Source organism: Stegodyphus dumicola, chromosome X1 (assembly GCF_044657685.1).
Source record: "Stegodyphus dumicola isolate Sdum_Otavi_A_Nest chromosome X1, ASM4465768v1".
In the NCBI taxonomy this organism is placed as follows: domain Eukaryota; kingdom Metazoa; phylum Arthropoda; class Arachnida; order Araneae; family Eresidae; genus Stegodyphus; species Stegodyphus dumicola.
This window is the reverse complement of record NC_140780.1, coordinates 26866263-26978006: the sequence shown is the minus strand read 5'-3', so window position 1 is coordinate 26978006 and position 111744 is coordinate 26866263. Positions and strand designations below refer to the sequence as shown.

The following is a 111744-nucleotide window of genomic DNA, read 5'->3' as shown; positions in this document are numbered from 1 at the left end:
CACTTTAGTATAAATTATATTTGTCCTTAGATTTCGTGACTTGTGTATATCATCGGGCATTCGACTTTCACTGACAAGCAAGTTGATAGGCAACTTATTTTATACCATCCGTTAAGCCTTTAGAGAAAATGTATTCAAAGTAGCTGGCAAAACAAAACATAGGGTGACCAATGTCATCCCCCCCTTTTTTTTTACTTATTAGGCACTACACGGAACGGGAGGGATGCCCCATGGAGGTCATTTCAAGGGAAACTGACTCATATCCACGTTACACATGAGGAAAACTACAAAAATGCCCATGCAACCAGCCCGTTTGCTGGGACTCGAACCCCGGACCGAACTACCAGTGTTCAGCGACTTTTACTTTTCGACCCCTGTTGGGCGAATGTCACCTCTAGACATCTAAAATTTTTTTCTTAATTAGAGAAATTGATCACCTATGCTTTAAAACATTTTGAAATTAAGATAGTAAAACAAAATAAGAGGATTTCCTTCATTTATAATTATACTTTTATGGTATAGAAATATACAGAAAATAAAATAAAAGCTTTCTATTGTGTAACGTTATTAGCACTTCTGAAATAGTGAAATTAAAATGCATTAATATAATTTTAAAATAAATGCTGTTTTACCGTTATTTTACAAGTATTTCGTTTTAAGCGAGGTAAAATATACAGGGTGTGGAATTTTTCTCAGAAGTTTTAGTAGTATAAGTCATTTATTGGAAATGTAATTGTTTTTGTTAACCCAGAACAGGATATCGAAAACATAACTTGATTTTTACGTGATAATAAGAGTAGCCGACAATTATAATTTTAATTTTTAAGAATGAAAGAAAAAGGTCAAAAAAGAGATAACCGAGTACAGGCATCAGGAAATTCATATTTTCCCCCTCATAAATATAATTAATCATCTCTTTTTTTACCCTTTATTTCCACCCTATATATTTTCGAGTGTTTTAAACAATTTAATTAGTTTACAAGTGTGAAGAATTTAACAGTTTATTTATTTTATTTCTCTGGTGAATGCATTTAAACGATCGATACCATTCCGTACCTTGCTTTGTGTTATTCCTTCCTAATAGCCCACGTGTGAAAGAACAGCTCTTCCGCTTCCAGCACGAAACATGCGAAATCACTTGTGAATTAACTCGAGGGAAAAATAACATAATTACGGAAAATTTCCGCTTTCTTCTTACAATGATATGTGAATTATTAAAATCAAATTATTCTCTGGTGATGTGTGAAAAAAGAATAGGACAAATAGGAATGATTACTGAATTTTTTTCATGTCTCTAGCTTTTAATAAAACGTAATGACTGAACATACAGGTTAATGCACTTGCAAATTTAAGATTATTAATTAAAAAAAGGCTAAAGTAATTTTTGTTCAATTGATGAAATTTATCGGGAATTTTAACAAATGTCTTGCTTAATGTATAAAATACATCCCGTGAAATGAATCGCTCCTCAACGGCTTTCAAAGATCTGTAAAAGAAATTGTCTTTAAAGGTGACATAATACACAGCCTGAATATCTTACGTATGTCTTAAGTACGTCTGATCTTTGAAAAATTGTTATATTTTTTACATGCTTTGTAGTCCATATTTTATTTTTAGGAAGAGTAACATTTTCACTACAGCACAAGTAAAAAAATGCAACAAAGATTTCAAATATATTTTTATTATATTTTTATTATAAGTAAAATATTATTGTTTTGTTGTAAATATTTGTGATTTAGAAGCCTGGAAACTTAAGCAGCAGAGTAAAAGAAATTTTTACTTCAAAGAATAATAGTTGAAAAACAGATACGCCATAAAATAAAATATTGTGCTAATACTTTTGTGTGTGTGTGTGTGAGAGAGAGAGTATGCTTAATTTTTTTTTAAATATTTACAAATTATTAAAATCAAATTTCAAATGTATTTCAGTTTGCAATTAAAATCTTACCTATATTGTTTGTCAATTGATAAAAGTTTTAATCCAATACAACAAATAATAATATAAGCTTATGGAATATGTAACATTATGGAATGCCTCATGTTGCTCATATAATCACAACAGCTGTTTTAGCCCAAAAAGTGCTTTTGAATCATATTACGGTGTATATATATATATATATATATATATATATATATATATGTAAATCAAAATTATAACTCATATTAGAAATAGCTACGTAATTCTTCATTTTAATTTGGATGTTACCCCTCTCTATTCCAAAAACTAACACTAGCTTAATAACTATTTCTGGACTGCGTCATTTCTAGATCTATCCATATCATATGACTTTTACATAACGACCATGACTTGAAGATTTGAAAATAGGAATATTTTAGGATCCGTGAGAGAGAAGGCTTAATTTCTGTGTTTAAATTCTGCATCTGCGACTGGATACGAGCTACCGCAATGGAGGAGGATTGCATAAGCAAGCATGAAAGAGACTAATTTGGAAAGATACAGTCCAGAAAAATAAAACGCTTTTTTTTAAAAAAATGGAAATTAGTTATGTTATAAAATTATGAAATTTACTATGATTATTCAACATAAGTAATGGATATATAAAATTATTATATTTGAGATATTTTGGGAAAGATTTGAGAAGCTTTTCCTGAACAAATAGGATCATGTGGATTCTAAAACACTAAGACATTTGAACTGAAAATTTTAATAGGATTACAAATTTTTCAAAGTTTATATTCTGCAATAATTTAAATAATTATTTTGGTCAAATGTTTAGGATTTATATTTTTAAAATTAGGTTTCTCTTCATTTGCTAATACTTTAGTGCATAATCTCTAAAGAGATAAAGTTGAGCCCTTTCCTCTTTGAAGAGGGGGAATATGCAAGATAAAAAAATATGTAAATCAAAATTAGCAGCAGCCCCTTTATTCTTCATTTTAATTTAGGTGTTTTCTCTCTCTGATCTAAGTATAGCAAGTGCTTAATAACTGCATAATTTCTAAATTAAGGCATATCATATGTGTTTTACATAACAATTTGGAACTTAAAATTTCCAGAACCGATACCTTTTCCTTCATAAGCTTCCATATTGGATAACTATGCACTTACATTCTGCATCTTCTTGTGCTTCCTGCTTCTCCTCTTATAATCTAGGTTTGCTGTCACAGATGTAAATGTTTCGAAATAGGCAAGACTAGAATGCCAAGCAAATTGTGGCCACAAATGGCAATTGAAATATTTAATCTGCCTCGGTTGCCAGGTTTGCTGTTTGCACGCAAAGTTTAACAGGTTAGGACATTTTGAACACACTTACAATAACATAACATTACTTAACAATGCTTAGTTCTGCTACTGGACATTTTTAACCTTATCGTAGACTTTTTCCAAAAACTGTAAGTTTTTGCCTCTCCAGGCCAGCTTTGAATTCTACAAAGAACACAGTTTGGTCGTCTGAAGAATTCAGTACGTTTTCGTTTAGAAGGTCGTCCTAAGATTTCATTAAGTTTGCGCTTTTTTTTTTTAATAGGCTTTTCAGTTTTTAGCTGATTCAAGCTCACATTTGATTTTATTATTTAAAGAAATCTATGTGAAAAATTTTTCGTTTTCTTGGTATTAAAAGTTTAGTTTAGCATAATCTAGGACCACCCAATTTTCTAGTGTTGTTTAAATGACAATTTGGATTAAAGTATATTTGTTTTGCTCCTTATTTGTATTTGCTTTTGAATTTCGCATTTGCATATAATGATTTTAGACCAATTTGGTTTTTATGAATGGTCATTGTATATAATGTAAAGTTTTTATGGTTTTTTGAGTAGTCAGTTTGGCACACGTTTTGTTTTATTCTTTTTTCCAAGTGTTTCGAAGGAGTGTAGGAAAAATTCTGGTATATTTGAGATTCGATTTTTCGGTTTTATATGAATTTTTTCCCCTTGATGAGTTGGAGTTTCAGTAAAAAAGGAGATTAATTTTTATACTTTTATTATCTTGTATATTTTTTCCCGTTTGCATTTTTATTTTTCGAGTTTGTACTACTACGAATTCTTTTTTAAATTTTGATTTGTTTATATATTGTGTTCAACCTCTTATACAGGGTCAAAATTATTAATATTGTTGTAGAATTAACTTGCTTTGACTCCAATTTACTTTTAATTTTAGATGCTTTAAATTTATTTTACTTCAATCCTGCAACTATAGCGCATGACGGATATAAAAATTTTGTTTTTAATTTTAGACTCTTATTATGCTTCTTTATGTATTTATGTAATAATAATATATATATAATTCAACATAGCCATAGATAAAATAAAGGAAATTATCTCCTAGGAAATACGAAGTGAAATTGCACACTTTTCGCATTCTAAATTTCACTTTGCATTTCCTAGGAGTTTATTTCCTTTATTTTATCTATTACTATGTTGAATTAAATAATATCTTAGGAGTAATTGGATAGGATTTTACCTTATGACCTTCTGAAAACAAATTTTGAAATTCATTGAATTTAAAGTTTTTTACTTATTTGATTTTTCTGGTATTATATGCTATATATATATATATAAATCTTTAAATTGTATTTAAAACGTAATATAAAATTTGATGAAATTAAGTTTAGCTTTAATTTCGAAATATAATATCAATGCGTAATTGAATAACAAATCAAACATTGTATTTTTAATTCACTTTAAAACAATAAAAAGAGATCTGACTTCCGTTTAGCATAAGAACTGTACGTTCTTTCGCTGTCCATAGAAAATGACTTTGGTGAAAACTTAGAGTTTTAAGGAAGAAGCATAAACATTTCCTTATTTAAAGCTTATCAACATCAGTAATCTTAGACAAGTCATCTTGAAGCCGAATACAAAAACCTTTAATCGATTTAAGTCAGGAAACAAAATTAAATATTTAGATTTTTTTCATTCCTTCTTAATCCGGCTTTGGAGAAGGTTTTCTTTCAGTTTAAGAGGCAAAAAACAAACAATCTTTAACAATTGTTTATTCACCATTACAATTATGAATAATTTGAATTTGAAAAAAAAATCTGCTATAAATGTTCAAACTTTATTTTTTTTTTAATTAAAGTTTGGGAAAACATGAATTAATAATCTTCCTAGGAAATCGTAGTAAGTAAATGAGAAATGCGTTTAAAATAAATAATGTACATACCTTGAAATATGTGAATGATGTAACATTTGAACATTTTCTCATGAAGCGGGCTTTCATTACCTGCTTATGTCTTTGTTGTGATAAAATCTTTAATTTAAATCGCGATTTCAATTTCATTTTAATTCTGTCTTCTGTGCGCAGTCTTCAGTTTTGTTTTATACTGTATAATTACTCATCCCAAGTAATATTAATTTTATAAAAAATAATATTTCAGAGATTATTCAAAGCAAAAGTATCATATTTATTTGATTTGAAAAACAAGTATGACAATTTTATTTTGGTTAATAACGAGCAGGTTATTAAATTTAGAAACTAAGTTTATTACTTTCTGTGAACAAGCAATTTCTTATTTAACAATCGTATGTCCTAAACAGCAGTCATTTTTTTCTTAAAGTTATATAAAGCATACGTCGTTTTCACGAATATAATACTGATACGGACTTAAATGTGAACTTAAAATACAATTAAGTTGTAACATTATGTAAAGCAATAAAAGTTAGAGTAAAGTTACAGGATTGGCTGAAAGAAGAGCAAAAATATTTTAAAAATAAAAGCTTTTGCTAAGCAATTGCAAAATTCTGGAATGCTTATTCATTTTCATAATTTCTAAACCTGTTACATAGCTTACACGAGCTGCTTGAGTAAAAACATTCGAAGGTCAATCAACTGTCGCATAAGATTTCGATTCACGTCTGTTATGCGATGCTCCGAATCACTTTCGTTACGAGATGATTAGCCTACAACTGGAGGGCAGTTGAGCATCTGAGAGATTCTCGAATGAACATGTAAGTGAAATACTCTACTTCTTTCGAGCTTCTTCTTCTAAAGAAGATAAATTGCCAAATGTGGCAAGTGTTTTTCTTATAACTTAGCAACTTCTCATTCATCGCCATTCATCGGCCTCATTATTGGCGACCGCGATCAAACAGCATGTCCACCTGAGCAGGATTTAACACTGGTCCTCCGACTTGTATGATAAATACTGAGAAACAGCGATTGAGACTTTTTGTTTACCATTTAGCTGCAGGCCACTGGTAGAATTAGGTCGTCGGCCGCGATCATCGGTGGGCCAGATAAATGCCTTGATGTAGGTGGATACGGGAAGTATTATCTTGAAAAAAAAGTCTCTAAAACTTTCCTGGTGGAATTATTTTAATTCAATGATGGTACGAAACTACATCTGAAGACAACTTATACTATTCAGAATCCGAGAAAGACACTAGAGAGAAATAAATTCCTAAATTTTGGATAAACAAAGCTAAGAAGATTAGAAAGAAAAAAAATGTATGATACTATCGTCTTAAAATGAGCAATGAATGAAAGTTTAAAATTCTTAAACGTTTTTAGAAGTTGAATTCAAATCTAACGGAAATCAATGTCGCATGAAATTGCTTAATGTAAACTTCTATGCAATTTCTTAGAGTATAAATGGAAAATGGCACAATTATATCGAAATAACAAAAATGCAATAATTCTGAAATTCTTAGGCTAAATAGATTCTACAAAAACTTACAGTAATACATGTATTTATAAGATTTTTCAAAAATTACTCAGTTCATTACCTTTCCCTCCATTTTTTAAATGCTTACTGTAGGATTTTTTCCCCTCGTATGCAAAGTAAAATATTACTTAATCTGAATTCAGCTACCACCACTTAATCAAAAATAAGACACAGTGCTTCAGATTAAAAAAATTTTGTACAGTACCTAAATAACCTAATTATACAGTATGTATGGTACTTAATTATACAGTATGTATGGTACCTAATTATACAGTATGTATGGTACCTAATTATTCTGCAATAATTTGTAGGATTTTAAGTTGATCAACCAGTTATTATGATCTGAACCTTTATTTCTTCTTACTGTAGTCCTCACCAGAATACAAATTAGTTACACTGTATGTTAGCCGAGGGTTTGAGTTTTTAGAATTACAGCTTCTGGCAGTTTCGCTTTGCATTTACGTACTATCGCCAGCTCTGCCAAAGTTATTCTGGCGGCTTTAGCTATCTTGCTTCCAGACAGTTAAATACTCTTCGTTAATTATTTAAAACAGCTTAAGTAGTATCTTGTGTGTGAAGTCTACTTTACTTAATTTTGAATTTTGCATCATCTTGTGTTATTTTAAATACCCTCAAGTAGCAGAGGTTCATCTGTAGCATAAGTTTCTATTAATTTTCTATTAATAAAAAGGTTATTTTAACCTTCTTACAACTTTGAACTTGCTTTACATTAAAGCGATAGCTCACTTTTCAGTCTAGTATGCTATGGAGGACTCTAAGTTAAGCTTCTAGCCAGCAGAACCTCACACATTATTTTCTAATACAATGGTCTATATTTTATTTAAAAAAATTTAAGTATTCTATCTCACTCTCTAACTCGCAGATGAAAGAAAAACGTGGAAGGTATTTACTGTTTAACAAATTTAATATTTTCTCAACAAGGTTTTTAGAAGTTATATGCCAAAATTTTATAACTGAATCATTTAAATTAAATTTTAAATTATCGGGGAAAGAAACAAGCTCGAAGAATTGCAAATTCGTATCTATTAAAAATGTTCACCTCTCATATACTTAGCGTTAAGTATGAAATACATTCTACATCAAACCCATTCTTTAAAAAATAATATTTTTAATATTAAAAATTTTAGCTAAAATCCAAATCATACCTATATAAACTATTAATCTTAAGTAACGTTATCCGATAATCTCTTCTTTTATAACTGCAAGAATACTAATTTTTCATGTACTCTGTTTGATAATATAGAAGTAATCATCAACCTCAAACCGTAAAATTTTTGCGTAGTTGTGCAGTTTTGAAATTTTCATGAAAAAGAAATTGAATGTCTTCTTTTTCAAACTCAGAATGAAAATCTGCTTTTTGGATTCTCAAAAGTTTTTATTTCTTTTCCTAGAACATATTTTGATAAACCTAAATTTTTAAGGTTCTACTGTAACTAGAAATAACTAAAAACTTGTGTTTAAGTCCTTCGGACCTTTCCGCTAGCAGTTATTGCCAAATTTTCGCTAGCAGTTATTGCAAATTCCGCTAGCAGTTATTGCCAAGCAGTTATTTCCGCTAGCAGTTATTGCCAAGCAGTTATTTCCGCAAGCAGTTATTGCCAAATTGATAGTTATTGCCAAACACAAAGTCGGAAGAAGGTTAAAAATAACATTTTATTCAGTCTTAAAGTGAACAGAAAGGCATACTTTGTGCCATAAACGAACGTCAGCTATGTTACAGATATTTAAGTTAATTGAACACAAAGTTAAATTTTAAATGTAATAGTGCTGTCGTAGACTGCACGTAAAATAGACTAATTAAGCTGGCACGGATATTAGCGTGGTGTATTTTTAAAGGTCGGGCAGCAAGACGTTAAAGCTGGACTACAACTTTGGCAGAGCTGGCTATGTTAAGAAAGAGCAAGAAGTTCTAATCTAAACATTTTGAAAACCAAACATTAAAAATTAAATACACAAGAACAACTAATTCGTATTCTGATGAAGTCTACGGAACGAAGTTATTGTAAAGGCTTAAATCATAATGATTAATTAATTAAATTAAATACCCTAAAAATTACCTAAATCTTATTTATAACGTTAATGTATTTACTTCCGGAATAAAAGGATGGATGGATTACTTAGTTATGGCAAAGCACACGAGGGCTATCTGTCTTAAAAGAAGGGATGCCTTTCGTGGAGGACTTTCTAAGGGAAACTGGCTCGTATACACGTTACACATGGGGGGGGAACCATGAAAACGCCCATGCAGCCAGCCCGTTTGCAGGATTCAAATCTCGGACCGAACTACCAGTGTTCAACGTCTTTACCGCTCGGCCGCTGGTTAACCCGGAATAAAAGGTAGTTACTAGTTTTCTCATATACTTAGCGTTAAATATGAAATACATTCTACATCGAACCCATTCTTTAACAAATAATATTTTTAATTTTATAAATTTTAGTTAAAATCACTTTTCGTAATTTCTTCATTTCTCCAAAACAGGTTGCAAAACCTTCTCTTGAACATAACCGATATAATTCTAAAAATAGCAACTAATATGAAACTTTGTGTATAAGTTATAAACTATGTGCTTTTGTACACATACATCTAATATAAGTATAAAAATATAAAACTATATAAAACTTCTTGGCTTGCCAGCTGTGAATGATGAAAAATTCTCTACAATTAACTTGCTTTATCATGTTATTTGTAGCAGCATTTGATGCATATTTAATGACTATTTTATTTTGTGAATGTTCTTTTTGTTGTTTCTGTTATAACATATTCAATAGCTATTCTTGAGATACCTTTTTTAAATTTTTATTTATTTATTGTATAACATTTATTAAGCATCCTGTATTCGTATGAATATACAAATGCAGGATATATTTGTATATTCACTCAAACTTTTATATGTTTACATACCTATATTGCATAACGTATATATGTGTGTGTGCGTGTATATATATATGTGTGTGTGTATATATATATATATATATATATATATATGTCATTATCAAGAGATAATAATTAAATCAAAATTAGGTCATGAAAGGAAGGCATAGATCAAATGAATCAAATCTTGAAACTATTCAAATAAAATTTAACTTAAATTAAAAGAAAAGAAGAAATCTGTAGTTTTGAGCAAAGCAAAACAATTTTTTTAAAATTAGAGCGAAGCAAATATTTGCTCAAAAACAGTAGAGTAAAATTAGAAGAACGGTAGTTAAAAGTGGCATGCCAATCTGAAGCAATTACTCAGTGATAGCGCTTAATTCAGGGACATGGTATGCAGATGACGTATGTGGTACGTAGTCTTAATGAAGTGACGTAATCTTAATAAGTACCAAATTCTAGATATTTGATTAAAATATTATATTTTAATAAACATTATTGATCGTTGATTTCCTAAGTTTATGAATCATTGTTTAATATAAACTAAGCTAATAAATGCACTTATTAGCTTAGTTTATATTAAACAATGATTCATAAACTACTGCTATTATTTTAGTATTGCTGATATCCATTCTGTTCGTGGAAATAGCTTTCTTAATATCTTTGCATAGGCCAGCGGCCGAGTAGTAAAGTCGCTGAACATTGGTAATTCGGTCCGGAGTTCAAATAAATTCCGGCGAACGTCTTGGCTGCATGGGCATTTTTGTGGTTTTTCCCGTGTGAACCATGGATACGAGTCTGTTTCCCTAGATAGTCCCTCATGAATCCATCCCTTCAGTTAGGCAGATAATCCTCGAGTACTTTGTTACAATCAACTAAATCTAACTCTTTACGCAAAGTAGTTCTGTCTCAATCGAATTTTGTGGAAGTGGAAATTAATTTGCTAAATTCCACCAAATTTATTCGAACACAAAATTATGTGTGAAAAACTACGTGGTAATCTAACTGTTAAATATCATACATGCTTCAAATTATGAAGTTAAAACAAATTTAAATCTAATCCATTCGAAGGCAAATGGAAGCTGTTTAAAATATTACATTAATTACGAGAACAGAGGCTAATGAGTAAGTCTTATAAATGTGCTGCTAATCTAACTAAATATTTAAAATCATTAAAATCATTCTCAGTAAGTTTTAGATAGTAGAGGACGAATCCAACAAAATTTCAGATTAAATTTTAGTATAAAACTTACAAATTTACAGCTTTCATTATTGCCGAAGCTTATTTCCATTGCAAAGAAACCAAATATAAATACTCTGCTGTGATCAAGATTTGTGTTGTATCAGCTAGTTTAATATTCATTTGATATTACTAGTATGATCTATGAGTCAATGTCCATAATTACACAGTGACTATAATTTGGTCTGTAACGTTTTCATTTTGAGATCTATTTAAAAATTACAAATCGCGATTTATTTTATCTTTCACTTACTTTCCCTTCTCTTGGTACGTCCCTTGTAATTAATTCCCTTTCATTTTAATCATTGTTTATTTTTTAATTTTAAAACCTATTGCATTTAGTTTTGCTTCTTTGTGAGCTAAAAAATATATTTTGTGACTAGGTAAGTCTTTAAACTGTTTCAATAAAGGTCATAAATTTAAGACGTGATCTCGATTCAAATAACAAGACATTGGTAAATAGTCTCCTTTAAAGGTTATAAAAAATATCTCAGTATCGTAAATCTGAAGTAAAAGGATATTTAAAAGCTTATATATATATATATATATATATATATACATGCACACATACACATATGTATGTAAGATATAATACATATATGTATGTAAGATATAATAAAATACAATGGCTATGTTAAGAAACAATTGGCGACATTAAAAATAACTATTTTAAATTTTATGTTCTCCTCCTAAGTTCACTATTTCTCCCAAATTTCGAGATCTTCCCAAATTACATGACATTGCTTGAAAATGGTAACTAAAACTAAAATTAACCAACCACGGCTTAGCTTCACATATTCATCTACGTAGTATAAATATTGCGTCGCGAACAATGGCGCCTTCTTTTTTTCTAACTTCTGCCATGCAAACAACTCTATGCTACTATGCCTCCTTTGTTATTATTCTAAGATGACGTAATGTGTATATAAAAATTTATTGTATTCAACAATGATTGAAAAGTAATTTGTCTGCCAAAGAGATGAAATGTGTAAAAATAAAGACGGTGATTCTTCAATTCAGTTTTATTAGATGCTTCATCAAGGCTTCACCCTCAGCCACTATGACTGCATTAAAATATTATATATATTAAATCTTAATTAGTAGCCTGTTATTCAGTTTATCTGTGAGTGAAAACAACGAATTTTTAAGTATTCTTATTCTGACATTTTGAATATGCTCAGTTTGAATATGCTATCTTTTCAAAACTTTAACTTAGATTTCGAGTCCGAAATATGAATCAGGCATTTCTTTTAGTTAAAAATTGGCAATGAATTTTCATTTTATTTCCAATTACAAATAGTATGTTCATAGAGTGGCAGATGAAGAATATTAAAATTAAGTAATATTACTGATCAAGTCAGTTTTCTCTTATTGCTTAGAAAAGCGTGATTGAGATGAGAGATTTTAGAACATTATCTTTCATTTACTTTATGATGGTTTTCCCCCCTTCTTTTTCTTCTCCTTTCCTTTTTTTTTTTTTTTTTTTTTTTTTTATTTACTTATTTACATTCTATAAATCGGATTGATTAGCTAAAATCTGCATCTTTTTCTTTTCCCTTCTTTTCTCCCGATATATATGTTGCTGATTTGCCAACATTAATGTGAAGCGAATTCGCAATTTTATGCTGACCTCAGGATATCAGCATAAAGGGTTTATGCAAACACGATTTGTAGAGTCATTAGGTTTAACGAAGCAAGGAACATGAAAAATGTGCAACTTTCTCGCCAGGATTACAGTTCAGGACCTCCGGATATCCAGCCAGAGGTGTTTCCAATTACACCAAGAAGACACGCTGTAAGGAGTGAGACAATATTTTACAGATTTTACAGAAATCTCGAAAGGTCTTTATGAAACTGTTTAAATATTGTGTAATTGCATTTCTAATGCCTTCTTAAAGGGACCCGGCTCGACATTTTTTAAGTGGATAAATGTGTTGAATGCTGGTACTTTGACCCGGTTTCGAATCCCGACAAAAGGGCCAGCTGATAGTGGACTTTTTCTTCCTTAAGGAAGTCCTTCAGAAAGGCATCCCTCCCCTTAGGCAGATATCTTTCGTCTGCTCTGTCATAATTAACCAAACAACCAGATTTGAAGGGACGCTTGAATAAAAAGGATGACTTTCTAATATGAATGTTAAAGAAGACTATAAATGTCGTCTCTAGATGTCAGGATATAAAGTGAAGCTTCGCCATAACACATTGCTATGAATCAATGGAAAATTTCTTTTGATTTGAGAAAAATAACACAGTAATTCAAGTTTGTAGAGAATTTAATTTGCTTTTACGGCGAGCTTCTATGAGTATGAATGCATTTTATATTTATTATAAATAAAACTTTCATTATTCCTTGCCCTTGAAGATATTTCTCTTGGTTCGAACATTGTTAAAGGTCTTCCGAGATTTGTATTTAATGCATTTTGTTACAGCTGCCTCTAAACGAAATGCCTGAAAATGCTCCAGAAATTTGCATATCATTTGTGTAAACTTGTAAGGATTATGTTAATTTTATTAACAGTTAAATTTTAGATTAAAGTTCCTTTCCTGTCGATTCTTAACTTCAACTTACTACTTCCGGCCAGAACGTAGTTTTAGTCTGAATACATAATGAGGAAGAGCAGTATTTAACCGCGTAGTGCTACTTGCTGAGTTAGAGAGAATCAGAGATTCTGATTAGCGCGCGTCCGCCTTTTTTAGTACTTTCTCCCAAAGCTGTTATTACGCTCGGCCGTACTCAGGCCCTTGATAGCTTCGCAGTCATCTCGTGTTTAAGGGGCCAACTACGTTAAAACTTTGATAGCTTCAACTATATTTCTTTAGTTTAGATTAGTTTTAGTTTACTTCTTAGCCTCTTAAAGTCAAGCCCAAGTGTCGGCTTTTGCTGTACACTCCAAGACGTAGTTCTGTTAAATCTTATCTGAATAATAAAGGGTTATTTACCCTTCCATCTTGTTGTTTCTTGTCACAGGAACTCAAGCGATTATTCGCTTATCAATTCTTAAGATTCTTCACGTTCAACAGTACTTAGCATTTACAAAGTGGGGGGACTCTATAAACTGATTAGCCAATGATATGAGCTCTATGCAAATTAAATAACGAAACGAAATTTTTTTATTACAGATGTTCTAACTGCCTGGTTCATAATTTTCTCAGCAGTTTATACACCATGTTCATAAAGTCATTATGCCGCCTTATTTTCGCAACCATTCGTCATAAACATATGTTTCCAATTACATAAGGCGCGCTATAATCATCTTTGGTTTTGCGCCATAGTCTCTCACTCACTCCCCAATTACATAAGTCGTTCTAAATACCTCAAATGGTCTCGAAATTTTTAAATCATTTCTTTAATTACAAAATCTAAAGTTTTATGCAATTTTCTGAGCCTATAATTATATTTAGTACACCTTTACACTTCTTATAAAAAATAAAACGAAAATAGTTTGACTCTCATACGACGAAAATTAAGCTAGACATTTAATTTCAAAATTTGAGATTTTTGCATGTTTTTACTGCTTCACTTGAGGGGAATTTAAATAAAAAGTTAGAGTAAATCGAGACTGATTTCTTCATTTAGTATCATTCAGTGATATTCTTTTGTGATTTACTATAGTAAACACATAATAATGTGTAACATTCATTAATTTATAATTTTATTATATATGATGCACCGAAAAATTTTCATACAATTAATTTATAAGTTTTCAAATTTCCCAGTATGTCCTAAATGTCCCTGCCACTGTTTTCTAGAAAACAAGCTCTAGCTTAATCTATTAACATCAGAAACCTTTTTTCTAAACTCATTTAATTTTTACTTGCATGCAAATAAACATTTCTCTGTTAAATTAGTGTACGATCCTTGAATATGATCTTAAGCTTTAAAATTAAGTATCTCGGTAAGTTTTTGCAGTTCGAAAATCAAACCTTCTGTGCAACATTTTTTAGAATAAGTGTAAACTCCGATTTACTATAATTATAAGCAAAAAGGGCCGTATAAACTCTAGATTTCATAATTTTTACACAATTTACATTTTTAATTTAAAAATTTCCTCACATGAATAGTTTCCTTATTTAAGGCTTTATGTAAATGGAAATATAAGTCTACAATCAATTCTTTAGAAAATAAAAGCGACGTAATGACTTTTATGAACACAGTTCACACGCGGAGAAAAATACATTTTAATTTGACAAAAATCAATTTTCTGTTTGTTAACAACGAGTATAATACAACAATGCCCCTAACTGCATCATCAGATATTTTCGTTTTAATTTAGTATAACAAAAAGTTAGATGGCCTCCAATGTAGGTGCTCTTGGGAAAAGAGTATGGCCGTCGAAGTCGCGGAATCACCCATTTCACGGATGGACATGTTTTCAGCTTTTATAATGGGTTTATGTAATGTACCTTATTATAGATGTTTTAGCTAATAATGTTACATTATGTAACATTATTAGCTAAAACCCTATAATAATACATCCCTATAATAATGTTACATTATTATTTTCAGTTAATTTATCTTGAATTTAACTTGAATATGTGCAAATATTTTCATTTATAATGTATTTCTTAAAATAATCGATTTTCATAAGACCTACGAAAGAGTACACTAAAGTACCACATTATTCTTATGCTCGTTAGCTAAATTTACTTATTGAGAAGAGTATAATATTAAAAACACAAATGCTACTTTTAACAACTTTGTTAAATAGAGCACTTTTTTATGGTAACAGTAAGGATATTGATTTGAGGGATTACGGAAAAGAGATCATTATTGGCAAAACTGAACTATTCTTACTATTAAAACAGGATAATTTCTCTAACTTATTGCAATCAAACTGTAATACAAAGTTATGTAAATTCATTTTGGACAAATTTAATGTAATTAATTATACTGCAGACATTGAAACACGTTTAAAAGCTGAATTGAAAGTGTTTGTTCTGAAACTGGTAGCAAAGTAAAAGGACCACTAGAAGGATTTCTGAAAGATTTGTGCACAAAAATTCTAAATAACTGAATGTGCCTACCGATTTAACACAATATATCTAAATCAGTAAGAAAAATCTACCGAAAACTGAGAAAAAGGAGAATTTTTCCCCCAAAGAAAAAATTTGTAACATAATGCCTCTTGTTACAAATATTAGCAAAATTTATTTTATGCTGTTTAAAAATGCTTAATAAGGAGTAAAAAGAGGATGGCTGCCAGAATAATAAAAACTGCTACGAGTAAAAGTTCGAGAAAACTGACGGAAATGGATATAGTCTGTTTGAATTCTCACATTATAACATCTTAAACACCAGGACATTACTAGCCCATAGTATGGATGGTGCAGGGTGAGTGAAAAGTTTCTTGAATGCATGATAATAATAGATCATATCGTTACGATTGCCACTTAGGCAACTGTTCAAAGACGTTTTGAATTTTACCAATATTAATAAAAAAGGAAAAGAACTTCTTTCATTGCTTTTAAATCACTTAGTTTGTTTATCAATAAAAGACAAATTAAATTTAAAATAAAAGTTAAACATTTATTTAAAATAAAATTTTTAAATAAAATTTAAAATTAATTAATTATATTAAATATTTTAAATTAAAGTTAAAATAAAAGTTAAACATGTTTTCAATTTAAAATAAAAGTTAAACATGTTTTCAATTTAAAATAAAAGTTAAACGTGTTTTCAATTTAAAATAAAAGTTACATTTCACCAAATAGCAGCAAACTGGAGCGTGGACATTAAAAATGCGTATTTTAAATCGGATATTTTTAAAATTCCCAATAATCTGCTAAATGATGCCATACATTTTTTTATATTCGCTACATTATTTCTTTAAAAATAATATATGACAACAACGTTCGGGGGGCAATATCTTTTATTTGTGTTGCCATACTTTTTTTATATTCGTCAAATTATTTCTTTAAAAACAATACATAGCGACCACATTAGGCGGCTACACCGTTTTATTTCTTTTGCCGTATATATATATATATATATTATATATCTTTCAAATAAATTAATAATAGCCATTTAACTCCCGTCTTCATTCTAAAAATAATAATAACATTTCTGGACTGCATCACTTCTAGATTAATCTATGCCACGAAGCTTCAGTAACGCTGACAACAAAGTAATCGGGAACATAAACTTCGAGAACTTAAACCAAACCTTTCTTCTTCGTGTGCTTCCATATTGGATAACTATGCACTTTAGCTTCTGTTTGTGCGCTGCTTGTAGGTAATTTCGCTGGGCTCTTTTCCTATTGCAAAAGTATCAAAAATGTATATGTTCTGGAAATAGGCACAATTAGAGTGCCAAGTAAATTGTGGCCACAAATGTTAATTTAAATAAAAATGGAATTCAAATCACCTCGACTGTCGACTTCTTCAAAATATGGATCTATATGATGCTCAAAGCTCTTGCCAACAACAGGCGCAATAGCAACTTCTTGCCACGATGACTTTCGTTGCCTTGATCTGTTTCAGTGTGTGTGTGTATTTAATTATGGCAAAGCACACTAGGGCTATCTGCCTAAGAGGAGGGATGCCTTCGTGGTGGACTTTCTAAGGGAAACTGGCTCGTATACACGTTACACATGGGGAAAACCACGAAAACGCCCATGCAGCCAGCCCGTTCGTGGGATTCGAACCTCGGACCGAACTACCAGTGTTCAGCGACTTTACCGCTCGGCCGCTGGTGGGCCTGATCTGTTTCAGACAAGCGAGATTAGTAACAACGTATATATATATATATATATTAAATTGTGTGTTTGACTTCCCGTTGGTAATCATAACTAATATGAATAACGTTTCTGAAATTGTGTTTGTACAATTCTACTAGTTTTTCTTACACTTTACGCTACTTTTACAAGTTATGAGTTTTTATGTTTTGTGAGTTTTGCTTTTAGTTTATTTATTAGCACTTTGACCTTTTGAACCTTTTGAACTATCTAAATTTCTACTCTTAAGGCCTCTTAAATATTCCCCCTTCCTACAGCCTTTCGTTAGATAGGATAATCTTAATTTTTATCTTAATTTTTACTCATTTTTAACTTTATCTTATACATATATATATATATTCGCTATATTATTTGTCTAATAATAATACACAGCGATAATATTTGATGGCAACATTTGAAAAGTGATGCGGGCAGAGCAGTAATATGTACAAACGTGAGATTTGAAACTAATAACACTTCTGGTGCTGAAAACAAGCATAGGAATATATTTATCGTGATTGTGAGTAGTTATTAAGACATACAGGGATTCCTTACAGCATCCTTCCAGCCTTTTAAATAGAAGGAATTTGAGTGGTAGTTAGAAAGACACTGTAATTGTTTTAAGTTGTAAAATACATTTTTTATTGCATAAACTAAATATATATACACTGTGTATTTGGGATAATCATTTATTTAGATCACAAATTAGTGATACCTGATAATTTGAAATCTTTAACGTTGTTGATGAATTCATCACTATGAATTTGAGAGTAATATATGTTGTGCCCTAATCTTCCATATTTGGCCTAAGGTTCAATTTAAAACTATTGTACTTAATAAGTGCTTAGTGTTCGACTGAAACTGCCCTCTTCATAATTAACCCAGCTGTTGTTTTAAATTACTTTAGTCGAATTCTCCTGAGCCTTGTCTTATGGTAATACCATTAATTTTGTATTAAATTGCATATGACGTATTATTACATAAGTTAAGAATATTGGTTCATTTTTATGTGTTATCATATGTGAAGTTTCCAAAACAATATATAAACGTAATGTCAAATCTATAAGTACAATTGATTGCCGAAAGCCATCAAAGAAGTACTTCTCCGTATTGAACTAGATATTGTCTGTTTGATAAATATTTCACAAGTTGTCGGGTAAATATATACGTACAATATATTATACCTGTTAATGTAAATTATTTCCCCAATACCGACCTTTACTGCATTTGGCTCCCCGGGCGAAAATATTTTCGATGTCCCGTCCTAAATACCAGAAACAGCGAAATAGTGATAGAACGTTTCGTAAAAGGTATGTCAGTTCAATAATTACGTTTTAACGCCTATTTTTATCCCCGTGACTCAGATGATGTCACGGGTCTCAAATGAAGTTTGGGCATTTGAATCTAATTTATTAAATAAAAAAGCAATTAAAATAAAAATTTGATTCCTCTAACATACAAAAAAATCATCAAAAATAACTTTAGGTCAATTTTAATAAAACTTAATTATGGAAATATTTTTGTATTCAAAATCTTTCAATAAAAAAATAGTGTTATATACAACATTCTTTCTTACTGATAAATGTACTGTCTTGCTTTTTCACACTCTGTTTTACGATGATGCGGTCGATCTCAAATAGGTTTTATTAATTCAAATTTATAGAAATCAAGTTCTCCACTTGCTGTACTAATTGGTATAGTTAGTATAGTTAATGGATTAATTAGTGGGGTGAATAGTTAAAACAATGAATTGGGGTAAAGGGAAAGGAAATCTGTAGGGGTTAAAATAACAGTGAGTAAAAGTGAATTAACGGAAACAGGTGCAGGTTGAAGCAAACCTGGCACCTGTGCATTCCAATAGTTATATATTAGGCCTTGCTAACTGCAAGGTCTAATATATACTTATGGGCTTTGCTAACTGTTACGCTTCGGCCCCAGTTTTGAGGAAGGACAACCCGATGGTTGGTCCGAGGGTCTCCCACCCCTCTTCCCTACCATCAATCACTTAACAGGACTTTCAGCTCGGCCTGCATTTCGAGTGCCCATTTGCCGTACAGACACTATACACTTAACAAACATCCATGCCTTCTGCGGGATTTGAGCCCGAGTCATTGGTACGGCATAACCACTACACCGTTTTGGCTGCAATTAATTAACGAAAATAGTGGACAATCCAAAAGAATATTTTTCGGTTTTCTAAAAAATCTGGTTACTGCGCGCTTTGGGCATTCGCCCTACCTTCCCACTTACAATGCTATATTCCCTTAAAACTGTTCAGGGAGAAAAAGGGCTAAATCTGATTTTTTTTGTTTGTCATAGCTAATAAGTTTATCATAACTAATAAAATTGTTTTTCTCATACCCGTTGCATATTCTTACATTATGTGTATACTCTCTTGGTTGCGTGATCTATAATTAAGTATTTTTTAAGGTAAATAGATTTTGGCATAAATTAAATCTCTTCTCCAGCTAGCTGAGATTTTATGAATTTTTATTCAATTTTACAATATAACGTTCAGACTTAAAGAGATGTAAACAAAGAAAGTTCTTGTCTATAATTACTTTCACATTTAAAGTTCAGACAGGAAGTTAATATTTGTAGGGTTTATAAATAATTAGAGATAAATGTTAAATCCTTAGAGTCACATTTTAGTTTTTTTTTCAACTGAATTCCGAAAAAAAAAAAGCAATGACATTAGAAATCGTGCAGTGTACTGTATTATTTTAAGCTAAATTATGTAATTACACAAAAATTATGGCTTTAGAAATCACATGACGTGATATTCTAATGTCTCAATTGGAAGAATAAAGAAATAAATAAAAATAAAAATTCTCAGCGTACATTTGCAATTTTTATTCCTTTCTGCTGGCATTCTTTAAAGCTAACTATTAGACGGCTTTCTTACAATGTAAAAATACCAAATACAATTTGTACTGTTAAAAGAAACACTCCCATTTGAGTTTCAATAGTGAAACTGGTTATGAGGTCATTGCTCGTTTGGATAGCCAGAGAAAGTGCCACAGGTCATAGAAAAGCCGAGATCATGAAAGTCATTAAGATGAAAGCGTCAAAAATAGTAGCAACTGAAGAGTGACCTAGAAAATTCGACGTATAGTCGAAGACGCAAGAAAGAGGAGCGAAGACGGTGGCTGTTTCAAGTACACTGACCATTTGACACACTTTTCTTTCCAAGCAAAACATAAAATTACGCTAAGGTGCGGAAGAAATGGTGCAAGTTGTCTGCTATGAGAAGGCAGAAAATTAACGTTTTTGGGTATGCTGTGACCTTTCGCAGGATTTTAAGGAAAGTGGGATCTAGAGCTGTGGCCTTAAAAAAGCCAAATTCCTACGCTTTTCAACAAAACACTATTTCATCATTTCTTAAAATATTATTAATTATTTATGTACACAGTAAATTATTTTGAAAACGTCCTTTTAACTATGATAGAAAACAGCACATGATGTTGTAACAGAGGAATGTATTTTTCGGATATTTTCGATTAATTATAATGCACCACTATTGTTTGTACGAATCGGTTAGTTGGTTGGTTAATTGATTAAGATAAAATACACGACGATTACCTACCTGCGGAAAAGGATCCTTTCCTGGAGGACTTACATATTAGGGAAAGCCATGAAAAACCCATGCATCTAGGCCATTTGTTGGATTTCAGTCCGAATCTAGATAATAATCTTCAGACTTGGTAATTCTTACAGACTAGGCACTGGTGGACAAGTAATTTTACGAAGCAGGAAAATAGGTTTAATAATCCGTGAAATCTCTCTCAAGATGATCAGCCGCGGTTATAGGCGACTTCAGTCTTCTGTGGAGGTAGTTCCGTGACTATGATATGACTATCTTTGATATTCACCACCGTTATTGAATTTCAGTAAATAGACTTTTTTACCTGACAACAAAGGATTGCCGCTGACATCAATACTTGTTGCAAGCGTCGTATATATATATATATATACGTATGTGAGCTAGTGAAATAAATATGTGTTAACGACTCATTATCCACCACATTTTAGTTAGGGCACCATCTGTACAGCAATTTAAGAATTTTTGGAACAAGAATCATGAGATAATCAGCTATTCCTTCGTCGGCATCCACATTCCGGACTTTCCGACTGCTAGCCTGCCGTGTTTTCAGCTACGAAGGCACTCGGTTAAGAAGGAGAAATTTTCTGTACTATGAAGTTAAAAAAATGATTAAAATGTTTTATGTTTATTAACGATGTTTGTTTTATTTATTTATTTATTTTTCCGTAAAACAAATTCAAAAGTCATATGCCATTCATAGGACTTCGGAATTGGTTCCCAAAAGTGTGAATACCTACTGAATTCTGCTGTTTCTCTCTATGCTGGAATTTCGAATGTTTATTTCCATTTACGGTATTTGTTTTATTAATATTCGCTACATGCTTTGATATAGGTGACAAACAGTAAAAGAAATAATGTTAAATTCAGTAAATAACTAGAAATTAACTGTTAATTTTTACCATCAAAATTATCAGTAAAAACTACATTCTAAGGCTGGATAATTAATTACGATGAAGCGCGTGAAGGGTATTTTTCGTAGAAGAAATGCCATCATGAAGGACTTTCTAAAAAAAAAAATAGCTTGCATTCAGTTTGCATACGGATAAAACTACGAAATGTTCATGCAGCCAGCCCGTTCTCCGAGATCTGAATACGGCTCGAATTACCGATATTCAGCAATCTGATTCTATAAGGCGAAGGAGATAATTAGCTCATTTGCAATGAAAACTTGTGAAACTCATTTGCAATGAAAAAAATATTTAATGACATTGAAAATCTTAATAAATATTTTACACGTTCTATTGTAAAGACCTTATTTTATTCTAGCCAATTACTTTCAGTTTGCAAAACTTTCCTTTCTCTTCTAATTTCAGTTTCCTGCCAAAATGTAAATTTTAATGACTTAGTATGCAAAATCTAAGTATGTTCAGAAGCAGTATTTAAGCTGCGTTTTGAAAGTTCGTGAGGAGTAGTAGCGGAGTTATTTCCGAGTTTATGCTGCGTATTTGAAATAGCTCTTTAAGTTGGTCATAGATACCCTATTTCAGATCGTACTGATATTCTAGACTCGGCTTTGCTGTGTGCAGCCGTTTTAGCGGTTTAGATAAATAAGGATCCAGTCGCTTAGCCATCCTAATTCATTGTGATTTTACATCTTTTTTTCTCTTCAATTTATTAGCCACAAGTGGTGGTGAATTGTGAGCACTGAGTGAGTGCAGTGCCTCTTGTTACATTAGTTCAAAGGAAAAAGGTTATTTAAACCTTCTTCCGTAATATCTATTCTTCGAAACACAGCGAGAATTCGCTACGCCCTCTTTTCAGGTAGGGTTAACTGTGAATGCACTGGAAAAGAACGCATAGACTCCACACTATCAGCTACTTGATTTTTTATATAATTATTTACTGTAGGCAAGGTTTAACCGAAATATTCGAAGCAAATTATATGACAATTATTGAAATACTAGAAAGCGAAATATTAGAAATGGATTTCAGTTGTTTCTTCGATTTGGAAATATAAAAAGACAGATGGAATAAATCGCATCACTGTTAACGAACAACTGAGCAGAAATCGATTGAGATTTTTTTATGATTGTGAAAGACTGTATGGGACTGAAAGGAAAAGCCTGAAAATCACCTTCTTTAGTTGTTGCGTCATGAAGCTTTCTTCTTTTTACTGTATGTTTTGATAATACGAGTATAAGTAGTTTTGTTTCAGCTTATTAACCGTACAGATCTGTATGAACTTATTGTGAAGCAATAATAAAGATACATTTCTTTAATATGTTTTTCAAGTCCACCTTCTCTCCAAACTTATCCTCTGAAATCTCAGTTTATTGTCTACAAAAAGGCACGTTTGAATGCGTTTTTTCCCTCCACTCACGTGCATAAAGTGGAACTAATCAATTTCACTTAGAAAGGCTTCTATGAAGGCTTCTTCTATCACATCTATCTCAGAAAGACTTCTTCTCTTACATTTTCTTCCTAAGATAAATGTGAGCTTGGCTGTTATTAGTCAACTAATTATACAACTGAATATTTTTAGTTGCGTTATTTATTCGGCGTGCAATAATAGCTGAATCTGCCCAAAAGGAAAATTTAGAGATAAAGTTTGTTACTTTTCTTGAGGATATATATTACGCATTAATAAAATGTCAGAATTATATTGGCAGCAGAGTTCTTACTAAAAATCTCTAGCACTTTTTTAGTCTAGCATACTGAACATCGAAAGAGTCATTTCAAGTGTGGCACTGAAATCAAAAGCTAAATAAATGCAGATTGACTGTTTTTTGCATGAGAGAAATTTCAAAGTTCCCTTGTGGGAAGATCCTGGAGGAATTTCTTTGTCCAAATCTTAGTATAATGATGTTACTTTACATAGCTCGAGGGGCATTTCATAAAACTTTTCTAACCTTCCTTAGCTATTTTTTAGCATAATTATCCTACATTTATTCAAGAATTTTAACATCAAGCTCGTACTTTTTTTTTTTTTTTTTTTTTTTTTTTTTGGTAACGCTTACTAAACCCTCATTCAACCTCCCAACAGTGGACCTCCAACAGTTCTGTTTTACCTCCCAACAGTGCTGATAAACCAACATCTGTATGCCTTATACATAAATTTACAGAAAATTAGAATCCTGGAAATTATTTAATAACTCATAGAAAACTATCAGGTACACGTATATTTTTCTTTTAATTTTCTTAATTGCTATTTCGTTTGTTGCTACTGAATGTTAGTCTTCCGTGTTTAAATATGTTTTTGTTCTTCTCGCATGTACTAGTGGGGAATAACTCAGATTTGGAGCTGCAACAACAAATTTGTGAATAATCGTGAAATTTAATTCATGTCAAGAAATATTAAATTCATATAAATCCCAATTCTGAAAATGCTTTTAAATGAATATAAGCTGTTAATCGTTTGGAAGACAGTTGTCTAAAAAAATTTAACTAATAATGAATTAATGCATTTTGATGTAAATTATGATATTTCCTGCAATTTCCTCTAGTTTGTTTAGAGCATGATATCGAAAACAAAGTTTACTAGGCTTTATATCATTCCTTTTTGTACTATTTGAATAAAACTGAACTGAAACAATTGCTAAGATGCTATTACATTTTATTATAATAATAGTATTAATTATAATAAAAATGTAGTAATAACACTATTAGTAACAGTGAAAATAATAACAGTATAGTTTAGTGTTACCCTAATATTTTACTAGAAATTCCTTAGGTATTGTTGGTCATAAAGAAAAGGTTTATTCGCTAATAAATACAGGTTCCCAATTTGTGCTCCATGATGCACTTCCCAGGGGCTCCTTGGCCGCCCCGGGAAAATGAAATAAATGAAAGGTGAATGAAGTTTAAGAATAAGAAGCAAAAAGTGCAATCAAAATCAGTTATTTAAAAGTTACATTTTGAACACGTTATTACATTTCGATGTCAATATAATGTGTCCCAATACTTAGTCGCGGAGACCTAGGGGCTCTGCTGATTCTTCCCAGAGGCTTCTCGCCCGCTTTAGGAGAATAAAATAAATAAAAATTGAATGAAATTAAGGAATAAAAAACAAAAAGTACATTCAAAACGAAAAAAAAATTAGAAATTACATTTTGAACACGGAAATTCACCAGGTTCAATGGCGCCTGCTCTAATAGACAATGCTTGGCCATTCCTCAGAACTTTACATTGAAGAAGGTTCTGATTCATTTTTATCCTTCTAGAATTCCTAGAATCCTATCGAAACTTAACCCCATACAAATAGAGATGAATAGTCGATATGGAGTCAATTCAGCGTGAATGTTCATAGAGATGACATCGTGATTTCTTGCGATCCTTCCATGAATATTTTATGCATTTGATTTCTTTGTGAATTTTTAGTTATGTAGTGAATTAATGTTCCTTAATAATGGTAATAATTAAATAAGAAACTGTATAAAGTATCGATATCTTGAAAGCAGGTTCTATATACTAATGCGCAAAGAATATGGGAAGCCACATTCCTTGCACATTAGTATGTACTGGAATATGTGAAGCCATGAGTCTTTCTTGCTTCTTTGAAGTAAGCTGGCTGTCTCAAAGAAAATCATTAATATATATTTGATGAAACTTCATGGAAATGTAATAGCGCTTTTAATGAACCAAAATGCTGTATTGACGACAGTTATAAATGAAAAAGAAAAAAAAACTAGGTGTGTAGATATTATAGGTGTGTAGGTATAAACTAGGTGTGTTATATTCGTTGAAATGTTTAGGAAACTGAACGAAATGAATCTATAATTTTTAAAGGAGAACGCCACACTTTTTTGTGAAAAACAAATATGTTTTCGTTTAAAATGAAGCTAATATATTGATCGGATAATATGGAAAAGAAAGATGATGATTGCAACTGACTTATAAAAACCTTCTTGGGAAAAAATGTATTAAGATTCAAGAAAAAATACAAAAGAAAAATATTCAGGTGTGTCGCAAAAATTTGAAAGACTCGTTCGAATTTTATTTTGAAACAGTTCTGTTCAAGAAAAGGTACTTGAATGGGTACTAAATGTGTTCAGTGCGAACCTAAAAAAAAAAAAAAAAAAAAAAAAAAAAAAAAAAAAAAAACTCCAGCTTAACAGAATACCAGATCCTCATAGATTTTACATCTCACAGAGAACTAAAATTGGCGTTTCAAAACCAAATAAGAAGTAGTCTATCAGAATAAGATAAAGTCTATCATAATTTTGGCTACATAAAAAATAAATTCAAAACCTGATCTGAGAAAGCAAGATTAATGCTGTGGACTTTCTCAGCTGCACACCCCCGTAAAGCAGGTTTCTCCTCCTACAGAGGTACTAAACGATATGCAGAACCCACATCAATGCAGAATTAGGTATTCGTCTTCAGTTGTTAATAACTAAGCCTGAAAACTGTGCACAAAAATGAAATCACAAGTATCTTATTAAAAGCTTCTATGTTTTTTATGTTATTTGTTAATTTAGGCTTATAGTATGTTATAATCGCATAATAATAAAATTAAATTGTAGTTGCTTTCTATAAAGATTAATAAACAACAAGTAATGAAATATATATATGTTAACTGAGCTGCATGTATCTATTAACTTGCAATCTCATTAAAAGTTTCTATGTTTTTCCATGTTATGTTTCTATGTTTTTTCATGTTATGACCTACAGTACATTATAATCACATAATAAAACTAAATTGTAATTGCTTTCTATAAAGAGTAATAAACAACAAGTAATGAAAAAATATGTTTTTTAAATGAGCTGCATATAATTATTAACTTGCAACAACGGAATTAATTATAACGACATTAAGAATGCTCTCAGCAGTAATGTAAAACGGCTGTTATAACACAGGCTGGACATTTTTTTTTTCATGTACACTGCACAACTGTTTACATATACTCTTACGTCACATTTCCTTATTATCTATATATTTTTCTTACTTCTGCAATATTTTTATTAGACATCATTAACTTATAAGATATAAGATAATCCTAAGGGATTCCGCTAAACGAATTGATTCTCAAAAGGGCTCCACATGTTAAAACGTTTTTGAACCGCTGCTCTAACACAGTGTGTCTAAGAAAAGATTTGGGAAAACATTTCTCAGTTTCTGCGAAGAAATGTTAATCACAATTAATGAAATTCTCACTTTGTCCATTCTTAATTTTCAATGCGTTATAAGGTATTTCCCCCGCCTTCTTAGCATGCCTGCGTGGTGTAATGGACAGAACACTCGGCGCGTATTCAAAAGGTCCGAGATTCGAGTCCCGACGAGAGCATTGCACATTTCTTCAGTTTCCTGACATCGCAAAAATCCTAATGTCTCTACAGCGGCACCCGAACTAAAAGGTGTGGAAGATGATAATTCTCCACCCTTAGGATTTAACGATTGGGTCCCCTAATCCCCAGTCTCCCTTTAAAAGAGCAGTATGTAAGGTATTTCTCCCGCCTTCTTAGCATACCTTCGGGGTTTAATGGTCAGCACACTCGACGCGAATTCGAGAAGTCCATGGTTCGAGTCCCGGGGAGCGCATTGCTCATTTTTCACGTCTGTTAGTATAAAAAATCCTAATGTTCTTACAACATTATACCAAGCGCATTTCTAAGGTGTGCGCTATGAAATGGTGGATTCGAGTTGCTTGCAGCTCGAACGTTCTATGAACATAAAAAAGCTACCTGGTTGATCCTGCCAGTAGTCATATGCTTGTCTCAAAGATTAAGCCACGCATGTCTAAATACATGCCTTATTAAGGCGAAACCACGAATGGCTCATTAAATCAGTTATGGTCCCTTGGATCGTACCTTACTACTTGGATAACTGTGGCAATTCTAGAGCTAATACATGCAGCAGAGCTCCGACCCTCTGGGAACAAGCTCTTTTATTAGACCAAATCCAATCGGACCTCGTGTCCGTATCATGTGGTGATTCTGTATAACTTTGGGCTGATCGCACTGGCTCGTCCCGGCGATGTATCCTTCAAGTGCTTGCCTTATCAGCTGTCGATGGTAGGTTACGCGCTTATCCTGGTCGTAACGGGTGACGGGGATTGAGGGTTCGATTCCGGAGAGGGGGCCTGAGAAACGGCTACCACATCCAAGGAAGGCAGCAGGCGGGCCAATTATCCACTCCCAGAACAGGGAGGTAATGATGAAAAATAACAATAGACTCTTTTGAGAACCCGTAATTGGAATGAGCACACTCTAAATCCTTTAACGAGGATGAACTGGAGGCCAATTCTGGTGCCAGCAAACCGCGGTAATTCCAGCTCCGACAGCGTATATTATACACGTCTGTCAGCATCAAAAATCCTAATGTCCCTACAACATTATAAATCTGCATTCAAATGTGCAATCTTTAATTAAATTTTTTATTGAATTTGTAACATTCCAATGAGTGCACTGAATAGAATTGGAAGTAATCTAGTTGCAGAGAAGAACATATAATTTTGTATATTCTTAATTTATATAAAATAATTTTTTATTTTTTATTGTGTAAATTAATATACAATAAAACCAGATTTTGGAAACACTTTTCGGTTTGTCAAATTTTACTGCCTGAATCTTCCCAGAATATCAACCAAGTTTTCGCTCGAAAGCATACATACCCTTAGTCAGACCGCAATCGAGTGGCTTGCTGAATCCAAATAACAGATCAAAATGAATATATAAGATTTTGTTAATTAAATTTAATATATTATGATGCTCATGGTATTCTTGTCATGTTGTATTGTCATGATACTACATACTTGTTGTTATAAATTATAATGGTAACATCAGTCGTGATACATGGTGGAGAATTATGCAGAAAAATAAATATTAAAATAATAGTTTAGATAATGCATAATGTAATGTAGTTTTGTATTAATGCTTTTTCTTCTCTTAGGTTCTCATTGATGTTGAAATAGAACTACAAGCAGTATTTGAAAGATGTTGGCCTATTAGAACATTCCCAAGAGTTCCAAACATTGGTTATGACTGCGTGGTCCTGTATCTCATACCTCAAGACAACCTCTACATCAATGTAAGATCATACTTCACGTAAGATGGACTAATCACCAAAGAGTGCATTAGGATCTGCGCCGTCACTGAACTTGATGTACTGTGCTTGATACACTGAGCTTGATATACTGTGTTTGATACACTGCGCTTGATACACTGTGCTTCTCTGACCTAATGCCAATAAATTACTACCTTTTCCATTTTCCGTACAACGATCTCTGTGAGAAATCCTTAAACAATGAGACAGACTTGTAGCGAGCGCTGATGGATATTTTTTTTTTTTTTTTTTTTTTTTCATCCAAGATCTTCAAGTTTTACTGCCGGGACACTGGCAAAGGGTGTTGCATGCTGACGGGGATTACTTTGAGACATAATGCTGAATACCAAGCGTTGTATTTCAATTTTATGATCATGAACAGCAAAAACTGATTACAATGTATACAAGACTACTACAATAAAATTATTAAATAAAAAAATTCTAAATTTGGGTTTCATAATGCAGTTAAATGACCTGTAGAAATTTCAGAAAACGTTTCACAAATGTTTTAAAATAAATGCTGCATGCATGTGTGCTTTCTGAGATTTATTAGATGAAGTACTTCAAAATGTGAACCTGGAGAAAGCTTTCTATTAATACTATAAAATATTTACAAATATCATATGTGTTTTACAAGTAAATTTATCTTATATGTATGTACTGTTTCTAGATAAGTATAATAATGTATGCTAATTATTCAGAAGTACTTAATATTAAATTTTGAAAAATAACGATTTAAATTTGTATAACATATACATCATCATTTGACAGGTTATATGAGTAGCTTCATGTTGTTAAATTTAATTTGTTAAGCAGAATATAAATGACGTAATCTATTAAGGTATACTTATGTGTACGTCTTTGCAATATTCAGTATAAATTATTTCTTGAGTGTTTAATTTTCTGATATAGCAGTCGCACAAAATTTGTCTATGTTGATTTAAATATATTCTTCACTAAAACTTTGCGGTTATAATTTTAAGCTTATTTTTTTCTCTAACTTATTTGTAACAAATGTTTACGTTTCTAAATAACGTCTTTCCCAGAGATATGTTTAGTCTTCAGAAGAATGAAATTTGCTTTTGAATAAATACAACAATTTGAATAGCTTTGTAAAATTTTCATTATTCCATAGTTACATACATTTTACAATTTATCATGCTTCATAATACATTTCACTGAAAAATTGCCATAAATGTAAATTTAAAAAAAATCTTTATGGTTTAGAGGCTTAAGCTGAAAAAATTTCAAGTAAAAATTGTTTTGTGTGGGTAGGTGACAAGGGAAAACTTTACAGATACCGGCAAATACTTCTACAGAATCTCCAAATTTTAAGAATAAGTGCCATGGAATGTGAATGAAAATAAGAATTATCCATGGAATAATTTGTTTTTCAAAAAACAATTGTTATCAGCTAAATTTCTGCTAATTATACATTAGAAACAATGTATAGTTTCAATTGAATTACGGAAAAGCAGTTTCTCTTTTGAGTTTAGTTACAGGAGAGCTTAAATCTATTCTCGCAACTATGTATTTTTTATAACAAATCAGTATGAAATTAAAGCTGTGATTTAGTTATACTTTTTAAAGATAATTATCAAGCAAACTGTAATAAATTATTAGAGTTCAGTTATGCAATGAAATAAACTCATATAACATTATTAAATGTTACATAACATTAAACAAGAAAGTTACAGATTTTCATATGAGGATTTTCACATTGTACGAAAATGATTTAAGAACGTTTAATGAATATGTTAGATTCGCTTTTCTAATATATGTAGCGTACATTTAGAGGAATTAAACAACAAAAGTAGCAATAATAATCAATGCAGTTTAATTTACAAGGTACATATATATAAGAAACACGAATTTTTATTGAAATTCAACTGTTGCAATCAGCAGTGATATTTTACCTTATTCGCACTGGTTTGTAAGACATTCAATTTTCTAAAAATATTTTTATATGCATGCTAATATATTGCAATTATATATTTTAATGATAAATATTATATACTTCCTTTTTCTCAAAACTGAACCATAATCTTATGCAAGTAAGCCAGATAGCTATGGTAGCCAATAATTTTTGCTATAGTTATGCTAATTTGCATAAGTAATTTGCCGACTGCTTACCCATAGCAGTACTTAATAAAAAATACCGGGAAAAGGAGTCATACCCATAGCAGTAATTGAATAAAAATGCCAGAAAAGCAGCACCAGAAAAATGGCTAATATTAAATTTTATACCTGAGCTTTCAAATAACTTCCAGCACTTTACAGTTAATGGCTCAAAAAAGTTACAGTTAATGGTAAAACTAATTATAATTAATCGTCTAAGATATTCCCAATCCATGGTGTAATATAGTCCCAATTTATGTTTAAAGTATTCTCAATTTATGGTTATCCTTAATTTATGGCTCAATATTTCCTAATCCATGGTTCAACATTCCCCATTCATGGTTCAACACTCCCCATTCATGGTTCAACACATTTATCATATAATAGTTCAACCAAAACACCAAATAATGGATCAACGTTTTACCATCTTTTGATTGCAACATTTTTAGTAATATATTTTGATGAAGCTTTCAGCCAAATTTTTAATCATGTACTTGGCTCACTGTTGATCGAAGATCGCTTTTAATCCATTTAAAAACATGCAACGCTTCTCTCGTAAGAAGCAACTGAAACGCACACTGTCAAAGTAATCTTTAGTACCAAATATAAAGTACGGACCGATTAAAATTTATTTAATAATAATTAAATAAATTATAATATAATATAATTAATAATTAATAAATTTATTTCCACAATAAATTTTAACATTCTCAATGCAGACTACTTTTTAGCTTTGTTCTTTTCAGCTTTTGCTGCTTGAAGATGACATCTTTAAATGTTTAATTTATGGTAATATGGTTCACTTTTTTCTATCTCAACAAAAAAGTTTCCGTCAGGCTTCAAATCAACCTAGGGAGTTCTTCAATTTCTGTTTCAATAAGGCGCAATGACTGAACTGATGCAAATTTTTTCTATACATTTTCACCGATCCTATCCTAATTATTATCCTTGACTGAAAATTTCGATACACTGAAACGTGCATCTTCTTAATTCTTGTTTCAATATTAACGCTTCTTCTCTTTTGCCTCTTCTCCTGTCATTACCTTCTTAAATCGTTTTAGCCGTAATTTCTCAATTGTTGTTGAAACTATTAACGCCATCCATTCATTCAGTTCGTTTCAGCTCTCTTCCGAAAAACGTTTCAAAGCAACTAATTTTTCTACGGCTTTATCTAAAGTGTAATTCCTTCAGTTTGAGTGTACTTTAAGTATGGCTCATATACTCAAAAAATGTTACGCCTCAAATGTAGGTGATGAAGAATGGATGGCATTCTGCAGAGGAATTCTGTATGAAGCTAAAGTGACAACTCAATTATTTTAAATCTTAGAGGGTTGAGACTTCGCATCCGATAGATTGTCCTTGGCCCCCTCAAAGACGATGTAACGAAACTGTGCAGCTTTCCCTTAAATCTAGGGGGGGATATTTAACTTATTTAGTTTGATTAAGTATTTTGGCACACGGTTACCCACACTTTCTGCAGGTAGATCCGTATCTACCAACTGGGCAGCCGCGTAATGTAAACCAGCGGTTCTCAAACATTTTTACCCATGCAAACGCCCCTTCCTTCCAAATTTCGAAAAATATATGTACATTTATTTAAATTTTGACTATTTCTTAATATGCTTTATATACTAAACACAAAAAGAGAGAGAGAGATAAGGTTGATAAATACCAAACCGTGAAAAAAATAGGTTTTTACATTCATAAACTAAAAATAAATGCTTAAAAGGTAGGTAAATAAAAAGCTGACAGCATTCCCCCTGAAACTGTAAAAATTTCCTCTAGGGGGCGTTCCCTTCTCGCTGAGAACTCCTGTTATAAATTTTCAAACAAAAATTATAATGAGATGAATAATAATGATTACAAAATAAAAAGCTTAGAATAAGTATGCCGTTCCGGTGCTACAGATCTTTATATTAAATGCATTGATTTACAGCAGGTAAAGAAAGTTCATAGGAATTGTAACTGCTTCATAATCATTGTTAAGTTAGAATATAGCGCCACCTATTGGATAAGCAGAGAAACTCTCACTTGGCCATCTGGATTCGGCTAAGCAACATGCCAGAGCATGTATTAGATCTGAATAGTTAATTACTGTAAATAAATTAGTTAGTTCTTTTGCTATACAGTCCACTTATTAGTTTAGAATCAGAGTACATGGTCAGCAGAGCCGGAGAAGTGAACAAAATGCTGGCATTAGATAGAAACAAAACTTCGTTAAAAGCGAAACTAACTAAGTTAGAAAATGTAGTGAAGGAATATGATGATAGTTCGAATAAGAATGAACTTCAAATAAAGTATAGATCGCTACAAAGCATTCAAATGGATATTAGAAACTTGAGGATTAGATATTTCGAAAGCGTTGATGAAAAAGATGTCACAGCCATCGATGAAGAAATCGCCGAAATGGAAGAAAGAACTGAAGTTCTCGAGGTAAGAATTATGGAAATTCTATCATCTATAGCACATTCTGAAAATGAAAATGATTGTAGTAAATTTGATACTAAAGTACAAATACGTTTGCCAGAATTACCAATTCCTAAGTTTTCTGGTAAATATACCGAATGGAATAATTTTAAGCTTCAATTCGAAAACATCATAGCGAATAACACGCAATTAAAAGAAGTTCAGAAACTCTACTATTTAAAAGCTGCATTAACTGATGAAGCAAAAAATCTTGAAACTGTTGATGATACTTTTAGTTCTCTATTTAAAGCTCTTCAAGATAGGTATGAAAATAAAAGAATATTAATTGAGACGCATATAAAGTCAATAATGGATTTACGTACTTTAACATTCGAATCGTCAAAAGGAATAAGATATGTAATAGATAATGTTACTAAAAACGTTAGGGCTTTGAATGTTTTAAAATATGAGAAAAATAATTTATCGGATATTCTGTTATTAAATATCGTACTTCAGAAACTAGATTTCGAAACGCGCAAACAATTTGAACTAAGCATTAATGCTACGGAAGTTCCTACGTTTGATGAATTAATTTCGTTTTTAGAGAAAAGATGTCAGTTATTGGATAACATTAACCGTAGTATTAATAAAAGGAAATATCCGTTGGAAAAAAGTTCGAAATCAAAGGCTCTGATGGTTAAAACCGATAGTGTTTCGATTTGTGTTATATGCAAAAATAATAATCATCCACTGCATAAATGTGATTCATTTTTGAAATTAAATCCAAATCAAAGATATGAAATAGTTAAAACCCATAAATTGTGTCTAAACTGTCTCAGTAACGAGCATTTAATCGCAAAATGCAATTCTAAGTTCAGATGTTCGGAATGCCATAAAAAACACCATTCATTAATACATCGCCTGCTCAGAAATGGCGCCATTCAACATAAGTTAGACAAAACAAAAACGGAAGCAGCGAGTGACGAAATTATAAACAAGAACGCAGATGTCTCTAATAAAAATCAATCAAGTTGTCTTTTGACACTCAGAAAAAACGTGTTATTGGCGACTGCAATAATATATATTTGCAATTCCGAAGGAAAAAGAATCCCAGTTCGCGCAATACTTGATAACGGCAGCATGAGTTGTTTCCTGTGTGAAGGAGTTGCTAATTTGTTAAATTTAAAGAAAGAAAGAATTTATGCATCTGTATCCGGAATTAATGAGAACGTTATAAATATTAATTATCAACTAGATGTACAGATTTCGAATAAGGATTTAACATATGTAAGATCAGTTAATTGCTTAGTTATTTCTAAAATAACCAATGTAACTCCATCAAGGTGTTTAGATGTGAAGTCATTAAATATTCCCATTGATATTGAATTAGCGGATCCGCAATTTGGAACACCTAACAAAATAGATATGTTACTAGGGGCCGAATTGTTCTTTGAGATTTTAAAAGAAGGAAAATTTCAATTAGAAAATCAACCGTTGATATTTCAAGAAACAGTTTTTGGATATATCGCGTCTGGTGCATGCAAGAGTGACTCAGAAGTAAATTATTGTGGTTTAGTTCTAAATAGTGAAGAAAGAGTTGAAGAAATTTTGCAAAGATTTTGGGAAGTTGAATCCATTGAAAATATCGAGGATGCTTTGAGTGAAGAAGAAAAATACTGTGAAGAACATTTCAAGCGTACTCACTATAGACAAAATGATGGAAGATACGTAGTTCAGTTACCCATAAGGGAAGGTGTAGAATTAGGAGAATCGAAAACGCTGGCTGAGAAAAGATTGCATCAAGTGTGGAATCGACTAGAAAGTGATTCGAATATGAAAACATTATATAAGAATTTTATTAAAGAATATAAGGATCTAAATCACATGGAAGAAGTTCAAGAAATTGAAACATCGACTTGCAATTATCTTAGTCATCATGGAGTTTATCGGCCAGAGAAAGCCTCTACCAAGCTTCGCGTTGTGTTTAATGCATCCGCGGCTACTAGCAATGGAAAGTCACTGAACTCAATATTAATGAAAGGGAGAATACCTCAAGAAGATTTATTTTCTATTATTATTAGATTTCGAAAGTACAACTATGCATTAGGAGCTGATGTTCAGAAGATGTACAGACAAATACTTATTGAACCATCTCAACGAAACCTGCAGTTGATCTTGTGGAAGGAATCAGTTGGTAGTCCTGTGCAGACTTACCGTCTAAGGACTGTAACATACGGAACAGCAAGTGCACCATTCCTTGCAACAAGGGTCCTGAAGCAGTTAGCAATGGATGAAGCGACAGACTTTCCTCATGCCTCAAGAGCCATACTGAAGGACTGTTACGTGGACGACATTATTACCGGAGCTAATACGATGCAAGGAGCCAAGGAGTTGCAGGCACAGTTAACCTGTCTTCTAGAACGTGGTGGAATGCAGTTACACAAATGGTGTTCAAACAATCCAGAATTATTGAAGAATAAAGAAAGTGCTACTCAAGATTACTCCTTTCAAGTTACGGATAAGCCTCAGATTACAAAGGCCTTAGGAATGTCATGGAATACATCTACAGACTGTTTTTCTTACGATTTAAAGATACCTGACTTTGAAGAAATAGGCACGAAAAGAGATGTCTTATCAACGATAGGTCGCCTGTTTGATCCGTTAGGTTTAATTGGACCTGTTACGACAAAAGCTAAAATATTTCTACAAAAACTTTGGCTTCTAAAATTAAATTGGAATACACCTCTTCCTAAAAATTACTCTGAAGAATGGAAGGCATTTCTGCATAGTCTCAAAATAGTCAACGATTATCGCATCCCTAGATTTGTTCTAGCCAATGGATTACAACAAATAGAAATTATAGGATTCTGTGATGCTAGTCAGAAAGCCTATGGTGCTGCAATTTATGTGAAATGTATGTCATCTTCAAATGAATGTTCATCAAGACTTCTGTGCAGCAAGTCTCGTGTGTCAGCTCTGAAGTCAATTACCATTCCTCGTTTGGAACTTTGTGGTGCAGTTCTGTTGGTAAAACTAATGAAAAGAATATTAGAGGCCATTCAGCTACCTATTGTCAAGGTGTATTACTTCACTGATTCGTCAATAGTATTAGCATGGATTAAGAAGGAACCTTATCAACTAAAGACATTTGTTGCTAATAGAGTATCTGTTATTCGAAACATGACTGCGGTTCATGAGTGGTACCATGTTAGCACTCACAATAATCCAGCTGATTTGATATCACGTGGAGCTGAACCTAAAGATCTTCTTCATAATGATTTATGGTGGTGTGGACCAACTTTCTTGACTAAGGAGAGGTTTTTGACTAATCCTTGTGAATTAATTTCATCTGATATGGATGATGTGGAATACGTCAAAGAACTCAAACTTAAGGATAATGACTTAGTTAATCTAAATGTGAACTCTAATTCCCTTGTTTTAGATCATATTCTTAACATTAGTAATAACTATATTCGTATTATTCGTGTATTAAGTTTTGTTTGTAGATTTATAGCCAATTGTAAGGGAAACCATTTAATAGGTTCTCTAACTGTTAAAGAATTGGATGACGCTGAGAAAATCATTATCAGGTATGTACAGTTACAGCATTTTAGCAAGGATATTCTGTCTTTAAAAAATAAGAATTGTGTTTCTTCCAAAAGTAAGTTAAAATTTTTATGTCCATTTCTAGATAATGATTCTCTTCTGAGAGTAGGAGGCAGACTTGCCAATAGTAATCTTAATTACAACCAAAAGTTTCCTTATGTAATGCCAAAAGATCATGTATTTACTAGATTAATTTTTCAGTATTACCATGTTAAATATTTACATCTTGGTGCTCAAGCACTATTGCATCAGGTTCGTAGTAAATTTTGGGTTATTAATGGTCGAGATATAGCTCTAAAGGTTGTACATGAATGTGTAACATGTTTTAAGGTTAAACCAATTGTATGTGAACAACTTATGGGAAATTTACCTAGTGAGAGGTCCAAGGTTTGTATTTAATACGTGTGGACTCGACTTTTCTGGTCCATTCCTCATCAAGTATAAAAATCAGAGAAAGGGTAATTATGCAAAAGTGTACGTTGCTATATTCATTTGTTTAGCTACTAAAGCAATACATTTAGAGGTAGTAACTGATTTAACCACAGATTCATTACTTGCTACTATTAAAAGATTTATTGCTAGACGTGGAAAATGTAATACCATAATGTCAGATAACGGTACTAATATGGTTGGTGCAAAATCAGAACTGAAAAAATTACATAGTTTAGTCCTTAAATCTAATTCTGATATAGCAGATTTCTTAACATCTGAAGGTATAAATTGGAAACTAATTCCACCTAGAGCACCAAATTTCGGTGGTTTATGGGAAGCAGGTATTAAGTCATTTAAATACCATCTTCAGCGTACAATCAGCAGTTATAAATTAACTTTAGAAGAATTTTGGACTGTTGTCACACAGATTGAAGGTATTCTCAATTCTCGTCCAATTTTACCCTTATCAACAGATGCAAATGACTTTGAAGCCTTAACGCCGGGTCATTTTTTAATTGGACGTTCCATTACTTCATATCCTGAACCAGATTTGTCTCATCTTACAGATAATAGACTTTCTAAATGGCAAGTTATTACCAAGTTCATTCAAGTTATTTGGAAACGTTGGCAAACTGATTATTTAAATCATCTACAACAACGCACCAAATGGTTTATTAATAAAGAAAATTTAAAGGCAGGTATGTTAGTTGTGTTAAAGGAAGATAATCTTCCCCCATTTAAATGGTCTTTAGCTAGAATTCTAGAAGTTTTACCTGGTAAAGATAATAAGGCCAGAGTTGTTAAAGTGAAAACATCAAGTGGTGTGTATATTCGATGTATTAGTAAAATTTGTTTATTACCTATCCAGGATAATAATGCTTAGTTTACATTATTATGTTCTTATTGAAAATTGTGCTTTACATTAAAATGGAACTGTTTAAAGAATAAGTTCGATTGTAGAATAGTGAATGTTTATGTTTTTAAAATGTTGCATTATTTTATATTATATTCATGATGAAATTATCTATCATCTTTCATAGAATTAGTTTTTCTTGATTGTTAAATTGTATGTATGTTAGTAATTTGTATGTTGAAATTTGTAATTTCAACGGGCGGCGGCATGTTAAGTTAGAATATAGCGCCACCTATTGGATAAGCAGAGAAACTCTCACTTAGCCATCTGGATTCGGCTAAGCAACATGCCAGAGCATGTATTAGATCTGAATAGTTAATTACTGTAAATAAATTAGTTAGTTCTTTTGCTATACAGTCCACTTATTAGTTTAGAATCATAGTACAATCATGATTCTATATAATAGTTTCATACTTGTTTCTGCTGGCTCATAAGCATGCAGCCATAGATATAGTCTTGTTACGAATTTTGTATAATGTAACATGAAAAATCAGAAGAGCGGAAGCTCTGCTGAAAAAATAAAATTACAGGAGCAAGTCTATTTAACACTGAGGCAAATGGCATCTAAATTGGCAAGAAATCGCCAAATGTCGCCAAATTTAGTGAACATTAGACGACATTTTGGTCCAATCCCTGTATAACTATAATTGATACTATAATTGATTAACTGTAATTAATCCCTATGTGTAACTGTAACCCCGTCAGATCTTTATATGTAACTTTAACCACATAATAAAGTGGCCTAAAGCGTATCCTTTCTCTTATCAAGAGGCTGTTTCAATAGCAGTGGTGATTCAGAACTGGATTTCCAAGTTTGGAATGCCTCTTCAGTTAGCATTTCGATCAAAGAAGGAATTTTATCTCGGCTGTTATTAAAGAAATCTGTAAGCTAGTCCGTATCGACAAAGCCCAAGCGACGCCTTTACATCCCTAAATAGGGTAGAGACAGCATGGTAAAGAGGTTTAATCGAAACATCCTTAATAATTTCTCGCTTGTGGTTTCTAGAAACCAGCAGGACAGGGACAAAAGTTACCGCGCTTCTTACTGGTCTATCGCAGTGGTGTCCACGAGACTACGGGCTATTCCCTATACCATATGCTCTTCGGTCGAGACTTTCGTCTGCTTTCTGATGTATTGTTTGGTCGCTCTTTGGATGCGTCTTCATAGCCTGAGGAGTGCATTGAGGATCTTCAGGCACGGTTTGACGGTTTGAAATGATGTAAAGCTTTGCATGGGTGCGAGTTAACTTGACGACAGAGATGATGAAGACCCGATGAGACACGAGAGCTACAAGACATCGGTTTAACGAAGGTGACAGACTGAAGTTATAGAATCCGATTCGACAGAAAGGACTTACTCCTAAACTACAGCCACCCTAGGACGGTTCTTATTCAGTTCTAAACAGGCTGAAGGACGTCGCGTTACGGATCCGTAGGTCATCAGATTCTAAGCCTGAAATCTTTCATTACGACAGGATAGCCCCCTTACTATGGCCATAGTATATAATCCCCTTAGTGTAGATAATGTAAATAGTATACGAAGACCATGGTCCTATTTGTATATAAATTTATGCATTTATTTATCGATTTAGCATTTATTTTAATTATTGTTTCAGTATTGCATCGATTTCTCTTTGTTATAAGTACGGCTTCCTGCTCATAAATTGTACTGCCTGGGACGTGCAGTCTTTGAGAAGGGGGGACAATGTTTCGAATTTCGTATAATGTGACGTGAAAAGTCTGAAGAGACAAAGATTTGCGAGAAAAATAAGATTACAGGGCAAGTCTATTTAAGATTGAGGTAAGTACCTATCCAGCTAAATTTGCGAGAAATCGGAAAGATGGCGATTAGTTGGTGTTGGCGACTGATTTTCTCGCCAATTGTGGCGAGAAATTTACAAAAGTCGTCAAACTAGACTACATAATGGTCCATTCCTTGTATAACTATAATTAGTGCTGTAACTGAATAACTAATTAATCCCTCCGTATCAGGCCCTTATGTGTAACTTTAACCGTATATGCTTTCCAGTAATTTCGCGAAATAGATGGTACTAGAGATTTCTATGCGGCCAGGGTAAACTATATAACACCGGTGAGAGCATGAGCTCTCAGTTTTTCAGTTTAGTGTAGACTTCGGAGTATTGAGATCGTCATGTGAGCTTCGCTCTTTAGATGGGCATTTAGATTTACATTGCGTTGTGTTTAACGTTCTTAGTAATTTGAAGTTTAACTTCTGATTCCAGAACTGTAAAGTACTCCTTTCGGTAAAAATAAATTTTTATCAAGATATCATCGGGTCTGTGTGTATTCAATCTATTACTAACTCACCCGCACGTAACAGTATTTCTACATCTCTGCGTCAATGGTGTGCCGTGGTTTTTGCCACTGAAGACAAGGTAAGAAGAAAAATTATAAAGTTCTCTAAGACGATCTCTCAAATACAGGCGTTATGTTCATCTTAGAGTGGTGAAATTCCATAATAGTGTTTATTTATGTCTGCAGAAATGTTAGTCACTTTTAAATGTCATCATCTTAAGGTGATGGTCGCCAGGACAAAATTTCTTCTATTTTGAATACGAAGACCAGTTACATAATTTGAGTACTATTGTGTGCAGTAATGGTTAAAATTCTCTGATAATAATTTATAACAGTTATGTAAGAGGAAAGTCAAAATTATCTTACCGTAATAATAAAATATTATTTTATTAATCTAATGGATGCCGTAAAAAATAATGAGCATTTCATCTCGAGAAAGGAATGAAACATTTATTTTGCATATCATTAATCATTTTGAAATTATACAATATTCCACTTTTAAATAGCAAGTAGAGCGTTTCAGGCTTCTACAAAAGAGGACTGTGAAATAGATCAACCTTTTATCATTATTATTGAGTCTTTTAAAATATATTGTTCCAAAACACATGATAGACATGCGATCGCCAGTTTAGAGTTCTGACATTGACAGCTCATATACTTGAATGTCATACAGGCATTCAGCTTCTGCAACTTAGCATCCCTTTCTTGCTGCAGCATGAACTAATCCCGTAAGGTGTCTGATGTTGAGAGCTTCTAATGTGCGACTCCTAAGGAGTATCAAATGCAGACGAAGAAAAGAGGCCATTAACCTCAGAGTCACCCCTTCCAAAAAAACATGGGTTGGGAAATGGTCGACGTAGCATTTGCTCTGTTCAGAGAGAAGCGTCGAGCAGGCATCTTGAGGAGGAAGGAGGTCTTCGTGAAGTCTTTGCAAAAGAATGGATATCCTGGTTTCGTAGACACATAAACAAATCCATAAAGCTTTTAGTTAAAAGCAGAGATATCACTCAATGTTCTTTTCCAGTGGCATAAATTGTGGTGTGGTGGCGGTTTATTGTGGTGTGGCAGTAGGTGAATTAACTCGGCAGAACACTGGATAATTTTTAGTGGGAGGGCATTTGGGGCTGTGGCGTCGATGCCACATGTGCGTACAAAGGCCAGTCTAGAAACAGGAAATGCTGTTAAGTTAATATCAAGAGTGTCTTGTTGAAAATTAGCGCTGATTAGCAGAGAAGGGTCATAAAAGCTTCAGGAGAAGTACTGGTGTTGAAGAAAGCATTACTTCATGGTAAATTGTAGTTTCTGGTGTGCTGCAGATGGTCTAAATAGGTAATCCTAGGGAAAAAAAAAGTAGGTGTGAAATTAGGATGTATAGGAAAGGCTTGTTCCAAAATAAAAATAACTAAAATTAGAAAATAAGAAAATTAAAATAAAACCCTACAAAATGTCAGATTGTTATGCGAAAATTTCAGATCTCAAGCTTTTTATTCTTGCTTTCTTTGGGAGTAATGAAGGGTGGCACGGCGACTATCTCGGTATACATTTGTTAGATTCGCGCTGAGGATTGAAATTAGGGAACTAAAAATAGTATACAGCTGAGTTCCTGTATATAAGCTTAGTATCCTAATATCTTAGCCGATTCACTCTAAAACACAATTCTCATGTAAAAATTATTTTCTGAACACTAAGAGTGAACAAGTGACTAGGACGGCTGAATACTGATAGTTCGACCTGGGTTCAAGGCCAGGTGATCATGCTGGCTGTACGGTTGGTTTTCTTTATTTTTCCCATGGGAAACCTGAATACGAGCCAGTCTTCCATAAGAGTTCTCCACGAAGGCACCTCTTTCCTTAGGCAGATAGCCCTCGTGTTCTTTGCTATGTATAATTAACCTAAACAAATGAATCTACTTTCTGAAGTAATTAATACAGATATATTATAGACACAAACATTCTACAAGGGATAAATTAATAATTTTTATTAACATTTTTAAAATTTTGAACTATTAAATGCTGTACACTAATTGCATTAATAAAAATTTGCTTTTCATTTGTCGCAAAGACAAAATTCCTTTTGTAATCGAAATGATTCATAAAAGGAGGCATTTCTAAATACAATTATGAGATGGACGTAAGTTTAGCTTCCTTATTTCGAATACAATTTTAATTTTATTTATCCAATTAAATATTTTATTTATCAGATTTTTCGGACCAATTTGATCAGAGGAAAAGCTAGGCGTTTCTGTGTCCCCTCTTGATTCTGCCACTGCACACTGAAATTCCACTTCGTATGATTTTCTAGATCAGTGAAAGCAAAAAAAATCTTTTTTCTCGGTCATTACAAAAACTTTCTTCACAGCAATCATAATCGCTGTCCACAAACGTTTCATCAAGCTCATGCCACCGAATCCGAAATTCCCTCTTTTGTTAAGTATCTCTTCCGTTTAGCCATTATTTAAAACTGAACACGAAAAAATTATAAATATATCAGCTGAAAGAACTAGTAACGGTATTTGCAACAGAAAAGCACTGAAGGAAGATCTAAAAAAGCAAAGATGTGAGAATAGAAGTTAAAAATTATTCTTTCTTTCCTCCTGAACAAAATACTTCCTGGAAGATACAAAATTCGCAAATAAGCCATGTGCTTTCAAAATATGGAAGATTTCTTAATGCCCATTGGCGGAATCCCACAAAAGAGCACACTCTCCGGGGTGTCGTAAAACAGTCTTTAAGCCTCAAGCGTTAGAATTCCTAACCTACGATCAACGAGAAACTATCCCCAGCTTCCACTTGCTCGGGACAATGACACTTAGCTCGAGACATATACTATGTCCCTGCCCTCTGGAAAAGGTTAAGTCTCTAAGCAAGTTTTGCGTTCTTAATAACCTTTGTAAACCTTGTGCTCCTGTGATGAGCCGTTAGAATTTGCTATGTTCCAGCACTTGGAAAAGGTTAAGTCTCCGTGCAAACTTTGAGTTCTTGGTAACCTTGGTAAAACTTGTGCTCCTGGGATGAGCCGTAGGAATTGCTTTGTACAATTTCTTTGTATTGTTCTGCAGTTTTTGAGTTTCATTATCCTTTGTTATAGCCTGTGATGGAGAAGCTAACTGAGGATTTGTTTTGTGATGGAAACTCAGATTCTTCTATTTCTTGTTAGGGAAAGCTGTAATATTTTTTAAAGTAGAGACCGGAGCTTAATCACGAGGCTCATAGTTTTTCCCCTTACTTCATTTAGGTGGGTGGACCATGTGAAGAACCTCTTGGTAAAAATTCCCAAATACTTAATGCTGTTTACAAGTGAGATTAACTTTCCGAGCATTATTACATTTTTCACTGCCTTGGTTTTTTAATCTATGATTTCTGGGTGACTAGCATCTGCGATTTGTCGGGTTTATGTGAGACCTAGAATTTTCGGACGACTAGAATCTGCGATTTGTCGGGTTTATGGAATTTTCGGACGGCTAGAATCTGCAATTTGTCGGGTTTATGTGAAACTTCCAAGTTCTGCTCGACTCCTCGATGGCAAGGATCTTGCTATGATAAATGTCCATGATATCTTCAGGTTTTCTTGCTATGACCATGATGACAGTATCATTTGTCTAGCAAATTAACAAGGAATTATGATCTTGATTACCCTTAGGAAAATCTTTCACGTAAACAAGATACAGAATTGGACCTAAAGTCAAAACCTGTGACACTTTTGCTACAATGTAATATGCGTCATACATATTATCACCACATTTCACAATAATCGATGAACGACGAGAGAATCGTGATAGTTTCCGTGGGAAGATTCATCATGGGAAGTTTGTAGATTAATCCGTCATACCGGACGCCGTTAAATACTTGGTCATATCATGCATAAAGTCAGAACATTCAACTTGTATACTGACAGCTATGGTCGCCCTGTCATAGAACATCAACAAAGATAGGTTGCGTATGCTTCGAAATGATTTTCTTTTTGTGTGAGTTGCGTTACGTGCTGCTTCCCTCTCCATAGTTTAAACATTGAATTATTGCTTAATTATATGTTACTTCGCGTACCATTAGAATGCTTTCATGAAGACAAACTAAAATATAGCTCTAAAAGTTAGATGGATTTCGCTTAGAAAATTTTTATTTCGGAAGATCTGCTGTCAGTATTTAATAAAAATTTTAAGGCAATTAACATTTTAAGACAGAGAGCAGGTAAAATCCTTCCTTGCTTAGAACTGGCGGGATCCAAGCTCCTCCCATTTTCGCTGAAACTCAATTACACTGAATGGGGCGCGGTTTCAGGAGAGGTAAATAATGTTCCTTTTAATGTATTGAATGTTATAGAAAGATATGCTTGAAAGTGTTAACGTATAAAATATTGGGAGAATAGCCTAGTCCCTCCAGTCCATTGTCGACACTCCACTGCTACGTGTGCTGCAGCTGAAGAAACCAAAAGAGCGTTACAACGAAACTGAAATGCATTAAGCATTTGTCTAGTTTTATTTTAGATATCGTAATTACTCGGGTATTCCTCATTTTCCCACTAATTTTATCGCTTGAAAATTGGGAAATGAAAAATAATAAGTTCCCAAGATAAATGCCTAAATCTATAGTATTCAAACTTGATGGCAGCGCTATCCCATTAAAATTCTAAAATCCGCGACCCCAGTCATAATTTCAACATTTAGTTACACACCATCTATTCGTATTTTTTAGGATTTTTATTCATTTTGCGACATCACTATAAATTTTCCGTACCCCAAAACGGGTCGCAAACTACCGAGTCACTACTAGGGGGGGGGTTGAATACTACTAGCGCAGTAAAAAGCACACATAAGGTCACACTAATATTACTATGCATTGTGAAGTTCAAAGGACTTATCTATTTCAACAATGCTCTTTTTATTTACACTGTCCATTTTTGCGTACATTTTAAACTGTTACGCTACATCAAAAGTTTCAAAATCACTTGTTGGAGAAACTAGGAAAAAAAATTATGCGAGGGGGAGAAATAAGTGAGTAAACATGGTATTTCATACCATTAATACATTTCATTTTATATTTTTTATCCATACCTAATCATTCATTTTTAGCCACATGTCATTGCTTACATGTGTCCCTTTTTAAGAGATCAAAACTTCTTTGAAAATTCTTCAAAGACGTAATTTTTTTCACTCCCCATACACTTGGTCATCATTTAAATAAAGCAGTTCAAAGCTTATGCACAGAGAAAACTGGAATGAAATGTGCTGCTAATCAGAGCCTGATTAATAAGTAATATTAATTTCATAATGAGAGTGTAATACTTTTAAAAGCGCTGAAACTTTGCACATGATCGGAGCGCTTCTCTGGCAACTTACGCAAACTGCTATGGAAACGTGACAACATGGCCGGCATGTGCACTTTTTTTTATGTTTACATCACATTGTTTAGTTTTATATTCATCAAATCATATTCTTTTCGAGTTTTTACAGATAGTGACATAAAAATGTACAGGTAAATAGTAATTTCTAGTGTAGATTCTTCGTCATTTCTCCGCATGATCTTTTTAAGAAAATAATTAAATTTCTTGCAAAGAATTTAATTTTATTGTTTTATTTAAGTTATTTGATAACATTGAAGATTTTCTTATAGAATAACAGTATGAGTAGAACTATGTTTTTGCTTCTAAAAAATACTTGTATCCTGGGGGAAGAGGAAATTAAATCTCTCACTTTTCGTTCACTGGTCCCGTATTTAGTTTGGTAAACAAAATGCTATAGATCTGTGTCTCATATTATAAGATATACAGAATGAGAACAGCAGTTCTTTAGAAACGTTCATAGCATTAAATCCATTATCTGCTTCATCAGTTGTGAATCTCCGTACAAGTATGTTTTAACTGAATAGGTTGGCCGTTCATTCTTGTATGTCAAAACCTACCTTTTGCTGAACATTATAATTTTTTCCGGTAACTTGTAAGCAGTTTTGATTTATTAACAGCACGCAATTTTGATACGGTATATCTTTAATATTTCATATGAACTATTCTAAAGTTTCCTTATACTGCATTTGACTTAAGTTATACTGCCCCGTTAGTTACCGATTTCATTTCAGCTGTCATGTTTTGATTCATTCGCCTAAATTATGTTAAATTATCAAGTTTGTCTGTATTTACTATAATATTAAGTAACATGAGTTTCCTAAATGCATATTTAACACAATTTGCTTTAATGAATTGTGAATTTTATTCTACCTTCTGTGTATATTGGTATATGCTTTTCTTGAATAATGCGCAGTCTAATTTCTGCCGTGTAAAGATCGCTGAGCACTTGAATTCAAAGTTTATTTGAACTCGTATTCCTTTTATGCTTATTGTAGAGTTTGTGTATAACTATTTTAACCCATACTTGTGTAAACGACATTCTGCTGTATAAATATTGCAAGAAAGGTGATCTGTATATTAAGAATTAATAGTATGGAAGCAAATTAAGTTTGAGAACTATGAAAAAGTACTGATAGAGAAAATATTTAGCTAATTTTTTTCTCCCTACAGTTAGCAAATTCTATAATGAGTGAAACATTTTAATCATAAAAGCTTCAAAAAGAACCGATCGGCTAATTTAAATAAATGGATATTTGAAGTTTTGCCAATTAATTAGTGATAAATCAAGCTCGTTGTTATTGCTTTTGTTACAATTGTTGCATTATATGCTACATAAGAAAGTGCTTTGTAATTGTTCATTAGTTTGTATGGTTGATAATTTTACAGATTTGGGGCAAATCTAGTTAATACTGTAAACGAATTGAATTAATAGCACATTTATTCCCCGGTGTGAATGTAAAGTGAACTTCTTGATTGATACCTTGATTATCCATATATCTTTTTAATCTGTAACCAAAACTTTTATTATTATTATTATTATTTTTTTAATTATGATAAAATGATATTCAGTGATTGTACTTTGGTAACATAGTAGGAAATTCTTTTTAAAATTTTTTAAGTAACTAGAAAATCAGTTATATGAATCAAAATTTCAATTTCTGGAATATAATTAAAAGTCAATAAACCTGTCATTTAGCTTGTAATAAGAAAAATAAGAGATACTACTTTCGTTGCAATAACAACAATTTTATAGATGTTTGTGATTGCTTTAAAGGTACAAGTGGTAAGTATTTCTTGTATTAGCAACCAAAAACAACAGCATGAGTTCTTATAAAACAGTTAGTCTAATTACTTTTTCATTACTGAATTCATTCTAAAAATACTTGTAATAAACGGTTGATCTTTGGATTATGGTAACTTGGCGATTTTTTGGCTAAAATTTGGCGACCAACTCTGCTACAGCAACCCCCTATTTTTTTTTTTTTTTTTTTTGAAGACATGTTTCTTTTCTTTTTATTTACTCAACACTTTTTCCAACAATCTGCTAGCCGATTTACACTAGAATTGAAATATGGAAAAACAATTGGTACACTATTTCAGAAAAAGTTCGATTTTGTGTTAAAATACCTATGTTAGAACAAAGTGATATATAAATCTAATATATATATCCCAAGTGGCACTTTCAAGACATGAAAAACGCAATTTGAATTTTGTCAATCGGCCCAGTAGAACTGTCCCCCCTTTTTTTTTTCTTTTGCGCAGTGTACAGGAATATCGCTAGCTAGATAAAACTTAAAATACTAACTACTGAGGCTAAAAACCCAATTACTGATTCAAAGGTAAGAATTAACAGACCTTAAATTTTCTCACATAATTTTTAAGATGTTTCGGTCAATCTTTACATTATGGTAACTTGGCAATTTTTTGGCGAAAATTTGGCGACCAACTCTCCTATAGCAACCCTCTATTTTTTTTTTCCCGCCACCATTTTGTCTTCACGAAGTAAAGACATGTTTCTTTTCTTTTTATCTACTGAACACTTCTTCCAACAATCTACTAGCCGAATTACACTTATGCTAGAAATTTTATCTAACAAACTGCTTAATCATGACAAATATTCACTGCAAAATTGGGAAAAAGTGCACAATACCATACTCCTTACGCGTTTTTCAAAATAACACATACACATAAACCATGTACACGCTGACTTATTTTTACTTAAAAAAACATCCCAGAATTACACAAAAATGGCATTGCGCACGCTCTTCACTATATCCATGTACACTGCTTTTTTCTCATAAATTAGAAAAATTTCACGAAAATACATGACAATTTTCTGAATCTTTAAACCCGGTAAAAAGAACGTATATGAAATTACCTGATCGCGAAAAAGTATATACCCTTTCCAAATATAAACATTTCCACATATAAAATAAATAAAATATCCAAAAACTTTTACCTCTAAATCATCTATTATATTATACACGTCACCAACGAATTCATACTGCAAGCATTACAAATACTTAGTGTCAAATATTTAAATTATTTCCTTGCACGTTTACTTCCACTCAAACGTATACCAAATTGCGCTACAAACATATAATTCACAAAATAACTATCATTTAATTAAAATATAATTAAACCATGTACACGTCGACTTATTTTTACTTAAAAAAAATCCCAGAATTGCACAAAAATGGCATTGCGCACACTCTTCACTATATCCATGTACACTGCTTTTTTTCTCATAAATGAAAAAAATTCATGAAAATGCATGAAAATTTTGTGAATCTTTAAATTCGGTAAAAAAGGACATATATGAAATTACCTGATCGCGAAAATGTATATACCCTTTCCAAGGATGGACATTTGCACGTATAAAATAAATAAAATATTCAAAAACTTTTACCTCTAAATTATCTATCATAAACGTCACCAACGAATTTATAACAAAACATTAAAAATGATTACAAATACTTAGTGTCAAATACTTAAATTCTTTCCATGCACATTTACTTCTACTCAAACGTATTCCAAAATACTACAAACATATAACTCTTAAAATCACGATCATTAAATTAAAATATAATTAAATTAAAAAACACTACTTAAAATATAAATAAGCACATACATTAAATTAATAAAAATTAGCTTATAATACTAATTACTTTAAAATAAATCATTGCTAATAACAATTTTCCAATAATACCATGTTAATTTATTTACTCCTTACATTTAGAACAATGCATAAAAATAATATCCTCAAATAATTAAAAATACTAACTTACCTAATCTTCTACAGAATCTTGAGTGCATGGCGGATCACAAAATGTCCATTTTCACCAGGTTTCTTGCACCGCCATTCAAACTATCTGTAATATTCTTCCTTTCACATAATCTCATTTAATTCCCACATATTGGACATTCATACTTATCTGCAATTAAGCAATTCTTTTCAATTACACATAAACACAATAAAAATTTCGGATTTACTTTATATACGGCCGTGGGATCCAAATATTAAACAACACTGTTTCACAGAACATAGAATGAAACTACTGCTATAAAGTACAGCAGATATTTTTATATATTATATCTATCGGAAAAGCGATTAAAGAACAATGATTCGTCCATTAATGTCACATGACATATCTCATGATCTCTCATTTCCCTCACACAAAATAATGCGTAATCGGAACTGAGTACTTCTCACATTATTCCCAAAGTCCTAGGTAGTAACCTTTATCACCTCCAAAATGTCGCCAAACTACCTGTTACCATATTCCAAAGATCAGCCTAATAAACATAGGAATCCTTGACCTACACTTTTTTAAAAATTTTTATTTTTCTATACATTTTGTTAGAAATAAAACATAAATTTTTCTGTTTTGCCATTCTTTTTACTAGAGAAAAAGTTGTACAGATGTTTCATCATGCATATGATCATTATTTGAAGAGTGCTTTTCCTTACGATGAACTTCAACCTATATCTTGCCGTGGAATGGACACTTGGGGTAGTTTTTCCCTGACATTAATTGATGCCCTTGATACTTTAGCAGTGATGAAAAATTATACTGAATTCAGACGAGTTGTAAATACTCTTCTTGCAACAGCTGATTTCAATGTTAACATCAATGTTTCTGTATTTGAAACAAATATTCGTGGTAAGTAATTTTTACGTATTGAAAAGAGAAATATGTAATGATTACTGCAAAAAATTATTGAATTGTGAAATTTTTTTGCTGTGTGTGAATTCTTTTTGAAGTCCTGTGTTAAATATATACTTATTTTTCACTAAAATTTCCCTTTAGAGATTAAAGAACATTTATGAAACTATTCAGGAACTTTGGAATATAGGAAAGTGAAATGAGTCTTCCTGCTTATGGGAATAAATACTTTTACTTAGGATTTGAACAGTTTTGGTTATTTGAATATGGTAAAGGCATGAGAGCATTCTGCCTAGGAGGAGAAGTGCCTTTGTGGAGAACATTCTGCTGGAAACTGCCTTGTATTCATATTGCGCATGGAGAAAAACACAAAAAACCATCTTGTAGCCAGCCTGATCACTTGGGTTCAAACCCAAATAAAAGCAAGATACCAGTATTCAGTGGTCTTAACAGCTGGGGGTGTGGTGTCTTTTTATATAGAATCTGGCTCATAATTGGATTATTAATGAGCAAAACCACAAAAAGCTATGACAACAGAAATGATTCTTTTATTTAACTGCTGACATAGCTCATGTAATTTTAACAGCTGTCCCAGGTAAGTAGCAAAAAATTAAATTTGGGAATATTAAAAATGCATGGATAATGTAGACTGAATGATTAGACTGTAGCTAACCAAAATCGTTATGTATAGAGATAAGTTGGGGAGAATGTTCTCAGAGAAACTATGATTCTATATGAATCCCTAGCGGCTTATCCGCTCAAAAGTCAAATTGAAATTTAAGGTATTGTTATTTAAAGGCATGTGCTCGAGATTGAAGATTTAAAACAATAGAGCTGTCATGGTTATGGTTACAGTGAAAAAATTTGGAATTTTTGAATGCCAATATCCACATTTTTCCTGAGAAAATTGATGAACACATTGAAAAAACAAATGGTATAGGAATGATATATGTATGACAAACATTGCCAGTGTAAATCATTTTCAGTGAACACTTTAAAGGACCAGTGACAACACAGAGAAGATGTGCATTGACACGCTTTGCATAATTCACAGGGATAGACACTAGAAGCACCAATCACAGAATGCCATTTTTGAAGCAATGGCTTGTGGAAAACCTTTAATAAGTAGTGTGGGAAGATTGTTGTTTCTTCAGTCAGGTGTTCGAACATGCTAACAAGATTACACTTACAGAGAAGTTAAGGGAATTGATAAAACTGTTTTATCTGAACGGGGAAAATGTTGTCATTGTCAGTTTATTGGCAAAACCATAAACTAAGATGAGATCCATGTTCCATAACAACTGTACGTGGGTTAGTCTGTATTTTAGGGGGACCTCTTCAACTATTGACAAGTTGTTTCATTTATGGTAAGAGTAGTTGAATGTTATGGGAACCCTATGATGACATGATTGTTTGCGTAATTGTGAATTTGACTTATGGGAAAATATTTTTAAAGGCTTATTTATGCATTAAAATGTTGGTTAGGAAGTACATCGCTTATTTTGTGCTTTAGACCATAAAATGGCTGTATGCGATAAGATTAACCTTCCAGCACGTGCACTTGGCAATTTTACGTGGGTGTGCGTGTGTCGTATTTTTTACGACATCCGTTATTTTACTGTTTTTGGCACGAAACGACAGAAATATTGTCATTTCGCACGTGAATATTGATAATAAATTTGTTAAGAAATAAAATATTAATCTTATTATTGCAAAATACAAATATCACTTTCAATTATAAGTAAATTTTTTTTTTAAGTTCTTATGTTAGTGAGATGGAAATGCAATGATGCATTTCATTATAGAAAATTTTTAATTTATTATTTAATAATTATATTTTAAAATCAAAGCTAATTTTAATATTCATCAAAGACAAGTATAGACAATAAAAAAGGGAAACACCTTGGTAGGAAAAAAAAGTAAGTTTAGCATTACTTACTTCTGCAAGGAAATTTACTTCGGTTAATCTTTGGATTATGGTAACTTAGCAATGTTTTGGCAAAAATTTGGCGACCAACCGTGCTACAGCAACTTGCTAGTTTTTGTTTGGACGCCATTTTGTTTTCACGAAGCAAAGGCATGTTCTTTTTTCCCCAACATTCTACTAGACGAATTACACTTATGCTAGAATTTTTATGGAACAAAAGGGCTTAATCATGATGAAGATTAGGTGCGAAATTGGAAGAAAGGGCAGAATCGCAAACTGCTTGACGCGTTTTTAAGAATTGCACATACACGGTATCCATGTACACGTTGACCTATTTTCACTTAAAAAAACATCCCAGAATTGCACAAAAATGGCATTGCGCACACTCTTGACTTTACCCATGTACACTGCTAAAGTCCTAGCTAGCAACCTTTATCGCCTTATCAAAATGTCGCCAAACTGCCTGTTACCATATTCCAAGGATTAGCCTTTACTTCTTACTGGTTACAAAAATGTACTTTAATGTTTTTATTTATTTCTGAAAAATAGAAATAAAAGAAAATAAGGAATGGAAATCGCTATTGTTCTCCCATCCTAAGGTTTCCTTGTCTTCCTTTTCTTCATCAGATAATTCTTGAAGAATCGGAGCAAAATCAGCTGGTTGCACATATCTTTTTGCCATGAAAACCGATATAAAATTTAAAGAGCCTAATGTATTCAAATTAAAATAATACATGGCAATTAATAACACAAAATTACAAAATATTTGAGAAATAAAATATTTTCCGAATTTTAAAACACAACCACGCATGTGTCATAAATTTTATGAAAAAGCTGCCACGTAGCACAAAAGCCCAGTTAAAAAATGATGTGATGAAGGGTAGAAAGGAGGAATAGAAATGACTTTCAGACATCTTAGCTTCGATATGTGAAAAATGTGCAATAAAAAACTGAATTCGTCATAAATTTTGCGCATATGCACGTGCTGGAAGGTTAATCTGAAGTTTTTGTACAATTTAGAACAAAAGGGAGAAAAAGCATTATAGACCTGGTGTGTAAATGAAGGTTTACTTAGTAGTCATTATAAGTGTCCTGTATGGTCAAACATAAAGATTGTTCAGATGGCTTTGAATGGGTTTGTCCGATGCTACGGAGGATTTTTTTAATTCTTATTTTTTTAATTTATGTGCCTATGGCAATATACAGATTCTAGTTCAGATAATTTTAGAAAGTTTTTGGGTGCTGTTAAATTTTTGTGTGTCACAGCGTGAAGACGCAGAAATTTTGGCCTGAAGACACAGAAATTTCTAAATAAGTTAAGTCAATATTTCCTTTTTGTAGTGAATACATGAGGTAACGTGTATTTCCTTTTTTGTGTTATTCCATTGTTTGATTAAAATACAGTTTATTGAGATTATATATTTTTTGTTTTAATTATGTTTTATTGCATTATGTTTTGGACGTTATTTTACTGGGGACGGCGTTGGACATAAATGGGAATGGTGCCAAAAAATCACCAATTTTCGCCAAGGGTTATCCTGAAATATATTTTTACCTTGTACATGATCTCTTAAAAAAATCAGATGAAACTGGATGCACATGTGATAGCGGGACAATGATGTGTTCCTGTTGAAGTTGTTGTGACAATGCATAATATGATTACTGCAGGTCCATTGCATACTGCAAGAAGTGCTGCCCACAGTTTAGATGTACCAAAAACCGTAGTCCTCAAGTTTGTACTGTTTTGCGAATGTTTCCTTATTGATTCTAGCATATCAACTTCGTAAATTTTTTCCTCGTCAGATGTGAAGAATATAGCAGGTGGTCAGTGTGGATATTATGCATGGATAGGGTGCATTTCTGTATAACAGGAAACGTAAACTCCCAGAACTGTGTTCACTAGGCTGATGAAAATCTTCACGATGTGGCACCAGCACCTCTACACAAAGCTAAAGTGACTGTGATGTAGCATTGTATGCACATTCGTTCTCAGTCTATACTTCTTTCAAAAGGTCGCTTCCACAGGTATGGAAATGCATTCCATAGCAAATGCTCGGTATGCAACAATGTTGCAGAATTATGTCATTCCAGAATTGCAGCAGCAAAATGTTGTTGATGACATTATATGTATGCATGTCAGTAACACTTTAGAGTCATCTTCTGTGACTGTGCATTTTCGTGGCCACAGCAATGACCCGACTGCACTCAGATAGATTTCTGGTTCTGGGGTTATCCGAAATCTAAGGTGTGCACATCAAATCCATGAAATTTGTCAGAATTGAAAGATTCCATAAAACGTGAAGTTATACAGATTTCTCCTGCAATAGTCTGTCCTTGTTGTCAACATTTCCTGCATACAGTGTGTTAGTTTCTGTGAAGGTGGGCATGTTTAAAACTTGTAATTCGATTTAAAGTTTCCCTCCTCTCTTCTCTTGTGTTGTGAGCTGGCTGCAGGGGAGTTTTCGTGGTTTTCCCTATGTATGACATGTATATAAGTCCTCCATGAAGGCATCCCTTCCCTTATGCAGATAGCCCTTGAGGCTTTGCCATAATCATATAAAGCAAACCAAACGTCCTCTTGTGTTGTCATTGGTCCTGTACAGTGCTCTTTGCAAATGTTTAATGCTGGCAATTTATGTCATACGTTTATTGTTTCAGTGCCATTATAGTTTTTCAAAGTGCTGATCAATTGCACAAAAAAAGGTTTTGCCATTTAAAAATTTTGACTGTGGCCACAACCGTGAGAGTTTTATTATTTTGTCATCAGAATTTTGAGTGTATACATTCAAATCATAATATCTGAAATTTCATTTCGTTTGTTTGAGCGGATAGGCCAATAGGGGTTTTTATCGGAGTAGTTCTTCCTTGAAACCATGTATATAACCATGAAAAGCTTACCACCTTACTAAAAAAAAGGCCAGAAAAAATATGATGCATGTGTAAAAGATGAATAGATTAAACCTATGTCTGATATTTGCCATCTACTTTTGAATATCCAAAGTATATAATTGTTTTGACTAGAAAAGTAATGGTAGTAAAATAAAAGTTTCTTCCAATTGAGTATAAAATTTTATTTATCTTCCATGCTGTAAAAGTGTACCATAAGGTGTTAAGGCATTTTTTTAATTTAATCATATAATATAGTAGTCTTTACATCAGTCTGGTGATATGAAAACTGAGATTTAATCTCTTGTTAGGGCATTCAGAAAATGGCATTACAAGAGTCCATATGCGATAGTGTGTTTATTACCAAAATTTTAACATTTCCCATGTACGCTAACCTGCATCAATAGATGGTGATAATAAAACTGTAGTAGCATGTTAATTGGTATTGCCTTTTTCTATCATTTTTCGGAACTACTCTGATATGCGCCTTCAAGTCGGCAAAGATTTTTGGCGAAAAACTCCACACTGCCATATTACGATCTAAATTTTTTGTCTGCATTTCGAACTTTAAGCCTAAAATGTCTCCAAAAACGCGGTTTTCGCACATGCAAAAACTGCGTTTTGAACACACAACATAAGCTAAAAATCCGAAACAAAAACAAAAAATTTAGATAGCAAAACTGTAAAGTTTCTAACCAAAAATATTTGACAAGAATCCACGTACACAACGATATTTTTTAACTTAAAAAAACATCTACGAACTACGCACACCTTGCTTTAATAAATTAGCATAACAATAATAAATTTCAAAGAATACCATGTACGCAGCATCCTGTTTAAACTTTAAAAAAATCTACGAATTGCACAATTTAGGCAGCGAACGAATCTACGAACTATGCACACCTCGCTTTAATAAATTAACATAAGAATAAATTTCAAAGAATACCATGTACACGGCGCTCTGTTTCAACTTTAAAAAACATCTACGAATTGCGCAATCTAGACACTGCACGCTAATCAACAAAATAAACTAAAATAAATTTCAAACAATTAAAAAAACAACAATAATGACAGAACTTCGTACTAAAAAAACAGTGAACACAACATTCTACAAAATAAAAACAAGAGTAAAATAAAATGCACCTACCATGAATTGATGCTTTTTCAAACAGCAGAAATATCAATTTCATACCGCCACGTGATCACTATCATATTTATATAACAGCCAGACACACTATCCAGAAAATTCATACTATGGTTCACAAATCCCTATTTCTATCATGCACAGCCACTAAAAATAATCTCCCAGATCCTCTTTCCACACCTCCAAATACCCACTGCCCCTCAACAGGATGGCCACAATGATATTTCCTTTTGCCGAACTTCAATTCAACAACTTCCACCGTTTTATCTTTTCTCCCTATCTTCTGAGACACAGACACGAACCAATGAGCTCCAGCAAAAAATTTTTCAACGTCAACAGGGCTGCCATACAACACACAATCGTGCCAAAAACCACCGCAGAACACATATCGCCACATTTGGTGAAATTAGGACGTATATCAGAGTTGTACCCAATTTTTCATTTTGCGACAGCAGTACACTTTTAATACCATTTAAATATTTCTTTGCATCTATCTTCATGTTCAAGTAACAAATATGAAAACAAATACTCAAGCTTTTAAAATTGAAATACTTGAGTTGCATTTTATTTAAAGATGAACATTGTATTCCTATAGGATAGCACTGATAGGCATTTCTCTTTTTTTTTTTTTTTAATTCAAGAAGGTTAGGTTATTTAAATACGGCAAAGCCTCGAGGGCTATCTGCCTAAAGGGAGGGATGCCTTCGTGGAGGACTTTCTAAGATAGCTGGCTCGTATACACATTACACATGAGGAAAACCACGAAAACACCCATGCAGCCAGCCTGTTCGCGGGATTCGAACCTCGGACCAAACTACCAGTGTTCAGCGATTTTACCACTCGGCCGCTGGTGGGCCTAATTCAAGAAGGGGAGTAAAATATTTACATTTCTCCTTAAATTATATTCCTGTGAAGTTTGGGACAAAAAAACACAAATTTTGTCAAGTGCTAGACATTCCTGGATTTTATAAAATAACCTGTAACATATCTCTGGAATTTTAAAATTCCTGAGAACTTGACAGTTTCATCTTTTTCAGGAGTTTAATCCAAATAATGTTGTAATTTTTTTTTTTTTTTTGGTTCATTTTACTTTTGTAAGTAAGAAAATGTTAAAATTAACATTTGTAAAATTTTTAAGCTATTAGAATAACTTTTTTTTTTTTTTAACTGGCTAGTAAAATAATATTTACCATGTGAGTTGTCTTTTCTTCCTACATGAGCACCTAACAGGGATGGTTGTATATATAAAAAATACAGTTACATTACAATTATGTTTGATTACAATTACATTTACTGAGCCATTTTTCCCCAAAATCTGATTTAATGTAATATTTCGTAAAACAAGGCGAGAGGCTCAGTCCAGGCAAAAATACTGAGTAGCTTTTCAAATTCTTTTGCTGGTGTCATTTTCCTTCAGTGAACACACATAGCACCATCTTCTGGGTTTAGTCCCCCCCCCTCCCTGTAGGTAAAATCACCTCTAAAAATGTCTTTCTGTCTGTCTTAGTAGAGCTGGTAAGTATCCAGGAAGATCTTTCCTCTGCCTCCTTCTGTTGCATGCCCTTTACTCAGTAAAATGATAATATCCAGTCAAAAGAGTAAATTAGTATCTTTACTGCCGTGTTTTTATACTATTATTGAAATCATCTAAAGAACGTTCACTACTTCCAGGTTCATTTACACACATTTCAGATTCGGTTCCGAATCACAGTCTAATTTGCAAGACATGAGTTGCATACATTCTGAGTGAGCCATTATTTTATGGTAAAAAATCTGATGTGGTCACCACAACTTCTTTCCATGGCCTTTTAAATTATTCGTATTTTTTGCTGCACTTCATTTAAACTTATTTCCTTGAATTATTTCTAATTTAATTAATCGATCTCTCAAGACAAGTAATAAATGACGTTGGACATAGCAGATTTTGAAATTAAATGTCTCGATCAGTTTTTGTTATATGATCAAACAGTGTTCGTAGCAGTCCTTACAAATGCTTATAAGTCCTTATTTTAAAACAAAATATAAAAGCCTTTATAGGTGCTTACTTTTTCTCTAAAGCACTTATTGTTTTTGTTTTCTATGCTTATTTTTTGCTTTTAGTGCCTTTTTTTTTTTTTTTTTTAACGAAGGCACACTTTTTCCCCGTACCAAAGCCCACACTAAATAAACAACTTTCTTCCTTATATGGAACGTCAGATGCTGAATCATAGCTTTTCGCCTCTTTCTCTGCATTAACATAACCTTTGGTGCGCTAGAGTACAGACAGGTGCACGTCGTTTTGTTGGCCAAAGAATTGCGAAAGCTATGGAAAATTCCGGTATATTCCATATTCTTTTGCTCCCACCCAATACTACACACGTTTGAATTTCTATCAAGATTTTAATAATTTACATTCTCTTTCCGCATGGTCAGTTCATATTCACGTTCATTATGATCTGTATGCTTATATTATGAGCATATGTTTGAATATTTATAATAATATATTTGCAGTTACTGCTGAAGTAAACATAAACTTAAAAAATGGGCAAATGTGTTTTAACACAGATTAGTTTTCTAAGGAATAATAGTCGGAATTGCATAAATAAAGTAATCATTAGTCAAAATAATTTCTTTTTTTTTTTTTTTTTGCCAATGCATTATACAGTACAGACGTTGGGGGTTCTCCCCTTTCTCTACAAAATCTCAAAAATTGAAACCGTAACAGTTCACAGCAAAGCAAGCAACAGACTTTTTTGTTTTGTTTTGTTTTCGTGGTCAGTTTCCAACCTGGATTGAATAGGACTAAAAGTTCCGCGGTCTACCAACCCAAGCGAAGAATGATTCTATTCCGGAAATTTAATGCAATCTGTTCAAAATTAGAATGAAAAACACCCCAGATTGGTAAATCTCTTTATTAATCAATATGAGTATGGCAGGGATATCGCGACGTGTCCTGCTTAATGATAAATATGCCACATGGGCACATGACGGTGAAAACCGGTCGAAGCAAAGGGGTGTTTTCCTGTTATATATTCTCCAAATACCGGCAGCTGTTGATTCTGATTGTGTAATATCACGTGCGGAAGAATTAAGGTGCACATATCGCACAATAATGTTTGTGATATTTCGCAGAGATAAAAGAGTTTTATTGTGCTTGCTAAACAGATTATTTTTCAGTTTCGCATTCAAAGCATTATTTAGCTGAAAAATCTAAAAAACAGGTACAATCTATCCCGTTCCTCTATTACCAGTTATGCTCGACTATCCGGAATTTTCAGATATTCGGCAATTTCCGAGTATGCCAGTTATTTAAGCTTTTACTGTTAAAGGATGACTGCATGAAGCAATTTCCTGTCTTCTGATTTCAGGAAAGTTCCTTTTTTTTGCTTATTTTTACTTAAATTACTTTGCTTGCAATATCTGTTAATGGAAAACTTTTATACAATGAAAATTTAGAAAATGTTGAGAATTTTGATTTAAGTTAAATTATGTAAATATTAATATGAGTAGAAAAATAAATTGTATTTATTTTTAGGTGTCAAGCGAATATAATAAATATGGCTTATTATCATTTATTTTCTCTATTTTGAACGAAAATTTCATCATTAACTCTTGTAATATAGGTTATTTCTGCATAGTTTTTTTCTCTCATTGTAAACTAGTTCTGTAAATTGAACTGTTATTTAAAATTTAAAAAAGATGTAATTATTTTCCATGTTTGAGTAATGCTCATTCTCTCTTAATAAATACTGAATTTCTCATATTTTAAATTACAAGTCTAATTTTTCTTTTAAGGTTATGCAGTTGTGTATAATGTAATTAGACAGGTACTTATTTTTTTTTCTCCTTAAAATGGGCTTGAAAAGTGCTTCTAGGTGCTTATTTTTTTAACTAAAATGTGGCTACGAACCCTATCAAACTTCTTGTCTCGTTTCGTTGTTGTTTGACTTCTGAATTAGTTCTTGTGTCTGGTTGTAGCAAGAGTTTTCCATTAAAAAATTTTCGTAAAGTTATAAAAAAAAAACAGTGCACTTTTAGTACAGGTAGTAATCACTACACAAATCTATGATTTTCTGCCAACGTTTTTGGTAGTTTTTCAAAGCCTTTGGCCCAGAAACTTGGTGGGCAGCAGCGAGTCCAAAAACAGATCAACCACATTTTACACGTCCTGTGCAAAATGCAAGATAGCACCAGCAAGATATAGCTACAGCTGTGAAAAAAAGGTAGATGTCTAAAGGAGAGATGTTGGGGCTATAATGTAGGTGTGGCAAAAGATTCCATTTGAGTCCATACAGAATTCAGCCAGTGAATGAAGACACATGTGGTCTTGTGTTACCTTGATGGAGCATTACCTTTTGGCGCCAGAACTCAGTTTGACATTTTCCTTGATATCAGCGTCAACATGGACTAGCACCTCGCTGTACGCTTTACTGTCGAGGGTTTTGCATTTTTCCAGATACACTTTCTGGATAATACCATGGCAATCCCACCAAATACAAAGCATGATCTTTTTGTTAGTCATGTAGCGATCACGTTTTGGCGAAGCGTTGATAGTTGCTTGCTCGTGCCGCCATCTGTTAATGGCGGTAAGAAGTGCTGCATTGCATGACCGGGACCCGAACCTGTGTCGGTTATTTACAAGTAGAATTCTTTACCACTAGCCCAAAAGATCTCCATTTCGCTAGTTTCAAGAATTCCAACTCTTTCAAATTTGCGAGCATTGAGATGTTCTTGAGATTGCTACAGTCAAATTGTGCTTCGTGATACTGCCAATGGGCACAGACTAACCCCCCCTTTCCAGCCTGTGTTGTTGAAATGAATCCACATTTCATCACAAGTGATGATTCAGTCTAAAATTTTGTCCTTTCGTTGATATTCGATCAGATTAGTGCAGGCTCGAACACGTCTATCCTTATCTGCTTGAGTCAGCTGATGCAACACCCAGCGATTGAAATTGTATATCACGTTTATGTGATGCATAGTGTGACTAATAGACATGGCACTAACATTGAATTCCTTAGCAAGCTCCCGAGTGGTTGCATGCTGATTTTCTTTCACAAATTCTCGCAGGTGGACCTCATCAACATCAGTAGGCTGGCCAGAGTGCTCTGCTTCCTGAATGTCTTAAGTCCTTGTTTTCGAACTTTTGGTACCTAGCCTTCACAGTGTCATATGATACAGCATTAGTGCTTAAAGCTGTACACATGATTTGGTGACATTCTGCAGCTGACTTTTTGCAACGTAACTGGAAGTAAGTGATAGTTCTAATCTGGTAGCGTGATAGTTCCATGTCAGACACATTGTACTTAATGATATTTTTTACAGATTTTGCAACACAGTGTTCTAAAGCAAGTTTTTTTCTTTCAAATGTCAAACATCGCTTGACAAAATGTAATTAAACACACCAACACGAACTCTTTGCGCAGATGATATTTGCGATGACAGGAAACTTTCATTAAAACCCAATATTTTTATTCTTTCATAACAAGTACAAACCTTTCCCAAATATAAGAACTGTAAAATTGCATTAAAAGTTAGAATTTGTCAAAAAAAAATTAATTAAAAAAATGTTCATACTGCTAAAACGAGTATCTAAATTCAGTGGCGCAACAGCCCTAGTGGGCCAAGGCCTGCAGTGCCCTGAAATATGCTTTCTTGACCGTGGGCCTCGGGGTTCATGAGTATATGCCTTGGACAAGTGGTCAGTTTGTTGCAGGACCCTCGATGTTTAGTCCCCAAGCAAACTTGGTACTCATTTTATTGACCCACTCAAAGGTTGAAAGGCTGAGTCGACCTTGCTCAGCCCAGGTATTGAACCCTGGATCTGTGGTGCTGCTGTGCAACATGCTAGCCACTGTGTTATTGGGTTTCACCAAAACAAGTATTTTTATCATTTAAAACACTTGTAAATGAAAGTATCTGTCTACGACCAGTAATTACGAAAATAAAGGCCGGGTAAGGACTTTTAATTGTTTAAGGGGGATGGGTATGTGTTTTTGTATACACATGCTTGGTTCTGCTGATTGCAATAAAAACAGGAGGTATGAACTATAGCACTCCTGTATACAAAATTTCAGCATTCTATGACTAATCGTTTTTGAGTTATGCAAGATACATATATACATATGTATGTACAGACGTGAGAACTTATTTTGAATTCATTTTGGAAAAGAGAGTTATTTATTCTGCCCATATGTATAGACGTCATGCAAGAAAACCATGCAAATGGATTTGAGAACAGTTAGAATAGATATTTGTACTGAAATAAAACTGATATTTTTCACGATTACAAGACTTCCTTTACTTTGTCTAAGGTGGTAAAAATAGTTTTTAACTACTTGCAAAGTTATCAAATGAACAGTTAAATTCATGCAAAAAGCAAAGCACTGAAAAATAAAAACACACAGAGTCATGTAAAAGATGTAAAACAAGCTTGCATTTTTGAACCAGTTGGAGTAGAACAAAATATGTGGTAGTTTGTAAACTTGGGTTTGTTGACTTTACTACTTAGTAGACTTCTTCTGCTATCTATATAACTAATTTGATAGTTTAAATTAAAAGTGATAAGAAAATATTAATTTGCTGACTTTTTACATTCTTTTAAAAAACTGCTGCATTCTTTAGCAAAAGGTGAGAGGAATTGGTTCTTCAGACCATCAATAGGAGGTATTGAATTATAGGTATCATATTAAAAAAGTGGATTTTGAATGCTCCAAAAGTGCTGGCACATGTTTTGTACGAGTTAAAGTATGTGAAGAATTGCCTGGTTATAAAGAATGATGAAGAATGATGATGTGATAGTTTTAAAATCAATTTGTATTAAAAAAAAATTGAATTAGTTGTACTGTCATTAGACTTATTTTGAAAGAATCTGCAGTGCCTTCTCCATGATTTGAACTCTGGGCTTGCCAATTGCCAGCTAGACCTACTTTCCAATTACACCAGAAAGCCATCCAATAAAGAGGGAGAAAATTCCATATATTCTACCCCCTTTAAAGGGAGGAGAGTCCGTAGTCACTAGATCTTAGTGTGACTAATTATCATCCACCACATTTTCATTAGGTTTATTTTGGACCAGGAAACATGTAAAAATTGACAGTGGCCTCATGAGGATTTGAACTCCTGACTTTCCAGTGGCTAGCCAGATGTGCTTTCCAATTACACCAAATATTTAAAAAAAAAAAAAAAAAAAAAAAAAAAACATATTTTGTATGGCAAATGAAATTTCATCTTCTCCCCCAATAATGCAAGTTGCAGAACTGTTCCCTCCTACCCCAAAAGATCATTAAGGAAAATGTTACTAATTCGAATATCCCTTTTAGAGGGCCTGTTTGGAAACTAGGTGCCATGCGGTCAAAATTATTGGTGTCTTGAAAGCTGTTTAATGAAGATAAGAAAATGTTACACACAAGTGACACAGCTAAGACAGTGTTTCCATAAGTTGAAAATCTTGCATCTGAAGAAGTAATTCTGATATAAATGATTTAGAAGCTATCAAAGAAAAATTTCAGAAGATAGAAGTTCTGAAGGAAATTACGGATCAAAAAGAAATAAATACTTGCTAAACTAGGTGATTACCATAGCTGAAGCTCTAATAGCAAATCTTGACTCAGTATCATTTCAGATATTGAAAATTACCTGTAGATTAGCAAATTTTATGAAAAAGTGTAGATTGAGAATCTGATTCTGAATAAGAATGAAGTGTGTAAATTGTTTCAGTTGTCAGATGATGAAGAGCTTTGTGTCTTGTAAATAGATGTTAGGTATCAATAATGTTAGCAAAGCATAACTGGTTGCATGTGGTTTTAAATGATAAGGTAATTTATTAATATGCTTGCACTTGGACTAGCCATAATTCCTCAAAAAGAACTGAGAATACTTGTATTAGATGTTAAGACTTTTCCAAATGATAAACTGCATGAAATAATTTTCATGTAGCATCTCACGGATTATGTTAACAGCAATAGTCAAGTTTGCAAGTTTCATAAAATGCTTTGTGTACTAGGAAGATAATGATTCAGAAGATTTATTGATTTCGTACCTCATTTAAATGTGAAATCAGTTTGAAAAGTTTTAAATATAGTGAATATATAAATGATCTGTTAATTTCAGATTCTGATAAATCAGAAGTTGTTATTCATGTTAGAAAGGAATTCAAAATTTATATTAAAAGTATTTAGAATTTAAGATTTATATGCAACTTTAGACAAAAGCTGCATATAAATTCCTTATAATGTGTTTAGAATGCTCTCTTGACCATTTTCCTTAAAGACTTATGTTGAGAAAGATTTAAGTCTTAAAAAAAGCAGATCGTAAACTGAGTGATACTCCTTATAAATACCCTCTTACAACATCATGAGATTCTGAGCAAGGTGAAAAATTTTACATTCTTTACCATTAACTGTGTAAGTGCATTGCTTTACTTGTGAATGATAACTCATCATGATATTTTGTACTTTGTGAATTGTCTCATTTAAGTCTGAAAGCAGCCAACCGATACCACTTGAGCTGGTCTGAAGAGTGTTCTTTATTACTTAAAAAGGCCACCAGTACTGAGACTGCTGTTTTATAAATCTAATAATGTTTTGATTACCGTTCATGTAGGTGGAGAATGGGAGGCTAACACACAAATTACATGTAAATTATTATGCTGATTAATAATCCTGTAATACAGGTTGATATAAAGCAATCTGTCAGTTACTGAGATAGAAATTTTAGCTTTGACAAAAGGAGTTGTCAAGATTTAACTGTGTAATGTAAATAAAATGTTAAATGTTCTTAGGGTGTGAAAATATTACTGTTTTTGACTTTAGTCAGTCAATTATTAAAGGCATATTAAATGAAAGTCATAGTGCTATCTTGAAACATGTTTCTCGAAAAAATTGGCTGAATTGTTTACCAAATGTTACCTAGATGGGGCAGTTAAAGACATGAGTGTAAGATATGTGCAGTTAAATGAGGTTGTTGATTATGAAGTTTTGCTTGAAAAGCTCAAGCATAGTTCAAGGTTGAATCTTGAAATATATTTCCACAAAAAATCAGCTGATTTGTTTACCAAATGTTACCTAGATTGTGCAATTAAAGGTATGAGTGTAACATAATGTGCAGTTAAACGAGAATGTTGAGAGAGTAATCACATTTTTACTCACTGGTTGTAATTTGATACTTGATGGTAATTTTTTTTTATCTTGTCTGTTTAGGCAGTGGTGTCCATTGCATTTATGAATGTGCTATTATGTGCTGATGAAGTCTCTAGCATCTTTTATTAAATAACATGAATGGGTTGCATTGACCTGTGTTTTTCATATTAGTAGAAAAGATGTTAGGTTCTATGGAGACATAAAAGCTTGTAAGATATTATTATCAAAGTTGTAACATGGTTGAGATATTATTTCCAAAATATTAATAAAAAGGGCATTAATTGTTACATTCTTATACAGTGGATTATAATAACTGCAAACTGTTCATTCTGCTTGTATTTTCCAGTTAATTTTCCTTTCCTTCGTACCCTTATTTTGTTAACATGTTTTTAATAACATATTTAAGTATTTTAATATATATTCTTATTTTCAGTTGTTGGAGGATTATTATCTGCTCATTTGTTATCAAAGAGAGCTGGTCTTGATGTTGATCCAGGTTGGCCATGTTCTGGTCCATTGTTGAATCTTGCTGAGAAAGTTGCTCGCAAATTGCTTCCAGGTAAAATTTACATATATGTACAAGAGGTGTGACAGATCCCTCAGTATGGCATGTGTAATGTTATGGGTAGCTGTATCAAAATTCAAAATTTTTCCCCTTAGAATTTTGTGTTAATCAGTGTTTGGATGTTGCTAATTATTCTGTTATGTGTATCTTTTCTATTCATATGCAGTGGGGAGAGTTGAACTATTTTTTTAGTTTTGCAATCTGCGTATGAAAAGGCTTGCAATTATATCAATAAAATAACATATGAATTAAAGGGCTGTTTAAGCTCTTGAAACAGGCTGATTCATCTGTAAAGTGCTCCACAGATTTTTTCAGAACAAGGATCTCTTTTTATAAATTAAACTGTTCTGAAAACCATTTTACTCTTTTTCCCTTTAAAAGCATTTTTTTTAAAACATAATGTTACTCCCAGCATAATTTAAAAAATACAATTAATTTAAATTTATACTGGTATTAAATTAATAGAAGGAGGTTTATATTTGTTATCAAGAATTCAAAGCTGTTAGAGTTTGAATAATCTCTACCATATTAACTAAAGATTAAATAAATGTTAGTACTCACATTAGTAAGATGGATGAGCGTGCCGGTTCTTTCATAGCTCTTCTATGTTTTGATGTATGCTGGTAAAAAGTGCAAGTCATAGTGTTTTTAAATCCCTGTTTTGTTGCTAAGACTGGAATGAGATGTCTATGGGTAGTTAATCTAGTAATAAATATCATAAAATATGACTTGGGGAAAATACAGGATAGACAATTGCCATGTGTAATTTATAAACTATGAGATTTTCAGCTATACTGGAGTGAATGCAGGTAATTTAAATTTTATTTTTTTATCATTTTTGGAAATGTAGGTAGGTCACAAGGGACCACAAGTTCCGCTTGAGGACCATGGTCCTTAATGGGCAGGCTTTGAGGAGCACTTGTAGTCCAAAGGATCTTGGGCTTAGGTTAATTATAGCCATGTGTTATCTTATGAGCTGCATGTTATATAGTTTTTCACTAATAAATTAATGCTGTCTCCATTCTGTTTTCTAATTACATCTTTTGCCTTTTAATTTTAACTTCTTCAAATTACTGTTATTTTTCTTTTCCTTTATAGAGATTTTAATCTGATTTATAGTTCAGAAAATTGTTCTCACTAGTATTTAATGAACCAATAATTCTGAGTGGCTGCACTGCTGTAGGAAGACAGCGTAGTTTTTCCCTTTTCAGTTTTGAATTTTTTCTCTGCTGCAAAGTGACATTTTAAAGAAATTTTTAATTATTAATGTCTTTTCTTGGCAGATTATGGTATTTTTTAATCAGCACGAAGTAAATATTGGTTCATTAAACTATGGGTTTCTGGGTACGTTTATGCTTCACTGGCGTAAATCTTGCCAAGCAGACTTTATTGGCGACAACACACGGTATACACATAAAACATGTTAACAAATATTAGTTCTAAGGATTTTAGATTTGAAGGCATAAACATTTTAATATCATTTAAAATTTTGTAAAAAGGCAATAAGTAAAGACAATAAATTTGTAAAACAAAATTAATTTAAGAATTTACTATGCGTTCTTGGTAAAGCATCCTGATTCACTGGTTCATATCACGTGACTCCAAGTGATCTCATCTCATGTAAACTAAGCTACAAAAATCTAATTCTCTCATTAATTTCAAGTTACCCAGTTATTAGTTCATTCTACAGTAATTTCTAGTTAAATCTTAGTATGGAATAAAAGTTTAAATGCAAGAATCATTTTTATTCGTACGAATAGCTTACTCAGAAATTATGTAAAACTGCAGTGCTTTACTTCGCTAGTGCATTCGCATTAGAATTGATAAATTTAACTTTGCCTTTTCTGTATTTTCGCCTTCGAATGAGCGGTGTGATTGCATCCTAATTGACTTAGCTACCGCAAATGGCCGTAGGGCATAAAATTGAACTATCTGGTAAAAATTCTATGCAATTTTGTGCCAGTATTGAAAAAAACAATTAATCGGATAAGAAATGGCTGTGACTTGTTTTGAAAATGAGGCGTAAAAGGTTACCAGCGAGGATATTCCGTTTGGCATCGGTTGTACCATTTTCGACAACTTTATCGCTTGCGCCGACAAAACGGAAAAGTACTGGTTTCTATTTTTTGAAATAAATCTCTGAACAATACTTGATCCTTTGATTGGAAATATTTCATCTTAAACACAAAGTTTAAAAAAGTAAGCTTGTGGCTTTTATTAAATATCTATTATATAATTTAACAAGTATTTTAATTTTTAGTTGATTAGAATGACCATGCAGATTATGTGCCGGTTATGATTAAAAGTGGGCCTGTAAAGAGGCAAAAAAATCTTGCAAATATGCATAAAAGTAAAATTGCAAGTCGAATAAAGATCAAAGTATTTTATTTAAAAAAAATTGGGTGCGTACAGTCACATTAGAGATTTAGTAGAACTCAAGGAAAGGATGGCATTAAGAGTTAGCAAATATTTTCAAAATAGAGAAAACAGATTAAAAGGTTGAATTTATGTCAGTTCTTAACCTTCCCCTTAATATAATTGGATTGAACAGTTTTGTATTTTTTCTCATTAATTGCATTTTTATTAATTTTTTTAGAGGAAATAAAAGATAATATTTTCTTTAAAAATTATTTCATAGTCAGAAACTCAACTATCTTTTTATTTGATCCACTTAATAAACACCTTTTTCATTTTCATTGAGATTTGACTATAACAAAATTAATCACTTTCATGCAAGACTGATCTAATTCCATTTTAGGCTTGTTAAGTTAAGGTAAAATTCATCTTTTCTTGAATAATGCAAGCTCTTATTAATCATTATCATGTCAGATGAGTTATCTTACAGCTTTATATAATTGGCTTTTAAATTGGATTGGATATTAGCCTTATGTGTGCAAACTATTGTTCAGTATCATATATGGGTAGTACTCCTTGGATAAATTTGCATCTAGACTTGAGAGGAAAAATATAACAATTTCCATATTTTATTCAGAAATTGCATAAAATTTCACTGTTGTTTTATGGGTAAATTCCATCAGATTAAAAACTGGTGTGTTTTATATCCATTATTTGGAAATAAATCTAATGTTCCGTTTCATCATGCTTTTTCATTGCACAGAGTATGCTCATAGGAATACTTATTTACAATTACACATCTTCAGAAGAGTGGGATCAAACATGCTCATTATATGTTTTAAATAAAAATTAATTTTGCATAATAAAACAAGCAAATCCAATTTACTATAGAAATTATGTAGGATGGCTGAAGCCTGTGTTTTAAAATTCTGTAAAAATAAATTACAAATAATAGAAAAGAATACCATCATAATACAGTGATGAGAAATATTAAACGAGCAGCTGTAAAAACTTATGCAGCTTGAATGATTTTGCAGCTGAGAACATGTACTTGCACAAGATTTTGCCATGCCTGATGTTGCTTCAAAGTGAAGAATTGCCTATTTCTAGAAAGAAAAAAATTAACTAAGAAAGTAAAAAATTGCATATTTAGTAGGGGAAAAGTTAGTATTATAATATTTTTAGATGCAATGACGAAATTAATAAAGGTACATGATCACCTGATTGAAATACAAGCTTAATGGTGATTTTCTATGCAGTGTTTTAGATTATGTTTGCACTACTTGCATTCTTCCAACTGCATGCTGTTTCTCATAATTCATCAAACCTTTCTCAAATATGTGTTCCACCTTCCGCATGCAAAATTTTATCCAGCTACTTATACAGTTCACGAAGTAATCTAAGCCATCCCTTTGCATTCCTTTCTGCATATGCTGAAAAAGTGGGTACAAAAATTTGCATGTTTCTGAGTAGTGAAGATGAACCTATTAGACTACATATACCACAAATTACCGTTCATTGGATGAATTCGCACAATGCACCTATTTTAAGTGTTCCTTTAGTTTTTCTTGCTGTTGTATTTACTTATGAGAAATTTGAATTTGTTGCATTAAATAAATTGCGTATTGTGCTAGAATAAAACTTTTGTCAATAATTATATGTTGTTAGTTTTTGTAAAAAGATGCAGCTTTAAATGTTTAGCCAGATTTTAGAACTCTATAACCTGATTTTGGAATACTTTTTGTTTAGGGATCAAGTACCTCTTGTCTTCCCTGCATGTTATTATTGCATAAGTAGTTTCTTCTTTGCATTGCAAAAATTAGTAAAAATACACTATTTATATAGTGTTTAGCTTTCTGCTGTGTGTTCTAAAAACTGGTAAAATGACAGACATGAACTTGTCAAAACATAAAGAAAATATATAGATTTGTGTGTGTGTGTGTAAATCCAGGGTAATGAAAAAAAGTGCATATTGTGATAAATTAAAAAAAATATATCTTTTAAGATGTAAATGACACTTGAAATGAAATGCATTTTTCCTTTTAGAACATATCTGTAGCTGGCTTTAATATTGTATATATTTATGCATATATATATCTGTATATATTAGAAAAAGCATCTAATGCTTTAAGATAGGATATATCTGAAAGAAACAGTAGCATACAAAAATAAGCAAAAGTACAAAAACAAGCATAATATAATGAAATATTGAAACAATAGCAGTGCAAATGTATATATGAAAATAGTAGTACTATAGAAAAATTTGATATAGGTCAGAAATATGGAAAATAGAAAAATAAAATTGAATAATCGAGCCCAGCATGACTGAGTAAACCATCAGTAAAAATGATGTATTAAGAAAAGGCACTTAAGATTAAAGCAAATATGAAAAAAAAAAAATATTATTGGCAAGTTGTAATAAAATGTTAAATACTTTGCCAAAATATTAATTTCTAAAAAGAAATATGTGAATTTAAAAATCATGTAAGTTTTAATGTAAATTTAAATCATTAAATTCACTTAAAGGAAAAATAACAACATTTTTTCTGTATCTTTTAAGTACTAAATTAGAATTTTAAACTACTAACCGTAAAAATCTTTCTAAAATACCTTCTTGTAGAGAGCATTCAATGGATATGTGCGTAATGATAGAAATGATAGTTTTGTTTCAAAAGTGAAAGCATTTTGCATTCAACCTTAATATAAAACATTTTTTCTTTCATTCAACTTTAATATAAAACTTTTCTGCATTCAATCTTAATATAAAATATTTTAATTAACTATCAGTGAAAGTTTTTTTAAGTGATTTAATATGAGTAAATGTTGATGAAATATTTCTGGGAATATGAGAAATTTCTTGGGATTGTTTCAACCTCATCAAGTTAAGAGAAGAAAGAAATTCTTACCTATTGCCATCCATTTTAGTAATGAATCAGAAAACATATTTTTCATAAAGACATGAAAAAATAACTTCAAAAACCAATAAAATCCCAAAATTTTCTTAAAAATATCAAATTGTTTTCAAACTATTATAATTTTCAAAAATGACAGAAAAATACAAAATTATAAAAATAGGAAGAGAAATTCAATTAAAGCCTGATTCAACGTTATCAAGAGAAGGTAGGTTAGATTTGATTGAATTCTTCCCCCCCCCAGGAAAACTAATTCATTTTTGTTCATTCATAATTAGATGCTGAACTATCTTAAATAATTTAATTATAATAGTTCATTAAAAAATTCTGAATGCCTTTTTGATTAAACATATTTCCATTATACAAAATAAAAATGTACAAATATAATTCCATATGAAATAAATTCAACATCCAGTTGATTCAATATATGTATCTATTTTTCTTCCACCTTTTTTGGATGTTGAATTTATTTCACATGATTGGAAATCTGTTTCGGGCGTTCAGAATTTTCAAATGAACTGCAGTCAAAGTCCAGAAATCCGCAAAGCTTGGGACCAGAGGTTGTGCGGATTTTAGGATTTGGCAGATTTCAGGACAGAAAATATAAATCATAATATTCTGACTAAAAGTACAAGATAAATAAGGCATATTAGGTACATTTAATTAAATTATTATATACATTATTGCAATAACTTATTATATGCATTAAATTATTATTACATATATAAATTGATTATATTATCCATTGTATTATATATACACAGCATTGAGGTTTGCCGATTTCACCTCATGCAAAGATTTCCAGTGTTGGAATCACTGTTGCTGTAAAATTTCAACAGCTTTTCTTTATTTTTCCGTATATCATACACAATCGTATCACAATTCCATACGATTCTGCTATAAAATGCACCTATCTCCATCCTTTGCAGAATTTGCACTTTTTGCATGACTGTCAATGCAACGTGTTTATGTTTTTCGATGCTGCAAGCAGTAAAATCATGAGTGTGTTTCTTATCTGTAATTGTATTAAAATAATCTGAAATTTAAAATATTCTTAATTTATCCACAAAATATCCAGATAAAAAAAAAGGCAGCACTAAATAATCTCGTGAAATAACAAAGCTTAGAAAATACAACGTAAATCGTGAACTTAAAAGAAGAGTTGAGTGATTTGTCTGCTTTCTTACCTCGATGCAGAGATTAGAGGAGAAAAAACTTTTATCATGTTGTCAGTAATGAGGTATTTCCATTATGACTCATTATTATTTGGTAATTATGATGTCATTATTCAGTATTTTTTCTTCGATATTTCATACTCAATGTTGCGGTTTCCGGAACCTATAAACTGAATGTTTATATTTTGAGAGGGAACGTAAATTTCAGGAGTTTTTCAAATTTCAGGTCGGCGGATTCTTGGTATTGGACTGTATTATAATTAAATTATTTAACATGGTTCATCAGCTAATTTTGGATAAATAGAAACGAAATAATTTTCTTGGGAGGTGGTTAAGTCAGTTAAGTCAGACTTTAATTGAATTCCTCTTCCTATTTCAGTAATTTTGTATTTTTATATTTTTTCATTGTTTTCGAAAATTATACTAGTTTTAAAACAGTTTGATATTTTTTGGGAAACTTTGGGGTTTTACTGGTTTTGAATTTATTTCTTCATGTCTTTGTGAATTAGGTTATAAATTTCTTACTTACATATATATATATATATATATATATATATATATATAATTTATTTCCTAAACAGTATTGATTAATTGATTATATTATCTCCTAAGTTTAATTATTATTTTACAGGATTTCTCTACAGTAATTGATTTTTACTCCAAATTGAATTGACTAAAATGCTTCATGAGAATAAGTTCTTTGAGTAACAACTATTCGCGGAAATATTTGGCCTGACTAGAATTGCCGGTTTGGCTTTAACTTATAACTCGAGTAAAGACGAAACACTTTCATATTTACGTATTTTTATCAATTATTGATCATTGAACGGGAGTTGGTTTGTTCCCCTTGAAAAGTCAACTAATTTCCGATCAATGACAATAATTACATGATTTAATTTTTACTTTTACAATTGTAATATTATTCTTCGTGATGATTTAACTCCAGTCCCCGTTAAAACATTATTAACATTTTGCTTTCAAATTACTTCAAAACATCTTTCAAAATATAACTTACCAATATGGATGCACACCTTTAAAAAAATTCTACTTTAATTAAACTTAGGAGATAATATAATCAATTAATCAATACTGTTTAGGAAATAAATTATTATTAACTAACTTTGCAGCAATTGCGCAAGTAATAATAACTTGTATTCGCACTAAATGGATTTAAGTTCATACAACATTATATATATATATATATATATATATATATATATATTTTCTGAATTTCATTTACATGGTATAACTGATCTGAAACTTTGTGATATTGCGTGTATGTTAGCTTGTGATGTTACATCATCACTGACCAGCATCACCAAATCCAAAGTTATATTAACCACTAGCTCTGTTACACTTCGTAAGGGTTTAACTTTGTTTTGAAATAATTTACTTGATTTTGAATATATCAAGTGCTGATTTGCAAAGTTGAATTTGGAGAGCCTTACTCTGAAGTCCTTCATTACGTTGTTTGCTTTGTCTCGTGCTCTTTTAGTGCAGTTTCCTCTCTCGAGCATTTTTCAGTTCATTGGTTGTCCTCAGATTCTTCAAACACTTGGCTTCCAGATACCTCCATAGAATAAAGTTGTAAGGTGAAAAATCAGGGGAATGAGCTGACTATAGAATGATGTCTCAAAGGGGCATTGGATGCCTTAGAAACATTTCGCATAACATGTTAGTACACTTTTTATATATGCTATGGCACTATCCTGTTAAAATGATACAGAAGTTTATTTCCTGATAACATAGGAAACAAAATTGTAAACCTGCTTCTTTCCAACTCTGTAGTAAAATTTTCCATAATGTGTATTGTTGTTATGTTATTTGCATGTTAGATCTGAGAGTTATTTCTGCCACACCCTGTTATTCTCATGTACTATTTTTACACAAACAGTATAGTGAATATATCAAACAAAGAGCAGCACAGGTAGCATTTGTGTGATTCCCGATATAGAAGGGCAACCACAGGCATACAAGGGTGTTGGGGAGTTGTAGGTAGCTGTTTGATGTTTTTGATCTTTTTGAAGTTTTGATGTAGAAGCAGAGAGAATAGGTAGTGAAACAGAATAGTCAGTTTGGTATACTGTGTTATGCTTTTAGTAAATAAATTTAAAATGCTTATGCATGAGTTATGAATGTTTATATATTTCAGCTTTCAATACGAAAACTGGCATGCCATATGGAACAGTCAATTTGCTGTATGGAGTTCCTCCTGGTGAAACACCTATTACTTGTACTGCTGGAGTTTCTACCTTTATAATTGAGTTTGGTACATTGAGCCAGCTAACTGGTGATCCTGTATTTGAGAATGTGGCTGTGAATGCTTTAAATGCTTTGTGGCAAAGGCGATCGCCATTGGGATTGGTGAGTGGGTTCATTTGTATCATAAATTATGTTATTTCATTTACTTGGTCAAAGTTTATGTTTATACTTTTTACTGAAGCATATCTTGTTAAACACTTTTTGTTAAAATAAGAGTGAAGTCTATAAGATACATGAGATCTCTATCATAGTATCGTATTTGTAACAAAATTTTAGTTCTGAATCAGTTAACTGAGCAGCTAAGTGACTAAACTGGAAATTTTTATTCAAATTTTATTCTTAATCACATATTTCATTAAAATAATATAAAAGTATGTGAACCTCATGTTCATTTTTGAGGATGTGTGTGAGGGTTTTTTTAAGGTTTCCTAACATGTATACTATTTTTATTGTCATCATTATTAATATTAGTTTTGTTCATAGTGAAATGTGTTAGTGGTCTTAGTGAAAAGATTTTAAGGATTTAACCCCCACATATATTATTAATTTGAACTAGTTTCTGCCAGGAGGATCTTTATAAAGGATTGTTCATAGAAGGTAAAAAGTTTAACTTCATCAACAGTAGAATTATGAAAATTTAAATAGATGAATGTATCAAGCATGGAAAAATTTTGAGACTGTACTCTGTGAAAATTTTTATTCTGCTTTTTGAGTGAGATGCTATACTTAATTCATTTCATGTTGAATAGTTTGATTAATGAAACCTGCAGGAATCACATGGCACCATGCAGGGATCACATACACATGTGGCATGTTTAAAACATTAGGTGTAATAAATGTAAAAAATTAATATGTAACTTTGTTTATTTGTTTGAATACCGATTTCTAAGTAAAATATCTGAATAAAAGAATATTTAAAAATTTGTATCCAAACTAAATGTATTGTCTTCCAAAATTCATTATTTCATGAGATGTGATCAAAATATGTTTTCTAGTTGCATTTGAAGACAATGTATTTTTATTAACTTTCCTTTAATTTACCTCGGTGAAAAAGGTGATTTAAATGTGGTAGAATATCATAGATTCCCCCCCCCCTCTCACCCAAAATGTATTAGCATTTAAACATTGTAAAAAAGCTACACAAATTAAGTTTATTTACATTACTTAGTTGTTCTTTTAATTCCTAGTGCTTTAAAAACTGATCTTGTTTCAATGATAACTATAAATGATACAATAACCATAAACCTTAAATGGAATAATAGGACTAATTTTATTATTAAAATAATTAGTTTTTGTTTATGATGTTTAGATATTATTTCTCTAGTAGTAATTAAATAAATAATAATTAACACAAATAAAATTACCAATCAAAGTATGTCCCACCAGTGACCAAGTAACCGAATTTGCTACCGAGTGTTTATCATTGTTTGCTGTGTTGGTTTCAGTTTATCAAACAGGCTGGTTTCACGTGGTTTCGTAATCCTTCGAGTTAGTGTAAATGTTACTCTTTCCCTTAGAAAGTTCTAGAAGGCTGACTCACTTGACAGACAACCTTGAAGTTTTGTGTCATAGTTAACCATCCAGCTATTTAAATCAAAGGAACATAGATGCAAAAAAAAAAAAAAAAAAAAAAAAAAAAACATTTATGTAACATCTTGAAAAGATATCGTTGCTTTATGTTAGAGATAAGATCATGTGCATTACAAGTAATTTTTTAATTTACAGGCAAAGATCAATATGTTGTGATCAGCAATGCTCAGCTGGAGTAGTATTCTTAGCTTAAGAAAGTCGATTATTAAAAAAGTTATTGTATCGGTACTCTTTATTAGCATTTATAAACATTATTTTGTACCCAAACGTGATAAAGAAATTATGAATCTCTTACTATATAATAGATAAGTTTTTAAGTTATTGATCATTGTAATACGAAGTACAGTAGCATCAGTTTTATTATATCATATACTTATGTATACAATAACGTGTGTACAAATGTTATTGTTACATGTGTTATACAATAATACATGTATCAATAACATATGTGTGCAAATAAAACAAATGTGCAGCAAAAGCTTTAAGCTGTACATGTTGTGTATATTTGTCTACATCTAATATAAAGTTAAATTGTGAAGAGTTGTAGTAATGTACAAATTGCAGCCCACTATATGTAATTTTTTTAAAAAAAATTGAAAATGTAATATACTTTTTAATATTTTGATATTTCTCTATTTATGCTATTTCACATTCAAAAAGAAAATGCATAAATAAATGTCAGTCTTTAAATTGTATTTAATTACTTTTATTATCATTTATTTATCTGAAATAAAATTTTATCCATCTGTATATACTTACTATCTGAATTGGGAAATGTATTATTTTTATTCAAGAAAAGGAATAAACTGTTTGTGATTTTTTTAAAACTTAAATCCATTTTTATTTATTTAAATTTATTTTAAGAGTTTAATTGTGATATGAAGTTTTCAGACAACAACTTAATTTTATTATTATTATTTTTATTTTTAAGCTTCAGATGTACTATTAGTCTTGATTCTAATTTTTTTTTTTTTTTTTGTATGTGTCGCCTTTGAAATAAAAGGATGTTATTAGCGTGTACTATTTTTCAAGAAATAATATAGTGAATATTAAAAGAAAAAGTATGAATGTTGCCTCCAAATGCTGTCACCATGTTTTATTTTAAAGAAAGAATATAGTGAGTATAAAAACATGGGTATTTAGGTATTAGCCCAACCACCTTATTAGATGCTGCCAAATTTTTAGAATGTGCCAAATTCTGACAGCCATGCACATGACAGTTGTTCAGTTTCAATTAGCAGCATTGCTTTAATCATGTGCATTCGCTTTGTTGTATTCCAAGTTCCAGGGGGTTTTAGAGACAAACCGTGATATTTTTGTGTCGTGTCAGTTTTTAAATATTGTGGGATTCACATCCAAGGAAAGAAATTATGGTAAAATCTGCAGAAATACATTGATTTGCTATAAAATTACTAAAGGGAACAGCTTTGAATCTGTTTTTAGTGACAGCCATGAAATTTCCACCATAACCAAAGAAATAAAAACCTATTTGTATACTTGTACTAAAGTATCTTTGTTGATTGAGTTTCAGGATAAATACATTATTTGAATGCAAAACATATAATAATGAACTTTTGTGCAATTATTAAGTTATACTTTTTCTTCTGTAAAAGGCTACCAAACTACACTAAGGTGGTCACACTAATATTAAATACCAAAAAATGTATGGCAACATGTAATCCTCTATCAAGAATTCTAAAGCTATGTTGTTTTAAAATCTTTTATGATTCTGCAGTTGAACTTTATGTGGCGTAACTTTGGAGAAAGTGATGTTTAATAAATAAACTTAAAGACAAATTAAAAAATGTTGTGTTAGTCATCTTGTTGAAAAAACTGAACACTGATAAAATGAGAAAAGACTAAAAAATTTAGGAAAATGTGTGGTGACTTTTTACACTAGTTATGTACTTGATTTTGATTACGACAAGCACCATACAACCAAGAAAATATCTCTGCTGTAAGCTTTAATTAGGTGATGAATTACATGTGTAACGGAATAAATGCAGATTAATATTAAACAAGTTTGCATCGATTTACATAAGTATGCATAGGTATACGATACTGACTATTAAAATTTGGTTCTGAAAATAAACCAAATTTTACAATCCCCCCCCAATGGCGGGGCCTTCAGCCGACTTCGGCTTGGCCACTACTAAGACCAGAAGTGGTGTTCACTTTATTATGGAGACATCTAATAGGTAGGCCACCTTTGCCTCCTATGAAGGGATGGACAGTTACAACCATGGCTTCTTTGGGATTCGAACCCAGGCCCTTAGGTATCGCTGTCGGCTTCCCTAACCAGTATACCGTCCGAGCGGCAAAATTTACAACTTTAGAGCATGCAGTCAGATTTTCTTCGACCAACTGAAATGGCTTTCTCCATGTGTAATGTGTATATGAGCGATCTTTCCTTAGAAAAGCCTTCACGAAGGTATATCTTCTTAAGAACAAAGCCCTTAGATATTTTGCTATTAATTAGCCACACTAAGGCATGGCATAGTGTTTTTAGAATTTCCATGAAAAGTCAATTTGTTAGACCCTGTCTGCCAATCTGGGCAAAGCAGAGTATAATTAGGTTGTCCACATATTCGAATGAACCAGATGAATCGAATGGTACTTCTATACATTTTTGCAATATGTCCTAGCTTAAGACAAACGAAGCAAAATCTTTTGCATATAACTTGAGGTTTCCTCACATTTAGTCATCATGGGGAGGTTTTCTCACATTTAGTCATCATGGGAGCTTTCCTATAGTCTTTACTAAAATATGGACGATAAGAAAAAAATACATTTAGCCTCTTTGTGTGTAGACGAAATAAGAGCTGAAGCAGAAGGAATATTATTTCTTGCAGTATTAATTTCCATTTTAACCTTAACTTGAGTTCCAAAACCTGAATGAGCCAAATTTATCATTTTCTCACCATTAACTTCCTGTCTCAAAAATTTCATGAGCTTCTCAAGGGATCCCTGACCGTTTTCAGCAATCTCGTTGCTACCATTAGGAACGTTGGACACTCAGTATTTTTCCTAAGTTCTCAACACATCTTCAGAACGATAAGACTCTCCAAAAGGAGACATGAGCCAAATTCATCATTTCCTCATCATTAACTTCCCTTCTTAAAAATTTCATGAGCTTCTCAAGGGATCCTTGACCATTTTCAGCAACCTCATTGTTACCATTAGGAATGTTGGACGCTCAGTATTTTTTCTAAGTTCTCAACACATCTTCAGAATGATAAGACTCTCCAAGAGGAGACAAGAAATCTGCAAACTTGTCTTTAGATCGTCCTAACGTATCTTAAAACTCTACCATGTGGTTCCAGTTGATTGTATATAAAGTAATCAAATCTGTACATTTTCTACCACTTACATCGTTTTTCATTACCATTGTGAGTGAGTAATTCAGGAACATACACATGTACTAACAAATCTTCTCTGCCAAATTTTTCTTTCAATAATATATCCCTTTGGGTTGATTCTGAGAAATGGGGAAAACTTTCTATTAAATTGGCAGCTCGAGACCCAGGAGTAATCACCTAAATCAAATCAAATATTGGAATTTATCTTCAACCGGTATCTCTTCACTGTCATGAATTCTGGAAAACTGACTCCAAAGTGTCAAGAAGGATTTATATCTCCCTTAAATCTCTAAATTTCCAGTTTTGGTAACCAATTGTTTCAATTACATGGTGACTGAATTGATTTGTCATCAGAATTTTTTTAAATTTTAATTTTTGACCTCTTACTTGAAAGAAAAGTACTGTCATCAAATCAGCATATTCTAAAATGTGTATGTTTTATAGTATTTATCATATAAAGATCTTGTATTTTACTAAATTTCCATATTGTAGAGTAACCAAATTATGTGAAGAATGCTGACGTAAAAGAAACCAAATGGGTAAAATTCATCCTAAAATATTTTGAGTTTATTTATGATGTGAAATAGAAAAATAGACTTTGAAAGAAACAACAAATTGTGATGACTGGTGCCTCGGTGTGCAAGTGTGCCTCAGAAGGCAAGAAGAATGTTTTTTTAGCGCAACTCTCATAGCTGGCCTGATCTTGAAGACATTTTTAACACTTACCATATTATGTCATGTTTCCTCAATTGAGAAATAAGTTTAATCAAAGCTTGAATTTTATGTTTATAAATTCATTTCTACTTAATATAGCATTGTTATTATTTGAAATTTATATCTACATTTATGGTTGTGTTTATTGTGTGTATAATGTATATGCATGTACTTCTTTATATGTAAGGTAGGCAATCATATCAATGTCCAAGATGGGAAGTGGACTGCCCTTGATTCTGGTATAGGTGGTGGTGTTGATTCTTACTTTGAGTACTTAGTTAAAGGTGCAATACTGTTTCAAGAGCCAAAATTTATGAAAATGTTCAAAGGTGAGAAAAATTAATGTTAATCTCATTTAGTGCTAATGGTAAATTGCATTCACATTATAAGAGTTTTTATTATGTTTACTTTTATAATTAAAGCTCTTTATTATTATAATTTTTAAAATAAAATATGTGACCCTGATTTAATAAAGAAATGTGTTACGAAGTGTTTTGCGAAAAAATTAAATCATGCTGAAATGTGTTCCCCCCCCAAACTGCTATTTGTTTAATTTCGGAAACTAATTTCCATTTATTTTTTATACGTTATTGTATTCTTTCTCAGAATGGCAAGCAGTTTTAGACTCATTTTCTTTGTCTTCTCTTTTATTTACCATTCCCATTGCTACCAGGTGCATTTTAAATTCTTCTACTTCAGAATCTGCTGATTATCTTTTGCTCCATTATATGTGGATCTCTCATGTTTGTTATTCCCTAAGTAACAATGAAAGTTATCTTGCTAAAGCATATAAGGTTTCCATAACAATGCACTGAGTTTTCTGTTTAAAACTGTTCACCACCCAGTGAAAAACACCATTGCAACATCCATCCAATAGTTTTCCTGAACATGAATGTGAAAGCATCATGGTGCACTTTTTTGTCATGGTTTTTCTTTGAAAAATAATATAAAGATAAATAATGTTAAGATATCCCAGCTTCAACCACCCAGATGGTATAGTGGTTAGGGGAGTCTAAATGCGATACCGAAGGGCCTGGATTCGAATCCTGGAGAAGGTATGGATGTAAAATTGTTCGTCCCTTCACAGGAGGTAGCAGTGGCAGCCTATTAGGTGCCTCCACAATAAAATGGCCACCACTTCTAGCCTTAGTAGTGGCCAATGTTGTTACAGGCAAGTGCCTGCCATTGAAAAAAAAAATCCTAGCTTCATATGTGAATACTGTTTTCATCTTTTATTTCAGTGTTTGTTGTTATCAAAGTTCTGATGTGTGATTAGCATTATCAGTTTTCAATAACAAAGTCTGAACTTTGTTTTCTTTTCCTGACTAGTTAAGCATTTGTGGAAGCTTATAATTCTGTCTTTCTAGTCATGTGATATGTACTTTCATTGTGATAATCTATTCTTTTTCATGAAGTGTTATACACTTCTCTGCTTACATTAACCCCCTGAGTGGCATGAGTTTTTGAATCTGTCATGAAGACCTGTATTTAGACGGCATTTATTAGCTAAATTTGTGTGATTATTTATTTTAGTCTCTAATTTCATAAACTTATATTCATTAAGATCACATTTACATTATTAAAGGAAGTAAAAAACCAAAAGATCTTAAATAGTAAGCTAATATGTATCAAGTGACAAAAAATGTCATGACCAGATAGCTGGTTATGGTGCTCACAGGGTTAAAGAGACCAGAACTGATGATTGATTGATAAAGCTTTTACACCATAATTTCACATGATGAAATTTTGCTGACATGTTATAGAAATTTTAAGTTAAAGAAATTTTCTTGTTTTTATGTTTTGCAAAATTTTTGTTTTATTTGTTTAAGTTAAACTAGTTTTTGTTACTTTAGTGAATCCTCAGTAGAACTGAAAAACTAAAACATATTTCCAGCTTTGTTGTCTTGTTTTCATGCATATGCTTCCATTTGGTTTGTTTATTGCACATCAGGTGGGTGATTGGCCTAAAGTTCATTAAACACTAGTAATTTGACCTTGGTTCTCATCCCAGCAAACAAGTTGGCTGCATTAGGATTTTTTTGCTCTTTGTTCCATGTGAGATTTAAATATGATTCAGTTTTCTTCAGTAAGTCCTTAACAAAAGGATGTAAGAACTGTTTCCTTGTTAGATAGATGTTCTTGCAAACTTTGCCTAGCCAACCTGTCACTTTTAATTTAAAACTTGCTGTATGGTTGAAAGTTTTATTTACATTATAAACATTATCAAATATTAAGAATGACTTTAATATTCGATAATGAGTCTTTGACTCTATTTGTATTCTAACATCGCCATAACAGATTAGCCCACCAGTAGCCAGGCGGTAAAGTTGCTGAACATAGGCAGTTTGGTCCAAGACATTCCTGGCAATCAGACTGGCTGGATGTGTGCTTTTGTGATTTTCCCCATGTGAAATTATATGCAAGCTAGTTTTCCTTAGAAAGTCCTCCACAAAGGTATCGCTTCCCTAGACAGATAACCTCGATTGTGTTACCTTAATAAAACCAAACCAAACCTAATAGAGATCTGCCATCTTTTGCGGCCATATGAGCCCTGGCGCTGGTTCTGGGTGTATGTTATCAGTTATTCTTAATTCAGAGAGCACTAAATGTAATGTTTTGGCCTATCATTAACAATATCTGTTTTCACCATATAGAAAGAAATTTCATTTCATCAACATTTCTTAGCACATTTAACTTAAATCTAATCATCGCCAAGCATAATATCAACATTAAAGGTTGCCATGCTCTTCGTTATGCAATTACTAACATAAAAAAAATTTTTTTTAGTCTTCGCTATATGATTCATTCCTTACTCAAGATGTCATGTGTTGATAAGCATCTGATGAAAGCAAAATATAATAAATAATAATTCACCAGGTTAGCGTCAGTGATATAAAATATTAGTAGGTGTAAATTCAAAAATGTATTTATGTAGAATGTTTCGGTTTCAGATGTACGGCAAGCAGGCAGTTTGTCAGCTACAGTGCCAAGTTATTGATGATACAAATTTATGCTAAAATGATCATTTCTTCTATAATGAGGTATTTTATTCAGTGCTGAAGTGAAATTAAGAATTTGGACTCCACATGTTTTATTATGCTCGGGAGGGGGAATAAAGTGCACATGCGTAAAACATACAAAAAGAAAAAGTTGCTCGTGGCTTTGAGGTCCAGATTTTTTATCATTCTGATATCGGACGTCCGGATCTCAGACTTTGTACTGTATATATTTTATATTTATATATAGTGTATGAAATCTTGAGACCTCAGCAATACCAGATTTTAGATTATCATTTGAATCTGTTAACATGCAAAAATTTTTTAATTAAATATCTCTGTGTGTGTGTGTGTCAAATAATGAAGCATTTTGGTTTTAAGGAATGCATGGTTACCAAGAAAAGCTAAATGGCAATTTTTGTTTCACTAAAAATTAATTCAAATTAAGTTTTTAAAGCAGTTTTGTTTCATGTGTTAATACTTTCTCATTAATTTTATTGAAAAACATAATTTCTTGTTCAGTTAAAAAGTTTCATTTTTCATATCCTGTGTTTGTTGCATCAAAAATTTTCACTGAGGAATTACTTGAATTTTTTTAATTCTCAGTAATCTCTTTATCTTTTTCTTCACAATTGGCAGCAATATTTTCTGGATTTAAAATCGTACTATAGGTTTTGTCTACTATTAATTGATTGTTGATTGAGGCATTGTCATTACAATGAAAAATTTGTATCATCACCATCTGGCATTTCTTCATATATTCCATTAATCCTAAAAATATGTGGTTCTGTTCTATCAAAGCGACTTAGAACTGTCCAAAAAGTTTACATTTTAGATAAATTTACAGTAAGATAGAAGGAGCAGACAAAGTGCAGTCCATCTAGGCAAAGCGTAGAAAGCGAGTGGATTATGTTTAGGGTGTTAATTCAGACTGAGTTAGTTTTGGTTCTCAATGCATTTTGATTAGATAATTAATACAGCTGTAAAATTACTATTGGCTGCTTGAGTTTTAGTTCCATATACATCATCAGAATTGTGTAAGAGTCATATGACAGATTAGGCTCAAAATGTTGCAGTGCAAATAGAGGTTACTATTTTTAGAATACGGAAGGGAAATTTTTTTTGCTAATTTAATCTTTTACATATTCTTTATTTTTCTTACATATGTATATAAATTCTAGTTGCAAAAGCATATTAATTGACTGCCAAATAATACATTGAAAAGTACAGCTGATATATCTGCTCAGTTGTTACTCACAAAAATAATTTTAATAACTGACACATTTGGTATAGAAATAAAAAACTTTTTTGGGAATTATTGTATCAGTGTTATTTATTTTCTATGCAAGTGATAAATTACAGAAAAAAAGCACTTTTGTGTAGTTTTGCCGAATAGCAATGATTAAGAGAAGGGTTAGAATTCGTCTGCATCAATTACACTAATCATATTAAATATAGTAATTGATTTGACTTTTGCATGGAATTACTAGTTCCTAAAGCCTTCTTTTTATTGCAATATTCATATAGAGTATGAAAAAATTATTTCCAAATATATGAAAAGAGATGATTGGTATTTCTGGGTAAGCATGAGCAGTGGCCAAGTTACTATGCCTACCTTTCAGTCCCTTGAAGCATTCTGGCCTGGTCTTCTGGTATGTTCTCATTTTGTAAACTACTACAATGTTTTCTTTTTAAAATTTATTTTAGAAATCTAACTGTAAAAAAAAAAAAAAAATTTTTTTTAGACTCTTGTAGGGGATATTCCGCAAGCTGTAAAAACTCTGTACAATTATCATCAAGTGTGGAAGCAATATGGATTTACACCAGAAATATATGATGTATCTCACAGTCATGCCAAACGGGAAAATTATCCACTTAGACCAGGTAGAAGAGTTCTAAATAAAATCAGAATGTTTAATCTGAGCTTTAAAAAGGATACCTTTTTCTATTATAAATGCTGTTATATTTAAGTGTATGTAATTAATTTTGTACACTGTTTGATATTAAAACTGCTCTTCATAACATGTGCTGCAAATTGCAGGATAGGTTAATGTACTCATGGTATGTAAATGATATTAATCCAGAGCCACTGACTTGAGTTGTTTGTGAAGTGTATGTAATTATGTTATGTTTATACACTGTTTGATATTAAAACTACTCTTCGTAAGATGTGCTGCCAGATGCAAAGTGCGAGTTTGGTTAATGTACTCATAGTATGCGAGTGATATTAATCCAAATCCACTGACTTCAGTTGTTTGTTTTTTTGTTCTAATTTTAACATTAAATCTGGATTGTCTGTGTATTAACCAAAGTAATTAACCAAAGCATATATGTACCTAAAGAATTTCTTAATCAAGATATAGTGAATACAAAACTTATATTTTCTTATATAACTGTATGTGTAAAAAAGGTTTAATAGAAGGGAATACAATAGATGTAAGAGAAAGGTGATAAGTGATAGAAAAATATTTTGAGGAAGTGAAGAATTCTTTTATAAAAACACGTTAGAACATTAGAATATACTGTGCTAAAAATATTATGCATCCAGGAGTGAAATTAGTTTCAGGATAATCGTGTTCTAAAAATGATAATAATAAAAAGAAGCAAAAGACAGTAAATATACTGCATTATAAACTCCAACAGTAAGATTTTCTTTAAATTGAATCCCTTTGCAGTCAGTGGTAGTTGTCATAATAATTTTGCTGTGTAATTTTCAGTTTCCAGGTTTAGTATTAGATATATGCCTATGTCTAATAATGGGAGCATGTCAAATGTCACAAGTAGTATGTTGTAAGATTTGAAAGTAATGTCCATTTCTCAAGGTATACAGCTCTATGTTAAACTGCTTGGCTGGTCTTGATGCAATGTGCATCACATTACACATGCCCAGCAAGCAATATGATATGCAAATCATTCTATTTAATGTGGCCATACTGTTCTGCTGTTCTAAAAGCCATTGTTATACATGTTCTGAAGCTGCATACTTGGCATTTGCAGCCTTTACTAAATAGCACACACACACAAAATAAATAAATAAGTAAATAAAACTCAACAAATTTGAAACATCAACAAAACTTGTATCAATAAAAACGCCTTACCATATGGCTCTTTCATGTTTATATGATGGATGTATGGCATTCACAGTCCAAATTATCATCATTTGCATATCTCGGGTGGGTTGAGTGCGTACATCCTGTGATTTATATGTTTATAGGTTATTTCCTTCTTTGTTGCAGATTACATTTTATATCACTTATTTCCTAAAAAAACAACATTGAGGGAAACATTACTTAATGAATATTTAAGCTATGTATATTTAAATGTGTATGATTTTAATATTTATATTTGTAAATTGTTGAATTAGGGACATAGATGAGAAGTTTAATCACAGCTTCTAATATTACCGAGAAATCAGGTGCCAACCTAGTAATCTTATCAAAAAATATAAATAGTGTATTTATATGTTTATAGGTTATTTCTTTCTTTGTTGCAGATTACATTTTATATCACTTATTTCCTAAAAAAACAACATTGAGGGAAACATTACTTAATGAATATTTAAGCTATGTATATTTAAATGTGTATGATTTTAATATTTATATTTGTAAATTGTTAAATTAGGGACATAGATGAGAAGTTTAATCACAGCTTCTAATATTACCGAGAAATCAGGTGCCAACCTAGTAATCGTATCAAAAAATATAAATAGTGTGTAAACAATTTACAATGTCAAATGAATGCAAGAAATCTCATGTTTCAACCAAAGATACTTCATGTCGAGATATAAGGATTGATGATTAATGCTATCTACAGTGTGTTTGAATGAAGATTGCACAGCAAGTTTCTCATTTGCAAATTGCATTTGAATGTTGGTTGGTTGTATAAAGGTCATGTTAGGCTTTGTCTGCTACCATCATGTGTCAGTATTTGACTGGGGCAGGATCTTGGCTTATTGGGACTGCAATTTATCATTCTGTGGTATTGCTGCTCATGTTGGTTGGGGTCCTATGACTGTCAAGCAAATATGAAATCGATGTATCAAGGATAGCTATGCTGAGCACCATGTAAGATTTCAGCTTGGGTGGGCCATTAACACCTGAGGGCAGACATGTTGTCGTCTCAACCTTGCAGGATCGTATGTCATATATTCCATAACCTGATTCAAGAACTTGGCTCAATGTGCAGGACAGCAAGTGTCCACATGACAGTGTAAGGACATCTGCAACAACAGGGCAACCATTGTTGTAGCTTTCTGTGGCACTGCAGCGGAGACAAGTGTGCTCACAATGCTATGATGGCTGATGACATTGGATACAGCAGTAGCACCATAGCATCATGATTGATGTATCCTTGTGGCACTGAGGAGGGCAAACTTTGCAAGCTGACATTTTTCTATGTTGTATATACCCAGTACATGGTGAGCTTGTATGGGGGCCCCTTAGGTGCACATCTTGGTCACCTTTTGTTCACATAGCTGGCAATGTCAACAACCCTTGTTGCATTTCTGATGTAATGAAGGCCCATGGCTATATCCTATCTTTGAGGTCTTTCTGACATGATCTTTCAACAAGATAATGTACAATTCTGTATTACCCATACTGTCCTTTACCTTCCTTGATGCAAAGGGTGATTGATTGTTCTCCAGATCTCTCATCCATTGAAAGCATCTGGTCATATTTTGCTGAGAGAATGCTACTGCTCACCAACTCACTTCTTACCAGTTCATGAACTCTGGCATAGAGTTGAAGTCACATAGAATGAAGCAACCATAACTGTTAGCTCAATTCGACCTGATTGACGTCCTGCCAGATTACAGTCATTGTACTGCCAGAGGTACTGTGTGCTGAATTCTGCACACTCTGTGCCCCAGATCACTTGCAAATTTAATCATGTTTTCCTCCCATTATACTATATATGTACAGTAAGAGAGATTCTGCTATTTGCTTCCTTTTAATGGCCAGCATTGGAGAAATACTGTGAGCAGAACTTCTGAAAATAGAATTTTTTGTCAGTTGATCCCTGGACCATGTAATTAAATGGGTGACTTTTGTTACTCATTTCCGTAGGTACTAATATACAACTCTGTGTGAATCTGAAGTAAATGGTTTTTTATTTGAATCTCTTGGTGTATTCAGATCTGTTGGTTGCTGTTCAGTAGAACCAGTTATTGAAACCTGTTTTCTGTGAGGATTAATTATTCTGAATAACACGATAAGTGCATTATAGTCTCATCTTGTAAGGCATAGTTACTTTGCTGTGTACAGAGATTGCATTCTTAGCTGTAACTGTCTATGTTCACCAATTATTTAATGTCATGTCTATGTTCACCAATTATTTAAAGCCAAACATACTTTCCTCTAACTGTGTAGATTTGTATGTCTGAAGCTTCTTTTCATCTATATGTAGTTTCTGTAACAATGTCCACCAAATCAATATGTCAGTTACATTTTATTTTATGTAAATTTGACAGATGCTCATTTAGATAAAAAATAAATAAAAATTATAAAATGATTAAGCATTAAGTGTGTGAAACTTATGATTTGTTCACTGAAAATACTTGAAAGGTATTTCATATTTATATACCTTTGTATTATTAAATACCATTTTTTTCCTTTTATTCTAAATTATCTGCATTTCTTCGAATTAATAGAATCTGCACAGAAAACATTTCATTAACAAATTTTGTCATTGAAATATTTGTTGTATGTGCAGTTTAATAAATTTATGTTCTTACTTGGAAAGCTTTAAATGATGCTTGGTAATTAATTTCTTATTCCTTTTCCAGAATTAATTGAAAGTATCATGTATTTATATTATGCAACAAAAGATCAACATCTTCTGGAAATTGGAGTTGATATACTTGAATCCATTGAACACAGTGCTCGGACAGACTGCGGCTATGCCACAGTAAGTGTGAATCATGTTGCAGTGCATCTTTTATTTTATTAATAGTGAAGGGTAAAGAGGTTATCACATATGGTGACAGTCTCTGCTAGACGGAACATTTCTGAGAAATGAGATTCTGGTAGCATTGGTTTAAATGGGAGGATTCCTAGAGAAAAGAGCCCCACTGGAAGCGAAGTCCCACCAAGCTACGGAAACAATGTATCGACTGCGCATGATCTTTCAAACCTCACCAAAAGTGTCTTGGCTCGAGCTCTGTCCCGGGTAGAGATCAACCAATCAGACAAATATTCTACTTCTGAAGCTTCACGTGATCCCAGTCTAATCGATAATTGATTACTGTTTGGCATTCAAGTCTTTGAAGTAAGTGAAATAGGTAACCTAGCTACGTGGTTTTCCTGGAAATGTGCGAGTTCTGAGAATTGTCACTTTCTACGTCAAGTCTCACGTAGCCGAAACATAATGTGATTGGGATCTAAGATTTTACTGTTTCTGTGTTCAAAAGTGTAAAAAGTATCAAAAATACAATTTTTATATATGTGCAATGTTAAAAAACTAAAAACTGTGCAATGTTTAAGGTTATTAGGATATTTGGTGTGTGTAAGAGATTTAATGTATGACTAAAACCAAGAAAGAAAAGGAATTGCAAAAACAAACAAACAAAAGAACTGGGGTAAACTTATGTGAGGGCACCAAAATCTTTTAAGTGCTTATGGCCTCTAAAAACCTTGATCTGGCCCTGAATGCAGTATATACCATGTCCACAAAAGTCCTTACTCAAACTTTATTTTCACAACCATTTGTCATAGACATATGCTTCCTGTCATAAAAATGTTTTAGATAATACAAATGTTCATGTTCTGGCATTTTTAAATAAAAAAAATAAACTTTTTAAAATTTATGAACTTTTAATTTTATATATTGTTGCATGTGTATGGGTTCATAATAGATAGAATGCACAAGTCCAATAATAGGTTAATAAAATTTACTTTTATCAACAGAAATATATCAGAATGCTTGAATTTTCCTCAGAAATATTCATACAAGTGTTCATAATATCATGCAATATAATCAGTAGTTATACTTTAAACTACTTAAAATGTTGAAATACAATGCAGTGCAAGTGTATCTAAAGAGAAAGTTGAATCTTATATCTCAGTTCATGCAGAACTAAACTCGAAGAACAGTAATTAAGCAACTGAACTGAGATGCTCTTTCTCCGGCCTTTTTATAGCTTTCAGCTGGTTGCAAGATATTTCTAGTAATTTCTGCTTCTTGAAATAACTGGAAAGCAGTGGAATTACTGTTACAGCTAACACAATGGTCAATTACATTTACTCAATATAAATTAAAGCAATGCCCATTTATTAAATGCATCTGCCACTGTATTCTTACTTTTCCGGCCTAGTTTTCTCTCAAAATTTGCCTTGCACTGCATTGCACGGGGAAATACAACAATTTTAATTATAATTCTACTAAAATTAGCTATTTAAATACAAAATTCGTAACAATATGTTTTCTTACCCATCATGCTTATATTTAGAAAATGTTACGTGCATTGTAAAATATAAAATACAAAGGTTTGACTGAGGTGTTTTTTTTTAATTTTCGATTTTTTAAAATCAAGTTTGTTGCCCTTCTTGAGGGGTTAGTTAAAATGCAATGAAAGTAAATTGAGATTGTTTTTATTTTTGTTTTTATTTCCATTTCAGGTCATTCATTGAGATTCCTTTGTTATTTAGTAATGTGTAACATTCTTTAATTTATATTTTTTATAATTTATAACTATTTAGTGTGGGTTATGGAAAGAAATGCTGATTGGGCCATTAAATTTTTATGGTATTTTAACTGATGAATATACATAAAATTAAATTTAATATGTTAAAGGGACCATTCGAAAATGATATCTCGTTGAAAGCTTTGTCAATTGTATGGTTTCAGCATGATGGTGCTCCAGTGCATAAATCTGCAGGACTACACAACTTTCTGAGAAGCACCTTTGAAATTATTGGTATACGGGTCCAGTGCAATGACCACCATGATCATCTGACATGCTATATTTTTTTTTCACTGGGGATTTTGAAGCATAAAGCTTATAAAGAAAATCAGCAAATCATGACCTACTTAAGAGATGTGAAGAATACTTTATTTTATGAATATAATTATGTTTAGTAGCTGAGGGCAGAGATTTCGAACAGATATTACACTAAAATCATTTCATAAGTGAAATCTTTGTTTTGTCTCAAAATTTCTAATTTTTTTAATAATAAAATGTCTATTTTTTCTAAATATTAGCATATTTAGATAAAAATATGTTTTTGTACTTTTATAAATTACTGATTTTTCTGTTGCTGTTATTGCATACTACAAAACGTAGAGCATTGTAAGATTGATTGTGTTGTATATTTGCTTGCTTGTTGGATGTTTTTAAGAAGTTTTTTTTTAATGAATTTCTAAAAGACATTGTGGTGATTATTAAAAAAATACAATTTTATCTTTTTCTTCCTATTAAAAAATATGTAGCTTAATTCTTTCATTTAAAGAACTGTTTTGCAATCAATTGTCATCATTTGCATTCTGTCCTAAAAAAAATTAGATATCTTTAAAAGTTTTGTATTAGTCAGAACTTTTCACAGAATCGATTTTTATATCTGAACTTGCATATTTTTCCCATCAATTTCTAAATTGCAGACTATTGATTGTTAAAAAAATATTGTTATGTCTTCTTCTTCTTATTCAAAAGAATATACAGTTTGATTCTTTCAAAGAACTGTTGTGCAGTGGACTTTTGCCATTTCATTTGCATTCTGTGTTTAAAAAAGTCTCTTTAAAAGTTTGGTATTGATCAGAACTTTACATGGCTGTCTGCATATCAGTGCTTGATATTTAAATCTGTCATCATCAGAGTGGTTTTTTTTAAAAGCTGATATTTAATTTTTAGTTATATATAAATTTAAATATTACTTTTTGAAATTTACATAGGATTCCTGTTTTTCTAGAAAAGTTATCTGAAATTTTTAGATAATGCATATCAGTTCATTTTTATCACATGATTCATATTATTTGCATTTTATTTTTATCATGAATATCACATTTTCCAATATCACAATAATGTCTTCCAAACATTTTTGTAATTTGTCTGCAGCCAGTGGCTGTGAAAATAAAAGGCAGGTAAGGATTTTTCGGATGTGTTGTTTATTTAACATTGCAGTATTGTTTCTCTTTCTTGTAGGTGTGAAAATAAGAATATCTGGCATTTTAGCTATTCATAAAAAAGATGATAGAGAAATGAAGAAATGGAAATACTGTTCTGTACTTCTTAAGGGTTCATAGGAATGAAAGTTATGCTTTTCCTTACCTATGCATAGGAAAACAGAAGAATAACTCAAATATTGTTTGATTGTAGATAACTACAATATCTTATCATATTTATCCCTATCCTGCAAGGGTATGAGCTAATAAAACAAGTATTTGATGGGTGGCCTATAGCCAGAGAATATATACAAGACTCATTGAGGTCCCAGATTTTGGAATGGAGGCATGGTGATTCATTGAGGTCCCAGATTTTGGAATGGAGGCGTGGAGATTCATTGAGGTCCTGGGCAACTAAATGGAGATTGCCATTTTCATTCTTAATGCTTGTTTACATCACTACTCCAAAGTGCACACGTGTAAGTTACTTTCTTCCTCCCATATGTCTTCATAGTGTAGTTGGAAGCATACTCAGTGCACATTTGAGAGGTCCAGACTTCGAGTCTCGGCGAGGGCATTGCTGATTTTTCTTATCTTGTGCTTCGAAATACTTAATGCTGGACAAGTGGTACCCAAACTAAAAAATGGTGGCTGATAATTCATCACCACCAGGATTTGTCAATTGGGTCCCCTCATCCGCAGTCATCCTTTAAAACGAGGAGATTATAAGGTATTTTCTCCCTCCCTTCTGCATGCCTTCATGGTGTAACTGGAAGCATACTCAATGTGTATTCAAGAGGGTCAGGGTTCGAGTCCCAGTGAGGGCATATTACAATTTTCATGTCTCCTTTAAAAGAGTAATGACTGCACATATATGTGCTTGTATTGGCAGTTACTTTGAGAAAACGGTACTGGGTGGCTTTTTCATTTTATCATGTTGTTCTCATTTGGCATATATTTTAGAATTTCAGCTATCTCTCCTGTCAGTGGTTCGTTATCTATGGGTAGCTTGATTAATAAATACAGGGGCATGATTGTATATTGGTTGTCACAAATGACCATGTAGTTGCCTTGAACTAAAAAGCATCAGCTTTGTGTAAAAACGTTCTTGATATTCTACAACATGAAATTCTTTAACAAAGATTGCCCACATCACAGTGCAGCTAAGAACGCTATTCTACTAAAATATAAAACATTAACAACTGTTGCCATTCACACAAACTCAATAGTAAAATAAAACATATTGCCATCAACAAGATTATTGTAAAAAGCATAATGAAAAATTAAATAGTGAGAAAATAAATAAGGCAAAAGAAAAAAGAAATGCAAACATTAAATATACATCCAACACCATGTGTGATAAGCTAACTGCCATGTGCTTTGAAGTAATCAGCTCTAATTATTTAAGTGTATGGGAAATTTTATCTATTGGCTTGCTATTTTTATATGAAATTGTAATGAAAATGTCTTTTCTAATTTATTTTGCAGTAAAATATGCTTTTCCATTTTTTCATTTACCTTTCTGTATTAAAATATTCCACCCATTTATGCCTATTTATCTTCCTTACAAGGACTGATCACAAATTTCTTTGTTCCAAACTTCATTTTTAGCAAATAGTCAGACTTTACTCTCTCCCATGTGTAGTGCAGATGTTAACCACATTTTTTTTTTTTTTTTTAATGAAATTCCCTAAGAAGTCATCCTTTTCCATGTATTTATGTGCTTTCCTTGAAAAGTTTGTCTATGCACTTTAGCATTACCAATAGTGTCTGAATATAATGAATGTATTACAGATGTTCTTCAGAAAACAAGTTAAATTTTTTTAGTGTTGAAATAATATGTTGTTTATTTTGTTTTTCTAGATAAAAAATGTAGTGGACCATAAAATTGAGGACCGGATGGAATCATTTTTTCTTGCTGAAACAACTAAGTATCTCTACCTCTTATTTGATCCAGATAATTTTATTCATAATAATGGATCTTGTGGAGAATTAATACAAATGTCTGGTGGAAACTGCATAATAGGAGCTGGTGGTTATATTTTCAATACTGAAGCTCATCCAATTGATGTTGGTGCTGTGTATTGTTGCAGTGCAAAGCATCAGGATCATCAGATTTTACTGTATGAATTTCAAAAAAAATTGGATCTTCATTCTCTTCTTGAAATCCGTGACATGGATGACTTTTTCAAAGTCTTTAAGCAAAGTAAGAAGCAGAAGTATAAATCAGAGAAAATCCTTAAAAATGTAACATCTATTGAAATTCTAAATGGAACACAAACTACTGGGATTGATAATAATTCAGAAGACATGCTTAGTACTGAAAAAAACAGTTTCTCAGTATCTTTTAATAATAGTGTTAATAATATATTGCATGACAGAAGTCAGAATAGTAATAGTACATTTTATAATGAAGAAATGACAAATGAAAATATTACTAATGTTAATGCTGAAGTAACAAAAGATATAAGTGATACAAATATTTCATCCAGTGATTTTATACATAGCAATTCAACATTGCTGTCAAATACCACATTTTCAGAGGAATTAGATGATTTAGAGACTCATAGTGATAATGAGCTTAATTCAAATTCCACTTTTATAGTTCATGAAAGCTCTGAATCTTTAGAAAATAGACAGTCAGATGTGCTTGATCAAGCAAGCTCCAACTTTGCAGTTTCTGACCCAAATTTGACTAGTACTTCAGTTATTCATCAGAAAGTAGATGAAAAATCAATCTCCTTAAGTTCCTCTGATGACCTGTATGATAAAGAATTTTGCAGTTATGAACTTCTTGTATGCCCTGCACAACCTTTTATTTCTAGGTTGAATATAATGGGAGAAATGTTCAATATTTAAAGTTTTTGTGGTTGTATTTTGTTATAATGAACATTAATTTCTGATTAAGGTTCAGATTAACTATGCATATGCTAGATAATATATATCCTATTTTTTTACTTTCTTATTCTATATATGTCATACATAAAACCTATTTGTTTGATACTGAAGTTATATTTTTTTCTAGTTAAAATTTTCAGTGCCTTAAATGTTAGTAGATGTGATGTCAGTTATTAATGGGAAAATGTTTCTGTTCCTTAAAATATTGAAAATATTCTAATTTGTGATTTCTTAACATGCAGCAAAATTGTACTATCAGATCAACAAAAAAGAACAGTTTGATATGTGCTGTGGTTATTACATTTTTACTATTTAGAGCTTCATACTGTAAAATCTAAACTTGTGAATTGTCATGGAAATTGAAAGGCAGCATAACAAGAGTATATACAAAGGAGTTAAGCACTTTAATTTTTTTCTTTTGTTAAATTTAGAAAATGTATTGATGGAAATTTTTATAAATATAATTCTAGTAAAAGTATCATCTATTTTTAAGTAGGCAAAGAAAACCTGCAGCTGGATGTCTTACTTGATCTGTTTTTTTCTTTTCTAAATTATAAGTTATCTAGTTTTTTTATTTTTATTTTTTATTTTTACTTCTAAGTGTCATTTTCCTAAGAATTCAACATTAAAAGTTGTGCTCACAATAGCTATTTAATTATTGGCAGCTACATGGTTACATTCAGTCAAACCTTGTTTTAGTAAACTTCAAAGGACTGGAAGTTCAAATATAAAATTTGATTACTTTTTTCTTGTATTCAAATTTTCTTCATAAGCAGAAATTATAGAGTTTCAATTTTTGTATAAGATATCCACAATAGATGGATAAACTGCATTTCTGACAGATATGGATCCAGTTTGTATTTTTTGAATAATGCTTATCTTCTCTTCAATGCAGAAGCTTTACGTTTACAGCTCATCATATGGATGTGTCTGTGTGATTATGGCCAGCCTCGAGGGCTATCTGCCTTCGTGGAGGATTTTTTAAGGGAAAATGGCTCGTATACCTGATACACATGGGAAAACCACAAAAACGCCCATGCAGCCAGCCCATTCGCGAGATTCGAACTTTGGACTGAACTACCAGTATTCAGCAACTTTGCCGTTCGGCCGCTGGTCGTCCTCATCATATGGATGATTTTTTTTGACACAGAATGTAAAGTTTGGTCAAAAAATATGTGAAAACTTTGCTCTTCTGATGCAAAGGGAAGATAATTTTGTCATCTACATGGTCACTGCTATCAGATCCAATGTTCAGACAGAGCACAAATTATTTCTTCCAGGACTGTATGGTTACAATGCAAAGACTCAGTAACCTTTATAAAAAATACATGCATGGGAAAAGATCTAAAGAAAGAAAAACTCCTATTTGGAGGATAGAACGTGGGAGCATTTCTATGCAAATAAAACAGATAAGGACAAAAAAATTCATTCCCTAAAAGAAGAATCAACTAAAAACCACAAGTACCTAAGATTCTCTACTGTACCTGAATAGCGAAAATTTCCGTTATAGTATCAGCTTTGTATAAGAACTCTGTCTAGCATTTCAAACAAAGGATTTGAGTGGAATTGGAGAACCCATTTACATTTTATAATTCACTGGTCATGTACACCATATGAGATGTCCTAAGATATGCTTACTGTATCCTCTTTCTGCTGGAGATGGATGTCCTGCATAGTCTTTCTGACATTGTGAGTCTTTCTGATTATGAGACAAATGAAGATTTAAAAAAAGGTAGATAAAAGTATTTTCTTTTACTGATGAAATGTGGATCCTTAATTTCCTATACGTGCATCATTTTGAAAGTTAGTAATTTCTTCATTAAAACTTGCATAAATTCTAGACAAATACAGAAAAGGTTTCAGTTGAAGATATGTGTACAGTTTGTTATGTTTTCATATTCTTGAAGGTTTGCTATAATAGTATAAAATAGCATTAAGTGTATAGCAAACTGAATGGGACAAAAAGTTTTCATTTCCTAATAAGCCAAGTTCATTATAGCAGGGTTCAACTGTATTTAAAAATCATACTGAATAATTGAAAGGTCACAGTTCAAAATTGTGCATTGATTTATGCAACAAATAGTGATTGCATAATTGGCTTAACATCTGTATATGCAGTATGAGATGGTGCTCTGTTTTGCATAGAAGTTTCCATCTGCTAAATATATCTCTTTATTAAAATAAAGCTTTCATTAGTGTCAAGAAATTACATGTACTGGTAAAGAAGCTCATTGTGCCAGTTTTCCCATCTAATCATTTAATATGTGTAATGTAATTATTTTTTTTTATCTTGATTTTCTTATTTTCATCTGCAATGCATCAACATCATTTTTACAGGGTTGTCACGCTACCTGGAAAACCAGAAAAGTCATGGAATTCAAAAATTGACAAAAAAAGGGGGGAAATCAGGGAATTAAAATATTTTAGTCAAAATTTGAAAAGTCAGGGAATTTCGTAAGGCGATTCCCCAAAAAAGCGAATTTCATGCCAACGTTTGTGTGAACAAACCAAACTCCAACAAATTTTGTATTGTGTGAGCGTCATTCGGGTAGCTGGCGTAGAACCAATTTTCGAAGCTCCAATCAAATTGTCTTTAAGAAGGCAAAGCAAGTTTCTAGCAACTTTGGTTTCCAGTAACCTCAAGAATCGAGAGACTCGCAAGCGCATGTGCAGTGCATGTTAAACTAAAGGAAATACCTTCCCATTCTCATATAAAACCGTAATGCAAATCAGTTTGCTATTACGCCACTAGAAAGCAGGGGGAAAAAATTCGGCAAGGGATTTGGCGGCGAGAATTTCCCCCTCCAGGATATGTACACGTTAAGAAGAAACATTTTTTGCTGAAACGTTTTCTTTGACTTTTCGCAATAATTTAAACTCGGATTTTCGACCCCTATTTTTTTTTTTTTTTCCCCTCAAAATAACTAATCGAAGAATGAATTTACTTGCGTGAAAAAATGTTTTCTTTTCCTTTAAAGTTTAAAGGTATTAACGATATTCCTTTTATGAGCTCTTGATAAACGTGACCTTTGGGCATGCACAGCTGTTTCCCTCTATGTTGGGATGGAGGCACTCCTGTTGTGATGTGTAGTTTTCCTTCTTAACAATACATATTCTTTGTATAAAACAAAATCATTTTAATCCTAGTATGTGGTGCACATGAGATTTGGCGACATTATGATGAGCAGTAAATGGGTCATTTTGGTGTTGGCGACAATTTTCAAAATCGTGCCAAGGCGGCAACGTAAACTAGGATTTTAATAAGTGCTTTATTTTTCATTTTGCAGCAAAATAAAAAGTAGTAATCAGTCATATAGGCAGCAAACGGGTCATTTTGGTGTTGTTTCAAAATCGTGCCAAGGCGGCAACGTAAACTAGGATTTTAGTAAGTGCTTTATTTTTCATTTTGCAGATAAATAAAAAGTAGTAATCAGTCATATAGGCAGTAAACGGGTTATTTTGGTGTTGGTGACAATTTTCAAAATCCTGCCAAGGCAGCAACGTAAACTAGGATTTTAATAAGTGCTTTATTTTCAATTTTGCAGCAAAATAAAAAGTAGTAATCAGTCATGTAGGCTATATTCGCCAAAATATCGCTGATTATTGTAATTTAATTTTTAAGTAATTAACTTTATTTTAATGTTATTTATACCATTTACTGTGGCTTCTTCCCTCTAAGTTTATTTATTATTAGTTAATAATGCTTCCAAATTTCAGGTAATTTTTTCTGTCATAATCCTGAAACTAATTCTAGCAGTATGATGACATACTATCATGAAATTTAATGCACATATTTTTTGCTTATGTATGCTGCTAAATAAATATGAAATACCTGAATTTATTTTAAAATACCATTAAATATTCTTTCGTTTAGCTGCAGAATGTCCAGCAAAATAAACATTTTTTAATTCAGATTGGGCAGATTCTAATCTTAGTGTTCAATGGAGAAAACAACAACTATTTTAGCTATAATAGTAATTCTTTGGACATTATATATATATCTATATATAGATATATATATATTAAGTCATGTGTAATTGGCAAATTTTCGTGTTTTCAAGTAGTGTCATCATTAATTTACGTCCCAGCACAACCTACGCAGTTAGACTGGAATTTTCTTAAAACACACCTAGAAAACCTGGAAAAGTTGGGGAATTTCATTCTCCTGTTTGAGTGGCAACCCTGTATTTAGCTGTGGCTATATCATTACCTGTTTAAATAATTGATTAAATAACCTATCTTACGTTATATTAGTTTAAAGCAGTGGTTTCCAACCTTTCATACCTCTGCCCCCTTTTTTTGTAAAAAACTGTTGTCCTTCTCAATATTCATAGCAATCTAATTTTCATATATACTCACTTGATATTGTAATTTCTGTAATGGGCTACAAAATATAAAATATTTTATATAAATATATGTCAAAAATATTTGTCTGTTAGAGGTAATAATAATTTTAAATCTAATAAAAACAAATCTTACTGAAGTACCAAAAATAGAATACATAATTAATACATCATAATGCTATTTTAATGTGATGGTAGAGCTTGTTTTCCAGCATAAATTTTCTCAAACCATGGTATCATTGAAGATGTAAATAATGTAGTATTATTTTAAATTCTTTTTCAGTCACTAAACAAGATTAGTACTTTGTCTTTAAAATAGCTACTACAGAGAATCAAGTTTCACATAAGTAAGTGCTGCAAATGGCAATAAAGTTTTTAAAGCTTTGTTTCTTAAAGCAGGAAAAATCTTTCTTTATCTGTGTCGTAAATGTAACAATATTATTTTCTTGTTGGAACATCTGCTTTTATGTGCTGCTACAAGATAAGTCAGTTATTTCTTGCACTGCTCTCAGAAGTCCAAAATCATCATTTTTCAGTCACAAATGGTTTTCTTATCCATTCATTATTTTCGACATGTGAAGATCTTTAATGTAAAAGAACTGCTTCCATAAACTGGTCAAGTGAGTATTAATAAGAACTTTCCTTTCTTCTATATCATCTGCAGTGCAGGCAGTTTTTAAATTGGGAAACATGTCAGAGTTATTATTTTTCAAACTTATTATCCAGAGTTCGAATTTTTTTCATAAGTCCAGTAATCTTGTCTTTTTGCGTAAGAACATGAATTTGAGGCCCTAGCATTGATTTATTTAAGTACTGAGTTTTTGAAAAATATCCACTAAATATGGAAATTTTACAAGAAATTTTATGTCATAAAACAAGTTTTCTTCATCTCAGTAATTATCTGTCAGAAACATGGCAATTTCTTCTTTTAACATAAAACTGTTTGAAGTATTTTGGGAGAAGAAAGCTAGCGTGCCTCACAGTAATATAGAAGTGCTGTTTATTCTGCATCCATATCATCACACAGTTTTGAAAGAGCCTACTTCTTAATGGTCTATTTTTAATCAAATTTACAACTCTTATAATAACTTCAAATGCTGTCAGATCGCCTCCCATATCTTTTGAAACAAGGAATTGTATATCAGTCATGCAATGTCTCCAGGTTTCACGAGGAGCCACCTTTCGAACTAGTGCCTGTAGACCAACGCTTGATCCTGCCATAGATGGAGCACTATCTGTGCATAGCCCAATAAGTTCTTCCACAGAATGTCATTTTCATTCAAAAAATTTATCAATCATGTTAAAACATTTCTTGTAGTATGCATTCAATAGGTTTTTGACAGTAACATACCTTCTCTAACATCAGTTCTGCAATATATCTTACATATGTAATCAAATGTGCATTTTTAAGTACATCTGTTGCTTCATCAACTTGCAATGCAAAATAAGATGGTTTTGTTTTTCCTATTAATTAATCACAAGGATCTTCAGATATATCAGAAGTTCTTCTTCCCACCATATTATCTTCAATTGAAATCATTCTAAGTTTATCATCATACGAATCGAGTCGCCAAGCATCATAGTTACCATGTCAGTAGTTGCAAGTAGGGCCAAGTTTCTCTTACTGAATGAAGTTTTTTTTTTTTTTTTTTTTTTTTTTTTTTTTTTTTTTAATTTACCAATTCTATGGGAAACTTTATACTATGCAAGCAATGCTACTGATGGTCTTTCAAAACGTTTTTGCTTTCAAAACACATGGTCTTTCGAAACGTTTTTGCTGTTTATTTAAAATCTCTAAATTTTCTTTGGAAAAATTCTCAGCTTCCCAACATGATCTACATGTATTTTTTTCAAGATATTGTTTTAATTTTTTGGGTTTCATGCTATATTCAGGCAGACTATACATATAGAAGTAAATACATTCATCATTCTTGGTCGTTAATAACCTTACATATGAATACTGACTGGATCATATTTTCTATACTTAGGATTAATATTTTGCATAGTTGTCTAACTGCTATTTACATTGCCTTTGCTTGTACCTCCTTCCTCTGCTTCAGTCAGTTTTCTTTTTAATCTAGTTATGTATTTATCCATCTAAAAAGGATATTATTTTGAATCCTTTACAAATACTTACTTTGAAATTTACCTCAGTATTAATTCAGAAATATACCAATTGAAGTGTTTCTTTCTTCATACAAAGGTGGTTCTCACTGGAGCTACTAACAAACATATTACAAGATACTACCCCACTACTTTGTGGGAAATCTTCTGTTTAACAACTCTTCTCTGGCTCCAAATGCAAAAGCAAAACTTGTTACCAATCTTGTTTGCCTGACAATGATCAGCACAAGCCCATGACATTACTTACAGCAAGGAGTCAAATGCATCTCTCATTGGCATGAGCCTTGAATGCTGTATAGGTGACTGTCCGATTTTAGTTCAGCTCAGTTCCACCCACAGTTTTGAAAGAGAGAGCACCCCAGGAGGGACAGATCTGATAACTCGTCGCCCTTCTTTTCCTACTACCCTTTGGCGAGGACTTTTGGCTTGCTTCATATTTAGAGTGCATCCATACTGCACAGACACTACACATTTACAAACATTCATGCCATATCTGAGATTCAAATCCGGGCCCTTTGGTATGGCAGTCAGTCACTAATCACTTTCCCAATTGGACAACTCAAGCAAGACTTTATGTTGTCATTCCAGTAAGAGTATGTATAGATTTCTAGGATTTGTGCTCAAGCCACTCGGATGAGGGTTTTAAGTTATGCTCAACCATTTTGCTAATTTTTGACACTGATTTCACATCTTTTTTGTTTGTATTCGAAAATGATATTTTGGTAACAGCTGCTTGCTCCCATGCAATAGTCTCACACAACCCCTAAGGCAGCATGTCCTACAGATTGGAAACCACTGGTTTAATGTGAAATGCTTACAGAAAAATATGCAAAACATATTTTTAACTCAGACTAGTATGATCTGCAATCACAAGTGAAACATTTCAGAATTTTGTTTAATTTTTTTATTTGTGAATTTTGTATTTCTTTATATTGCGTGGGGTAGGTACTATCTTACACAGATTTATTTATAAAAATTTTGACTGATGGAATCTTCATCTAACACAGGGGTGGCCAAATGTTTAAGGAAGGGTGCCACTATCTGGGGGGGGGAAGTTATGCATGCCACTTCCAATTTTCCAGCGTATTAAAAAATAAGAAGTGAAAAAACTTTTATTTATAGACTGATTATGGAATTTTTACACAAAGAGCACTTTTTTATGCAAGTCTGAATAATAGTAGACATTTAAAAGATAATGTAATAAATAAAGCAAATGTACAAACTAGGGTTTTTATTGTTTAGGTTTAGTATTAAATAAAAATGAATAATATGGAACACTTAATTTTAAATAACTATTAAACAATGAGTACTTAATTAATGTGGCTTTTGAATATATATATATATTTATTAAGTCATCTATATGAGGATTAGTTATTGAAGATGTTAACAAAATTTGTTTTAGGTGCACACCAGTTAATCTTGAATGATATTTTGATTACATTATGTTCATAATAGAAAACATTTTTTCACAAATATATGATGATCCAAACTACAACAATAGTGTGATGGAGTGTCGCTATAGTGAAATAACCTAAACCATAGTTTAAAGAGCTATATTTATTCTAATGTGTTCATGTGTGCATCTGTTGACGGAGTTGATACAGATGATATTCTTTCAGATTTTTTAATTTTTCAATGAGTCCTTGCATGTCACTGTTAAAATTGTCACTGTGTGCTGCGGGTTGGCCATCCCTGATCTAATAAAATGCCAAAGTCAAAAGTGTTTTTCCATGCTTTGATCCCCTTTAAAAAAAAAATGTGTTAATTGGGTGATGAGATGACTGTTGTCAAGCAATGGCTTTTTGGTCGTGCATTCTTCTTTTAAAAAGCAAACTTGCTGTATGTCTTACTTATTTTTTTTTCCTTGTTTGAAATAATAAATCACTTATCTAAAAGAACATTCCATTTAAGGCATTTGTTCCAAATCAAGTAGCACTCTAAATTTAACTAAGTTTTTAAATTTTATTCATAATAAAAGGAAGGTAACTAAATACTAATGAAAACTATTTTCTCGTAAATGAAACTGTACACAGTTATATAAATGTTAAATTTCTGTCTTGTTCATTAGTATCATTGTATTAATCTTGAAATAGTAACTATGTAAATTTTTATATATATCAGAACACACAGTGCTCAAAGTAAGAGACAGATATTTAGATTTTTATATTTTCTAACTTGATTTTAAACGTCAGAAATTTAAATGGAAAGTAGCCTTTATAAATCAACACTTAAATACTTTCTAATTTATTGTAAACAAAAGGGAAAGTTGGCAAACACTTATTTTAAAAGCGTTTTTTAACTTGTAAAAAGTGAAAGCTAGACTCAAAAGTTGGACAGCTTATAATATGGGTTCAGTGAAATTTTTGAAAGGCCTTTTCTCCATGTTGCCACTTTTGAGTTTTATGCATATTTTCCTCATGTAGTGATATTTATACTGATTGATTCCTGCATTTTGTTGTGTTGTGTATTTATCAAAGAATGCATTCCGTAATTTTCTTACTCTGTTTTAGTGGAAATGGTAACACATATTTTAGTTCTTTATTTCATTTTTGTTGCATGATATTTCCATGGCTATTTTCTTTTGTTAAATATTATGGACCCACAATGGTCTGTGGTAATGTTCTTTTTTGAGGTTTTAATGTGTATAGCTGAAATATAAAATCTATTCATCACATATATTCAGTAAAATATATGTGTCCACAATTATTCTTTTCTTTTGTTAAATATTATGGACCCATAATGGTCTGTGGTAATGTTCTTTTTTGAGGTTTTAATGTGTATAGCTGAAATATAAAATCTATTCATCACATATATTCAGTAAAATATAGGTGTCCACAATTATTCTTTCAAATTTTAGCATCCAAAAACATTTTCAATTCATATAAAATACATGTGAAGAGAGAGAACAACTCAAAAAGATGTTTGTTCATCACAAGCATTTATAAATGGAATCTCCCTCATGGAAGAGGAACTTATCAATAACTATCTCTTCATCATCTAAATAGAAATAAGTTTCATATTATGACAAGAAATAAGTTTCATATTATTATATTCATGACAATAGAAATAAGTTTCATATTGTTTTAGTTTTTGAAATGATAACTGTCTAGTTAGGATGTTGTATGTAATTTTTAAAGTGTAATTATGGGGTAATGCTTATATACAACCCTGTATATGATAATTTATTAAAGTTATATTTATATTTGGAAAGGATAATAAGTTGTGAAAGTTATATTTTAGAAGGATAATAATTTGGATTTTTCTTTCGCAAAAGCTCTTTTAAAGACTGATATATTTTAATTCTGGAGAACTAACTAAATTTTCAAGAGATGTGATAAATGAAGTTTCCCTGAAAGAGTTAAAATGTGATTTGTATGATATTTCTTGGCTACATGAATATGCAGAATATGCAGAATTCTTATGTAAGACTGTCATACATTATAATGTACTTCACAGCCTCTTTCGATCTTTGTAGAAGAAATATTATGAAGAATTTTAAAATAAGAATATCTTTAAAATCTAGTGAGACATTTATTTGGTAGCAGGTAACAGTAAATTGATAGGCAAAGGAGACTATATAACTAGCTTTCCCTTTTATAGTTTGATTAATACTTCGAATTTTAAAACCAGACATTTCAACAATTCATGGCTCATTCATTTTTGTAATTTATGTTTTAATGTTTTTAACTCTCTTAGCATTACGACCAGAAAATTCCATACAGAAGGTTGCCTTCCACATTCATTATACATGAAAATTTCTGCTAGCTTTTAATGTATCCGATTTCAGTTTGGATGTATATTGGAAGAAAAGGAATCAAGGTACAAAATGAAAGAGTAATTTTTTAATTAAAATCAAGAAAATATCAATTATTGGTGACATTTTGAAGAACTTTGAAATTTCAGGGCTAAACCCGTAATGCTCAGAGGGTTAAGTTATGTTATTTTTATGTTTTTGTAATTGTATGTGTGTAATTTATGTATTCTTTTTAAGGTTATGCTTCATGCTTTACTTAAATTCTGAATTTCATTATTACATTAATTTTAATTTTAACCCTTTAGGTCCTAATGGGCATATATGTCCCACAGATTAGATTTCATACCCTATTGGGTAAATAAAACCCAGTTTTAATTTTTTTTTTATATATATATATATAATTGCAATGTTTTTAAGGAATCGGGGAACAAATATATGACTAACGAAACCTGGCAACACTTTGAGATTACAGATGGCACACTTATGTTTTTGAGATTTCCAATAACTCAGGTTTCGATTTGTCTTTTTTTTTTTTTTTTTTTTCAATAAGTAAAAATTATATTTAAGGCATACTTAGTATGAAATAGTTCTTATTGTTCTTATTAAGCAGTAATTTAACATTTTTAATGTCAGATTTAAGAAATTTTGAGTAAATCCTTTTGTTAGATATATTGTCCCAATTGTATTGAACAGTGGGTTAATATGTTCCACCAGTCATCAAATTACTACATGTTGATGTATTATGTTTGTGTTTTGAAACATATGAAAATTTCTGTTGTATATGAACTGGTGCATGTGACTGAATTTGTTTTGTAATATTCACATTATATGTTACTGTAAATTTTAGTTTTGTTTTCTGAGAAAGGGTAATATCCTAGATGATTGGGACAAATAGTCCTAGTTGACAATATGATTGTGACATATTGTCCCAGGAGATTTCCGGGAAACTGCGAAAGTTAAAAACTTTTAAACTCATTATTACACTTCTTTTAGTATGTCAACATTAAATTAAAATACTTTTCGTAGTTAAATTTTAATCATGCAAAAGTCAGGTCAAAAGGTTTAAAGAGCTTCCCTTCATTATATGCATTAATTCTCATTTCGGAATTTTCATTTTTTAATTGTTATCATTTTTTCTCTTAATTTGCTGCAGCTTTAGTTGAGAGCAATACCGTATCTTAGACATGATATTATATGCTTGATATGATTCAAGGTATTTGCTGTTACTATCATTTTCTTATAATTGCTAGTGTGTTACTGTCATTTAGTATGCCTAATGTTTGGGTTAAAAACTGGATATTATATGATTTTCTGCTTGTTAAATATGATGTATTGAAAGCATGTATCTTTGTAATACTTTCTACAGTTATTTATTGATGTCTGTTTTCCATCCATTGTGTCAGTTGGCCTGAAACTGCTAGTCAGAAGTTTATCAGTTTCATTAAATAGGCCAAATGTAACCCATTTAGATATCCTTAGTTTTCATATTGAAACTGTCAAAGATATTAATAGTTTTCAGTAGTCAAGGAACAAGAATATAAAACTTTCATGTTCTATGTATGTGTGATACATTTTTATGTACTGTGGTAAATTACAAACAAGTATTAGAATAGCCAATTATTAGTAAATTCTTTAAACTGTAGTCCTCTCCTCTTAAAAGAGGACTTGAGCATTTTCATCTTTTGGATCTTAGATCATTCTGAGATGCTAAGGTTTTTCTGATGAAGACTGTAAGTTGCAGGCTTATATAGTACATTTTTATAATAATAGCACATTTGATGTCACCTAAATGAAACAGGGTGTAGATAAATGTATGTCTTGAATGCTGTTGATAACACAATTTCAGATACTTTGAAATTCAAATAAGAATTTGCAGCCTTTCTCAGTGTTGGCTGTTACTTTCCATTATATGTGAAGTTTTTTAATAATTTGTTGATGTAAATACTGAGTACCATTTGAGAATGCCAGCAATCTCTGCAAATAAAATATTTGTGATGACAGTTTTTCCCCCTTTCGAGGTGGAGGGTTTAATTTAAAGTATATAATAGTTTTCTGTATAATTTTTGCTATTCACCATCCTTTTTAGCTTTTCATGTGAGTGAATTTTGAAGTTGAATGATGAAATTTCCCACTAATTTTGTATTATGGTTCATCATTTATTTTTGCTGCTAAATATGTAATATAAAATTATGTAAAGTGAGAATTATTGAAGACTTAATCAAAATAGATATATTGAATATTTCTTTATGGAATAAAACTTCATTTGTGATATTTCTTTTGGTGATGTTTAACCGTCCTATGAACTGTCCTATGATTTTATGTTAAAATTAAAAATGTAATGTTTTAAATGACTACTGATGCATCAAAAGTCATTGTTTTCCATATAAAGTTCTGTGTCTAATATAATTTGTGAAATATTGAAAGAGACTCTTCCCTTCTCATAAACAGGAGGTTTTCTCATGAGCCAAGGATTTTTCTCAGTAGATTATACAGTGCCAATATCAAGGATTTATTATGTATTAAAGTTCTAGCGTTAAAAAATAAAATGCCAACATTTTGAGGTAAAACTCTTGCTTAAATTGCCTTATATGATACTACATGTAATGTTTATCCTATGGTTTTATATGTTATAAAATATGACTAAATTGTATTTGAATACTAGGTGTTTTAATCATAATTGCATAATCTTTATTTATTCATTTAAAACAATTTTATTAAAGCACTGTTACACTATTGATTGAAGTAAGTTATTTTTACATGCCTTTCTCAAGAGTTTTATTGAGTTACACTGCAAGAATTATTTACCTCTATAAAATTAAATTGAAAGCAGCCACATATTCTAAAATGAATTTTGTGTGGAATTTTTTTCTTGTTATATGGTATGTTTAATAAATGGATTCTATACTGTCATAATTTACTATTTAAAGATAATATTTTTAATGAGCAAAATAAATATTTCTGAATTTCTGTCAAGTATCTTATCAATGTTTTATATGGCATCTGACAGTTTTTCTTCAGAATTTTGTGATACAACAACAAAACATTCCATTTCTGTAGTGCCTATATTTTATACAATGTGTCATTGTACATATGTGTATTTATCTGCATCTTAGATTAAAGGAATAAAAGTATATAAGCTGTTATTTTAGTATAAACATGTTGTCATGAGTTATGGATATATGTTGAACTTTTCATTAAATTTAATGTTCAGTACTAGGAAAAGGATTTTAAGGTATTGTGTAAGGAAATCAAATGCACTTTATTTCAGCTTTTTGTGGGGATTGCTCCTGTTCTCCTTTCATTAATTATTCAGCACTCTTCTTTTACTCTCATGTGAACATTGGTTAACACCCGTAGTTCCTGAAGTAATGTTGAAAAACTTTGCAAATGGAAACAGAGCAAACTACCTTGGCATGCACCTTCCATTTACTGAGCTAAAAAGTGAGGGCAGGTCATATCACAACATGGTATTCCAATCAGAAATTCTAGTCTGCAAGGTAAACAGTTCTGATTTTGAATTGTTCCTTGAGAAGTGTGCATGAAACTTTCTTCCCAGATAAAAGCACCTAAAAATATTACATAAAGAAATTTATGGGAATGTTTTCTAGGAAATGAAGAGGTAATTGGTAAACAAGAGTGCTAGGGATGAATTTAATGATGCTGCTGTATCGGTTTTCGGTACTAATTAGACACCTTAAAATCCTTTCCCTATTTATTATTTTTTACACTGAACAGGTCCAGCATCAAATTTTGTATTATGATAAATACAATGTGAAGATGATTAACTTTCCATATTAAATTACAACAAACTTTTTTTTGAGGGGGGGGGGTTATTTCTGTATCAGTGTTTTAGTAATGAACTGAGAGTGTTAGGGTAACAATTAAGTTAGTGTCAGAGCAGGTAGTTGTAATATTTTTTAAGGGATACTATAAATGAATGGGAACTTGTAGTGGTATTTTTTAAGCAGAGTTCTTTTTGTGATATAAAAATTTAATACTGATCCCTGGATAAAGGATAGATATAGAATCTTAGGATAAAATATAGAATTACTGTGACTATATATTTCTCGAATATGAAACACAAGCAAGATTTTCACAAAAAAAAGGGGATTTGAGAAAAAAGGAATGTTACCTTCAAGTAAATAGTTGTTCATTTTTAATTAAAATACTCATATTTTTCAGAAACATGAACTTTATCTAAAGACTTGTTATTTTGTTCTTCTTTTTTAAATTTATTTTACTTCAGATATATTTAGATAGCATGTTAGTTTAGACCTAATTAACTATCTACAGTACTCGACTTAAAAAACTGGAGGCTTCGGGCAAAGCTTGTTATAAAGGTTCCCTCCATTAGTTTTTTTCACTGCAGTAGATGTTACTATTGCAAATTGTATTACATGTACTGTACATATGAAATATTTCATGAAATAACATAATTTCATTCCAAATTGTATACTTCATCTTTATTTACATTTTGTTTTCCTGGTTTAAATTTAACATGTCTCGTAGAATGTATAAAGTGAATGAAAGGGAAGAGCCTAAAGACTTCTTGTTGATTTCATTGCAAACCTTATTTAAATTATGGATATATAACCAAATCAAACTGCAGTTAAGTTGTTTATCAGATCAATTATCAACTATGCAAATGTTATGTAGAATTAAAAATTCAGTTTCATCTGTGAAAACTTTTCCTGATAGGTCATTCTGTGGTATTTGTATATGCTGACAATCTCAAAAATTAATTTTTGAGTGGTTTAAAAATTTATGTCACCTCAGTTATTATAAATCATAATTTAACTTAAATTTTTTAATGAAAAAGAAATTGTAACCCTTCTCTATTATTTCAAAAGGGAAAAAAATTTGAAGTTTAGCATTTGATATTTTTAGAGCCTAGAATTGAAGGCAAATGCATTTTATTTTACAAATTTTAAATATTCTAGAAGGATTTGGAAGTCCAGGTCATATGCCCCATCAGCCCTTCTGGAAATTAAGCTGTTGCACCTGCTTATCCAATGAATTATCGTTTTTCACAGATAAGTAGGAGTTTAACTAAAGTACATTAAGACTGGCAAGATTAAAATTTAACTAAAAGACTTACTGAAATTACTTATTTTAGTGAAACTAAAATATAACAAATAAGCGTTACTTGTATGGTTTCAATAACTCAAATATTTAAATCTGTATACTCTAAAGCCAAAAAAAAAAAAAAAAAAAAAAATTTGTTTTGGTCTTCAAAAATTACCACAAATCGTCATTTTCAAGATTTCTTTATGTCTAAAGAAGATTTAGATTTCTTAGTCTGTTATGTACACTTAAATTTTATTTCATTTTACGTGATCGATAAATATATCTTTCTAAGGTATTTCTTATAACTAAAACATATCAGTGAACCAAAAATCAATTGTCATTTCATGGCATTAATTTTTGGTTCACTGATATGTTTGGTTTACAACCATTGGTCATTTCATGGTAATTCAAACATACGCGGCTTGAGCTATACTGATAAAAATATATTTAAAAATTAAATTTCGTGAGCAAAATCGCAGCCATAGCTTAACTGTTAATAGATTCGTAACCCCAAGATTCGTAATGTTAAAGTAACTGGTGGTGGCTGCCAGTTCATATCTGTACTTGTTAAATTGCCCTTGCAGACCCCTTAAATGTTGTGAAGAGTAG

At 31.8% G+C, this 111744-nt stretch overlaps 1 protein-coding gene across 1 annotated transcript; it reads left to right on the top strand.

The window, feature by feature from the left end:
- The first annotated feature begins 46173 nt into the window (after window positions 1–46173).
- LOC118186163 (ER degradation-enhancing alpha-mannosidase-like protein 2) lies at window positions 46174–109211 on the top strand. The gene is made up of 9 exons (XM_035356224.2): window positions 46174–46313; window positions 50590–50846; window positions 66359–66484; window positions 75085–75296; window positions 81045–81186; window positions 85381–85505; window positions 85599–85737; window positions 89639–89760; window positions 94813–109211. Exons 1-9 carry the CDS (start codon window positions 46204–46206, stop codon window positions 95806–95808), a joined length of 2229 nt encoding a protein of 742 aa, XP_035212115.2. The 5' UTR covers window positions 46174–46203; the 3' UTR covers window positions 95809–109211.
- Window positions 109212–111744: the final 2533 nt, after the last annotated feature.

Coding starts and splice junctions, on each gene's coding strand:
- LOC118186163 (XM_035356224.2), top strand. CDS start 46,204: ATGGCCGGCATGTGCACTTTTTTTTATGTTTACATCACATTGTTTAGT. Junction 46,314..50,589: donor AGTGACATAAAAATGTACAG/GTAAATAGTAAT, acceptor TCTTTTTACTAG/AGAAAAAGTTGTACAGATGT. Junction 50,847..66,358: donor ATTTGAAACAAATATTCGTG/GTAAGTAATTTT, acceptor TCTTATTTTCAG/TTGTTGGAGGATTATTATCT.